General features: G+C 41.5%; 5 protein-coding genes across 16 annotated transcripts in view; 2 read left to right on the plus strand and 3 right to left on the minus strand.

Moving 5' to 3' along the window:
• Positions 1-6,331, plus strand: part of LOC110524384 (nuclear factor 1 C-type) — a 114,436-nt gene extending 108,105 nt beyond the window's left edge. For all 6 annotated transcript variants that reach the window (XM_036978126.1, XM_036978124.1, XM_036978125.1 and 3 more), the window contains one exon: positions 4,841-6,331. In XM_036978126.1, coding sequence (XP_036834021.1) covers positions 4,841-4,861 — 21 coding nt within the window. In that variant the 3' untranslated portion in view covers positions 4,862-6,331. The remainder of the gene's footprint in view (positions 1-4,840) is intronic.
• Positions 6,332-26,549: 20,218 nt separating this feature from the next.
• LOC110524385 lies at positions 26,550-31,197 on the minus strand. Of its 2 annotated transcripts, XM_021603977.2 has the most exons (6): positions 29,935-31,197; positions 29,529-29,796; positions 28,977-29,295; positions 28,319-28,489; positions 27,901-28,033; positions 26,550-26,808 (listed from the first exon to the last, which is right to left on the minus strand). In XM_021603977.2, the coding sequence occupies exons 2-3, from the start codon at positions 29,716-29,718 to the stop codon at positions 29,054-29,056; spliced, it is 432 nt and encodes a 143-aa protein (XP_021459652.2). In that variant the 5' UTR covers positions 29,719-29,796; positions 29,935-31,197; the 3' UTR covers positions 26,550-26,808; positions 27,901-28,033; positions 28,319-28,489; positions 28,977-29,053. The 2 variants fall into 2 exon arrangements, with proteins under 2 accessions (XP_021459652.2, XP_036834028.1); XM_036978133.1 differs by having other exon boundaries at positions 28,319-29,295; positions 29,935-31,196.
• Positions 31,198-38,595: 7,398 nt separating this feature from the next.
• LOC110524389 (deoxyhypusine hydroxylase) lies at positions 38,596-48,768 on the minus strand. The gene is made up of 5 exons (XM_036978132.1): positions 48,111-48,768; positions 47,463-47,768; positions 47,267-47,343; positions 40,831-41,083; positions 38,596-39,362 (listed from the first exon to the last, which is right to left on the minus strand). The coding sequence occupies exons 2-5, from the start codon at positions 47,734-47,736 to the stop codon at positions 39,046-39,048; spliced, it is 921 nt and encodes a 306-aa protein (XP_036834027.1). The 5' UTR covers positions 47,737-47,768; positions 48,111-48,768; the 3' UTR covers positions 38,596-39,045.
• Positions 48,769-48,886: 118 nt separating this feature from the next.
• On the plus strand, positions 48,887-76,202 carry osbpl1a (oxysterol binding protein-like 1A). 4 transcript variants are annotated; one of them, XM_036978130.1, is made up of 29 exons: positions 48,887-49,527; positions 53,770-53,899; positions 54,136-54,221; positions 54,318-54,392; positions 54,549-54,660; positions 54,824-54,909; positions 55,073-55,217; positions 55,350-55,417; positions 55,527-55,571; positions 55,709-55,782; positions 55,967-56,030; positions 56,137-56,238; positions 58,035-58,157; positions 58,501-58,582; positions 58,886-58,992; positions 65,070-65,232; positions 65,733-65,898; positions 67,126-67,201; positions 70,985-71,119; positions 71,299-71,396; positions 71,526-71,708; positions 71,824-71,931; positions 72,041-72,130; positions 72,274-72,397; positions 72,758-72,871; positions 73,043-73,166; positions 74,222-74,312; positions 74,513-74,557; positions 74,852-76,202. In XM_036978130.1, the coding sequence occupies exons 2-29, from the start codon at positions 53,776-53,778 to the stop codon at positions 74,952-74,954; spliced, it is 2,913 nt and encodes a 970-aa protein (XP_036834025.1). In that variant the 5' UTR covers positions 48,887-49,527; positions 53,770-53,775; the 3' UTR covers positions 74,955-76,202. The 4 variants fall into 4 exon arrangements, with proteins under 4 accessions (XP_036834025.1, XP_021459654.2, XP_021459653.2 ...); XM_021603978.2 differs by having other exon boundaries at positions 48,888-49,527; positions 74,513-74,533; XM_021603979.2 differs by lacking the exon at positions 74,513-74,557.
• Positions 76,203-92,820: 16,618 nt separating this feature from the next.
• On the minus strand, positions 92,821-108,808 carry LOC110524390 (tetratricopeptide repeat protein 39C). 3 transcript variants are annotated; one of them, XR_002473580.2, is made up of 15 exons: positions 108,672-108,808; positions 107,397-107,445; positions 103,343-103,471; positions 102,801-102,915; positions 102,218-102,578; positions 99,567-99,735; positions 99,329-99,422; positions 99,085-99,192; positions 98,865-98,974; positions 98,625-98,748; positions 97,829-97,926; positions 96,117-96,221; positions 95,961-95,999; positions 95,633-95,824; positions 92,821-94,000 (listed from the first exon to the last, which is right to left on the minus strand). XR_002473580.2 is itself a non-coding variant. In XM_036978134.1 (15 exons), the coding sequence occupies exons 1-14, from the start codon at positions 108,806-108,808 to the stop codon at positions 95,720-95,722; spliced, it is 1,743 nt and encodes a 580-aa protein (XP_036834029.1). In that variant the 3' UTR covers positions 92,821-94,000; position 95,719. The 3 variants fall into 3 exon arrangements, 2 of the variants coding, with proteins under 2 accessions (XP_036834029.1, XP_036834030.1); XM_036978134.1 differs by having other exon boundaries at positions 95,719-95,824; XM_036978135.1 differs by lacking the exons at positions 92,821-94,000; positions 107,397-107,445; positions 108,672-108,808 and adding an exon at positions 106,078-106,140 and having other exon boundaries at positions 94,318-95,824.
• Positions 108,809-122,102: the final 13,294 nt, after the last annotated feature.

Genomic DNA, 122,102 nt, shown 5'->3' on the forward strand with positions numbered 1-122,102 from the left:
GTTTTTAAAAATGTAACTTGAGAGGTGAAGTAAAATGGCAGAGTCATCTCATCTGGCCAGTAGAAACATGAAAGAACGCAGGGATCATGCACATGCAATAATAACAAACACATTGGAATGTAATAACACAGGGACAATGCTACACCCCAGGTGACCTTTTCTTTTGTTGTAACCCAACTCAGAAGTATAGAGAGAAACGACTTTAGTGTTAATTCTGCCAGTTGTCACGGGATATCTAGTCTCTGTTTCATAGTCCTGCTGCACTCATAGGCAAAGTAATTATTTGTCAAAGGAAGTCCTTTTTCCTTTGCTCTGTGTCGTTTGGCCTCTTGTGGGCCTCTGCTCCTTCAGCCTGCGCAGAGAGAGGAACGTAAGGGAACCGAAGGGGGATGGGGGGGGCATTATGAGCCTGCTCCGGGGATGGTCACGTCCAGGGCTGTCTGGTTGCTAAGGGAAACCAGACATGGTGTAATTGCAGGATGAACTTGAACTTCAGGAAGTGTAGAATAAAAAGTAACAGCAGACCAAACTAATACAAGCCCTGTCTAGCGCCAGTCATTCATCAGCTAGCGGCCCGTCCACGACGCAAAAAAATTGGATTGATAGCGCAGGCCTCGATTGAAAACCTGCTCCAGCGCATGCAGTGTCTCCTGTGTGTGTCTGTGTCACTATTGTTTACATTTGAATTATCTTATAATTTTCTTTTGGATCGTGGTACAGTTTATTTTTGTTTTCAGAAACATACGACCTCCTAACTCAAGGCAGCAGTGTAATAGAGTAATGTAATGTCAGTGAGTATTCAGTACAATAGGGTGCTGCGTTGAGGAGACATCTGGGTAGCTGTTTTGCTTCCCTCAGACTGTGCAGCTCTGTCCCAGACTCCCAGCCTTGTATTTTCAGAATTATACTTTCCCCTCCTGGCAAAACGTTTCGCAAGAAACAAAATATTGTTTTTGGAGTGAGACTCTCACCACGGTTAACCTTGATTGGTTGTGATTGGTCGTCTTTACCGTCACTAAAATGTGCTTTTGGTTTCATGTATAATATTCAAATAATGAAGTCAGTTAAATAAGTTGGCATGCAACGAGTACTGAAAGAAAAGTTGAACACCTTTCCAAAACAACAGAGAGAGATGGTAAGACCATCTTTTTTCCCCACAGCATTTTTAACCTGCTCCTTTCTCTAAACCTAATTCCTATTTACTCGTAATTCACCATCAAATCATAACATTTTAAGGGACTTAAAGGACTTAACTTTAAGATGCGATCAACTTTTTGTGTTCATTTCTTTTTACATTAGTAGGCATAGTCAATACCATGTTACACTGTTGAGATTCATCATTCATGTGGATGAATGTATTTTCCAGTTGTATCGATAGTAAAGAAAGGAGTAGTGGGGGAGGGAGGCTTCCCCCAAGAGGACATAGTGAACTACTGCAGTGAACTACTGCTTCACTGATGGCTCAGTGTCCCCTCCCTTCATTGTTGTTCAAAGTTCATTCATAGTCATCACATGAATTGTTACAACAGTAGTCCTTGAATAATTGAGGGATTTATTTTGTTTATTGACTGTAGCCTCACACTTTAGCCCTGAGTGTGTTGTGTTTTGGTTTGGCCTGTATGTTACTTAGTTGGATTGTAGGTCCAGAACTACTGCACATTGAAACAGTTTCCATTCTCACTGCTCGAAGTCCACATTGCTCCCATTGCAGATGTGTCTTTCCTTCCAAGTGTGCAGAGGAGTTGGACACCTCTGGATGTTTTCTCCAGCTCCCCTGATGGTAACGTGGGCTCTCTGGGACTCCAGGCTAGGGCTGCTGCTACCGACTCACATGAAGGTTTCACCTAAATCGTTTCACCTCTGGATGTTTTCTCCAGCTCCCCTGATGGTAACGTGGGCTCTCTGGGACTCCAGGCTAGGGCTGCTGCTACCGACTCACATGAAGGTTTCACCTAAATCGTTTCACCTCTGGATGTTTTCTCCAGCTCCCCTGATGGTAACGTGGGCTCTCTGGGACTCCAGGCTAGGGCTGCTGCTACCGACTCACATGAAGGTTTCACCTAAAGCTGGGCCTTTAGAAAGCACATTCATCAGTTACATTGTATTGCTCAACGTGTAAAGAGAGAGATGTTCTGTTTTAAGGAGTCGGAGTCCAATGCAGAGCGGTCTGGTAAAGCTTATGCTCATTTGTAAAGAGAGAGACCCAGGAGGTTGCCACAGAAATGCCCAAATGAGAGGGGGAAACTCAGAATGTAAATTACGAGCCTCCACTGAGGCAAGTATTGTGTTTCTATAACATAAACTCAGAATGTATTGAATCTGGCTTCTTGAGAGTGGGTGTAGATTGTTTATTTATCCCAACAACAAAAAAGCATTTCCAAAATACTGGAATGGCATGCGGTCATTTTAATCTATTGCATAGATGAGATCCAGAACTCAAGAAACACATGTATTTGTTGATTCAATTATGCCAGTAGTAGAAGACTCCAGGGGGACTGTGTTGAATGTTATGAATTTGACGAGGGGCTGCAGTAAGTTTTCTTTCAATGGCTAAGGTATGGCGCCTGTAGCCTACAGTATGTGCATTTAGCCTTTGCCCACGGTGAAGACACCAGCCCCAGTCATTACAGTAGGCTCTACCCCATAGACTCAACAAGCAAGGGGCCCTCCTGAGTTCACCCCTGGCACAGACCCTCATCGCCCCCTGCTTTGACTGGCAACCTCCATTGTGGTCTTTCCAATGAGCCAGGCAACCCCTCTGAATTACAATACTGCCTCTTTAATGTGGCTTTGGCTTGGTTTCTCCTGACCCTGCTCAGCAGTTTGTTTCCAAACCCCATTTCAACGTTTTTCCAAGAGTCTGTCCATAGCTCACTCCCCATTCCCCCTGCATACAGTGCTAAGTAAGTACAAATTTGTGCATCTGTGAATGATGAAGCGCCACTACATTGATGGTATAAGCATACTAGTGTGTGTGTGTGTGTGTGTGTGTGTGTGTGTGTGTGCGTACGCCTGGTGGGTAGGCAGGAGTTAGAGGCTGGGGTCATGGACCACATGGTATTTTACTCTGAGAAGTAACAAGGAATAGGCTAGATGTTTCCTTTTTTAACTTTATTAAATCAATACAATTGGGTGTAGTTAAAGACGTCTGTTTAAGGGCTGTTAAAATGACATAAACCTCGTGGAAAATGTTGAGGTGGGGGCCGAGGTCTGTGTGTGATTTCTTTATTCAGCCCTGTCAAATTGTGAAAAGACTTCAGTGGTCTGCAGGAGAAAGCCAACGTCTCATGATGTTTTTTTAAAGGGTTTGGGTAGGATCCTGCTGAGATATCTCGCCGTAGCAGCTCTTGTACTCCATATTATTTTGAATTGCTCTATTTGGTCGGTCGTCCTGACTGGAGTTAAGTGTTTGGGGCCCATTAGTGGAGAAGACACTGATTGTAGAACAGAAAGTAAAGCACTGTGTCTGGAGTTGGCCACAGTGTTTCCCCTGGTCATGCATTATCCCCAATCACTGCTCTTCACTTCTCATACTGTACCGTTGGCCCAGAACAACACTGACATGCGGGCACCCACTTACTTTCACACACAGACTGTGCAATTATACAGGTCAAATGCAACACACGGACATGTACTACGAAACCTCTTAATGGCAACTGTTAAAGCAGAACATACTTTTATTGGATTTATGCACTTCAAGTTTTATTTGTCTCATACACAAGTACAGTGAATTACTTGCAAGCTCTACCCAACAGTACAGTATTCATTATTGAAATACGATAACTAATAATAATATATATGAACACGAAAAATAAGAAATAAAGGAGCTATATATAGGGTCAGTGCCAGTACCAAATGTAGAATGTGCAGGGATACTGGAGTATTGAGCTAGATATGTACATGTAGTCAGGGATACTGGAGTATTGAGCTAGATATGTACATGTAGTCAGGGATACTGGAGTATTGAGCTAGATATGTACATGTAGTCAGGGATACTGGAGTATTGAGCTAGATATGTACATGTAGTCAGGGTTACTGGAGTATTGAGCTAGATATGTACATGTAGTCAGGGATACTGGAGTATTGAGCTAGATATGTACATGTAGTCAGGGATACTGGAGTATTGAGCTAGATATGTACATGTAGTCAGGGATACTGGAGTATTGAGCTAGATATGTACATGTAGTCAGGGATACTGGAGTATTGAGCTAGATATGTACATGTAGTCAGGGATACTGGAGTATTGAGCTAGATATGTACATGTAGTCAGGGTTACTGGAGTATTGAGCTAGATATGTACATGTAGTCAGGGATACTGGAGTATTGAGCTAGATATGTACATGTAGTCAGGGATACTGGAGTATTGAGCTAGATATGTACATGTAGTCAGGGTTACTGGAGTATTGAACTAGATATGTACATGTAGTCAGGGATACTGGAGTATTGAGCTAGATATGTACATGTAGTCAGGGATACTGGAGTATTGAGCTAGATATGTACATGTAGTCAGGGATACTGGAGTATTGAGCTAGATATGTACATGTAGTCAGGGATACTGGAGTATTGAGCTAGATATCTACATGTAGTCAGGGATACTGTAGTATTGAGCTAGATATGTACATGCAGTCAGGGATTAGGATAAAGTGACTGGTAGCAGGAGAGATGATAATAATATTAGTAAACGGTATGGCAGCAGCGTAAGTGGTGGTTGGTGGGTGTGGTGCATGTGTATCAGCATTGTAGTCAAATATGAAAATGGAGAGAACATTATTTTTCTTTGACTATCATATAACCATTTCTGCAATTCATGTGTAAAGTGACTTATTTGTCTTTCTTTCAGTCCTGGTACCTGGGGAACTAAACAACACAAGGATCATCGAAAGGGGCAGGGACACATGGATTTGAGATTCAACACTTTTTGTGGAATTAAGAAAATTGCAAATGAGATGCAAGAGGGAAAGTGTATATATATATATAAATATATGTGTGCATATATATTTATGTATATCAACATAAAAGATGCTTCAACACACCTTTTTGGAATGCAAGACAAGAGGCAGAGAGAGCAACGCCAAGGAAAGAAAGAGAAAAGGTTTGTGCAGCCAAAATGAACGGTGGGGCAGAGACATGACCCTGTCTCCAGGATAGTACCCCTCCTCTTTAACACCCCCCCTCTGCTACAGGTGCTGCTTCCTCATATATGCAAAATAAGCATCCTTTATTTTCTTAATCAACAAGAGAAGAATCCGGATCCAGTAATTATACTTTTCCACACTTCTTCGGAGATGGTAAAACAACAACTCTGTGAAAGTAGTTAGGGGAGGCTGGTCACACATGGTCAATAACCTCCCTTTACCCATGAAGAGTCTACTTTTCATCCAGTTTGATTGACAATCCTGTATCTGTGTCAGTTACTTTGTTTTAAAGAGTGGGGTATTTTTAAGATTTCATTTAACACAGCCCATTTGTCATGTTTAAAAGTGTCTTCTATGAGGCACAGTGATATGCATACACAATCAAAAGGATCTGTCTTTAGAGCAGTAGAGAGCATCGTAAAAAAAGACAGGTACTGTAACAGGTGTGTTAGTTTTCACAATAACTGATACGCCCTCTTGTGCCTGTCAACTGTTGTCTGTTTGTTTAGACATTTGTTTGTGTTTGCATACGATTCAAGCATGGTGAAACCTCCTCTTCCTATCCTTGCCCCACTCTTGAGTTAATATTGCATAAAGTTTGTATTAATGTAGATAACAGGGGTTTATTCTGCATAGTGACAAAGGGAGTACAAAAATAGTAATGTCACTATTGAGACAGTATTGGGTGTAGAGGGGAGAATCTTTCTTTTTTTGTGTATTTAGTTGAAATTGCATTGGACATTACAGGCATTGCACTACTATAATGTAAATGTTTTCCTTTTTAGCAGCTATCCCTTGGCCTAATCATATAAAATGTTGCAAGTCAGAGGTGGGTTTTAGGATTATGTTGTAGAAACTACTATGTTGTGTTGCTTTGGTAGCAGGGTATAAGAGTTATGAGTGTTGGCTTTCTTGAGCTATCGATTCGGATCAGAACAATCCAGCCCTGTTGTGTTTCAGATATTCTATACTCATCTAGAGGACGTTTCCTTGTGTATGTTGAGGTACAGGGAATCCTGACAGGTTTAGGTAATCGCACCCTTTTGGATCTCTTTCTACATTCTGTGTATCTAAGTCACACTTTTATTATCTTACTCATGCTGTCTTTATATAATCGAAAACAAAAAAGCAATTTATGAATCTTTTTTTAAAGCAGATCACGTACTTTGGATGAGTCGAGAAGAATGTGAATGATTTGATCATTAGAAGCGTGTCTGTAAAGGTAACCATTGATAGTGCCACCACTGACCCCAGACCTAATGGTTGCTAGGCCAACGGCACTGCATGTATCCATGTGTGCACATTGCATGATTCTGGCTCATTGATGACGGGCAACTGACTGACCCGCAGTGTCCATCACCAGTCTATTTGGTCAGAACTTTCTTTACAGGTTTTGTCCTTGTCTCATTTGCTAATGCAATGTTTGTGACAACAGACTTTGTTGCAGCATGTGTTGGGATGAATGCAGATTCATATTTATAAATTGAAAACATCAGGACTTAAGACTCCCCAAGCCCAAACCATATATACAGCCATGAAAAGTGCCTAAGACATAGCAAGAGTTCTTTCTACATTTCTTTTTATTATTGTTTTGGTTTGTTTGAAGTACTGCAAACATTAATGAGCTCTAGACAGGCAACAGATGTGGTGTGAGAGAGAGGTGTGATGCACAGAGGGGGAGAAGTTATGGAGAGCTCACAGCCCTAACCTGTCTCCAGCCAAATGCACCTTCCATGTGTTTTTCTGAGAACAGGCTTCTCATTGGTTGTCTGCTGGGGACAAACTAAGAAAAGTATAAAACTCTGCTATCAGCAATGACATAATTAAACCAACATATCAAAGCTATATACACACACACACCCACTGAACATAAATGTAAACGCAACATGTGAAGTGTTGGTCCCATGTTTATGAGCTGAAATAAAAGGTCCCAGAAATGTCCCATATGCACAAAAAGCTTATTTCTCTCAAATTTTGTGCAGAAATGTTTACATTCCTGCTAGTGAGCATTTCTCCTTTGCCAAGATAATCCATCCACCTGACAGGTGTGGCATATCAAGAAGCTGATTAAACAGCATGATCATTACACAGGTGCACCTTGTGCTGGGGACAATAAAAGGCTATTCTCAAATGTGCAGTTTTATCACACAACACAATGCCACAGATGTCTGAAGCTGAGGGAGTGTGCAATTGGCATGCTGACTGCAGGAATGTCCACCACAGCTGTTGCCAGAGAATTGAATGTTCATTTCTCTACCATAAGCCGCCTCCAACATTGTTTTAGAGAATTTGGCAGTACGTCCAACCGGCCTTGACCGCAGACCACGTTTATGGCATCATGTGGGCAAGTGGTTTGCTGATGTCAACGTTGTGAATTGAGTGCCCCATGGTGGCAAAGGGTTATGGTATGGACAGGCATAAGCTACGGGCAACGAACACAATTGCATTTTAACAATGGCAATTTGAATGCACAGAAATACTGTGACAAGTTTCTGAGGCCCATTTATTTTAAGGTATCTGTGAGCAACAGATGCATATCTGTATTTCCAATCATGAGAAATCCATAGATTAGGGCCTAATGAATTAATTTAAATTACTGATTTCCTTTTATGAACTGTAACTCAGTAAAAATCTTTGAAATTGTTGCATGTTGCATTTATATTTTTGTTCAGTAGAGAGAGAGAACACAGATGCAGATATTGCTCATTAAGACAGATACACTTCTAGGGAATAATATCCATACACGCTGGTTACGAAAAGCTAACCTTTAAATACGGCTTTGCAATGGAAAACGTCACATTTGCGGTGAGTGTTCCAATTCACATCTGTTATTTAAAAACAGAATACCCACAATGACTTGTTTTAAAAGGTGCTCATATGAAATGATACTGATATATATTCATGCATGGTGCTTTCAAAAGAAAATCATGAGATACCAGCTCTATCGACCACCATAATGCTGACGTGGGTGCATGGCAGAAACTCTTACTACCCTTCTGAAGCTGACCCCCCTGCCCCCCATAGCTCTTCCCTCTAATCTTTGGAACAGAGAGCAAACAATACTGATGGGTTCTTACCTTTTTACCTAATTGTTTGGATTTTTATTCCCTATTTTTATCTTCTATTTTGCACGATATTTTATATAACACATTATGTGCCTTGCCTTTAGTTAAGAACAATAATACATGATACAAATTATGTAAATTCATTTCTCTTTTCGGTGTAATCGGTAACGCTGCAAAAATGACAAAAAAACATTGCTGCATGTTTGATTGCTTGTCATTATCCAGTTTAGATGAATACAATAGTAGATTAAAGTAGTGACAGTTTGCGTTTATCGAGATGGGGTATTTTCACCATTTTCCCTTTCTGTGGTTATTATACAGTAGTATTTACAGTAGTATTTGTCATTCCATCACATGGAAACCTTGCTACAATTTAATCGTGTTAATTTCTTCGTTTTTATTGACTCTTGTTGCTTTCCCTTTCATTATGTCTTCCAGCTTGGTGTAATATGTGAAATATGCAATTCTTGTTTCCTCTGCTCAGCGATTGCTTAAGTTGTATTTTGCCCCCTTTTTAAAGCTCTTCTTCAATGATAAAGAATGTGCTGCAAGAATTAGAGAAAATGTCCAAGTACTCCAATTCAAGATGGAGGTCAGGTTAGAGAGCTGTGAGGGATGTGTTGTAGGTGATCAGGCTCCTAGCACGGAACAGAGCTACACTCTCTCTGAGATGGGCTTACATTTCCCCCAGCACCATGGCAACTTCTGCCTCTGCAGACAATTTTTGGCACCAAGTGACCAGAACTGAATATGGGGTACATCTTGTCCCACTATTTTGTTACATTACAACCTGCGAGTCTCCTATACGCAGATAGGCAAATCCAAGCACTTTAATAGCTTTTCAAACAGGAACATCTAAAAAAAATGATGAATCTCTATCCATATGCTAAAACAAGGGACATTACTCATTTGGAATTGTTTAAGGATAAAGCTGAAGCTTCCGAGACAAATTCTTTACATGGAATGCTAACTGTCTTATTATGTTGTGTCAGTGATGAGCAGGGCACAGTGCTTCACATCTTTGTTTTTGTTTGTGTGTTTCATGGGTGTATGAGAGAGAAAGGGATTGAGATCGTGTGAGTGTGTGGCTAGATCTGGTTCTCAGATTGCACATACATAAATTGGCCGATAGCAAAGAGAGAGAGAGTGTATTGGGGAAAAGAGTGTTCAAAAACACTAGATGTGGATTTCACTTCAGAAGACTGAAAACGAGAGAGAGAGAAAAAAGGATGGGGTATTTTAGCACTACTAGATGGAATTGTCGGAGAAGAGTAGAAATGTGTGACACAATAAACTAATGCAGTGAGATGCAATAATGACGTGATAAATTCCCCTCCTCAATTTTATACCTTGTGATTTAGAGTTTTTGCATCGCACTGCATTTTCCATCGGGTTAAGGGGTTAAATTATTTCACTGGGAATATGCACAATACCTGGATGTTATTGAAATTAACTGATCAAAAATCTGTAAAAATTAAAATAAAATGTAAAAAACAACACAAAAAAAACAATTGAAGGTTTCATAACACTGGCTACAATAGAATGTTAAGCTTTATGTACCATGTGTAGATTATTATTTTCATGTTTAGTGTGTAGTTACATTTTTAGGTTCTCCACATTTAGGTCCATTGTGTGGAATCTACAAATCCACCTTATGTTGTTTTGAATATTAGCCCTTCAGAAGTATAGACTGACCTAGTCAGAATGAAAACAACAGAAAATCTGTTAATAGCTGTTCAAATTACTGAAAGATGCCAAGACATTAGTTTTTTTTATTAGAGGGTAGATTATAATTGATAATTTCTTACTGTGTAGTGTCATGGGAGTATATTGAATAAGAGAGGATATTGTGTATTTTTTTCAGCAGGGTCAGAAAAGGCCATGTGAAAGTTTGTTATGCAGTGTACAGTATTGTTTCTGCAATGGATATTGCAATGCTGGTAGCTATTGAGAATTCAAGTCAAATGGCAGAACAAGAGGTCTTGTTTACATCAGTGTTTCCTAACTCCAGCACCTCCAACAATACATCTATTTGTTGCATCCCCGGACAAGCACCCCTGATTCAACTTATCAACTAATCATCAAGCCCTCAATGAGTTGAATCAGGTTAGTCAGGGACTACAACAAAAAATGTGTACTGTTGGGAGTACTCGAGGACTGGAGTTGGGAAACGCTGGTTTGCATGCCCTGCTTAAGATCTTGGCGATGACGGTTTATGTGTCCCGGTCCACAGTCCCAGGTTGAAGTGGCGTGCTGTAGCGAAGGCATTCCATCAAATCCATACGATCCTCAAGCTCAACAAAATGCTGCCGTCATTCAGCAAGCTCATTTATATTTGTTAAACAGGACATGTGGTGAGGCAAGCGTCTGCTCCTGATCAAAGAACTCCCACGGTGTGGGCTATGTCCCTGGGCTCTGTCATGTATGGAAGGAGGACAAGGCCAACTAACGTGTTAACCATACACCCAGTACAGTCAGTGGGCTAGTTGGAGCACAAGGCCCATAATCAAGTCATCACATTCGCCTCCTAGATTTCAGCATGGAGTCCAATTACTGCTGTAGTACTGAGGGCGCCAAAGTGCTCATGTTTGGTAGCGCTGGCGAATGCTCAAGCTTACTGTATGTCGACTTATTAGGCTTTTCAAAAAACTACATTTGGATGTTTTAAACACAATTAATGGAAATAGAGAAAGAATCCCATTGTAAAGTTCCCCTCTGGTTCTAACTGTACAGTAGCAGCAGACGCTGGAGTCTCATGACATGTTCTGTGAAGATTTGCACTGCTCCACACTCACCTCTCCAGTCCAGTTTACCCTCCAGCCTGGGTCTGACTGGGACACATAGGGACATGGGTCTGACGCCACGGTAGTCTAGCCAGCACAGTGGTCCTTCAGCACACCGTCTTCTTTTTTCATTTGCTTTTTGTAACTAAACTCGGCTATACATTATATTATTATGACAGCGACATAGACTTTTGTTTTCAGAGCAGGTGTTCCCCCCCACCCCCCAACACTTTTTAAAGTGGCCACAGGTGATGGTTGAACTTACTCTGAAAGACATTAATATGCATTCGATACTGATGCATGTAAAACATTATCTTATTATATTTCAAAACCCTTACTAACATTTTTGTAGTGATTATTATCATTGTGATTATTGTAGGATTGTTACATTTTGGACACATTATCCTGTGTATAAATGCTTACAGTATATCAATGAGAATGAAATAGGCAAAATGTACATACCATTTTTTTTCCTTTTTTTTGTATAAGAAAGTACATGTTTATGTTTGTGTTTAGATTTAGTTGTTATAAGCTTGTGGCCAAGCCACAAAATATAAGAATTCCTTCTTAGGGTTCTGCTATGGTTGGTATGAGCTCACCACCAATGCTGCATGCCTTTTTAAACAAGGTACCTGTATTTGGTTTTACTAACCCTGAAACTTGGACTCCAGTCATTTCAGCATCACTTGTTGTCATTTTAAACAGATCCAAAAGCTTCAATAAGCCTCAAGGGGATATGCAAATTCCATTGCCATTTATTTTTCATTTTTTCCACAAGTCATCTAACAGTTCTGCACTTCTTTTTATTTTCACTGTTGCTGTGCAAGCTTCAAGATCTCAAACACTTTCCTTCTATTTGGAAGGTTGCACTAAATAACCTGGTATTGATGTTTAAGGAAACTTCTCAAGATGTTCTTCTCTGGAAATATTTCTCAAGCTTAACCTTTGAGGTGTAGGAATCCTGTGTGTGTGTGAGAGAGACAGAGCAAGATACATTGAGGAAACAGCTGCTTGTAACAAGCTAAGAATATTATTCACCGTCTTTTTCCCCTTTTATTGTTTATCGTTAGAGAACCCAGTGAGTACATCACTTGAACATCCACCCGGGTGGTACATTTTTAGACATCCATTGAAGATGTTGAATTGGTTTGTGGGATTTGGGCTTGTAAAGACATTTAAATCAGTCCTAGACAAACAACAGCAGGGCTGACAGTCACACTAGTTTTGTTGCAGTCCATACGAAGTGTGGTCACAGTGTGTTTGTGTGTGTTTTTGTCTGAGTGTTTGGTCAGGAAAGGCATGTGTGCAGATGAAGCACATTCCTCTGGTAGTGCAGGTGTGAGGCCCCACACTGCTCCGAGTGCCTTTCTTCAGCAGCCCTGCGTTGTTGTGAATGTTACTCCAGTTTTACTCAAGGACGCACTGCTCTGCTCCACCCAGGGACTTGCTACTGATATGATGTGAGGGTGTGGAAGGTGTGTGTGGTAGCTCATGCTGCAGCCGCACTGCAACGGGTAATGATCGAGTATGAGTTTATGAAAAGAGAAGTCTTTACACATGGTGGCAACACAACGTTGAAGATTAGAATATGAAAAAAGTTGATTTACTATATTGGCCTATGATTTTCCTTCACGGTTTTTCAACAGATCTAGTTTATCTTTATGCAATTGGTACAGTATATAGATTAGAAATATGTCGTTTATAGTCTGTGCAACTATTTCGGGCAGGAACTCTGAATTCTCCCTATGCAATTAAGGGCTGGTGTACCCTGACAGGGTAAAGACCTGGGAATCTGCTACCTATTGATATTAATTCATAAGTTTGTAGTAACTCAACAGTCACTGTCCAGACTCATGCAGATATTTATTTACCTACAATTAGAATCGGGACTTGATTAAAATGGTCACAAGTCCCGTTTAAGTGTCAAGATTATTTCTTCAGAGAGACAAAATACCTAGCAGTACACCAGTCCAAAGTGTAGAATGACAAGACGTGTATGTTTGTGAGAGTTTTGGGGGATCGGTAGATGGGAAGCCCAGTTCAGTTAGATCAATGCAATGATTTTACTTTTATTGTATTTACTTTTTCCTATTCCCCTTAATGATCAGTTAGTGGAGTTTTTTTAATGCAAACTCAAAAATCGCAAATGAGGAGACGAGTAGCAAACAGTCTCCATAATCCTCTTGTTACTGTATGAAGAGACATGGAGCACAGAATAATGGAGACCAGGCCACAACTCTCAGATGTGTCACAACATCGTTTTTGTGGTGAAATGTGCTTATGTTCACCCAGTGGATAAAGGTAACTGTTTTTAAGTTTGGTCTCTATATTTTACTTTCAACAAACCAGCAGGTAAAGAAGCTAACTTACATAGATGTGAATACTGAATACCAAAAAATGATTTAAACAAGCAGTGCCTGTCATTTTACTGCTAATTTCATTTATCTGTGGCCATTGCCCTTCTCAAGCTCTGATGTACATAGTATTTGTACTCTAAAGCTGCTGGGGGTCATTCTGACTTTGTGTGGGACTCTGTTTGGTGCCTGAGCCCCACTCTCACATTGGCTTCTGCTCATAGCTTTCCACACAAACTGTCACAATGAGGTCCTACAGTACTACAAGGTGAAGGGCACCCACTAGCCAATGGCCTTTGGCTATGGAGGTGAAAAGCCATACAAAACAAGTGCAGTTATGAAGATCTGTTAATGTTATTGATAATCCATATCACAGATTCACTGACGTCAGGACCGGGAAGCCCCACCCACACAATAGAGGAGAGAACAAGGCCACATTTTAATGAGGGCTCTTTTTACAAAAAATACAATTCCTCACATGATCTTCAACTGCTTGGCGCGCCAAACCTTTCTTGGCAATTCTATTACTTTCATCTTGTTCTGGACATGTATGTTGATTCCATCTTTAAACGTGCTGTTTTCTTAGTGTGATGAAGTTGGTTGGGTGGAGGAGGGAAGAGATCAAGATGATTATCAGAGAACATTCTAATGCAGTGTTACATTTTAAGGTTTTTTTTGTTTTTCCTCATTATTCTTTACAAATATTACCATAGTAGTTATTCATTAATCGCTTGCTTGCTGCACAGACATACACACTGCACACCAGGAAAGAGCATGTGGACATTTAGTTCTGACACATCCGGTAGAATAGAACAGGAAACGGCTTCATAGCGCACACGGATCACTTTCAACTGCTTGTGATTTTATTTTCCTTTTTTGAAACTTTTAGTACAAAAGTATCAGCAAAAGTCGGTAATAAACGTTTTCTGCTAATTATTTGAAATGACTCTCATACAGGAAAACTAAAGTTGCCATGTGTTTTTGAACTGGTGTGGGAGAAATGTACAGCTTTGACAATATTTCATTATAACATTGTATTTAGCCATCGCTGTTAGCAAATACATTACTGGAAGTGAGTATGTTTCCCTATGCAAAAAAATTATAAAAAATAATAAACAAGCTATGCTACAACTCAGTGATATGTCCTTGTCATCTTTATATTTTCATTGTTCATATCAATTACATGTACAGTAATGTCTGCCTTGTAATTCCTTGAACATTCTGATTTGATATCTGTTCGCTTAATTCTAGTGATCTTGACAATATATCATCATTGAGGGTAATTGCAATGTTATTCATTTTGACAATGATGAATAACTAATGTGACTAATTTGAAGCCGCAGTTTTCCTCAACTCATGGATGTCTGTTGAATGTGAAATCTCATTCATTTTGATTCCTCAATTGAAACGGTCTGCTCTTCCTCAATATCTATTCTCTGCTATAAAAACTTGTCCTTGAACCAACAAAAGCATTTGCCTTGGAAGGAATGCACTTTGGAAGGCTTTCCCAGGCTGGAGGTCGGGAGTGGAAGAAGACCTGTGGGGGTGTCTGGCTGTATGGAACTGAAGATACTGTGAACAGAGTTCTAATAGAAGCCAGTGAACTCCAGGGAGTCAGTGATGTGTCTGTGATCTCTGGCCTTGAGGTTGGGAAGCCCAGATGAGGCCAGGGCCGGTTGGCTGACAGAGCAGACACTACCCAGACCTAAAGATGGGCTAATTATAGCACCTCTGGCCCTGGCCTCTCATAACCACACACCTCCTGGAACGTCTTGGACACAGAGAGGAAATACTGTCATTTCTTGGACGGTAAATGTCTCATTTGGAAACGTAATGATGCATTAAATGGTAACTGCCAAATGCACATACTGTATACACAGTCTGTAGGCAAAACCAGGGGAACATTTCACTTTTGCATTTGAGTGAAAAGTTTATTAGCTGACCTTTCAGTGTTTTTCTCAGTCGTCAACTGTTAATTTATCCGAAATAGTTTAAATCTGATTTCTACTTGTAATCAATTACTTATTAGTCAGTTACCTTTATTTGCCTTGCAATTTCCCAGAGATTGATGTCATTGCACACTTTAAAATGTGCAATCTCGTGTAATGTTTAGATGTAGGATCTTCATTTAATCTCTCCTTTGTAGCTGAAAATGTTCCTGCACTGCAGGAGATGAAAACCTGTAGTGTATCAAAGATTTTAAAAGGCTTCTAAAGTTTTACATTTTCACTTTAGAATGTCACACTTGATTTGCCCTAATGAAAAAAATGTATCAACCCCTACAAAACATCTCCATTAATTATAATCCACAAAATAATTCACATTTCCTGTTATTGCGGGATTATTTTCCTGCTGTAGCAAACTGGCTCAAATTAAGATTCTACATCAGTATGGTCACTTATCACAGCTACTAGACTTTTTTATGAATCTCAACGTTGTGGCAGTTTGATGGTTTGACCTTGGCTGGAATTGTACACTGGCTGCTTTGAAATGGCTCCATGTGAAGATGTTAACAGGCATACTGTTTCGTTATGCTTAGTTTGGTGATGGGAGCTAAGTGAAACCCCACACCATTGCTGTATAATAGACAGATTAGCAGTGCTCCATCGTTTTGTGTCGTTTTACCTACACAAACTAAAGAGTACAAAGCATTGGTCCATCTCTGTCCTTGGAAAAAATACACTAACAATAGCATGTAAATCACTGGCAACTTCTACAGCACTTACCTCAGGAGGCCAGCAGAGCAGACAATGAACTCTAATTCTAGAAGAATAAAAAGGAAAGCTGAACACTTGCGGTTTTAAGTATGTTTTCAGTTAGACTTGGCTGCAGGATTTGACGCACCTGACTCGAATCATTCCTCAAGCCATTACCCTCAATATAAGTTTGTTGGAACCAAGCTTGGAAAAACACAATTTCAGTTTTGGAAAGGAAGTCAAGTTTTATTAGATTTTAATGATTCACAATAAAAAATACCAGCAACACATTTGTGAAAGGGTGAGTGAGTGCAGAAACGCTTTAGTTGAAGGGGTATCACATATGTTACATACACACCACAGAAAGACCAAAATGAAATAAACATAAGGGGATCCCACTGGGCACAGACGTCAACTCAACGACTGTTCCACGTTGTTTCAATGTCATTTCATTGAAACTACATGGAAACAACGTTGATTCAACCATTGTGTGCCCAGGGGGATGTTTGTACGCCACTAACTCATTTTTAACTTACCCTGAGCCCGATTACTGAAAAGATATTTAAGAATGTAGAGTGCAATTTAGGACAGGGGCTTTAAGAAATATAAGTACAATGTCCTTGTGGAAACATAGTGAGTAATGGCTCGAGCAATCTTTCCTCTGCTCCAGATATCAATGCGGGAGACAATAAAATAAAAGAGAACCGGAGGAGAACAGCTCAGAGAACAGAAGTGGCGCCAAGTGTGAGCAGGGTTATGAAACAAAGCCATTGAATGAATGACTAATGGGGCGACTCCCATATAGACAGAGCCATGAGCTGTAGCTGTTTCATACTGAAATTACACCGTCCACAGATCCAAAGAAAACAAATACCTCAGAGACCAAGTCAGTTGTTTTTGCAAAGGCCCCGCGCTGCATATAGATGAGAGAGAGAATTGAAGACTGATTCATAAAAACAATGACTTACAAAGTAACATTTTAATGACCCACTGCTACGTAGGGCCTGCTACTAAGACCGTCTTTAGTTTTGTTCATTCTACCAGGTAAATTGACTGAAAACCCATTCTCATTTACAGCAACGACCTGGGGAATAGTTACAGGGGAGAGGAGGGAGGATGAATGAGCCAATTGGAAGCTGGGGATGATTCGGTGGTCATGATGGTATGAGGGCCAGATGGGGAATTTAGCCAGGACACCGGGGTTAACACCTCTACTCTTGCGATAAGTGCCATGGGATCTTTAGTGACCACAGAGAGTCAGAACACCCGTCTAACATCCCATCTGAAAGATAGAGGGAAAAAAATGTCACACCGGCCTGATCACCAAGTAATTACACAGCAGCCTGGTGCTTCTCTCCTGCAATTGTTCTTGGCTTCTTAACTGTTATGACTTCAATTATCACTATACTGTAGATTTTACAGCGAAATCCCTGGGTGAAGTCGCTGCTTCTTTGCTGTTGATCCTAGTAATCATACAAATATAGCCTTGGAGTGAAATAGCATCTCCTGGTGTCAATGTGATTGGAGAATTTGATGACTCTGCTTGGGGCAGATATGGGGTCAGTGCTTCAGGAAGGTTTCCAAAATGAAAACTACAGAGGTTTATATTTGTATTGGAATATATAGAGAGAATATATAGTGGATTGGAATATATTCCATTCCAAGTTTTTACTTTTGTCAAGTGCCTGCTTGCTGCAACAAGTGAGGCCATCTACAGTATGAGTCTCTTTAATACACAAAGAGACTAAAAGCTTATATGTCTCCTTCTCCTCTGATTATAAATATGAGGGGATGAAGAGTGTGTTGCTCTTCTGGCTTCAGATTAAACAAAGCCCACAAAAGCACCAACTACTGCCAGGAAATATGAAGTTGATGCCGCAGTTGAGCGATGCAGTATAAAACATGAAATTTCCACACGTTATAAAAATGTCAAATTTCACCTCAACTTCAAAAAAGGGGTATATTTTTTTGCACTGCAAAAGGAAATTGTGTAGGAGCAACAGCCAGATCAACCAAAGATAGGTCCCGTCTTGATAGTCACTGGTTAGAGTAACTGGAGAATGGTATTGAGAGCCCTAATCACAGTTCGGATTTACACTAAATATGCTTGAAAAACAGGCAACAAAATGTGACCATGCGAAGGGAGTAGAAACTTCCTACTTCCAATGTACATAATGTATAGAATGTATATTGTTCAGAAAACCCCATTCAAGAAGGTCCATGCTTGGAGCTGGACCAGGTTATTCAGTGGTTCTTTTAATTACGGTGGATTGTGTTTTGTGTGACTGTCAACTATAATGAAAAGGTCATTTTCTTCCCCCTTGCTCTAATCTGCTTGTCTATGCTTATGAATTTAATAAGTCCATTTACAGTATGTGATGTGAACGCCTTGTACAAACACTGCGTCAACTGCTTCCAGATGTCCAAACAAAGGCCAGTGTTCCCCTGAGACTCTCCTCTCTGCTATATGATAGCAATTAGGTCACTAAATTATATGGAGGCTGCTGGAGGGATAGCATGCATTAAAAAGTGACCCTTGCTTGTTAACAAGACTCTGGCAGAGCATGCAAAAGGGTTGTGAGGATTCCTTTGAAGTTTGTCCCCTTGTCCCAGAGTCCTTTGTGATGCACATGACTCTGACAGCATTGTTAGGAGACCTATAAAAGTACCTGAGGTTTCTAGAAGGTTGATAGCATGCATGCAGTTGCATGTCAGTGTATACACATCTGCTAGTTCAGGGTATAGCTCTAGATTGAGCTTTTCAGGATTGTAAAATGCTTCATGATAGTCATTATTTCATTGCTTCAGAGGTCAAAGCAGAGTTTTTACTATGTTGAAATTCACCCATATGTAGATACCCACTGGGTACAAACTGGCTGACTCAACGTTGCTTCAACATAATTTGTCCATGTATTGTGGAATCTATGTGTAAAATAAATTGGATAAAAAAGTCATCAATGTAAATTGTTGTTTTGAGGGTGAAATTTCAACCACAGAATTAGTATTTTTTTTATTTATTTTTTCACCTTTATTTAACCAGGTAGACCAGTTGAGAACAAGTTCTCATTTGCAACTGCGACCTGGCCAAGATAAAGCAAAGCAGTTCGACACATACAACAACACAGAGTTACACATGGAGTAAAACAAACATACAATCAATAATACAGTACAAAAGTCTATATACAGCATGTGCAAATGAGGTAGGATAAGAGAGGTAAGGCAATAAATAGGCCATGGTGGCGAAGTAATTACAATATAGCAATTAAACACTGGAATGGTAGATGTGCAGAAGATGAATATGCAAGTAGAGATACTGGGGTGCAAAGGAGCAAGATAAATAAATAAATACAGTATGGGGATGAGGTAGATTGGATGGGCAATTTACAGATGAGCTATGTACAGGTGCAGTGATCTGTGAGCTGCTCTGACAGCTGGTGCTTAAAGCTAGTGAGGGAGATAAGAGTATCCAGCTTTAGTGAATTTTGCAGTTCGTTCCAGTCATTGGCAACAAAGAACTGGAAGGATAGTCGGCCGAAGGAAGAATAGGCTTGAGGGTGACCAGTGAGATATACCTGCTGGAGCGCGTGCGACGAGTGGGTGCTGCTATGGTGACCAGTGAGCTGAGACAAGGCGGGGCTTTACCTAGTAGAGACATGTAGATGACCTGGAGCCAGTGGGTTTGGCGACAAGTATGAAGTGAGGACCAGCCAATGAGAGCGTACAGGTCGCAGTGGTGGGTAGTATATGGGGCTTTGGTGACAAAACGGATGGCACTGTGGTAGACTGCATCCAATTTGTGGAGTAGAGTGTTGGAAGCTATTTTGTAAATGACATCGCCGAATTCGAGGATCGGTAGGATGGTCAGTTTTACGAGGGTATGTTTGGCAGCATGAGTGAAGGATGCTTTGTTGCGAAATAGGAAGCTGATTCTAGATTTAATTTTGGATTGGAGATGTTTATGTCATCATAGTAACCAAATTTCAAAATAGACAAACCTTGTATACTGTGGCGACCCGTCATTCAGGGCAGGTGGGGTTTTGAGCCCCCCCCCCCTAAAAAATGTTGTTTTTCTTAAATACGTGTCACATATCAGTTTACAAACAATGTACAAAATAATCATCGAGTTAATAAAGCCGCATACAAACATGGTCTCTTTTCTGCATTCTTGAGTAAGGAAGCTCCAAAATGCAGGTGTTTCAGCCTGGCTCAGTGCTTTCTGTGGTGGTAGGGAAAATATGGAGTTGCCCTGTGATTATCTCAGTGTTCTGTCACTCAAGGGGACACTACGTCACCGCCAAATCTAAGGGAAGAGCTCAAAAATTCAAGGCCCTTGGGTGCTGCCATAGAGTTACATTAGAAGTGTCCATCCAAGAAGGCTCAAGGTCATTGGCCACAGATAAAATGACGTCAAATCCCGTTATATCTACAATAGCTTTGATTGGACCGATTTCAAAATCTTAGCTAGCAGTCATCAACATAAATCAAGTCGACAATCTACTGGAAAATCCTTTTTAATCCTTGTCATATGAAAATAAATAATGAAGAGAAATTATAGATAAAATGTATCGGTGCTCATCGGCCATTGGACATAAACATTACACAAGTTGGAAGTCGCAAATTCAACAATGAGTGGTTTGGAAGGAATCAGTGGCTAACTGCAAGCATTGCAAAGCTATCCCTAGCCTGCTATTCAGTGGAGTGGGTGTGTTGTCCCAAGTCTGGGTTTAAGGGTCTCTTTTCCAATCTTAAAATGATAAACATTCAACATTGGCCATGCTGTCAATCCAGCATGATTTCTGCCACGCTCAAAACAAATTAACTCAAAGCTGGGAAATCTGACTTTAGTGAGTTCAAAACAATTGGGAACTCAGGAAAAAACGAGCTCCAAGTGGGAAAATAGGTTTTGAACGGTCATCCAACTCGGAATTGTAAGTCGTGAACTTGGGTCTCTTTCTAGAGCTACGACCTGAAGATCACTGACGTCATCATGATTCAACCTTGTTTTTTTCAGAGTTCCCAGTTGTCTTGAAAGTTCAATAAATCCAGAGAATGCCAGACTTTGATCTTCTGCTTGGATCGTTTCATCTGTGCCACTGACTTAGTCTGGTTTTAATTCCAGTTTGTTTACAACTTTATAATTGATATGTTTGATCATGTCTCCATCTGGAACTATCCAAGAAGAAGATACATCTCCTTCAAATGTTGAGATTTGGTTGCGTTGACAACCAAACACAATTCAGTATCACTTCTGAAATACAATAACTAGCCAATTAACTTGTCGACAAATTCGCAAATGATATCTTGGATTCACGTCTCCAACTCAACCAAAAATAAAAGTTAAAGAATGGGATTAAGCCAGTGGCTCACATGGAACTATCCAAGCAGTAGATACATCTCCTTTAAATGTCTATATTTGGTTGCTTGTCAAGCAAACACAATTCAATATTACTTTTGTAATACACTAAATAGCACTAAATAAATTGAGGCTATTTTACAAACTAATGTAACATTTAACCTTAAAATGAGTAACACATCCCATGGCCACATTTTGAAGTTACTGTAACTATAAATATCTTCTTATGTAATCATATAACGCGTGCATGTCCAAGATAGCATGCATAGGTCACCGCAGGTCTGTGGAGATCTTCACAATTCCTGTAATAATCTGTACAGAATCTGGAATGGCATTGATCACTTGCACCATGTACTTTTAATGTAATCTCAACTGCAGTCCAGGTAATTTGGTTATGCTATTAGATAAAGCACAGTGATAACACCATCTGTTGTATAAATAAACAAAATATCTGACATTGGATTCCCATTTCAACTTTGCTGTGCTTCTTAATGTCTGAAAGCACAGTGACAGACATTTGGGTGACAACTACACCAAAAATCAAACATTGTTTTTCCATTGTTGTGCTTTTAGATGGTTGAACGCATAGTGATAACACATTGGAAATTCAACTAACTTTGAAAAGCTCCACCCGCAGAAACCTGTCAAGCTGCCACTCTGTTTAATGTCCCGAGGAGGCCTAGCCAATGTTCAGAACTCAAACCAGTCAAGGCTGGAAAACATTTAGCAAAGATCATGTTAGCTTGCTTGATTCATAAAAAGCAGCACTAAAGTCTAAGGCAGAAGACATTTTCATCTAAAAGTGGATTCTCTTGGACCATTTTTTGAAATGGTTTGGTTTGGGCCCTGTTTCTGTCCGTTGGAAGTAGTGGTCTCAATAAGGGCAGACGTGTAACCCCTCTGTTTCGCTGACAAGTTCTGGATTGCACAGCTTTCCCCTGCTGTATCCTCATGCTCTGTGGTTGAGGACCAGCCCACCACGTGCCCAGTTAAAGTTTAACACGGACTCCTGGCTCATATGTGGCTCTAAAATGGTCTATTTGTGAGCGCTTCTATTTCAGGCTGTCTCCTGTCTTCTCTCTGGCCACTGGAGTGCTGCAAGCTGTCTGGAGAAGGAGGCAAAGTCAGGATTTATGTCACTCTTTTTCCTCCACAGAGGGATCAATGTAATACTGAAGTCAAACAGGAATAACAATTTCAAGGTTTTCCATGCTTTTCTCAAAAAATTGTGTTCTGAGCCATTTTGCTCATTCTTTACTTTAAATTTGGTCTTATAGTCTTTTTATCTAGATGCATTATGAATAAAGTCTCATTGTCTATCTTTTGTTGTCTAACTTTTAAGCTTACCTTTTACAGACTGTTGTCATTACACATTCGGAGCAGGGGGATTGAGTCACACCTAATGGCGAGACAGTGTAACGAATGTAACATTGTAATCTTAACATGCAATCAAGTTTTAAAATAACTTTTGGTCAGGTGGTTCACTGTAGAGTGCAGATGGTCTTGTTATGATGATTATCAATTATAAAAACGGATCTGTTACCTAAAGTTGCTTATATTTGAAGGTGAAAATATCATCAAACTGTACTCACACCACATGCAGTTAACCCCATGGATGGGTAATCAGAGAGTAGGCATTGATTATGTGCCTCTCTAAAAATCCGCCGGCTCAATTTAAATAGAGAAATAGACAATGGATTGGTCTCCAGCGCAAACACCTACTTTCAAATGACTTCTTATCTTACAACATGACCGAGTCACTGATTTATGTCGATATCAAGTGAATCAGTTTTATTATGCCAAAGATCTGAGCATTCTCTGGTATTTGGATGGTTGGAAACCTGATGATGAATATAAAATGAGAAATAGCGATAAAAAATAGCATATATCATCAGCTGTCAGGGCTGCCATTCAAAATGAGTATTCGACCTCATACTGTAGGGCACTGCATTTATACATATACTTGTAGATTTCAGAGCTGTAATATAATGCAAAGCCCCGTTAATCATTCCATTCTGGCACTCTGGCTTCTTGATGATTCACACTTGGACGCAAGCCCACCCAATGTAAGAACTAATTTAAACAAGTCATTTCCTACAATACACAGGATCCAGGGAGAAGAGTGCCAGTGATCCAATATACATACCCTCTGCACTGTGGTGGCCCTTTGGACAAAAAGGGAGACCCTGAACAGAAAGCCTGAATATGCTGAATACTCTTTAAAGTGGAACTGGCAGGGTTTTTAACTACTTTGCAGATATGAAACAAACAGAAAATCATAATATCAGCAAAAATATCAAATTCCCAGTTTATGCTCCAACCCCTATAAAAGGTTTTAAAAATAGGTTATATTTGACAAAAAATTCCATGACGTACAGTTAGGCATTGTTGGCAGAATTGATGGACGCAGTTCAATGTATGATTAACATAATTCACCAATAAATGCGTTGGTAGTCCAAAATAGATTGCTATCAGGTTATAAATCAAACGTACCTATAAAATAGTTTGCTGCCTCCACCCACTCAGTTTCAATGACTCAATATTTTGAATGTCAGTACAATCAAACTACCAAGGGAAATGATCAGAAGTCAGTCATAACTTGGCTAATAGGCTAGCGCACATGTGTCACACAAGGCCCGCAGACCGAATAGGACACACAAGCAAGTATTAGTCAACAGTTGAGTCATCTACTTTATGAAATTACAGCCTGATGCACTTGCTTCGGTGGATTCAACTTCAACTACATTTGAGCAGTAGCCTAGGTTGACACCTCAACCTCAATACATTTTGAGCGCGCCATGCAGCAATGCTGCATTCAACTGCACCGGTGATCGATGGCGAACAGCTCTTTTTTTAAAACATGTTTAAACTTAAAATGTTACAACAACCTACCTTTTTGTTATTTTGATTTCTTAAATACTTTTTATTAGGGTCGCAGCATATTATGCGCATCTACAAGCATAGCAGCAAAGGCTGGACAAATATTATTTATCTCTTCTTTTGTTTTAATATGTGAACATTCTATATACAGCAAGCTAAAAACACGGAGCCTAACTTTAGCTTGCTAGGTGTTGGCAGGATGTCATGTCATTGGAGGAGTTGGTGAGTGACGGACATTTCCCTTCATATGGTTGTTCGTTGCCTACAGCGAGATATGCAGGTTTCATTTGGTTAACGTTAGCTAGCAAGAAATGTGAATCGCTATGCTAGTTAGCTAGCTATGCTGAACTTAGTTGTCGATCAAATGGGCGGGCTGGCAGGCAAGTTCCCATTCAGATGTCAAAACGTGGGTTGGGACAGGCATGCATTGGCAGGCAAACTGCAAAAGGATGAGCTCTAGCTGGTATTAGTTGTTGATCTTGTTCTTGATTTGTGCATAGGCAACTGAGGGAGAGAGCCTATCGTTTCATGGTTGTTTGATCAATAGTACTGTGAAGTTCCCAAATGTAAGAGAACTCCCATGTTATTTACATATTTGCAGAAATCTATTCAGGTGGCTTTTGGCGAATGCGTTCTAATGTTGTAAAGTCGCGCTGTTGCTACTGGCTGTAATCACAGTCCAGTTCAAAGAGGATTGCAGGCCTGTGTGGCATCAGCCTACTGTAGCTATGATTGTTCCACTTTAAGTTACAAAGCAAGCTACACTTTATATCCTCTCTTCAGCAATTTGAGAGGATGGCTAAATTGACCTCATTTCAAGTCCTCCAGTGATTTGCATTCATGGACATCAATATTGCCATCTCATACTGTGGTACTGCTTAAGCAATGAGGGAAAGATGGGTATTTCCCTCATTAAGGTCAGGGTAATGCGAAGATTAATATTAAGGTCATGCCAAATTAGGGGTTAGGGTTATGGCAAGCATTTTTGATGTAAATGCATTGTATTACCAATCTAGGGTTTGCCAGTTGAATATACACTACCTATTCTCTATTTTGGGATGTAATTGCAACAACTGACAACAAAAAATATACTTGCAAATGACCAATAAATAACATTGATTGTAATACATGTATTTAGATACATTTCAGCTATAGCTTCACAATTTACACTTTTTTTTATTCTCAATTTAAAATTGACTAGCCATTTTTTACATTCAGCATGACTGTCAAGGGAAATATAGTATTATTTCTAACAAAGATATCTACATATATTTCAGGATGTCGTGTATCCCTGAAAATAATCAGAATTCATGTAAACATTACAATTTTGAAAACATAGCTTGTCCAAAAAAAAGAGGTCTCTTGGTACAACTTACCCCAGGCAAATTAAGCCGCCTACAAATTAATGTACTGAATGAAATATTTCCACTACCTTTTTAAAACCATCTCTATCTTTATTTCCCAAACGCAATTCAACACAATCGCTTGTTTGTCTTTGAAGCATCTTTAACACAGGTTTAACACCTAACAAACAGTTGGTACTTAAAAAAAAACAACACTTTTAACATAGGCCTGTTGTTACCTCAGTGATAATGCCTTGCATTAGGCCTGGGAATTTACTCAACTTGCCATTGGCTCAACTTACCCCATGGCAAACATTTTGACTATATTAGCCCACACAGCTCCAAGGATGCACTTTCATGCTAGGTTTAGGATCTCACAGTTAAGCTTCTAGAGATCCCGACTGATATAGAACAATCTTCAAATGGTCTGCTTTGGTTTAGATACATCATGAAACCTCTGACACAATAAATTCATTTGACTTGGTAAAAATCTGTTTTGTTGGACCTGACTTGCTTACCACTTTTTCCATGTGGTTTCTTCCTTCACAGACTCTGTGACATGATGACCTCTTCCTAAATGTTTGGTCAAATTATTAATTGTGTATGGTTTCCTAGAAACAAGGGTGGCTCAACTTACCCATATGGCTCAACTTACTCCACTCTCCCCTAAACCATTTGTGTAGTACTGTAGGTCTAGTGAGTTCTAACTGGAAAAAGAGAATCCAGTTCCATCTAGTGGTAGTATAAGTAAAATCACTAGTTTCTGTTACAGTGACACTGTAAAAGCATTGGTTACTCAATGAGACAAAATCACTATTGTTACCATCAACATCAGTCATTACAGCATAATACAGCCAACACTGTGACTGCACAACAAACAATTTAGCCAACAATAAAACAGATCCTGTTCAGAATGATCTAGTTTGCACAGTAGACAGGCAAAGTTGAGGACAATATCTATATTTTCTTCATTTGTTTAATTGCACAAACATAGGATATGACAATCATAGAGTTGAAAGAAATGCATGTGCAGGAGAAGTAAGAAACCCAAAACGGGCGTGGAAACTGGTGTCTGAGCCTGTCCCCTCCCTGGATGGTTTGTTTGGTGGTCTCTCTATAGGCTGGTTTGTTTAACCTCACTGGCCTTGCCAGCTTCCATTTCTACAGCTGTGTTCTCATAGAAACCACCATCTTCCTCTCTGCAAGACAAAAACATGGGCTTTACAATGAGGCTGTGTAGTTTGATAGCCTTCTGTCTAGGACTGCAACAGTTGAACATTTCATAAGAAAATACACTTGTTTGTGAGATCCTGGTAAGTTAGTTAAGGACAACAGGAGGTCACAATATTAAAGTATGAAAAGATTATATCAGTAAAGAGTCAGGCAGTAGTGGAAAAGTACCCAAATGTCATATTTTATTTTAAAAAATGCCTCACGTGAAAGTCACCCAGTAAAATCCTACTTGAGTAAAAGTCTAGAAGTATTTGGTTTTAAATATACTTAAGTATCAAAAGTAAATGTAATTGCTCAAATTTACATAAGTATAAAAAGTATAAATCATTTCAAATTGCTTATATTAAAGCAAACCAAACAGCATCATATTACTTGTTTTTTATTTAATTTACGGAGAACCAGGGGCATGCTCCAACACTCAGACATATTTACAAACAAAGCATTTATATTTAGTGAGCCTGAGGCAGTAGGGATGACCAGGGATGTTCTCTTGATAAGTGCGTTGAATTTGACCATTTTCCTGTCCTGTTAAGCATTCAAAATGTAACGAGTACCTTTGGGTGTCAGGGGAAATGTATAGAGTAAAAAGTAAATTATTTTATTCAGGAATGTAGTGAAATAAATGTAAAAGTTGACAAATATAAATAGTAAAGTACAGATACCCCAAAAAATGACTTAAGTAGTACTTTAAAGTATTTTTACTAAAGTACTTTAAACCACTGGTTGCTGGTGCCTGTTACACAAGGCACCTCTGTGTCATTGTAGTCACTTACTGAATATTACCTTGGCAGATGGCTAGCAGCCTGCACTGATAAGACAATAGTATAGCAGATCAGCATTAAGCTAAATAATTTGATGTACTGAATGGTCAAAACAATGTTTAGGACATAGAATTAGGAATTAGAATAGTAATTTAATAGGATCTCTAAGGTTAAGGAGATTATTTTTGCTTACATATTTACCCTTGTCATCCTACTTTACAACAAGTGTCACTAATACCATGTAAGTACACAGAATATGTGCAGGTGCATTTAGGTTATCACCTCTGTTGTACTTACTTTTCCTTCTTGAAGAAAAGCCTTTGTACAATAAGGATGACGAAGACGATGAAGAGGAATCCCACTACAGCAGCCAGACCAACAAGCCAAGGCTGCAGTGTCCCACCCTTGGATGTAGTGAGTCGTAAGCCTCCTATATAAGGAATAAATAGTTATGTATTCACCAGAAAACTCTGATTTGATCATTGATACCACACCATTGATAGTGTTGTAGTATGTGGACTATATTATCATGATGATGTAAGATATTTGAACGAAGAGTTAAACATCGCTGGCTAGTCCTGACTAACAGTGTTCACAGCTGTAACATAATGCCGACCTCAGAGGGAAGGTGCAAGGTGAGGTTATTATGACATAACTGTTGTTAAACGTTGCATAAATATCTAGCCAGTGTGATTGATCATCGATGAGGACTTACCGTTTGGCTTACCACTCTGGGCCTGGTTAACACAAACCGCCAGTAATAAACAAACCAGGAAAGTTTTGTGGAGAGACATTATGAATCCTTGTTGATCCCAGGAGGCCTCTGAGGTTGGTGTTGTGTAGAACCTGTTCACTGTCACGATACTCCTTCTGGACTGGTAACGTCCTGTGAGGTCAAAGTGCAGTATACAGCACAGAGAGCAACCAGATTGCACCATGTTGCCAATGATACCAGCAGATTTTATTGCCTGAAAGGTGTGTCCACTCCAAACTCATGACTTTTCATTTGCTCCTGAAACCAGCTTTCAGTAACGATCATGTCATGTGTTTACTGGATAGCATGCAAATGTGTAATATTGTGTAAAATAAATGTACAATAAGTAGAAAACAAGTATTTTTGAGAGAAATGGTTTAAAATCATCAGAAACCATACGGAATAAACGTGTTCAACAACATAGCTCACAGTTGAAAGTCCTGAAAGCATTTCCTCTTCATATGGTCAAAGGGAGGTCTAAAGGCCTAGTCTAAACACTAACAATACAACAAGGACTGGTCACTTATGAAGCTCTTGACATGCCGCCAGCATGTGGAGATTATTGTGTAATGCAGTAATGAGTACATGATTACAACACAGTATATCTCTTTTGGCTTACAGTTTACAGTGCATCTGCCACATTGCTGTACCCAGCCTTGTCTCTAGCAGTCAGTCTGTGTGCCTGCCCCTTTGTAGCTAGCTCATCCTGCCGAAGGCGACCCTGGGGCCCGTGCGCGGGGGCCGTGGCTCACGTCCATCTGAGATGACCCAGATGGCAGGCATGTTCTTGTTGCCCTCCATCAGGCAGTGGATCTCCTCCGCCTTGACCATAGCCTCCAGCTCAGCATTGGTCTCTGGACACCAGTCCACCTGGAACTTGTCCTTACACTCCCAGGGGTTAACCACCTCCTCGTCAGGCTGTACCCCAAACAGGTAGTCTACAAAGGGAGGTGGGGAGAACACAATATGGCAAAATTATTTTTAACAGAGATATTCAATTCAGTGAAATCCAGACTATCAGCATGTTTGTAGTCAGCTACCGAATGATAATTTCTAATAATTTGATTGTGATATTTTGATAAATTCTCGCCATTTCATTGCTGACTGACACAAGACAAACAGTGCATCCAGTTGGCTCCAGTGTGGTGAGGGAGTGTTGTGGTAGCTGTACCTGCTAGGTCATGAATCAGCTCTTTGATGAGGTGCCTGATGATGGCGTACAGGGCGATCAGAGCCACCACCGATGCTAGGAACAGATAGATAACATAGTTGGGCAGGGTGATAGCGTCCCGAGAGGGAGGCTTGTAGTTCTCAAAGAACACCTCCTCTTGTGGTTCCCCATAGTCCAAGTTATGGTCCATTGTCCCCTCACTCTAGTCTACCTCCACTCTTCTTCAAGCGGAGTGTGGCACCCTCATTGATGTTTCCATCTGGTCTACCTGTCCGTACACAAAGACACGCTTGAAGTAGTATGCTGAGTATATTGACAGTCAATTCAGTATAATGTATACATTACATTTCTTTATAGGTAATGTGTATCAAATATTTTTTTAAATAAGAACTACTTGTGTACCTACCAGTATCAATGTTTTTTTTCACCGCTTCCTAATTTGGCAGGCTGTATTAATTTCCAACAGTAATCTCCAATCTTCGAAAACAACCATCAATTGATCTCGCTCATCAATCTTCTCTCCCACTGAGAAGCTGTTATTTTAGATGTACTACATGTCATCCCACTGCAGCCCTTGTGCTGGGTACCACGCAGCATGAGGTTGCCATGGCTGCAGGAGTGCTCTAGTCCCAGATTGCATTGACTGCAAAGAGACCCACGCGAGCTAATGTACTTAGTGACGTACTGTACAGGCCAGGTCAAGGTCAGTTCTCTGAGCCTGGATTTAGGATTGGAAAACAAAAGGCGTAAATTAGGCCAGAGGTTCCAAAAGAGAGAGAGGTGGTTGTGTCGCCAGAGAGGGCTTTTATCCATAGTTCCAAAAGAGAGAGAGGTGGTTGTGTCGCCAGAGAGGGCTTTTATCCATAGTTCCAAAAGAGAGAGAGGTGGTTGTGTTGCCAGAGAGGGCTTTTATCCATAGTTCCAAAAGAGAGAGAGGTGGTTGTGTCGCCAGAGAGGGCTTTTATCCATAGTTCCAAAAGAGAGAGAGGTGGTTGTGTCGCCAGAGAGGGCTTTTATCCATAGTTCCAAAAGAGAGAGAGGTGGTTGTGTTGCCAGAGAGGGCTTTTATCCATAGTTCCAAAAGAGAGAGAGGTGGTTGTGTCGCCAGAGAGGGCTTTTATCCATAGTTCCAAAAGAGAGAGAGGTGGTTGTGTCGCCAGAGAGGGCTTTTATCCATAGTTCCAAAAGAGAGAGAGGTGGTTGTGTTGCCAGAGAGGGCTTTTATCCATAGTTCCAAAAGAGAGAGAGGTGGTTGTGTCGCCAGAGAGGGCTTTTATCCATAGTTCCAAAAGAGAGAGAGGTGGTTGTGTTGCCAGAGAGGGCTTTTATCCATAGTTCCAAAAGAGAGAGAGGTGGTTGTGTCGTCAGAGAGGGCTTTTATCCATAGTTCCAAAAGCGAGATAGTGGGTATGGTTCCTTTATTTTTGTATGTTTAGTCAGCAAGTATTACTGTTAAGCATGTATGACAATAATATTTTTACCAAGACCCCTCTGTCAACCCACCGTTTAATCTGAGATCTGTAATAATCCTGGCTTTTATTGGGCAATGGAAGAATTCCAATCAACCAAACTCTTCTAATGCCAAACCATATATTGATATCCAATGTTGTAGTGACCTACCAAACTACTCTTACAGAGCAGCTCACCTCTATGTACTATAGTGGTCCTAGACCAGAATGGTAGGTGATGACAGCACGTCTTGTGTGTCCTTGCTAAATCCCTGAGCTGCTGAGGCTGAGGCCTTATTCTCCCCTGCCCTGTCTCTGAGTCAGACTGGCTTAGTTTAGCGCCACATGATAATGGCGGATCGGGATGAGGGGATAAAGCAGATATACACATTCAGACAGACACAGGTTTAGTCCTTCCTTTATTGGAATGAGGGTCATCCTCTTTGGCCACCTCAAGAAAACAGATGCATTTACGTCTACAGCGTTACAGCAGCTCATATACAGTGATGAGAACAAGTATTAGATAACCTGCAAAATCGGCAGTGTTCCCTACTTACAAAGCATGTAGAGGTCTGTAATTATTATCATACGTACACTTCAACTGTGAGAGACGGAATCTAAAACAAAAATCCAGAAAATCACATTGTATGATTTTTAAGTAATTAATTTGCATTTTATTGCATGACATAAGTATCACATAAGTTTCAACACTGTAGCTTCTACACTCGCAAAAGGGATGTGTTCAGGTTCTGCTCAATCCCATGGTGTTATGTAAGCTGACAATTTATAGTAAAGATTCAACTGTTATTTCTTCTGGGATCCAAAAGGAAATGGAAAATCTCAGAGCACTGACACAAATGAATGTTTCTGCACAGTTGGATTGTTCAAACTGTCTACACTTGTTTTCCTATACAGTACAGACATTATACAGTAGAATTGTTTGTACATACAGTTTCTTAGTTTATGCATCTGATGCTTAAATTACATTGTTAAAAAAAATGGATTGGGTTGCAGTTTCATTTAATTTGTATAAAAACAGGATTAGATGATTGGTAGTAACAGAGACGGGATGTATCTGATTGGGAGCCAACCTGACAGGAAATGAGGACAGAGGAGAGAGCAGAATAGAGTGGACAGTGAATTGTTATCAGGGGACCTTAGGCAGAATGTTCTTCTGACCCAAACTGACTGAAAAAGTTGTGGGTTTGTTTTCTTCAGAAGAAGGTTGTCTTTGCTTGTATATGCTAGGAGATTTGATCATTGTAAGGATCCCCTTCCCCACGTCTACTATTCTGATGGTCATCCACCTTTTCGCCTCGACAGCAGTCTTCCTCCTTCTCCACTCCCTTGCAGTCACACACACCTTCCTCAGACCCAGTCTGCGTGCACATCATGACAGTTTTAGTGTTTGGCACGTACACATTTCTCATATAGAAATATAAGAACAAACTCAGTCACTACAACACATGTATGTGTTTTTGATTGAAAAGTAGCCTTAACTAGCCCTTTTAATCCACAGATCCAGCTGACATGCCTGTTCCATGGCTTCAAATTGAGGCTACAGAGTGTGAAGGTGAACTGAAAGCTGAGTATCAATGGTGAGTCACAGTGAAAGGACTCTGGATGGATTAATCAGATTACAAAGATGTCTGCCTGCCTCCCTGCCTGTCTGTTTCTCTCTTGTGTGATCATCCTACTTTACCTGCCAAGTCATGGTACAAGTCATTGATCAGGTGTCCTAGGATGGCATAGCAGGACACTACTACCACTATGACATAGAGCACATGAGAGGGCATGTGAAAGGCATCCCGGGAAGAGGCCACGTAGGTAGGCAAACAAAGTAGAGATCGTCTTTCTCCACGGCATGTAGGAGCTGCCTGGGGTTATAGGTCCTCCGTGGTACAAAGTGTTCTGGTCTGTGAGGAATCCATCCGCAAATTGAATTAGTTGAAAGGGGACGTTGATTAGGTTTATATGAGACTGAATTTACCATGTTGGTGAAAAACACCATCATTGGAACGATATCTCGTGGAAAGATTATTTTACAAAGAAAAGAACAATGACCTGAATGGAGACTTGGTCTGTGCGGCCCATGTCCAGTATATTCTTCATACTGAGCCTTATGGCTGGTAAGACAAGAGAATAAGAGAATAAGCGAGGTAGCAGTATCTTTTTTTTAGGGCCGAAACCCTCAAAATTAAAGATCAAATAAGGGGAACATACAGTACATATGTTGTGACAAAGGATATCTTCATTCCCATAATATGTTGCCATTTGTAATGTTGAGCAGTTGGTAGGAAAATATTTGTTCTGACTTCAGTTATGGACAAAGAGGGTTAAAGTGCTATTATTCAGCTCCCCTCTACCCACCGGCCCATCCCACCATTCAAATGAGGAATGCGCCATTCAGTGCATTCCTCATTTGCCCAGAAATATCCTCCTGTGACACTGCCCTCTCTTTCCGGAGAGCAACTTCCCTCCAAATCATGTCCCTTAATGAGGTGGGGGAGATGGAATTAAATAACAGACACAGGAACCAGTGGAGGTTCTAGACCATTTCAACTGGGGGGGCCAAGCTGGGGCCAGTTGTACTGTTAGAGGGGCCAGTTACATTAGACGTTATTGTTGTCATCGTTTTCTTCACTGCATTGGCAGGCAAAAGACCATGTTCATAATCATCATCGTTGCCACTGTCTAATAACGGATGTAAAAAAAAGAATGATAGCAAAAATGTATGTAAAAATGATTTCATACTCCACATTTAGGGGGGTCACAAGGGGGTCCAAAATTGTTGTCACAGGGGCACTGCCACTGACAGGAACGAGAGTGACTGTAAGATGAAATGTGGAGGTGTCTGAAGTAAGTACATGTAAAAGCACTTGAAGTTTCCTCATGCAACCTAAGTGCAGAAAGAGTTCTCTCAGACTGAGGAGACAGATGTCACGTAAAATACTGAGTACTGCCTCGCAACAGAGCTGAGGCAGTCGAGACTGAATACTGCCTCCCAACAGAGCTGAGGCTGTCGAGACTGAATACTGCCTCCCAACAGAGCTGAGGCAGTCGAGACAGAATACTGCCTCCCAACAGAGCTGAGGCAGTCGAGACTGAATACTGCCTCGCAACAGAGCTGAGGCAGTCGAGACTGAATACTGCGTCCCAACAGAGCTGAGGCTGTCGAGACTGAATACTGCCTCACAACAGAGCTGAGGCTGTCGAGACTGAATACTGCCTCCCAACAGAGCTGAGGCTGTCGAGACTGAATACTGCCTCCCAACAGAGCTGAGGCTGTCGAGACTGAATACTGCCTCCCAACAGAGCTGAGGCTGTCGAGCCTGAATACTGCCTCCCAACAGAGCTGAGGCTGTCGAGACTGAATACTGCCTCCCAACAGAGCTGAGGCAGTCGAGACTGAATACTGCCTCCCAACAGAGCTGAGGCTGTCGAGACTGAATACTGCCTCGCAACAGAGCTGAGGCTGTTGAGACTGAATACTGCCTCGCAACAGAGCTGAGGCAGTCGAGACTGAATACTGCCTCCCAACAGAGCTGAGGCAGTCGAGACAGAATACTGCCTCCCAACAGAGCTGAGGCTGTTGAGACTGAATACTGCCTCGCAACAGAGCTGAGGCAGTCGAGACTGAATACTGCCTCGCAACAGAGCTGAGGCTGTCGAGACTGAATACTGCCTCCCAACAGAGCTGAGGCTGTCGAGACTGAATACTGCCTCCCAACAGAGCTGAGGCAGTCGAGACTGAATACTGCCTCCCAACAGAGCTGAGGCTGTCGAGACTGAATACTGCCTCGCAACAGAGCTGAGGCTGTTGAGACTGAATACTGCCTCGCAACAGAGCTGAGGCAGTCGAGACTGAATATTGCCTCCCAACAGAGCTGAGGCTGTTGAGACTGAATACTGCCTCGCAACAGAGCTGAGGCAGTCGAGACTGAATACTGCCTCCCAACAGAGCTGAGGCAGTCGAGACTGAATACTGCCTCCCAACAGAGCTGAGGCAGTCGAGACTGAATACTGCCTCCCAACAGAGCTGAGGCTGTCGGGACTGAATACTGCCTCCCAACAGAGCTGAGGCAGTCGAGACTGAATACTGCCTCCCAACAGAGCTGAGGCTGTCGAGACTGAATACTGCCTCCCAACAGAGCTGAGGCTGTCGAGACTGAATACTGCCTCCCAACAGAGCTGAGGCAGTCGAGACTGAATACTGCCTCCCAACAGAGCTGAGGCTGTCGAGACTGAATACTGCCTCGCAACAGAGCTGAGGCTGTTGAGACTGAATACTGCCTCGCAACAGAGCTGAGGCAGTCGAGACTGAATACTGCCTCCCAACAGAGCTGAGGCAGTCGAGACAGAATACTGCCTCCCAACAGAGCTGAGGCAGTCGAGACTGAATATTGCCTCCCAAAAGAATACTGAATACTGCCTCGCAACAGAGCTGAGGCTGTTGAGACTGAATACTGCCTCCCAACAGAGCTGAGGCTGTCGAGACTGAATACTGCCTCGCAACAGAGCTGAGGCTGTTGAGACTGAATACTGCCTCGCAACAGAGCTGAGGCTGTCGAGACTGAATACTGCCTCGCAACAGAGCTGAGGCAGTCGAGACTGAATACTGCCTCCCAACAGAGCTGAGGCAGTCGAGACTGAATACTGCCTCCCAACAGAGCTGAGGCAGTCGAGACTGAATATTGCCTCCCAAAATAATACTGAATACTGCCTCCCAACAGAGCTGAGGCAGTCGAGACTGAATAGTGCCTCCCAAAAGAATACGGAATACTGCCTCCCAACAGAGCTGAGGCAGTTGAGACTGAATACTGCCTCCCAACAGAGATGAGGCAGTCGAGACTGAATACTGCCTCGCAACAGAGCTGAGGCAGTCGAGACTGAATACTGCCTCGCAACAGAGCTGAGGCAGTCGAGACTGAATACTGCCTCCCAACAGAGCTGAGGCAGTCGAGACAGAATACTGCCTCCCAACAGAGCTGAGGCAGTCGAGACAGAATACTGCCTCCCAACAGAGCTGAGGCTGTTGAGACTGAATACTGCCTCGCAACAGAGCTGAGGCAGTCGAGACTGAATACTGCCTCGCAACAGAGCTGAGGCAGTCGAGACTGAATACTGCCTCCCAACAGAGCTGAGGCAGTCGAGACTGAATACTGCCTCGCAACAGAGCTGAGGCAGTCGAGACTGAATACTGCCTCCCAACAGAGCTGAGGCAGTCGAGACTGAATATTGCCTCCCAAAAGAATACTGAATACTGCCTCCCAACAGAGATGAGGCAGTCGAGACTGAATACTGCCTCCCAAAATAATACTGAATACTGCCTCCCAACAGAGCCGAGGCAGTCGAGACTGAATAGTGCCTCCCAAAAGAATACGGAATACTGCCTCCCAACAGAGCTGAGGCAGTCGAGACTGAATACTGCCTCCCAACAGAGATGAGGCAGTCGAGACTGAATACTGCCTCCCAACAGAATACTGGATATTGCCTCCCAACAGATCAGGCTAGGTTAGCATTAGCTGTATCATCACTGACTAGAATACTACACAAGTACTACATGAGCCACTCTCCCTCATCAAATGCAGAGTACTGACAGCAAAAGCATTAGCAAAACCTAGAAATGAACCTAAAGCCTTCTCTCTCTAGTCAGTAAAGGCATTACTCACTCAGACTAGGACGACCTCCTCAGGCTTGGGTGCATCCTTGATCTTCTTGCAGAAGACTTGAGACAAAAGGCTGTCTCTGTCTGCTGTGAGGCTAGCCTGGCAGGGAGGACTGGAGTCCCTCTTGTCAGCAACAGGGTCAGTCGCTCTACTCCACCTGACCTTTGAGTGAAACTGGACTGAAGGGTCAAGAGTCACTCCTCTGAGTCTGACTAAATAAGTCTGTGTCCCTCATAACCTTTGACACCTAGACCTAATTAATCTTCAAGGATTTTCCCTGTCAGACTAGAATGATGGCTGTGAATGAGTATGACCATGAGTATTCAATGGCATCCTTTCTCTTGACAGATTTCATATAAACCTGGTTTCCACCAAATCATTTTTGATGGAAAGTATTTTAGATGTGTCAAAATAGCTACGTATCAATTTAGTAGGACATTCTCCATAAATAGGCCAATGACTGATAATCATATAATTGGCAGAGTAGAAGGATACAATTGGAAATAATTGAAAACATATTGGATGATGTAATGAGCACAGACAGTTACTTTCCACATTATTCTGCATCATACATAGCCTGTTGATTCTATGTTGAGTGAACAAATGACACATTTTGACACTGTAGAACAAGGAAAACAGAGATGCAAAATACCTTGCTGGGTTGAGCTGCAAAGATTCCTTTGGCTGTTTCCCTACAGTCCATACATTTCCCTGTATTGTTTCCCTGACCTAAGGCTGTATTTGGTGAATTTTCCTCTCCTTATGTGAGCAGTAGTAACTAATCATCTGGTATCCATAAGATCCACACCAAGTGAAAAAAAAAAGAGATTTCTGCTTCTTTCACTCTGCATTATGATTATATCTCTACCCAATCCGGAGATAAGCTTCAACACCAAAATTCCACAGAGGCAAGACAAGGTCACAGCCTTAACCGTGAGTCAGAAAAACCCTCATATAATGTTAAAAATACAGTTCATTATATCCAGAAATATATTTGTTTGTCAGTTTCAAAGAAATGCATTACCTATGTGTAAAACTGTGCTCCAAATGGCAGGAGCTGTGGAGGACTGAGCATTTCCCCCAGACAAAACAGGAAACACAGAAGCTATCTACTCTTGAGCAGTACAACTCTGTAAGGTCAGTTATTTAGACAGGCTTATCCTCTTCCTCTTTCTTTCTATGGAAGGCCTCTGTGAGGACAAAGGACCAGTAGATGACGGTGATGGAGGTGTTGACAACAACGATGGTGACTGAGGTGTTGGTAGGTTGAGAGAAGGCCGGGCACTGTTTCCACAGCTCTGTGTTTAGCTACGTTTAGTGCACAGGAATGGGTCATTCATCCCCATTTTACTATAGCTGTGGCCCTCCCTCTCAGCATGCTGGTAATTCTCTATCCCTCCAGAGCTGACAGCTGCCTTTCTTTCCACTCTCTGCAGAGCTGACAACTGAAGATGCACACATACTGTACATCACACGAACAATGTCTTTCCCCTGATCCGGGTTATGAAGAGAGTATGTTTGTACTGTTAAGTGGCTAAATTCCCAATCTGACCCTCAAACCATCGGTCACCTAATAATCCCCAGTTTACGATTGGCTCATTCATCCCCCTCTCCCCTGTAACCATTCCCCAGGGCGTTGCTGTAAATTAGAACGTGGTCTCAGTCAACTTACCTAGTAAAATAATGAAAAAAATAAAGTGTAAATTCTACATTTTCATTCCATTTGTAATCTTTGTCAAAGCACAGAGAATACCAATGTGTTTCAGTGTGAATGAGAAAGCTGAAGGGAAATAACTCGTAGAGAATTTCCATATTCATATGACCCTATTATTAATGTCTCGGATGGCGGAGTATGAGTGGCTGTGTGGATTAGCCATCATGATGCAATACCTCTGACTGGGCTAGAACACAGGCAAGCTACTGCCATGATAGTGCTAAACGACACCATTGTTGTATTGTCTCAATGTTATTACCTAAGCCTTTATTTTCATTTGAGATTAAAAATTAAATGCGAATGACAGAGCAGAAAAGTGGATTAACAATCTTGATTGACAAATCAGGTTCGGATTTCAGATGCTTATCAAATCATTCTGAATTAAAGATAAATGTGAATGGTTCACTGAGCTTAGGGGGAAAAGCATTACATTATCTTGACAATTTATTCATGTAGCTTCCATGAAAACAATGAATAAACAAACTAAAACATGGCTGAATGCACTGTAATATCATTATTACACTGCCTTGTCTCAGAGGCCAACAATCACTGGCAAGAGTCAAGATCGTTTCAATGAATGAAAATGGGTCTAAGTGATCATGAGTTAGGACATCTGCGGAAAGCTCTTACAGTGCTGTATAGCAGTTCTCCTATAGCTTCCAATGTCCATGCTTGCCGTTTGGCCCTCACTGCTCCCCTTGCAGTCGTAGTAGTCCGTCAGCGTACTGGAACTGTGTGCCGTTCTCATACTCCAGCATGTCCAGGGCTACCTCACAGCTCTCCTTCACCACGCGCTCTGTGTCTTTCCTGTAGCGCTCCAGGATCTTCATACACTCCTCCTTGCCAATGGATCCCAGGGCCTCTGCACACTCATGCCTCACCATGGCATTCTCCCCGTCCAGCTCCAGAGCTGCCTGCAGCTGGGGGATGCTGGCTGGATGCTGGATCTGACCCAGGACGTAGCCAATCTCATGGCGGAACAAGGCACTGCTACACTGAAGACCTGTGAAGTATAAAAGGGTTGAGTGAGTGTTGGTGTTTTCAGAGACGCTGATAGGAGGGTTACGTAATGATTCAGAGACGCTGATAGGAGGGTTACGTAATGATTCAGAGACGCTGATAGGAGGGTTACGTAATGACTCAGAGACGCTGATAGGAGGGTTACGTAATGATTCAGAGACGCTGATAGGAGGGTTACGTAATGATTCAGAGACGCTGATAGGAGGGTTACGTAATGATTCAGAGACGCTGATAGGAGGGTTACGTAATGATTCAGAGACGCTGATAGGAGGGTTACGTAATGACTCAGAGACGCTGATATTGGAGGGTTACGTAATGACTCAGAGACGCTGATAGGAGGGTTACGTAATGATTCAGAGACGCTGATAGGAGGGTTACGTAATGATTCAGAGACGCTGATAGGAGGGTTACGTAATGATTCAGAGACGCTGATATTGGAGGGTTACGTAATGATTCAGAGACGCTGATAGGAGGGTTACGTAATGACTCAGAGACGCTGATAGGAGGGTTACGTAATGATTCAGAGACGCTGATAGGAGGGTTACGTAATGATTCAGAGACGCTGATAGGAGGGTTACGTAATGATTCAGAGACGCTGATAGGAGGGTTACGTAATGATTCAGAGACGCTGATAGGAGGGTTACGTAATGATTCAGAGACGCTGATAGGAGGGTTACGTAATGATTCAGAGACGCTGATAGGAGGGTTACGTAATGATTCAGAGACGCTGATAGGAGGGTTACGTAATGATTCAGAGACGCTGATAGGAGGGTTACGTAATGATTCAGAGACGCTGATAGGAGGGTTACGTAATGATTCAGAGACGCTGATAGGAGGGTTACGTAATGATTCAGAGACGCTGATAGGAGGGTTACGTAATGATTCAGAGACGCTGATAGGAGGGTTACGCAATGATTCAGAGACGCTGATAGGAGGGTTACGTAATGATTCAGAGACGCTGATAGGAGGGTTACGTAATGATTCAGAGACGCTGATAGGAGGGTTACGTAATGACTCAGAGACGCTGATAGGAGGGTTACGTAATGATTCAAAGACGCTGATAGGAGGGTTACGTAATGATTCAGAGACGCTGATAGGAGGGTTACGTAATGATTCAAAGACGCTGATATTGGAGGGTTACGTAATGATTCAGAGACACTGATATTGGAGGGTTATGTAATGATTCAGAGACACTGATATTGGAGGGTTACGTAATGATTCAGAGACGCTGATAGGAGGGTTACGTAATGATTCAAAGACGCTGATATTGGAGGGTTATGTAATGATTCAGAGACACTGATATTGGAGGGTTATGTAATGATTCAGGACAAGAAAATGTGCTTATGTGAATACGAATGTGGCTGCACATTTTGCAGAAAATACAAATTCACTCCTTTATTGACAATTGCCATAGACAGCATAGTCTAAGGAGGACTGCCAGTCTCTCTCACCATCTCCTAGAGCCAGGACAGCCTCCTCGGTGCCCAGGTTGCGGAGGGCGAACATGGCCCTGTAGCGCTCAAACAGTGGCAGGCTCTCATCCAGGAGTTGTGTCCTCAGCTCAGGGACAGTCTTCCTCTGGGCTGGGGGAGCAGGGTCCACAGAACAGTAAGGGTTTCCGTCGGTGCCCTCCTCTCCGTTCTGGTCCCCACCAGATGTCAGCCACTCCAGCCGCCTGACAGCCAACTGGCACGTCTCTGCCACCTGGAGGAGAACGAGAGTACTGTCATGACCATCACACAGGCACTGTAGGGACTGATTGACACCTTTCCTACGCACTTCAGTATTTGATATTAAAGACTTAGCTTATTCAGTTGCGTAACGCACTCTGCAGGTGTGGCTACCTTGCACACTCTGAATACATTTCTTTCAACTGCTGAAAACCCTCCCACTTGCTAACCAACAGATTTTATTTGAGTTTATTCAATAGGGTTTATTACATTCATCTTAAGCCATCCCTTTTAGTTTTAATGTTGTCAGACTCACTAGCATATAATTGAGAACAGGTTCAGAATATTAGGTTTCAAATAGAAAGTGTAACATGTCAAGTGTTGGTCCCATGAGCTGAAATAAAAAAACAAATCACAGAAACATTCCATTTGTACATAAAGCTTTTTTGCTCATTTTGTGCACAAATTTGTTAACATCCCTGTTAGTGAGAATTTCTCCTTTGCCAAGACTATCCATCCACCTGACAGGTGTGGCATATAAAGAAGATGATTAAACAGCATGATCATTACACAGGTGCATCGTGCTGGGGACAATAAAAGGCCACTAAAATGTGCAGTTTTGTAACAACATCACAGATGTCTCAAGATGAGGGAGTGTGCAATTGGCATGCTGACTGCAGGAATTATCCACCAGAGCTGTGGCCAGAGAATTGAATGTTCATTTCTCTATCATAACCCGACCTCTGTCGTATTAGAGAATTTGGCAGTAAGCGCAACCGGCCTCACAACCACAGACCATGTGTAACCACGCCAGCCCAGGATCTCTACATCAGGCTTCTTCACCTGCGGGATATTCTGAGACCAGCCACCTGATTAAACTGTGGGTTTGCACAACCAAATAATTTTTGCACAAACTGTCAGAAACCGTTGTCTCAGGGAAGCTCATCTGCATGCTCGTCGTCCTCACCAGGGTCTTGACCTGAATGCAGTTTGGCGTCTTAACCAACTTTAGTGGGCAAATGCTCCCCTTCAGGGCATAAAATAAACATCCCCCACCAGCCAAATGTGGGTAGATTTCAGTATAGACAGGTAAAGTCTTTCACCAGCCACGTTGGCGGGTGGTCCATTTGCAGGGCTCTACAGTGCAAGCATTACATTTGCGAATTAAGTCAAAAGTAATTTATAAGCACACGTGCAAGTTAAAGAATACTGCAGTAGCTATTTAAAGTATTCCTGCTGTTTTGTTTCATAGTATTTATTTGTCCAATTAGCAGCTAAGCCTATAAATAACCTCGCGCAGGGGCACTGAGTGAAGTGATGAGATACAGTGCCTTGCGAAAGTATTCGGCCCCCTTTAACTTTGCGACCTTTTGCCACATTTCAGGCTTCAAACATAAAGATATAAAACTGTATTTTTTTGTGAAGAATCAACAACAAGTGGGACACAATCATGAAGTGGAACGACATTTATTGGATATTTCAAACTTTTTTAACAAATCAAAAACTGAAAAATTGGGCGTGCAAAATTATTCAGCCCCTTTACTTTCAGTGCAGCAAACTCTCTCCAGAAGTTCAGTGAGGATCTCTGAATGATCCAATGTTGACCTAAATGACTAATGATGATAAATGCAATCCACCTGTGTGTAATCAAGTCTCCGTATAAATGCACCTGCACTGTGATAGTCTCAGAGGTCCGTTAAAAGCGCAGAGAGCATCATGAAGAACAAGGAACACACCAGGCAGGTCCGAGATACTGTTGTGAAGAAGTTTAAAGCCGGATTTGGATACAAAAAGATTTCCCAAGCTTTAAACATCCCAAGGAGCACTGTGCAAGCGATAATATTGAAATGGAAGGAGTATCAGACCACTTCAAATCTACCAAGAACTGGCCGTCCCTCTAAACTTTCAGCTCATACAAGGAGAAGACTGATCAGAGATGCAGCCAAGAGGCCCATGATCACTCTGGATGAACTGCAGAGATCTACAGCTGAGGTGGGAGACTCTGTCCATAGGGCAACAATCAGTCGTATATTGCACAAATCTGGCCTTCATGGAAGAGTGGCAAGAAGAAAGCCATTTCTTAAAGATATTCATAAAAAGTGTTGTTTAAAGTTTGCCACAAGCCACCTGGGAGACACACCAAACATGTGGAAGAAGGTGCTCTGGTCAGATGAAACCAAAATTGAACTTTTTGACAACAATGCAAAACGTTATGTTTGGCGTAAAAGAAACACAGCTGAACACACCATCCCCACTGTCAAACATGGTGGTGGCAGCATCATGGTTTGGGCCTGCTTTTCTTCAGCAGGGACAGGGAAGATGGTTAAAATTGATGGGAAGATGGATGGAGCCAAATACAGGACCATTCTGGAAAACCTGATGGAGTCTGCAAAAGACCTGAGACTGGGACGGAGATTTGTCTTCCAACAAGACAATGATCCAAAACATAAAGCAAAATCTACAATGGAATTGTTCAAAAATAAACATATCCAGGTGTTAGAATGGCCAAGTCAAAGTCCAGACCTGAATCCAATCGAGAATCTGTGGAAAGAACTGAAAACTGCTGTTCACAAATGCTCTCCATCCAATCTCACTGAACTCGAGCTGTTTTGCAAGGAGGAATGGGAAAAAATGTCAGTCTCTCAATGTGCAAAACTGATAGAGACATACCCCAAGCGACTTACAGCTGTAATCGCAGCAAAAGGTGGCGCTACAAAGTATTAACTTAAGGGGGCTGAATAATTTTGCACGCCCAATTTTTCAGTTTTTGATTTGTTAAAAAAGTTTGAAATATCCAATAAATGTCGTTCCACTTCATGATTGTGTCCCACTTGTTGATTCTTCACAAAAAAATACAGTTTTATATCTTTATGTTTGAAGCCTGAAATGTGGCAAAAGGTCGCAAAGTTCAAGGGGGCCGAATACTTTCGCAAGGCACTGTACATGTTTTGCATAAAAGTAGGTCTAATTCACTTGAAATTTGACAAAGTTAGAACTAATTTCTTGGCTATTAACATTGTTTTGTTCACAAGCTAAGTTGTTTTTCAACATTGGTTTGAGTCTGCAGCTTCTACTGACAGCGAAGAGACAGAGTCAGATCCCAAATCTCTCTCTCACACCTGACAGGACTGGAGTGGCACCATTAGCACAGTAACATCCTGCCCTTAAAGGGGCAGCCAAAGACTGATATTTTCATTAAAAGACTGAGGTCACAAAAAATGACATGAAATTGAGCAATATACCACATTTCTTACTAATACATTTCTTGTTTTAGAAACAAAACGTGGTAATCAGTACTTTTTAAAATATAATTATGGCAAACATATTTTGGCTGGTAAAATAAAATCATAGTGCCTGGTATATTTTTTTCATCTACTGTACTTGCCACAAGGGCTGGTGGACCAAAAAAGTTAATTTTAGGCCCTGCTCATTTTCGATGGCCACTGGCACGTAGGAAAAGTGTGCTCTTCACAAATTAATCTCGGTTTCAACTGTACTGGGCAGATGGCAGACAAGGTGCATGGCATCTTGTGGTTTGCTGATGTCAACATTGTGAACAGAGTGCCCCATGGTGGCTGTGGGGTTATGGAATGGACTGGCATAAGCTATGGACCATGAACACAATTGCATTTAAATCGATGGCAATTTGAATGCACAGAGATAGTGACGAGATCCCAAAAGGCCCATTGTCGTGCCGTTCATCCCCCGCCATCATCTCATGCTTCATGATACTGGACTGCCCCATAATTCCTGGAAGCTGAAAATGCCCCAGTTCTTCCATGGCTCAAACATGTTACTGATTGAGCATGCTCCCACCAATATCCAACAACTTTGCACATCCATTGAAGTGGGTCAACATTACATAGAACACAATCAACAGCCTGATCAACTCTATGTGAATATGTCACGCTGCATGAGGCAAATGGTGGTCACACCAGATACTGACTGGTTTTCTGATCCACGCCCAAATTTTTTTAATATATTTTTTTTAAGGTGTCCGTGACCAACATATGCATATCTGTATTTCCAGTCGTGAAATCCATAGATTAGGGCCCAATGAAATTATTTAAATTGACTGATTTCCTTATATGAACAGTAACTCTGTAAAATCTTTGAAATTGTTGCATGTTACATTTTATTTGTTCAGTGTGACTATGCATATTTGTCTCCGGAAGATTAGTGTACATAGAATTACAATAGGGAGAATAGTGTACAATAGTAGGCTATACCCTCATCTATTGCATGCACTAATATGGTTCAAACTGTTACGGCGTGGTCTCCATAACGATTTAATTAGCCTATTGTCAATAATGATCCTCAACTGCATGGTCGTAACAGCGTTTACAGAGGCTCAAATGAAGGTAAATGAAAACAAATGGAATGATAATGTAGGCTATATCCCAACTGAAGTGAACTAACAGTAAATTGGCAGTTGAATGTGTGTGGTTAACAGGCCTACTGACGGTCGATACTGATAGTGGGTAATATTTGACATGATAGAAATAGGAAAAGTCGGGGCAGCCTATAATTAAGACATTCGAGAATTCCCATCATTGCAAGTTAAAAAGCCGTACAATTTCAATTCTGCATAATGGGACAGTATTTTATAAACTTTGTAGGAAAGTTAATATGTTGACATGCTTCAGTTTGCTGCCATATGACTGGTTTCATTTGTCTCCCGTGATTAAGGTCAAATAGATGTACAGTGAATTCGGAAAGTATTCAGATCAGACCCCTTGACTATTTCCACATTTTGTTACATTACAGCCTTATTCTAAAATTGATTAAAAATTGTCCACCCCCCCCAATATACACACAATACCCCATAAAGACAAAGCAAAAACCGTTTTTTTTCTTCAAATGTATAAAAACATTACATTTACATAAGTATTCAGACCCTTTACTCAGTACTTTGTTGAAGCATCTTTGGCAGTGATTACAGCCTAGAGTCTTCATTCTTCTCTGCAGATCCTCTCAAGCTCTGTCAAGGTTGGATGCGGAACGTCGCTGCACAGCTATTATCAGGTCTCTCCAGAGATGTTCGAAGGGTTCAAGTCCGGGCTCTGGTTGGGCTCCAGTCAGAGTTCCTGAGCACTCTGGAACAGGTGTTCATCAAGGATCTCTTTACTTTGCTCCGTTCATCTTTCCCTCAATCCTAACTAGTCTCCCAGTCCCTGCTGCTGAAAAACATCCCCACAGCATGATGCTGCCACCCCCATGCTTCACCGTAGGGCTGCTGGTGCCAGGTTTCCTCCAGACCATGTCAGAATCACCTCCCGACCAGCTCTAGGAAGAGTCTTGGTGGTTCCAAACTTCTTCCATTTAAGAATGATGGAGGCCACTGTTCTTGGACCTTCAATGTGACAGAAACTGTTTGGTACCCTTATCCAAATCTGTGCCCTGGCACAATCCTGTCTGAGCTCCACGGACAATTCCTTCGACCTCATGGCTTAGTTTTTACTCCAACATGGACTTTCAACTGTGGGACCTTATGTAGACGGGTGTGCCTTTGCAAATCATGTCCAATCAATTGAATTTACCACAGGTGGACTCAAATCAAATAGTAGAAACATCAAGGATTATCAATGGAAACAGGATGCAACGGGAGTTAAATTTAGAGTCTCATAGCAAATGTTCTGAATACGTATTTATTTACTTGTAATAAATTTGCTAACATTTCTAAACCTGTTTTTAATTTAGTCATTATGGGGTTGTGTGTAGAGTTGCCAGGATTTAAAAAAAATCTATTTTAGAATACGGCTGTAAAAGAAGACAATGTGGAAAAAGTAAATGCACTGTAAAACAAGCATGATATTTACAATTCCCTTATCCAAACAGATTACTAATTTACCTAGCTATAATCAAGTTGTAAATTACAGTGCATGGAGAACGGTGTTATTTCTATTGGAAAAAAATTAAGTAGATGCTTTTACCACTTGGAACCAGTAGGTCGCTAGACTATTCATGGTTTCCTTGGGCATAAAGGTGGTGGAATTAAGTCAAGGTCAGAATACGGCATATCTCCACACCAAATGAATAGCTTGGTGAATAGCATAATATTCTCAGGCATAAATTCAAGGTCAGAATACGCAGAGAGAAGTGCATACAGGGAATTCCCCCTCATTGAATATTACTATATGTAAATGCTGTGTGTTTTGTTTGATTTCCACAATCTCTTTGCTACTAATTTATATCCAATATGCCTCATTTTGCATACCTCGATGACTGGGTCCTCAGAGTACTCTTTCAGTATGTCAAGGACCTCGAGGTTCCCAATAGCTCCTAATGCTTCCCCTAAATAAATAAAAATTAAAAAGTGAAACATTTAGATAAGCACTATTACATTCTGTGAACATGTTTATCAATACAGTATGTATATGAATGAGAGTGGACTCATGATCTGGCATACTGACCTGCTTCATGCCTGACCATAGGCTCCTGTGTTGTGTCTTTCAGAACAGTCTCTAGCGTGGGGATGGCTCTCTCATCCTGCATTTGACCCAGGCAATATGCCAACTCATGTTTCAACAGAGCAGAATCATCCACAAAAGTCTGACTGATCCATTCTATTGCCTCTGGTCCACCCACGTTACGCAGAGTGAAGAGTGCTCTGAACCGTGTTGTCAGGTCCTGCTTTGGGTTGACCAGAATTTTTCCCACTGCTGCCACCTCCTGCTCACTTGCCATTCTGAGAATAATAATGGCTGTAGCTACTGTATCTGAAAAAGGGGGAAATATCAGAAACGGTGAGGATGTTAAATTAATTAACTGAATATGTAGTTAGCTATTGCACATCTAGTACAAAACACGAAATTCAATCAACAAACAATTTTCCCTAGTATAAAACTAGACAGCTGCATTGCTGGTTCACATCAGCTATGCTTTTCAGGCTAGCATCCTAGCTAGCTTTAGTTACAGAACCAGCAAGCTAACGTTAGCTGGCAAAGATGTTTGATAACATGGCTAGCTAGCTAAGTTTGCTAATGAATATCATGCCATATACAAGCCGAATCTCGCTTAGTAAAATACTTCACAGCTCGAAGATAATTAATCATACTCACTTCACTGAATTTTCTGGAACAGTTCGCTACAAGCAGCACTTCATATTTCCCACATGGACAAACAAGAAAGTTCCACAGGCACAAAGCAGAGAGGATGAGTCGACCCGAGAGGGTTTACTCTGCCCAAATTCGGTCCACGAAAATAAGACCACAAAGTGAGGAATTTTTGTAAGGAGGTCAATGAGTGTCGAATTTGGTGAACAAAATATATAATTGCTAATTTGCTACGTGAGGTTTATTTGATCGAATAGAAGTTTCGTAATGGATAGTTGTTACTCATGCACTGAGTGACGGACGCACGTGGTATGTTGGCAACTTTGGGCGAAAGAAAACTAATTTACTGTGGAGATGTGCCTGTTTTCCGTTAGGGAAGTGCACGTATGCAAAAACTAAATTCGCCTTTGCGCTCCTAAACAACGCGACAAAAAAACTTGGCAAAGGTTAGTCTACAAAACTCAGTCCACTCTGTTCATAACATATTTTAGTTTTGGGAACATAAAACTGTACTGAGATCAAATGTTTCATCAATAAGACAAGTTGCAGAATATCGGCCAAAATCCATCTCGTTCAATCTTCTCCCACTGCCGGCCACTGGAATTCCTCCCACTACAATTTTTAGTAGTGAGTAGAAAAGCGAAGTGAATGCTTCACATTTATACACCCGCTCGATCTGTGGTTAGAGCGGTCACTCGACTATCGTGTAATAATAATAGATAATCTCTGCACACAGTCTCTGCGCGTGGCCAAGAAACACTACAACCTTGCGCTTCCGGGGCACAGTTTAGTTTACCATATGAAATGGAAGGACTCAAATGATTAAAGTAAAATGCCATAATCACTCACGTCGATAATTAATTAATAGCTTGTATTGGAAAATATTGAAGCGTTGGAAAGTAAATTAATTAATTATATGGTAAGTATATCCCAGAAGAATAACACATGCATTGTACTACGCTATACAATTTGAGTAGAAACAGGTCTATGATTTACATAGGGTACAGACGTATTAATATCAAATGAATGTAATCAGAGGAGCATTTTTGATAATGCAACACTTGCCCGGGACAAGTGCGCGTGCACATCGTGAATACCTTAGATCAGCTGATCACTGTAAACATAGATGTGTGACACGCTCGCAGTTGGCACTTATCAATTGTCGTTGTAATTAAAGGCTGAAATGCAGGATGCTTGATACAGTTCCCAACTATGTGGCCTGCTGATCTGACTTGTGATGTAGGTAGTTTATGCGTATTGCGAAACACTTTCACCCGAGAGCGCACAAAACAGGAAGAGTTCCAACCGAGGGATTAGAAAATCACATGCTAATGGTAACCTAGCCTACTTCTGAAGAAATTGAGCAGCAAAGACTGCGAAAACAATCCCCCGGCTGAAGGACGCCCGCAGAACGATTTTTACGGTTAGTTCATATTTTGTTTTTCTTTGAATTGTGTGTCTTTCATTACATGTCTTCATGTTTGTGGCCAGTGTTGGTGTTAATAGTCCTAAGGTAGCCAATAATGTTCTGAAACTATCTGGGTCGTATTTAGTAGGTAAAACGTGTCACTTCGTTCATAAACGTTGTCTCCGTACTGAACACGACCCCTTGACCTTTCAAGCTCATTCACGATTTATGTCAATTAGGGAATTAATCCTATCATCAGTAATGTTTGTTCACAAATATATCTATTTGTCTTTTAAGGTTTCCCAATGTGTGACGTGATGAAAAAAATGTGTCTTCATGTGGGGAGTTTATTTCCCCCAATATCTTGTCCACTTGCAAACATCATGATGTTGTAGCCTAAACATTTCAGATAACATTTCAAACACGTCCCATCAAACACCTGTGATAATTTCAGGAAATTTGAAATCAGCTATTTAGTCACATACTTAGTTTTGCTAAGTAATGGCTTCTCATAATCTTGCGGTTCAATCAAGGATGTCACAAGATAGGCCAATGTTTTTTTTCATTTCTAGAATGTTACATTTACCAGTGGTGAGATGGCTCAAAACCAGGGGACGACAGAAATAATAATAATAATATACGTTTTATTTTTACATTGTTGGTTTAGATTTTTTTTAAACTGTAAGCCTAGAAGCATAATTGCTGTATAGTAGGTTCTGAAATTGACACCCTTTATGAAGGTGAGTGAAAATTACTGTAAAATATATAATTAAAATACTGAATTATATTGTATGCTAAATTATTTTATTCTAATTAATACACTTGCTCATAGACAGATTTTTTTTTTTTAACACGTTTTTAAAAATTCTAAAAGGTATGGGTCAAAACGATTGACACCCATTTTTAATTCCTCACCTTGCGAGGATAATGGCAATGAGCTTTTTTCTAAAATGTTTTATGAGTTGGAGAATATATTGGGAGGGATCTTAGACCATTCCTCAATACAGAATCCTTCCAGATCCTTGATATCCTTGTCTGTACTTATGGACTGCCATCTTCAGTTCAAACCACAGGTTTTCAATGCGTTTTATGTCCGGAGACTGAGATGGATCTTGCAAAATGTAGATTTGTGGCCAATTAACCATTTAAAAATTGCACCATAACATCAAAGATCCATCATCATATTTTACAGTAGGTATGGGGTTCTTTTCTGCTCACGCATTCACATTTCCACACCAAATCCACCACTGGTGTTTGTGACCAATGAGCTCTATTTTCATGTCATCCAACAAATGTAAATGCCTGCCGTTTGCTGAATGGCCTTGGCACTTGGATTGGAACCGCACCAGTCAGAAGACATGAATATAGAGCTCTTTGGCCACGTACACCAGTGGTGGGTTTGGCATCGAAATGAAAATGCATAAGCAGAAAAGATCCCCATAAGCCTAACTACTGTAAAATATGGTGCTGTATCTCTGATGTTATGGGGCTATCTTGCTTACACGGGTCCAGGGGCCCTTGTTAAGGTCAACGGCATCATGAACTTTACCCGGTACCAGGACATTTTAGCCCAAAATAGGTTGCCCCTGCCGGGAGGCTGAAACTTGGCCGCAAGTGGATCTTCCAGTGAGACAATAACCCCAAGCACTCATCAAAATCCACAAAGAAGTTGTTAATGGCCATCTCATATTCCGGACTTGAACACCATTGAAAACCTTTGCTTTGAATTGAAGAGGGCAGTCAGTCTAAGTGCAGACAAGGGATCTCAAGGATATGGGAAGATTCTCTATGGCAGAATGGCATAAGATCCCTCCCAATGTGTTCTCCAACTCATTAAACTTTTTAGAAAAAGGCTCAGTGCTGCTATCCTTTTAAGTTGAGGTATTGAAAGTAGAGGTCAACCGATTTTAATCAGAATGGCCAATTTTTTTATTTTTTATTTATTTATTTATTTTTATTTATTTATTTTATTTTTTAAATTAGGGCCGATTTCAAGTTTTCATAACAATCGGTAATCAGCATTTTTGGACACCGATCATGGCCGATTTACATTACATTGCACTCCACGAGGAGACTGCGTGGCAGGCTAACTACCTGTTATGCGAGTGCAGCAAGGAGCCAAGGTAAGGTGCTAGCTAGCATTAAACATATCTTATAAAGAACAATCAATCTTAACATAATCACTTGTTAACTACACATTGTTGATGATATTATTAGTTCATCTAGCTTGTCCTGCTTTACAGTGCCTGTTAATTTATCATTGAATCACAGCCTACTTCGCCAAACGGGTGATTTACAAGCGCATTCACAAAAAAAGCACTGTCGTTGCACAAATGTGTACCTAACCATAAACATCAACACCTTTTCTTAAAATCAATACACAAGTGTATATATATTTAATATTAGTTAATATTGCCTGCTAACATGAATTTCTTTTAACTAGGGAAATTGTCTCTTCTCTTGCGTTCTGTGCAACAGAGTCAGGGTATATGCAGCAGTTTGGGCCACCTGGCTCGTTGTGAACTAATTTGCCAGAATTTTACGTAATTATGACATAACATTGACGGTTGTGCAATGTAACAGCAATATTTAGACTTATGGATGCCACTCGTTAGATAAAATACGGAACGGTTCCGTATTTCACTGAAAGAATAAACGTTTTGTTTTCTAAATGATAGTTTCTGGATTTGACCATAATAATGACCTAAGGCTCGTATTTCTGTGTGTTATTATAATTAAGTCTATGATTTGATAGAGCAGTCTGACTGAGCGGTGGTAGGCAGTAGCAGGCTCGTAAGCATTAATTCAAACAGCACTTTACTGCGTTTGCCAGCAGCTCTTCGCAATGCTTGAAGCATTGCGATGTTTATGAATTCAAGCCTATCAACTCCCGAGATTAGGCTGGCAATGCTAAAGTACCCATTAGAACATCCAATAGTCAAAGGTATATGAAATACAAATGGTATAGAGAGAAATAGTCCTATAATAACTACAACCTAAAACTTCTTACCTGGGAATATTGAAGACTCATGTTAAAAGGAACCACCAGCTTTCATATGTTCTCATGTTCTGAGCAAGGAACTGAAACGTTATCTTTTTTACATGGCACATATTGCACTTTTACTTAACCAAATTGAACATGTTTCATTATTTATGAGACTAAATTGATGTTATTGATGTATTATATTAAGTTAAAATAAGTGTTCATTCAGTATTGTTGTAATTGTCATTATTTTATATATATATATATATATATATATATATATATATATATAAATTGTCTGACTTGAATCGGTATCAGTTTTTTTTGGTCCTCCAATTATCGGTATTGGCGTTGAAAAATCATAATCGGTCAACCTCTAATTGAAAACAGGGCTGTCAATCATTTTGGCTCCTACCTTTTTGAGGAAAGAAATATTACTTTTTTAAACAAAATCTAATTCTTTGAGCAATTGTATTAGTATAAAAATATTATAATTTCCCAAATGTTTTGAACATACAATATAGCTCAGTATATGAATGATTTATTTTATACAGTCATTTTTTTTCTCATGTTTATCGAGGGTGTCAATTTTTGACCCCACTGTATGTACACATAGGAATCATAGGCAAATCTGTTTGCATGCTTCTACTGCAACTTTCTTATTTCATTCAATAAAGAAATAATTGTATGACAGATTGTCTTTGCAACATTTCAGCAGAGTATATGAAGCAAGATTTGTATAGCCACATCCCACCCTGGTGCATCCCAGACATGTTATTTGTGGTCTACGATAAGGAAACTGTATGCTTACTATTTTTCTTGCAAGGCTAGTGGGGTGACGGAAACCTTTTCAATTTGTGTTGTTTCCTTGTCCAGTTACATCTTTCATTTAGGAATGTTCCTTACCTTTTAACCCAAATAGGCCTTACAATGCATTAGGTAGTCTACATGTGTCTACATGAACTAGACACATTTTTGTCCATGATTAAAGCACAAGTTGTTTGCGTCTTGAGAGTAACAATGTGTACTGCATGTATGGTGCTGCTGTCTGGTTGCTGAAAAAGCCTAGATAATGAATTTCTCGCACTGTTGTAGAGAAGCTACATTTGACAGAAGTGAAACTGACCACCTTACATTTTCCATTTACTGTATGATCTCAATTAGTACTAGAGTAGATCTGATTTTCATTTGTTTGGTTGAATGTGCAATGTATATCAGTATTAGGAGTAGTAGCCTAAATCTTAGTCTTTCAGTGCTGTGGTCTTCTTATTCAGTTATCTATGGAGGATCTGGATCCAGAAGACCAGTTTCTGCGTCATGCCAGAAATGGGGATCTTGCAGGCATCCAGAAGCTTCTCATGTCCAAGATTAAAGAAGAGGCCAACCTCAACATCAACTGCAAAGGTAACATGAAGTAGTTGCTTGCTGCTGGTCAGTTATTTGAATGAGTGAAGCTCTTTATTAGTATACTACAGTATTGAGGAATTTGAGTGTGTCTAATCTATTTCCATTGTTGGTCTAGAAAAAGGGTTTAGCTAACTTTAGGCCCAAGGGCATAACCCTGCAGGATGGTTACACTTACTGTTATCTATCTACACAGGAATGCTAGGCAGAAATTTGAGTGTCTAATCTGTCCTCAGGTAAGAGTAAGTCTAACCTGGGATGGACACCTCTCCACCTGGCCTGTTACTTTGGACACAGAGCAGTGGTGGAGGAATTACTCAAGGTACAGTAAGAAGCGTCTATTTTTAATTAAGAGATGGATGATTGTTTAAAACATATATATTTTGCAGAATTAATGTGTGTTGGATATTCCCTGCAGGCAGGAGCAGATGTTAATTTGCCCAATAATGTAGGAGACACACCACTGCACAAAGCTGCCTTCACCGGAAGAAAGGTGCCAAATTGTACAAAACATTTTGACGTCTGTCTGTCTTCATTTGAGTTTATTTTTCATTTTATATGCATGTTTGACTTTTTGATATTCACTGTTGAATTCCATGCATGTGTTTATTCATTTACTCAACCAGTAACTCAATCATGCATTGTTCAGGAGGTTGTCATGCTGCTGCTAAGCTATGATGCATGTGCCACTGTCATCAATGGAACAGCACAGATTCCCAAAGATGTCACTCAGAATGTGGATATCAAAAACATGCTGGGAGGTAAGTGAATGTTCATAACATATTAATAACAGTGTAATATGTCCAAACTATTCTGAGTATGTTATCAACTTATTTTATGTTGGCCAAAAAGAAGCACCTGAATCAGTGTTTGTTACAAATCTTTGAGTCAATTATAGCATTAATTCTTTCTCAATCCATTCAGCGGCGGAGAGGACAGAGGAGCGAAAACTAGAAGAAGAGCTTTTAGACGCAGCGAGAGAGGGAGACCTTTCGACCCTGTCACAGCTGGTGAGTGCTTGACTCGTGTTCAATACAAAGTTTGGGTCCACGCAATATCTGTTACTTTACCAATTTCGAAATAATAACTTTTCTCTCAGTGTATGATAAGAAACATATCCTTCTCGGTTTTGTCTTTTTACCCAACAGGCTCTCTTTGTCACTCTTGTTTTAGCTTAACAGGAAAAAGCCTCCAGACATGAACTGCTGTGATCTCTTGGGTAACACCCCACTGCACTGCGCTGCCTACCGTGGTCAGAAGCTATGTGCCCTGAAACTGCTAAAGAAGGGTGCTAGCCCCAACATCAAGAACAAAAATGGTAAAGATGGGCTCAGTCAGTAAATGAAAGGTTACATACTTAGAAGTTTCATGTTGGTTATTGTAACATCCGTGCCGGTGTTCTGGTATAGTTTTCTGTATAATGATTCCTTTTTCTTTGACTTGTGCACAGATCAGACTGTGTTTGACCTTGCAAACAACACAGAGATAAAGCAGATTCTGGAAAGCAATATTCATAAAGTGAGTGTTTTGTTATGTAAGAAAATTATTGAAGTCGGACTTGACCGCACATTATGTTGTTGGAGAAAGCAACCATTACAAATGTTGTCTCTAAACTTGTCTCTCAAAGGGTATGACTCACCATGTCCAGATGTTTGAAGGAGCCCTTTGGAAGGTACAGTTGTTTGCAGATAAATCCACTATTTTCACTATCATGTTGTCAACATTGAAAAGCTTATTATCACTTGATAACATTTTCATGTACATGATTGATGACTTATAAACACAAACTTGTCCTGACCCTTCTGTCAGAGTTCCCGGTTTTTAGGCTGGCGTTCCTACTGGGTGGTCCTCCAAGATGGGGTTCTGTCCTGGTACTCTAAACAGTAGGTGCTCTCTCTCCTTCCTTAGACACAAGCTTGGTCATTTGAACCTCTTCCTGATGTTCTATGAGTGGTACATTAATTTCTACAGAAGAAGTGAATCTTAAGTTAGATTCAACTGCTAAAGGACACCCTTGACCCACACTAGAATCTTACCCCTATTCGTTCATTCTCTCTCTCTCCTAAGGTTGGATGCAGCTGCCAATGTCCGAAGACAAGGCTGTAAGCCCCTGACCCAAGCCCATTGTTTGGTAGGCCTTGATTGTTTGTTCTCTCATCAGATTTAACATGGTGACAGTATTTGTATTTACTGGAATATTAGGGTAGAATATGACTGTTTTACCATTTATTTTTCAGATCAAAGCTAGAGACAACTGCTTTTTCACACTCAAGTGCTTTGATGACAGTGTGCATCATTTCAAAGTGTCCCCCAAGAATGACCCCGAGGCAACAAGAAAAGTGAGATATAGTTTGGTTTATTGAATTATTACTGTACAGTGCAATCGAAGTATTCAGACCCCTTGACTTTTTCCACATTGCTGAAATAGTTTTCCCCCCTCATCAATCTACACACACTATCCCATAAAGACAAAGCAAAAACTGATTTTTAGAAAAAAAAATCAAATGTATATAGCAAAAAAAAGAACTGAAATGTTACATTTACATAAGTATTAAGACCCTTTACTCAGTACTTTGTTGAAGCACCTTTAGCAGCGATTACAGCTTTGAGTCTTCTGGGGTATGACACTACAAGCTTGGCACACCTGTATTTGGGGTTTCTCCCATTCTTCTCTGCAGATGATCTCAAGATCTGTCAGGTTGGATGGGGAGCGTCAGTACACAGCTATTTTCAGGTCTCCAGAAAGTCCGGGCTCTGGCTGGGCCATTCAAGGACACTCAGAGACTTGTCCCGAAGACACTCCTGCGTTGTCTTGGCTGTGTACTTACGGTCGTTGTCCTGTGGGAAGGTGAACCTTTGCCCCCAGACTGAGGTCCTGAGCGCTCTGGAGCAGGTTTTCATCAAGTATCTCTCTCTCTCTGTACTTTGTTCCGTTCATCTTTCCCTCGATCCTTACAAGACGTCCAGTCCCTGCCGCTGAAAAGCATCTCCACAGCATGATGCTGCCACCACCATGCTTCACCGTAGGGATGGCGGCAGGTTTCCTCCAGATGTGACGCTTGGCCTTCAGGCCAAAAATGTGGTTTTATCAGACCAGAGAATCTTGTTTCTCTTGGTCTGAATCCTTTAGGTGCTTTTTGGCAAACTCCAAGCGGGCTGTCATGTGCCTCTTACTGAGGAGTGGCTTCTGTTTGGCCACTCTACCATAAAGGCCTGATTAGTGGAGTGCTGCAGAGATGGTTGTCCTTCTGGAAGGTTCTCCCATCTCCACAGAGGAATTCTGGAGCTCTGTCAGAGTGACCATTGGGTTCTTGGTCACCTTCCTTACCAAGGCACTTCTCCTCCGATTACTCAGTTTGGTGGGGCAGCCAGCTCTAGGAAGAGTCTTGGTGGTTCCAAACTTCTTCCATTTAAGAATGATGGAGGCCATTGGGTTCTTGGGGAGCTTCAATGCTGCAGAATGTTTTTGGTACCCTTCCCAAGATCTGTGGCTCGAACACAATCCTGTCTCGGGGGCTCTACATACAATTCCTTTGACCTCATGGCTTGGCTTTTGCTCTGACATGCACTGTCATCTGTGGGACCTTATATAGACAGGTGTGTGCCTTTCCAAATCATGTCCAATCAATTTGTAGAAACATCTCAAGGATGATCAATGGAAACAGGATGCACCTGATTTCAATTTTAAGTCTCATAGCAAAGTGTCTGAATACTTATGTAAATGAGGTACATTTTTTAAAATAAATGTGCAAAAAAATATCTTAACCTGTTTTCGCTTTGTCATTCTGGCGTATTGTGTGTAGTAATTTAATACATTTTAGAATAAGGGTCTGAATACTTCCCAAATATCATCAATACTGCTTTTCATTGCTTTCATAAGTTAAGGAACATTTTATTTTTTATTTTTTCAAACAAAAACATTGTTTGAAAAAAAACAGCCTACATTTGAATAAACCTACAAACAGTCTGACATACGCGCAGACAACAAATTACGCTATTCTCATAACCTAATTTTCCCCCTGTCATAAGTCATGTGAGAGCCCAATTATTAGCCTAAGAGCAGAACATGCAGCAGCACAGTGTACTTAAGTCCATCGTGCAGCTCAGACGAGTGCATGTTTGTTCTGTCCTACAGAGGTGGATGGATGCTATGGAGGAACACTCTGCCTACAGTACACACTACTGCTCTCAGGATCAGGGCAGCGAGGAGGATGAGGAAGAAGTCTTGAGTGTGGGAGAGCTGACGGAATCATTACAGGTAAAATACCAGTCTACAACCTGTTTATCTGATAGTTGCTATTTGTCTGTTGCCGTCTCTCCTCACATCTCCATCCTTCTCTCATGGTCAAAATGTAAATTCTCCTTCTGCAATTTTTTTAAATGACATGTAATGGGTAATCTTAAGATCCTTAATATTCACAGTTAATGCTAGCGTACCTGTAGACTTCCGGTCATTGCGCTAACATTAGTTAGCATTGGCTGGCGAAACTTTCTCTAACTTCCTTCATACTGCATGCAGAGACATACAAATGTTTCAGTATGCCTTTAAGTATGGTTGTCATGTATTTCCCCTCTTCTTTCTTCCGCCTCCTCCCTGGCAGTCAGCTGAAGCTTGTCACCAGAAGCTGGAGAAGGAGGTTGGAGCATTCCTCTCCTTGGTAAAAGAAGATGGACTTGCTGAGAGTAAAGCCTTTTCTTTCATAGGAACTCCATTGCCACAGACATGTAGTACAATACCCTCATTCATAGCATAAATGTCAAATGTAATTGCACTTTTCATTGTATTTCACTTCCAATAGAAGCTCGTGCCTAAACCAATTGACCCATATTTAGTGTAAGACAAGGATGCAACGATAGCCCTTTAAAATGTCGGCTGAATTCAGCCAACAAGACTTTAGTGGTACATTTTATGTTACCGTTAAACACTATTTGACTGCTCTCTCAGAACACCACTAAAATGTCCTGTGGTCTTGTTTGTCCCCTCAGAGCTGCCACCCGTGATGCTGCAGAAGATGAAGGAGGTGTGTGAGCTGTCCAGTGAGACCTACTCTAATCTCAACCACTGCCTCAGCCTCTTCTCCAGACAGGATGGGGTACGTCACTTCACTTCTGTGTCGACTAACTTTGTTGCTCTGCCAATAGACTTCGTTTTTACTACAGATAAGAGCTCACAAAGTCATTTGATTACAGAGGATACACTCTGAGGACAAAGATTCAGAAGTATTTTGCATACACGCAACCTCACAAAAACACAGTGTCCCATTTCCCAGTGCTATGAGAGTAGAATCTGTGGTTTACAAACATTTGATTTGCACAGAGAGAATCAAGCAGAGTTGAGCTCCAGAATAGGGATGGAGAACATTAGGGATATTAATGAGGCACAATTTGATATGTGTCCACATGCATTTACATTATATCTGATGTTTTGACTCGCTAAACATGCAGGAGAGATACAGTAGAGAATAGATAGGTGTAATACAGAAAAAAACAACATTAAGTCTTGGCTGGTTATGTACAATGTGCAATTGAATTGGCATTATTTTATTATTAATAATATTATTTTATTATTATTTTATTATTATTATTTTCTGCATTATTTTACTATTCTCATCCTAACCTATGATTGTGTGGAAAAGGTGAAATGAGCATCTGGGTGTAGGCCTAAAAAATGTGTGATCTGGCAGGCAAATGGATTGCTATTGCTATGGTGGATTATTCATCTAGATTATCAACCATACTGTGTAGGATGTCACAGCTGTCAGGGGCCAACCATTGTTAACACTTTACAGAGTGTCCCATGGCTTCCCAGATTGTTAGTGGCGCTAATGTCTATTTCAGCTCAGAATGATTGTGTTGTATTATAGGTCTCAACGATCACATAATTATAAGTGACTGTGCAATGCATTGGAACTATAATCATTATTTAGACTTCGGCCTCCTACATTTTGAGTTGAACTTGTAATATTTGAGCTGTCTCTCCGGCTTCTATCACAGGGTCATGTGGTGAATGTGTTCTGTTGGTTTGTAATTTCAAATACTTGCTACACTGGAATTTAAGGGTTAAATGTAGGAGGAATGTATATGGTGGATTCAATTAAGGGTGTATATGAGCCATGGGCTACTAAGTAAGGGGAAAGGCAATCGCATGGTTACGGTCACTGATAAGGGTGGATAGCTGTGGATTAGTGAGGAATGGGGCTGAGGTCAGGTCACATGAAGGAACAGTTTATTACCCATGTCACTTCATTTCCTGCCTAGCAACAAAGATGTAATGTTTATTGAAAAGGAGGAGACTCCACCTAAAGGGGGGATATTAATACTTGTGCTGGTGGGAACATGTATTTGTCTTTTTCAGCTGTTTGACCCATTGGGTGAATAAACTTGGTTTGAGCTTTTTCTAGTTGTCTGTTAGTTTTTACTCTGTTTATTTAGAACCTAACCGTATTGATGAGCAGTGAAGCAGAAGAAGCCATTGCTCCAGCCTCATTCCATAACAGTGGCTTCCAGATGTGGTTCTACAGCCTAGCAGTGCTACCTAGCTTCCCCTTGAGATGGGCTCTACAGCTTAGCGGTGCTACCTAGCTTCCCCTTGAGATGGGCTCTACAGCCTAGCGGTGCTACCAAGCTTCCCCTTGAGATGGGCTCTACAGCCTAGCGGTGCTACCTAGCTTCCCCTTGAGATGGGCTCTACAGCCTAGCGGTGCTACCTAGCTTCCCCTTGAGATGGGCTCTACAGCCTAGCGGTGCTACCAAGCTTCCCCTTGAGATGGGCTCTACAGCCTAGCGGTGCTACCAAGCTTCCCCTTGAGATGGGCTCTACAGCCTAGCGGTGCTACCAAGCTTCCCCTTGAGATGGGCTATACAGCCTAGCGGTGCTACCTAGCTTCCCCTTGAGATGGGATATACAGCCTAGCGGTGCTACCTAGCTTCCCCTTGAGATGGGCTCTACAGCCTAGCAGTGCTACCTAGCTTCCCCTTGAGATGGGCTCTACAGCCTAGCAGTGCTAGCTAGATGGCTCTTGGGTGAAGGAGGCTGTGGAGACACTCTACAGTAATGAAGTGACCAGCAGTCATGACCTTGGAAGGTGTTGCTCTCCCATACAATGGTGTACTGTACATGGACCTGAGGGCGAACTATTAATGAGGCACAATTTGATGTGTCCACATGCATTTACATCATACTGTACATTATATCTGATGTTTTGACTCGCAAACTGTTTGTGTGAGGTTGAAATGCCTAATGTAGTGTTTATTTTTGCCCAAAAGCCCAGATATGTAGAGATTACAGAGAGATGGAAAGAATTTAAGACTAATGATGTGGTAGAATGAAGAGGAGTGTCACTCATTTCTACATGTGTTCATGTGTCATCACTGCCAGATGGTGACGGAAAGATATGCAGTACAGAGATCACTAATCATTTGAGTGGAGAGGGAGGGTGTGTGTGACTAGGCCTACTTCATAGAGGAATAGAGCGTCTGCTAAATTACTAGACTTTCAATGTAATAGAGTGCTTTGTGGAGGATTGAACTCACTCTGGTGGAGTGAGTGTCTGAAAGTGATTCTCTACAGAACTACATCCGCCATTGCTCAGAGTCACTCTCCAGCTCAAACTACTGGGACGGCAACTGTTACTACTGCTGCTATGTGCTACTACAGTACCATCATCTGGTGATTCCAACACAGCATCTCCTGATGGGTGATTCTGCTACTGTTGTCGTTGCTGCTGGCTCCTCAACAGTGCTCTGTTCTGTGAGCACACAGACGAATGCCAGTATCCCACTGAAGGCCTATCCTATGGGAATAACTCTTTACCAGCAAAGCATATGGAGGAGGCTACATTTATTGTGAGTTTATTTGCGACTCGAGTTCAGTGAGCTTTGCAGTGATTGTGTTATTGTAGTTGGTTCCTGGTTTGAAGTGTGACTGTTTCACTGTGACTCACTGCTACTGCATCTTTTGGTTGTAAATGTTGTTTAAGTATGATAACAAGGATGATACTGCCATATATATATATATATATATAACTTTACTTTTATGTGTTTGGGAATCAGCAATGTTATTGCAGTGTTACAAGGACTAACGATGACTAGCAGTTGGACAGACATTTTGCATGATTTTGTAAATGAAATCTGTCGTTTCATTACTTCAGTTTGGATTTTTTTCTCTTTATTGGTGAACCCTCACCAAAGCAAGGTATAATAATAATATCATAAGCTTCCTGGTTATCATATGATGTTGAATATGCTATTTATAATTATACTGAAGTTGCACAGGATGTGACTCTGATTATTGCATAATCTCTCGTTATAAAACTGTTGAGCAGATTGGTCCTAAAGTAGTTACTTACTGCCTGTGCTGTTGCTGTTAATTAATCCATTACATTCAGGCTGTTAGTTGTTAACATTGAATGAGATATTTCAGTGGATCTTAGTGGAGGCCTAGACAGAATTCTACCAAGTCCTCAGAGACAACTTGCTGTTTGTCTATATGCTACCTTACGTTATCTGTAAGTCTGCTTCCGCTCCCATCAATTCCCAGCCTTGGTTACAGTTGAGCTGTACTGTAGTTCACTGTGGTGTGTGTATCTACCTTCACGACTTTGAGTTGCCCTCACCAGAAACTCTATCCTTGCTGTCTCTTGAAATGTATTTCAATTTTTAGACTCATATATCTGGCTTTATGCAGAGTACCAGCCAAGCCAGTGTTTCAATGGATCCAAGATATTCAGTTTTTGGAAAGGAGAAGTTGTATGGTCATGAGGTATATTTGAGGTATAGACCTTTTTTTTGGAATGTAAACAATAACAAACTAATAATAACAAACTAATAATAACAAACTAAAACGCCCGTCCCCACTCAGCTATCCCCCCGGATGTAATCTCCCCTAGAGAACGCAACATGTCAAATGCACGTTACAAGCAGAAAAGTAAACAGTCTACTTAGAAAAAATGGAAAAGCGCCGTTACATGTAGCCTAGTCAGTGTATGGAAGAGGCGGAGCTAGCCAGACAGACACTTCAGAAGACGTGGGCTACTTGGCCTGGATAGTGGTGAGATTGCAGTTAGTATTCCATTCAACCCATCTTCAAAGGTATAATTGTAGCTCTCATTGCGGCTCTCCCATTTGTTGACAAAGTAAACATGTTAAAATTTGATTGTGATAATGAGACTAATAATATTTCACAATAAACAAGTAATTCACATTAATACTCAGTAATAATAGGCATAGTAATGAACTAAAAGTTTTTGTTCTGAAGATGCAGAATAATTTACATAGCACAATTTAAATAGTATCCAAATATAGTGTAATGGCAATGTAGTACAATACAAGGAATCCATCCATGTACAGTGCTGCAGTAGAGACAACAGCAGTGTGGGTGTAGAGATCTTGAGTCTTCTTGTGACAAGAACAGAATAGATACTTTATTGTCCACTGGTTAGACTGGAAATGTGTCTTCTGCTTTTCCCAACACCCTGCAGTGCAGCACCCCTAGGGGGAGGGGGGGGGGGGGTGTTTAAGTGCCTTTCAAGGACACAATGGCAGGAGATGGTACAAGGATCCTTCCAGCTGCCAGTTCAATTTCATACCCATTTTTTTTTGTCATCCTGGGCTTGAACCATTGTAGTCATGGCACCACACTTATTCATTGCCCCTGTAGTAGTCTAGTCATAGAGCAGTGTTTCCTGGTCCTAGGGGCCCAAAGGGGTGCACATTTTTGTTTTTGCCTTACCACTACACATCTGTTTTAAATCATCAACACTAGATATGTTAATCATTTGAATTGGCTGTGTAGTGTTAAGCCAAACATAATAAGGTGCACCCCTTTGGGTCCCCGGGACCAGGATTGAGAGACAGAGGTTGGTGAGGTAGACCAGCAGCTGGAAATTTGCTGGTTTAAGTCCCAGCCCGGGCAACACAAACATGGGAATGGAACTGAACTGTAGTAGTAGAGACATTAGGCTTATGATTATGGGCTAGCATATAGCTAGCTACAGTGTCTTAACGTTAAGCCTAATACTATAAAATAATGTAGCCAAGTCCTCTATAATACTTAGTTAGTTAGTGCAAGGTCCATTACGGGGTTAACTTGACAAGCCACCCCATCAGCTTTGTAGGTAAAAAGCTACAGCTATATCAGTTGTTTGCACAGAACGCAGCTATGGTAGCTTAGCAACAATACATGGATGTAGCTATTATTGTCTCACATAATTAGCTATTCAAATGTTAGCTAGTCAAGAGTTAAGCTAGCTACTGGCTAACTAGATAGAGATGTTACAGCAACCCACAATCACATTTATTTTCCTGTTGCACAAAGTTATTTTTGGGTGGCATAGACGGCTTTAGCTAGGCCTTCAGACACTTAGTGGAAAACTTATAGCTAGCATATTAGCTAATCAAATAACACGTTTACGTTACCTGAAGTGAAATGTAGCCAGACCTTCATAGCAGTGATCCACGCACGTTGTCCTGTTTTTAACAAACCCCAATAACACCGCACTTGACCCTTATACCTCAGTGTTCGCTACCTTTTAGTAGCGAACGCTAGCTAGCGAAAACTTTCACAGGTCGGAGTGCAAATGACACATTTGGGACACAGAAAGGGGAGAGGCAGGGGAGCTAGCTACATCTTGAGGGCTCTCACTACAATCAAAACTAAACAAACTTGTGCCACGCAACAGGAAGTGGTCGGGGGCCAGGGTTCAACAATCAACAGTTATAGAAAAGTATATTTTTATGTATTGTATTTTCAAAGAAGATCTAGTAACTAGTATGTCTAATTGGCCATTTCCTTGCCTATTGTGGTCATCTGATCTCCTCTGTTCCACGAGGGTCATGTTCTCTGGACAGCCATTTGAGATGGCAGGCTTCAGGCACCTGTCCTCCACTACAACCAAACATGTCTTGTTCCTCTCATCACTGCTTCACTCTAGCCCTCTGATGTCTGTCTGCTGATCTGAGCACAGTAATAAGAGTGATCAGTTAGTATGCTAATCTTGTTGTCTACAGACCTACACAATATAGGTCCTCTCATCCGTACAGAGATCTCTGCTGATATCTATACTCTATTCACTGTATACTGTAACTTGCTTTTCGGTGTTGATATTTGTAGGCCATGACGTGCCATCAAACATATACTGTATGATTATTAATTATTGTGTGTGTGGTTCAGGTGCGCAGTCTGAAATTGGAGCAGGAGGTGGAGAAGAATAAGATCCTGTCTGAAGCGTTACAGACTCTGGCTACAGAGCACCACGAACTTGAGCAGTCCGTTGTCACAGGCTCTTCTCCACAGGGCGCGCTCAGTGAGGATGACTTCCACGACGCTGTGTCTGGTGAGTATGGCTTGTTTTTATTTACAATCGGATTGATTTAAAGTGAGAGAACTTGCCTCACCTGTTTGACACTGATTATTTTCTTGATGCCTTTAGCTGTTCATGTATTTTATGACCTTTTGTGTTTACATGTTGTGCTAAGATGACTTGCTTGTTTGAATGTAGTGTGTGCACCAATTTAGTTGCAGTTGAGCAATGCCTACATTCCTACAATATAGTATTCAACTTTGAAAATGCTTATAACAGTCCTTTACAAGATGGCCTGTGATGATGTTTAGGATGATTTTTGTAATGATCGATTGACCGATGCCTTCATCTGTTGGTTCAGGGCACTTTAAATGCAACTCGATCCAGAGATTAGGTTTCTCCCCTCAGGGCTTTAGGGAGGCTCAGGGAAAAGTGTCAGTTGCCGATAGCGACAGGCAGTCATTCATAGCACTGTCCCTCATATTTCTAGTCCCTGTCTTTACAACATGCCTGCTTATACCTTTCCCTCTCAGACTCTGAATCGGAGCACTCTCTGAGCGGCTTTGAGACGGTGGCCAGCCATTCATTCGACGAGGAAGGCTCTGTCCTGTTCAGCAGCGAGCGCAGCAGCCCTACCAACATGTCTCGAGAGGATCACCATCAGGATGAGTCCCAACCCAATGGGATCGTGAGGCACAGGTGAGATGAGCCCCCCTGACACACCCCTCCTACCCACCCAGCTTCTATCCCATCCACCCTACATCCAAGCACACACAGACAGGCGTCCTGTTTACATTACACAGCTGTTTTTACTGGAAGGTAGAAGCTTCCGATTTGGATTGAACATGGAAAGAAAAGTCACTTTGCCTTTTTGCACAATACCTTAACTTTTAAGTCATATTTTTGTTTGTTAATGAACATTTTGTCCCTGACTTTCCATTTGAGAGAAACCCTTTCTGTAAAAAATACAGAGGTGGAGTTTCTTCCAGGTCCTGAAGCTAAGTCTTGTTCTTTACCTTACTGCTTGTTTACTTGTGTTCCTAGACTGCCAGGATCATACCTATGGGTTATTTTGAGGGTTTTCCCTGTTCCTGCCAAGTCAGTCGGCGTGAATAATTTAGCGAGCCGTCCAGGCAGGAGAAAGGCTCTCCATTGAGAAGGCCGAGCAATGTGTAGGACCAGTTAAACATTGAGGTCACAATGTAATGCAGTAATCGGAACTCGGTAGGATCCTATGTTCACTGGTCCCTTCAGTCTGGAGGCTGATCAGGGTATAGGAGTGGAGGGCAGGGCAGGTTTTTAGGATGGCCGTTAATTTGATTTGCTTTTTCCACTCGGTCTCGTTCAGTGTCTCAAAGAAAGAAACATGAAAAACAACAACCTGTGGTGGTTGAAATAGCCAAACTCAACCAGACTGGCAGTTAGGAAGTTAATTAAATAGCATATTCACTAAATGGGATGTGTGAACTAGAGTATCCACATGTTTTTATCTTCTTCCGCTGTCTTTGTGTGAGCAAGAATTCATGTTGAATGTAGGTGTTCATATGAATATACATGTGTCGGTCAAATTACTCCAACCATAAATAGAGTAGCAGTGAAGGTCTCAAGGAGCAGATATTTCCATGGCTGGCTACTGGACACCTTGTATAGGGGTGTTGATTGTAGACCTGGGCCTTAGTCCAATAGTCCGCTCTGCATGTGCCTGAAACAAAACTGAAGGCTTTTGTTGCACTCAGCAGACTATATTGTCCTGAATAAGATATGACTCCTGCATTAGTGATATAGCATCTGTTACAGGTCTAATCCAATGAAACTCAGATCACTGTACCATAAGGATAGATTCAAAGTCAACAGAGCGCACGGTGTTACTTGTGTCATTTGTACATTTACCTTTTATGTGTGTGTGTATGATGTCCCTCACTCCAGAACAAGTTTACCAGCACCCATGTTCTCCAGAAATGACTTAAGCATCTGGAGTATCCTGAGGAAATGCATTGGCATGGTGAGCTACCAACTGGCATTCTGCTTTATTGTGGCCATAATAGTCCCTGTATTAAGCTCAGTCAATCTTATACTGATGTTTTGTTCAGTAAGTAACGTACATCTATACAACTGTGTGTCTTTTCTTGGGCTACTGCACAGAGCATGTCATAATCCTGATGTGGAATGTGGTTCAGTAGCCGGGGAGGGTAATCAACAACAAAACAATCCATAATCACATTGTAGGATTTTTAATGAATTTATTTGCAAATTATGGTGGAAAATAAGTATTTGGTCACCTACAAACAAGCAATATTTCTGGCTCGCACAGACCTGTAACTTCTTCTTTAAGAGGCTCCTCTGCCGTCCACTCGTTACCTGTATTAATGGCACCTGTTTGAACTTATCAGTATAAAAGACACCTGTCCACAACCTCAAACAGTCACATAAACAGTCAAACTCCACTATGGCCAAGACCAAAGAGCTGGCAAAGGACACCAGAAACAAAAGTGTAGACCTGCACCAGGCTTGGGAAGACTGAATCTGCAATAGGTAAGCAGCTTGGTTTGAAGAAATCAACTGTGGGAGCAATTATTAGGAAATGGAAGACATACAAGACCACTGATAATCTCCCTCGATCTGGGGCTTCACGCAAGATCTCACCCCGTGGGGTCAAAATGATCACAAGAACGGTGAGAAAAAATCCCAGAACCACACGGGGGGACCTAGTGAATGACCTGCAGAGAGCTGGGACCAAAGTAACAAAGCCTACCATCAGTAACACACTACGCCGCCAGGGACTCAAATCCTGCAGTGCCAGACGTGTCCCCCTGCTTAAGCCAGTACATGTCCAGGCCAGTCTGAAGTGTTGCTAGAGAGCATTTGGATGATCCAGAAGAAGATTGGGAGAATGTCATATGGTCAGATGAAACCAAAATATAACTTTTGGGTAAAAACTCAACTCGTTGTGTTTGGAGGACAAAGAATGCTGAGTTGCATCCAAAGAACACCATAGCTAATGTGAAGCATGTGGGTGGAAACATCATGCTTTGGGGCTGTTTTTCTGCAAAGGGACCAGGACGACTGATCCGTGTAAAGGAAAGAATGAATGGGGCCATGTATCGTCAGATTTTGAGTGAAAACCTCCTATCAGCAAGGGCATTGAAGATGAAACGTGTCTGGGTCTTTCAGCATGACAATGATCCCAAACACACGAAGGAATGGCTTCATAAGAAGCATTTTCAAGGTCCTGAAGTGGCCTAGCCAGTCTCCAGATCTCAACCCCATAGAAAATCTTTGGAGGGAGTTGAAAGTCTGTGTTGCCCAGCAACAGCCCCAAAACACCACTGCTCTAGAGGAGATCTGCATGGAGGAATGGGCCAAAATACCAGCAACGGTGTGTGAAAACCTTGTGAAGACTTACAGAAAACATTTGACCGCTGTCATTGCCAACAAAGGGTATATAACAAAGTATTGAGAAACTTTTGTTATTGACCAAATACTTATTTTCCACCATAATTTGCAAATAAATTCATTAAAAATCCTACAATGTGATTTTTCTGGATTTTTTTTTCTCATTTTGTCTGTCATAGTTGAAGTGTACCTATGATAAAAAGATGAGGCCTGTAACTTTGAAGTGGGAGAACTTGCACAATTGGTGGCTGACTAAATACTTTTTTGCCCCACTGTACGTACACACACATACACACATACATACATACATACATACATACAGTGCCTTGCGAAAGTATTCGGCCCCCTTGAACTTTGCGACCTTTTGCCACATTTCAGGCTTCAAACATAAAGATATAAAACTGTATTTTTTTTTGTGAAGAATCAACAAGTGGGACACAATCATGAAGTGGAACGACATTTATTGGATATTTCTAACTTTTTTAACAAATCAAAAACTGAAAAATTGGGCGTTCAAAATTATTCAGCCCCTTTACTTTCAGTGCAGAAAACTCTCTCCAGAAGTTCAGTGAGGATCTCTGAATGATCCAATGTTGACCTAAATGACTAATGATGATAAATACAATCCACCTGTGTGTAATCAAGTCTCCGTATAAATGCACCTGCACTGTGATAGTCTCAGAGGTCCGTTAAAAGCGCAGAGAGCATCATGAAGAACAAGGAACACACCAGGCAGGTCCGAGATACTGTTGTGAAGAAGTTTAAAGCCGGATTTGGATACAAAAAGATTTCCCAAGCTTTAAACATCCCAAGGAGCACTGTGCAAGCGATAATATTGAAATGGAAGGAGTATCAGACCACTGCAAATCTACCAAGACCTGGCCGTCCCTCAACTTTCAGCTCATACAAGGAGAAGAATGATCAGAGATGCAGCCAAGAGGCCCATGATCACTCTGGATGAACTGCAGAGATCTACAGCTGAGGTGGGAGACTCTGTCCATAGGACAACAATCAGTCGTATATTGCACAAATCTGGCCTTTATGGAAGAGTGGCAAGAAGAAAGCCATTTCTTAAAGATATCCATAAAAAGTGTAGTTTAAAGTTTGCCACAAGCCACCTGGGAGACACACCAAACATGTGGAAGAAGGTGCTCTGGTCAGATGAAACCAAAATGGAACTTTTTGGCAACAATGCAGAACGTTATGTTTGGCGTAAAAGCAACACAGCTGAACACACCATCCCCACTGTCAAACATGGTGGTGGCAGCATCATGGTTTGGGCCTGCTTTTCTTCAGCAGGGACAGGGAAGATGGTTAAAATTGATGGGAAGATGGATGGAGCCAAATACAGGACCATTCTGGAAGAAAACCTGATGGAGTCTGCAAAAGACCTGAGACTGGGACGGAGATTTGTCTTCCAACAAGACAATGATCCAAAACATAAACCAAAATCTACAATGGAATGGTTAAAAAATAAACATATCCAGGTGTTAGAATGGCCAAGTCAAAGTCCAGACCTGAATCCAATCGAGAATCTGTGGAAAGAACTGAAAACTGCTGTTCACAAATGCTCTCCATCCAACCTCACTGAGCTCGAGCTGTTTTGCAAGGAGGAATGGGAAAAAATGTCAGTCTCTCGATGTGCAAAACTGATAGACATACTACAAGCGACTTACAGCTGTAATCGCAGCAAAAGGTGGCGCTACAAAGTATTAACTTAAGGGGGCTGAATAATTTTGCTCGCCCAATTTTTCAGTTTTTGATTTGTTAAAAAAGTTTGAAATATCCAATAAATGTCGTTCCACTTCATGATTGTGTCCCACTTGTTGTTGATTCTTCACAAAAAAATACAGTTTTATATCTTTATGTTTGAAGCCTGAAATGTGGCAAAAGGTCGCAAAGTTCAAGGGGGCCGAATACTTTGGCAAGGCACTGTACATACATGCATACATACATACATACATACATACATACATACATACATACATACATACATACATACATACATACATAACCCTAGTATGAAAACTAATCCTGTTCAATGTTTAGCCATGGCACAGTACTGTAACGGATTAAATGTCAGTGCTTCAGCTTTTTTTGGTTCTGTATGGACTAATTGATGCTCTGAGTAGGATTTATGTGTGCATTTTAAAACAGTATACACTAGTATTTACATTTACACCATTACATTCGATTGTTTCGCTATAGCTTATTATGCTATGATGAGCCTATGGGAAGTTTGAATTATGCGACCTTTCCATGGTGCATTGCATCACTGCTTATTCCTCATTCCAAGAGACTTTCTTATTTAATGGTTTGAAAATGTGATTCACGTAGTACAACTACTTGTGCTTCCGTTTTCTCTCTTTCTTTCTCTTGTTCTCTCTCTCAGGAGCTGTCTAAGATTACCATGCCAGTGATTTTTAATGAGCCCCTGAGCTTCCTGCAGCGTCTGACAGAGTACATGGAGCACACGTACCTCATCCACCAGGCCAACGCCTCCTCTGACTCCATAGAGAGGATGAAGGTACACACAAGAGAAATGATCTGGATCACGAGTTTGATTATTGATTTATTTTTGTCAACGTTTTGGTACACATAAATTGAGAGCGACAAGCATAGGTAGGTATAACACACATACTGCATGTAGGGGAAAAAAGAGTAATGAAAAGTCTCTACATCAAGTAATCTGTTTTGCATTGACAGTGTGTGGCAGCGTTTGCTGTTTCTGCTGTGGCTTCCCAGTGGGAGAGAACTGGAAAACCTTTCAACCCGCTACTGGGAGAGACCTACGAACTGGTCAGGTAAGAGTGAGGGAGGAGTACATCTCTAGGACTGATGATTTATTTGGAGGATGAGAAGTGTTGAGCCAGCCATTTTACAGCATTGGATACTTCTCTTACCCTCCCAATCCCCACCCTTTTCTATGGCAGAGAAGACCTGGGGTTCAGGTTGATCTCAGAGCAGGTGAGCCACCACCCACCAGTCAGTGCGTTCCACGCCGAAGGCCTGAAGAAAGACTTTGTGTTCCACGGCTCCATCTACCCCAAACTCAAGTTCTGGGGAAAGAGCGTGGAGGCTGAACCCAAAGGCATCATCACACTGGAGCTGCCCAGGTAAGCATGCTCATTCATGCACTAACAATAGTTGTGATGTTTTCTCATGTTGTCCGTGTGAAGCCAAAATGTATTGTTCAAAGACATGTTGTTTTAGAGTTATTTGTACTTCCAGGTATAATGAGGCCTACACATGGACAAACCCTACATGCTGCGTCCACAACATCATTGTGGGGCAGCTGTGGATTGAGCAGTATGGCAACTTGGAGGTTCTCAACCACAAGTAAGGGAAACACTCTCACATGTTTAGACTAAGATAGGAAGTGTAATGTGTGAATGAGGAAGTATGAAAGGGGAAATTATTTAATGGTATTTCTACATTTTTTTCACAGAACTGGAGAAAGATGCTGTCTGAATTTCAAACCCTGTGGCCTTTTTGGCAAGGAATTGCACAAAGTTGAAGGCTACATTCTGGACAAAAGGTATGATTTTAATGTTGTGGCGGCTTTGATTTAGCCAGCCTATCAAAGTACCTCTTGTTTTTCATATATTTCTCCAGCATGTTGCCATATTGGCAGTGATGTCTGCAGTTTTTAAACCGACAGTATTTGTGTTTTTGGCAAAGCAAAAAGAAGGTCTGTTCTCTCTATGGAAAGTGGACAGAGTGTATGTACATAGTGGATTCTGCTGCATTGGAGGCACATAAGAGAAGTGGGAAGAGGGCAGAGGAAAATAAAAGCTGTAAACAGGTGTGTATGTAAACGGGTGTGTAAACCCCATAAACTCATGTAATCCCCATTACGTGGCAAACAAATGCTTTCAAGTTCTCCATTCCTGAGGGTTTTTGTTACTCCCAAGAATGTAATGTGCTGGGTGTCAAGTTAAACATGTTGAAAGTGTAGAATTAAAAAAACATGTACTGTGTTATGACAACTCTTACAGTTTTAGGTAGAAGAGCTTCAGTGGAGTGCTCCTCTTGTTTTCCTGCATTCGTTTTTGGATGTATTTTATGAAATTGTATATGCAGGGCTCCCTCGTCAAAGAGACCCTGGTCCCAATAGCGACTCCCTGATTTAAATAAAGCTAAATACATTTGTGCTGTTGTCCAGGGCTCTGGTGAGGAGGTGGAGGAGATCCCCCTACCAGAGGCTGACACCGTAGAGGTGATCCCAGGCAGCCAGCTCCTGTGGAGGATAGCCCCAAGACCAGAAAACTCTATAGAGGTTAGACACATAAGAAAACACTCCTGTTTAGATGGATGGTGTATTCAAGCATACAAAGATGCAGAGGCTTAGAAACCTCAAGATCATAAAGCATAATTTTACAGTCTTCACAGCTTTGTATTGAAATATTCAGTCCTGGAAACAGTTTTTTTTGTGTGCATGTATTTGTAGATGTACAGCTTCACGTCTTTTGCCATGCAACTGAATGAGCTGGATAAGGATATGGAGGGGCTCATCCCAAAGACAGACTGCAGGCTGAGGCCAGACATACGAGCCATGGAGAACGGAGATATTGGTAAGAATCAGGATACGTGCTTGTGTATCATCTGCAAACACTTGGTTTCAAATCAAATTTTATTGGTCGTGTACACAGATTTGCAGATGTTATCGCAGGCATAGTAAAATGCCTATGTCTCTAGCTCCAACAGTGCAGCTCTATATCTAACAGTACAATAACAATACAAAAGTAAACATTTAAAAAAATATACAAGAAATTAAGACATCAGAACGATCAATAGCAGAGTCTGGATATACATGTATAAAAATTGTCATTTTTATTTTGTATTATTTGATTGAACCTTTTATTTAACTAGGCAAGTCAATTAAGAACAAGTTGTTATTTATAATGACGGCCTAATAAACCGGTCAAAAAGCCTCCTGTGGGGATGGGGGCTGGGATTAAAAATATAGGACAAAACAAACAATCATGACAAGAGACACCGCAACACTACATAAAGAGAGACCTAAGACCACAACATAGCATGGCAGCAACACAACAACACAGTAGCAACACAACATGGCAGCAGCACAGACATGATACAAACATCGACAACAGCGCAAAAAAGTATACAACAATACATATACTGTGTATATAGATCGTATGAAAAGGTTGTGCAGTAGATATCTATATATATCTTCCGGTTACTAGTCCAACGCTCTAACCACTAGGCTACCCTGCCGCCCCAATACGATGAGCCATGCCTAGAATACAGTATATACATATAAAGTGGGTAAAACAGTATGTAAACATTATTAAAGTGACCAGTGTTCAATGACTATGTACATAGGGCAGCAGTCTCTAAGGTTCAGGGCAGGATACCGGGTAGAGGCCAGCTAGTGATGACTGTTTAACAGTCTGATGGTCTGGAGATGGAAGCTGTCCCAGCTTTAATGCACATGTTCTGTCTCCGCCTTCTAGATGGTAGATGGGTGAACAGGCTGTGGCTCGGGTGGCTGAGGTCCTTGATGATCTTCTTGGCCTTCCTGTGACACCTGGTGCTGTAGATTTAGCACTGAGTGCACAGTTAATCTAAGGTAGATCTGTAAAAACCCCTTGTGTTCTCCTTGTAGATCTTGCAAGTGAGGAGAAGAAGAGGCTAGAAGAGAAACAGAGAGCTGCACGCAAAACCCGTTCCAAATCTGATGACGAGTGGAAAACAAAGTAAGACTGAGAGAAATACATGTTTTGACAATTGAATTTGTTATATTCTCAATGTACACAAATATCATTTTAATATGGTATCCCTTCATTTAATCCATTTCTCCTTTGGTATCTGATTTACTGCTTTATACTAATGCAAAGTCCTACTTTTCTCTTCCATTGTCATGTTATCTGTATTGCACCTTTGCTTTGATGTGAAGAAACCCTGCCCTTGGCCCCAGGTTTGAGTTGCTTGCTCTTCTATGGTGTGCCTTACATGTGCTCTGCACTGTCAAACTTGTGTGGTAGCGCCATCTACTTGTGCTAATACATACTGTGCATGCATCAGTTCTGATCTCAAATTGGAAATAATTGCATACACACCCACTGACTATTTATTACACAACCAATGCATGATTATCTTTTTAGACATACTGTTTTTTTCACTTATGCAATGCTAAATGTAATGTAGATACTAACTCTCATTCATAAAATTACATGATGAAATCCTGACTCCCCCCTACCCACCAATGCTCACTGTATCCCTTCTGTATCTCCAGGTGGTTTCATCAGGGTCAGAATCCCCACAACGGCTACCAGGACTGGTTGTTCTCCACTGGCTACTGGGACCGCAACTATTCTCTATTACCTGATATTTATTAATGGACACTAATGAACATTCCTTGAATAGTGAGATTTATTCTTATCCACGTCAACTTCCTTATCTATTATGTGATTACATTCCACTAATTCATTTTTTTAGACCAGTTAATTACATCCAATATGCAAATAGGAGATTAATACAATAAAGTCTTAATTTATTACAATTAAAATACTGTGTATGAATATAACAATAATTGATGATTTTGTAATACAAAATGTTCAGCTGTTAAACATGCTTAAAAATGTAGCATTCGGTCACATTTCATGCAGCCATTTTAGATCATTTACTTTTTAGCACGTGTATTCACTCCATTGTAGCTTGGTTGACAGGGGTACATGATTTGAGTCGCTGTTTTGTTTTAACTTCATGATGCAGTGCTTTGATTGTGTATGGTGTGATCTATCATACAGTATTCTATTTGCACAAGCCTACAACCTTGGCCCTTTAGGAACATACACTATCCACATACTAAATCTGTTGCTCTTAATGTAATGTACAGCTGTTTTGTGTTAACAACTTCATAAAATGTTTGTTACAAAAAAGAACTGCACTCACATAATGTACATATTCTCAGTGGTTGGGATTTTTTTGTTAGTTTATAACACTTTCTTTACTTATATTTTAGTATTATCCCACAGCTCAACTGTTGCTGATCCTCATTCCCATGACTTTTTAGTCCTTCAATGCTCACATTCATTTGTGAGGTCACTGATTGACTGATGCATAACACAGTGGATTGTTAATATTTTGGTCGATTGCTCCATTGATTGTAGGAAGAAAAAAATTATGATCATCACTACAAGATCTGCTCATGACAATCATTGCGGGGGAAAATTAACTCATCTCTAAAGGTTATGGTAGTTACATGTTTTATGCACAATTCCTTTCCATTACATTTTTCAGAGCAGCTATGCAATTATCTAAACAGAGGACTATCCCTGTCTATTCTCTAACAGCTGTCATTTTACATTCCTCTTTTCAACTGTGAAGGGATCCTATAGGACATGGGTCATAATAGAGAATAATCTAAGTTATGGACTGTTATGTAATTTAACAATAGGGCTAGTGTAATATGGTTGTGAGACTTTGTATCATGGTTATAGGGGGGAAACCCTGTTATCAAGTTATCTGGTACTTTGAAGTTATCTGAGAAAATGTATGCAGAGGTAGTACAATACAGTTATTAGCATGACCCTTTAACTTGGTAAATAATGAGTATAATAAAATAACTAACTTCTAAATGTAAACAAGTTTGTTCATTTTGTTAATTAAATGCCTTACTTTGGCATGGCTCTGGTGGTTCTTGAAGTCAATCTATGTTCCATAGAGAACATTGAAAGTTGAAAGCTTTGTTATCATTGAAAGCTTTATCGTTTTATAATTGATGATAAAAATCCACGTTGGTTCGAGCCACTACAAGGTTTACATAAAGCGACCCTTTTGAGGGGTGCACTGCAATGACGCCTATGAGCCCTCCTTCCATCCTCATTTTCCATCATGCAGCTGAATGGCACGTAGGCAGCGGAGTGGACAGGTGTCATGGCTTCATCCATTGGTACATAGACAGGCATGTATCTCATCGCTGACCTTAGCTGCTAAGACCATAGGAATCCCTGCCCGGTGGATAGTTGTTGCTTTCATTCCAGCAGTTAGTTGCTGTCGAAGGCCCCACAGAATTTGTGCGTCTGCTTCTTCTAACGGCCAGTAGTGTGAGTCCTCACCATTATGCACAGGTATAGCACGAGGCAGGGTGCTCTGCAGCGCAAGGGGACACAGATTTATTTGAAGTTGACAAATAGGCGAGGAGGTTACCGTAGTCCTGAAGAAGGCACAGTGATGCCAACACTTTGGCGATTTACCCAATAAATTACTTGGGAGTTTATATATAGTGTGCTACTCTTTATTATTTTGGTAACCGTAGTCTTGACATAGGATACTGGCAGGTGCACTCTTGATGATTGCTTCACTGAGCGCAACAGAATGGTGCACGACATAGTATTGGATCAAATACTTTTCCATGATTCTTGGCATATGTTGACCTCTCCATGCTTCTTCGTCGTGGTTTGTTTCTGGTGACAGTTCATCTCTTTGGCGCTGAGTATCTTGATAGCCTTACAGACAAAAACTAAGATGAAAAATCCCTAACCCGTTTTAATATGTCCTTTTTTTAAGTTAATTGATGCTTCATGGCAATACGTAAATTACTACCTCCAAATATCTTGATCAGGATGCGCAAGTGCTGCAGCGTTGTGTGAGTTTATTTCATGAAGGTCTCGGGCCTGCGCTCCTGGTGGAGGATTGCTCTGGCACTTGCGCACATGCCTCGATCGGAACTCTTCTTCGTTTAGTGGTCAGTATATAATGTGTTTTGATCTACCGGAGACAGTGAATGTGGAATTGGGGAAGCTTTTCGGTCACTGTTAAAGTTCATATGAGGAGATCATTCAATATACATTAATTAATTAGGCACTCATCTATGGATTTCACATGACTGGGAATACAGATATGCATCTGTTGGTCACAGATACCTTTTTTTAAATTAGGGGCATGGATCAGAAAACTAGTCAGTATCTGGTGTGACTACAATCAGCGACACATCTGCTTCACATAGAGTTGATCAGGCTAATGATTGTGGGCTGTGGAATGTTGTCCCACTCCTCTTCAATGGCTGAAATGACGTTGGAGGCGGCTTATAGTAGAGAAATTAGCATTCAATTATCTGACAACAGCTCTGGTAAACATTCCTGCAGTCAGTGTGCCAATTGCACGCTCCTTCAAAACTTAAGACATCTGTGGCATTGTGTTGTGACAACTGCACATTTTAGAGTAGCCTTTTATTGTCCCCAGCACAAGGAGCACCTGTGTAATGATCATGCTGTTTAATCAGCTTCTTGATATGCCACACCTGTCAGGTGGATGGATTATCTTGGCAAAGGAGAAATGCTCACGAACAGGGATGTAAACAAATTTGTGCATCTTGCATTTCAGCTCATGAAACGTGACACATTTCTATATGTTGTGTTTATATTTTTGTTCAGTGTAAATCACTGGTTGGGTAGACTGTCCCATGCCGGTCCATGGCATGGCCAGGGGACATCGTCTGTGGGAGCATTGCCTGTCAGGATATGGTTTGGAGGAACACTGGCTCTTTGCACTGAGGCAACAGGGGTAAACATTGGCCCCATGGCCATATCTGGTTCTGGCGTGTGGGGATAGACCATCTGTCCACTGGGGCTGACAACTTTGTAGTGGGGCCGGTACACCATTGCCGGGGTATGTGCTCTGGGGCCTGTCGAGCCCACTATGACTCTGTTCTGGATGACCATCCCCTGGTAGAGTGTGTAATGCTGGGTGTACATGGCAGAGGAGCTTCTTGGGATGCGCTGGTCAGCTGGATCAGTGTTTTCCAACCCTGGTCCTCGTGTACCCCCAACTGTACACAGTTTCGTTGTAGCCTTTGACAAATTCACTTCATTCAACTCATTGAGGGCTTGATGATTAGTTGATCAGTTGAATCAGGTGTGCTTGTACAGGGTTACAATAAAAATGTGTACTGTTTGGGCTGCTTGAGGACCAGGGTTGGGAAACACTGAGCTGGATGTTAACTTCTCCACATACCAGATGGGCCTTTGCCCGTGCAGTTGACCAACTGGAATGCCTGACAGAGTTCTGTTTGTGTAGTAGGCTACGGGGCAGCAGGTAACCTAGTGGTTAGAGTGTTGGGCCAGTAACCAAAAGGTTGCTAGATCGCATCCCCGAGCTGACAAGGTGAAAATATGGCATTCTGCCCCTGAACAAGGCCGTCATTGTAAATAAGAATTTGTTCTTAACTGACTTCCCTAGTTAAAGGTTAAATAAATCAATCAATCAAAACAAAAAATACTATTTTATTTGTGTAATGTGTCATTCTCCCCATGCCAGTTATGATTGGACATGAATAGCCAACACAGTGGTGGCAAAAGTACCCAATGGTTATACTTGATTAAAAGTAAAGATGCCTAAATAGAAAATGACTCAAGTAAAAGTGAAAGTCACCCAGTGAAATACTACTTCAGTAAAAGTCAAAGTATTTGGTTTGAAGTATTCTAAAGTATCAAAAGTATATGTATAAATTATTTTAAATGCTATATATTAAGTAAACCAGAGCACGATTTACTGATAGCCAGGGCCACACTCCAAATTAAGCATTTGTGTTTAGTGAGTCCTCCAGATCAGAGGCAGTAGGGATGGCCAGAGATGTTCTCTTGATAAGTGTGTGAATTGGACCATTTTCCTGTCCTGCTAAGCATTCAAAATGTTGTACTTTTGGGTGTCAGGGTAAATTGTATGGAGTAAAAAGTATATTATTTTCTTTAGGAGTAAAAGTTGTCTAAAAAGTTAAGTACAGATACTTCAAAAAACGGCTAAAGTAAAAATACTGCCAACACATGATATCTGTAATACTTTTACGTATTTTAAAGACTATGCATGTGTATATTTACAGTGCATTCAGAAAGTATTCAGATCCCTAGACCTTTTCAACATTTTGTTACTTTACAGCCTTTTTTAAAAATGGATTAAAAAAATTTTTTCTCATCAATCTACACACAATACCCTATAATGACAAAGCAAAAACAGATATCTTATTTACATAAGAATTCAGACCCTTTGCTATGAGACTCAAAATTGAGCTCAGGTGCATCCTGTTTCCATTGATCATCCTTGAGTAGTTTCTACAACTTGATTGGATTCCACCTGTGGTAAATTCAATTGATTGGACATGATTTGGAAAAATACACACCTGTCTATATAAGGTCCCACAGTTGACAGTGCACGTCAGAGCAAAAAACCAAGCCACAAGGTCGAAGGAATTGTCCGTAGAGCTCAGAGTCAGGATTGTGTCTGCACCGATCTTGGGAAGGGTAACAAAACATTTCTGCAGCATTTGAAGTTCCCCAAGAACACAGTGGCCGCCATTTAAATGTTTTTTTATTTTTTTGTGTTACTTTTACCCCCTTTTCTCCCCAAATTTTTTGGTATCCAATTGGTAGTTACAGTGTTGTCTCATCGCTGCAACTCCCGTACGGACTCGGGAGAGGCGAAGGTTGAGAGCCTTCTTGACACAATACCTGCTTAACCCGGAAGCCAGCCGCACGAATGTGTCGGAGGAAACACCGTAGACCTGGCAACAGTGTCAGCGTGCATTGCGCCCGGCCCACCACATGAGTCGCTAGAGCACGATGGGTCAAGAACATCCCTGCTGGCCAAACCATCCCCTAACCCGGACAACACTGGGCCAATTGTGCACCGCCCCATGGGTCTCCCAGTCGTGGCCGGCTGCGACAGAGCCTGGACTCTAACCAGAATCTCTAGTGGCACAGCTAGCACTGCGATGCAGTACCTTGAACCACTGCGCCACTCGGGAGGCGGCCTCATCATTCTTAAATGGAAGAAATTTGGAACCACCAAGAGTCTTCCAAGAGCTGGCCGCCCGGCCAAACTGAGCAATCGGGGGAGAAGTGCCTTGGTCAGGGAGGTGACCAAGAACCCGAAGGTTACTTTGACAGAGCGCCAGACTTCCCCTGTGGAGATGGGAGAAACTTACAGAAGGACAACCATCTCTGCAGCACTCCACCAGTCAGGCTTTTATGGTAGAGTGGTAAGACGGAAGCCACTCCTCAGTTAAAGGCACCTGACAGCCCGCTTGGAGTTTGCCAAAATGGCACCTAAAGACTCTCAGACCATGATACACAAGATTCTCTGGTCTGATCATACCAAGATTGAACTCTTTGGCCTGAATGCCAAGCGTCACGTCTGGAGGAAACCTGGCACCATCCCTACAGTGAAGCATGGTGGTGGCAGCATCATGCTGTTTTTCAGCTGCAGGGACTGGAAGACTAGTCAGGGTTGAGGGAAAGCTGAACGGAGCAAAGTACAGAAAGATACTTAATGAAAACCTGCTCCAGAGCACTCAGGACCTCGGACTGGGGCAAAGGTTCCCTTTCCAACAGGACAACAACCCTAAGCACACAGCAAAGACAATGCAGGAGAGGCTTCGGGACAAGTCTCTGAATGTCCTTGAGTAGCCTAGCCAGAGCCCGGAGTTGAACCCAGTTGAACATCTCTGGAGAGACCTAAAAATAGCTGTGCAGCGACACTCCCCATCCAACCTGACATAGCTTGAGAGGATCTACAGAGAAGAATGGGAGAAACTCCGCAAATAGAGGTGTGCCAAGATTGTAGCGTCATATCTAAGACTCTGGGCTTTAATCACTGCCAAAGGTGTTTCAACAAAATACTAAGTAAAGGGTTTGAATACTTATGTAATTGTGATATTTCAGTTTATTATTTGTAATAAATAATCAAACATTTCTAAAAACCTGTTTTTGCTTTGTCGTTATGTGGTATTGTGTGTAGATTGGGGATTTTTTAAGTCAATTTTAGAATAAGGCTGTAACGTAACAAAATGTGGAAAAAGTCAAGGGGTCTGAATACTTTCCGAAGGCACTGTATATACAGTGGGTTCAAATTACTGGTACCCCTGACTTGCAATGCACAAACAATACTTACAAAAATATAAACAATACAATTATAGAGAAACTCAAAATACCAACATGAGAAATACTGTACTTTATTAATGTTTCAATGGAACCAACCCAAATCATCCAATTATTTAATACAAAATAAATTTAACCAAAATCAATGTTTCATAATTACTGACACTCCTCATTTAGTACTTTGCGCAACCACCTCTGGCAAGAATAACAGCATGGAGTCTTTTCCTGTAATGTTAAGGTTAATGAACCCACTTGGAGGGATTTTAGAACATTCCCCTTTGCAGATCCTTTCAAGATCGTTTACATTCTTGGGTTTGCGATTATCAACTGCCCTCTTCAACTTGGCCCACAGGTTTTTGATTGGATTGAGGTCCGGAAACTGAGATGGCCATGGCAGAACATTGATTTTGTTGTGGATCTTGAGTTATGTTATAATTATATTGTTTATATTTTAAAATTATTGTTTGTGCATTGCCAGTCAGAGTTGCCAGTAATTTTGGATCCCACTGTATTTATTTTTTATTAAAACATTTTTTTTATTCACCTAATTTCTAAATATTCAGTATGCCAACCAATCATCTGAGCAGCCTGACTTGTTTGCAACCTTTTTTGCATAGTTTCTTTGAACCATAACATTTTGCAATTCATCATCGATCCAGGGGGGGCTCTAACAGTTCTCACAAGTATTGTCTTAACAGGTGCATGCTTGTCAACAATTGGCAAGAATCATTTTACAAATACTCCAAGTGCTGCATCTGGATTCCAACATATTTTTTTTTTTACATCTTCATCTCTTTTAAAAATAACTTTAGGCCCTGCCTTTGTTACTTTGGATTTCCTTGTTATAGACACAATGTTATGGTCACTAGTCATATGGACATTATATTGCTTTAGAGCAAAGCTCTGCAGCATTGGTAAATATATGGTAAGTACAAGTGGATGTCACAAATCCAACACTCCTGGTATACACTAGTGTTGAGTGAATAACCTGGGTCATGTTATAGGCATTAGTCACATTAAGAAGCTTCCTCTTGAGAGGACAACTAGATGACAACCAGTCCTTGTTCAGGTTACCAAGAAAATAGCATCATATACCTTATCTAACATCACACACACATTCTCCAGATACTGACAGTTTGCACTTGGCCTATAGCAGCACCTGAATGAAGAGGCTTCTGATGAGGCAGGTGAACCTGAACCACATCACTTCTACTTCATTTGTTATGAGATCCTCTCTGAGCTTTACAGGAATAAGGCTCTGAATATATACAGCAACACCTCCCCCTTGGACATTCCTGTCTTTTCTATAGATGTTATATCGTGCTGCTGCTCCAGTTTCAACTGTTCTGCCTATGGAACACTGACCTGATCACAGGACGTGCTACCTTGTCCCGGACCTGCTGTTTTCGACACTCTCTCTACCGCACCATCTGTCTCTAACTCTGAATGCTTGGCTATGAAAAGACAACTGACATTTACTCCTGAGGTGCTGACCTGTTGCACCCTCTATAACCACTGTGATTATTATTTGACCCTGCTGGTCATCTATGAACGTTTGAACATCTTGGCCATGTACTATTATAATCTCAACAGCCAGAAGAGGACTGGCCACCCCACAGAGCCTGGTTCCTCTAAGTTTCTTCGTGGGTTCCTGCCTTTCTAGGGAGTTTTTCCGTGCTTCTACATCTGCATTGCTTGCTGTTTGAGGTTTTAGGATGGGTTTCTGTATAGCACTTTGTGACATCAGCTGAATTAAAAAGGGCTTTATAAATACATTTGATTGATTGGTTAATATTATCTAAGATTAGCTAATTATTAATCTCATGAACTTTGTTTCTGCGACTACTTATATTTATGTGCAAATTTGAACCCTTTCCTGGGTAGCTTCTCTGAAACTGAACTCATAATGATAATAGGCTGTATTTCTAGTAATTATATTTCTGATAATAACAAAGAAGGAATTAATGTATTTTTGAGCAGATTATGTTCAGCAGATGATGCCTTATCTGTTTTAGCTTGGCTGTAGCAGGGTGCCATATTCTTCACGCCATTTCAGCATAGCTGTCTTGCTGGACTGTTGGTCTCGGGGTTTCTGGCTTCTCTGGGTGGAGAGCTGAGCTCTGGTTGAGGTGATGGTCTCACTGGGTGTAGTGATGGTCTCTCGGGGTGTAGTGATGGTCTCTCTGGGTGTAGTGACAGTCTCTCTGGGTGTAGTGATGGTCTCTGGGTGTAGTAATGGTCTCTCTAGGTGTAGTGATGGTCTCTCTGGGTGTAGTGATGGTCTCTCTGGGTGTAGACAGTCTCTCTGGGTGTAGTGATGGTCTCTCTGGGTGGAGTGACAGTCTCTCTGGGTGTAGTGACAGTCTCTCTGGGTGTAGTGATGGTCTCTGGGTGTAGTAATGGTCTCTAGGTGTAGTGATGGTCTCTCTGGGTGTAGTGACGGTCTCTCTGGGTGTAGTGACAGTCTCTCTGGGTGTAGTGATGGTCTCTCTGGATGTAGTAATGTTCTCTCTGGGTGTAGTGATGGTCTCTCTGGGTGTAGTGACGGTCTCTCTGGGTGTAGTGACGGTCTCTCTGGGTGTAGTGATGGTCTCTCTGGGTGTAGTAATGGTCTCTCTGGGTGTAGTGATGGTCTCTCTGGGTGTAGTGATGGTCTCTCTGGGTGTAGTGACGGTCTCTCTGGGTGTAGTGACGGTCTCTCTGGGTGTAGTGATGGTCTCTCTGGGTGTAGTAATGGTCTCTCTGGGTGTGGTGATGGTCTCTCTGGGCGGAGTGCTGGCTTCTCTGGGTGGAGTGCTGCGTGGGCTCTCTGGTTGAAGTGATGGTCTCTCTGAGCGGAGTGCTGGACTATCTGAGTACGAGGCTGTAGTGTTCTTATTTGCTGGCTTCCCATAGGCAGGATTATAATTCTTGCAGATGTCCAAAAATTACGATCTTTGTCCCTATGTGCAGTTGCAAACCGTAGTCTGGCTTTTTTATGGCGGTTTTGGAGCAGTGGTTTCTTCCTTGCTGAGCTGCCTTTCAGGTTATGTCAATATAGGACTCGTTTTACTGTGGATATAGATTATTTTGTACCTGTTTCCTCCAGTATCTTCACAAGGTCCTTTGCTGTTCTGGGATTGATTTGCACTTTTCGCACCACAGTACGTTCCTCCCTAGGAGACAGAACATGTCTCCTTCCTGAGAGGTATGATGGCTGCATGGTCCCATGGTGTTTATACTTGCGTACTAGTGTTTGTACGGATGAACGTGGTACCTTCAGGAATTTGTAAATTGCTCCCAAGGATGAACCAGACTTGTGGAGGTCTACAATTTTTTGGGGAGGTCTTGGCTGATTTATTTTGATTTTCCCATGATGTCAAGCAAAGAGGCACTGAGTTTGAAGGTAAGCCTTGAAATACATCCACAGGTACACCTACAATTGACTCAAATTATGTCAATTCGCCTATCAGTAGCTTTTAAAGCGATGACATCATTTTCTGGAATTTTCCAAGCTGTTTAAAGACACAGTCAACTTAGTGTAAACTTCTGACCCACTGGAATTGTAATACAGTGAAATAATCTGTTTGTAAACTATTGTTGGAAAAATTACTTGTGTCATGCACAAAGTAGATGTCCTATCCGACTTGACAAAACAATAGTTTGTTAACAAGATATTTGTGGAGTGGTTGAAAGACGAGTTTTAATGACTCCAACCTAAGGTTATGTAAACTTCCAACTTCAACTGTATGTTCTAGCTGGGTTGCTATCTAACGTTAGCAAACTAACCAGGTGTGTCCTACTGTTCAAGTTCCAGGGACAAACACAATAATTCTAGCTTGCTAATTTAAAACTAGAATTTCTAGCTAGCTGGTTAGGTAAATCAATGCATAATCAATTCTCACTCCATATAGCGTAGCAGTTGCAGCTCATTTTGGGTTTCAGTTGGAAGGTGAGAACACCTGCTGCCACTAAAATCCAGAGGCCATTCCCTGAAGGGGAGATATGAATATTGGTCTTCACCCAATGATATTTAGCTTCTACTGTTTCTATCTTATTGATTGTATTCAATACATCTAGCTCGCTAAATTAGCCAGCTAGGCTTGCATGACCCTTGTTTTAGTAAAAAAAAATCTTAATCGGGTTGCCAAGGAAATCATTTTCAGTTAGCCATAGTAATTTATAACACTGTAGCTTAGCTTGGTAGCTAATATTTTACTTTTGTCATTTCTTTTACCAGGAACATTGATGTTTATATGTATCGTCCATCTTCAAAAAATTGTGTTTATGTGAATTAATGGATTTTTGAGTAGATTATGTTCAGCAGATGCCTTATTTATTTATTATTTATTTCACCTTTATTTAACCAGGTAGACCAGTTGAGACCAAGTTCTCATTTACAACTGCGACCTGGCCAAGATAAAGCAAAGCAGTGCGACACAAACAACAACACAGAGTTACACATGGAATAAACAAACATACAGTCAATAACACAATGGAAATATATCCCAAACTACTTCCCGCAGCTATGCTTTGGGTGTAACTGTAGATCATGACATAACAAAATAATTTTTCAGGATTTATTAAGGAATGTTGACAGTTTTCAGGAACAATTTGAAAGAAGTGGTTCATTCCTGCCGGGCGTGCTGTCGTTAACCTGGAATTTAGACAGAGTTATGCTGAATAAATTAGAGCCAAAGTTACAGTCTGACAACACTTATTTTAAGACACATAAGTAATTACAGAGTAATTACATATACCTCATTGAGGATCTAGATAATTGTTCTAACCTCTCTGGATTACAACCAAATTATGATGTGTACTATATTACATATTGATCACTAAAAATACAACTTTTACAATACCTTGGAGTTGACAAATAAAATGGTCTGACGGTGAAGTGGACATACTTGCCATTCATATCCCAAAGGAAAGAAATGTTATCACTACAATACATTTTTATAGAAAGTTATCAAAAGCAGATAAGATCTTGCTACCATTGAAAGGAAAATACCTGTCTATTTGTGAAAAATCCCCTTCATTAACTCTTTAGTCATATCCCAGTTTACCTATTTGCTTATGGCCTTGCCTACACCTATCAACTTGTTTTTTTAAATTATATGAGAAAAAAAATATTCAATTTTATTTGGAACGGCAAGCCAGACAAAATTAAACAGGCCTATTTATATAATGAATATGAATTCTTAGGGCAGAAATCATTTTCAGGAATTTTCCAAGCTGTTAAAAGGCAATGTCAACTTAGTGTAAGTAAACTTCTGACCCACTGAAATTGTGATACAGTGAATAATGAAATAATCTGTCTGTAAACAATTGTTGGAAAAATTACTTGTGTCATGCACAAAGTAGATGTCCTAACCGTTCTGTGAAGGGAGTAGTACACAGCGTTGTACGAGATCTTCAGTTTCTTGGCAATTTCTCATATGGAATAGCCTTAATTTTGCAGAACAAGCAAAGACTGACGAGTTTCAGAAGAAAGTTATTTGTTTCTGGCCATTTTTAGCCTGTAATCGAACCCACAAATTCTAAAGAAGACCAGTTTTTTTGCTTCTTAAAACAGCATAACAGTTTTCAGCTGTGCTAACATAATGTCTACATTGTATTTCTGATCAATTTGATGTTATTTTAATGGACATTTTTTAAAGATTTTCTTTCAAAAACAAGGACATTTCTAAGTGACCCCAAACTTTTGAACGGTGGTAATATATATACATACACACACACATGCACACACACGCACACACACACACACACACACTACCGGTCAAAAGTTTTAGAGCACCTACTCATTCAAGAGTTTTTTTTCTTTATTTTTACTATGTTTTACATTGTAGGATAATAGTGACGATATCAAAACTATGAAATAACAAATATGGAATCATGTAGTAACCAAAGAATTGTTAAACAAATCAAAATATATTTATATTTGAGGTTCTTCAAAGTAGCCACCCGTTGCCTTGATGACAGCTTTGCACACTCTTGGTATTCTCTCAACCAGCTTCACCTGGAATGCTTTTTCCAATAGTCTTGAAGGAGTTCCCACATATACTGACAACCTGTTGGCTGCTTTTCCTTCACTCAGCGGTACAACTCATCCTAAACCATCTCAATTGGGTTGAAGTCGGGTGATTGTGGAGGCCAGGTCGTCTGACGCAGCACTCCATCACTCTCCTTCTTGGTCAAATAGCCCTTGCACAGCCTGGAGGTGTGTTGGGTCATTGCCCTGTTGAAAAACAAATGATAGTCCCACTAAGCGCAAACCAGATGGGATGGCTTATTGCTGCAGAATGCTGTGGTAGCCATGCTGGTTAAGTGTGCCTTGAATTCAAAATAAATCAGTCACCAGCAAAGCACCCCCACACGATCACACCACCTCCTCCATGCTTCACGGTGGGAACCATACATGCAGAGATTATCTGTTCACCTACTCTGTCTCACAAAGACACATTGGTTGGAACCAAAAATTGCAAATTTGGACTCATTAGACCAAAGGACAGATTTCCACCAGTCTAATGTCCATTGCTCGTGTTTCTTGGCCCAAGCAAGTCTCTTCTTCCTGTTGGTGTCCTTCAGTAGTGGTTTCTTTGCAGCAATTCGACCATGAAGGCCTGATTCACGCAGTTGATGTTGAGATGTGTCTGTTACTTGAACTCTGTGAAGCATTTATTTGGGCTGCAATTTGAGGCTGGTAACTCTAATGAACTTATCCTCTACAGGAGAGGTAACTCAGGGTGTTCCTTTCCTGTGGTGGTCCTCATGAGAACTAGTTTCATCATAGCGCTTGATGGTTTTTGCAACTGCACTTGAAGAAACTTTCAGTTCTTGAAATGTTCCGGATTGACTGACCTTCATGTCTTAAAGTAATGATGGACTGTAATTTCTCTGCTTATTTGAGCTGTTCTTGCCATAATATGGACTTGATCTTCTTCTAAATAGGGGTGGTATACAGAAGATAGCCCTACCTTTTCACAACTCAACTGATTGGCTCAAACGCATTAAGAAGGAAAGAAATTCCATAAATTAACTTTTAACAAGGCACACCTGTTAATTGAAATGCATTCCAGGTGACTACCTCATGAAGCTGTTTGAGAGAATGCCAATAATGTGCAAAGCTGTTATCAAGGCAAAGGGCGGCTACTTTGAAGAATCGCCAACATAAAAAATATTTTGATTTGTTTAACACTTTTTTGGTTACTACATGATCCCACATGTGTTATTTCATAGTTTTGACATCTTCACTATTATTCTACAATGTAGAAAATAGTAAAAATAAAGAAACCCTGGAATGAGTTGGTGTGTCCAAGTTTTTGACTGGTACTGTATATTTACAAAACATATATATGGGGGACTGGAATTGATGCAGACAATTACATCTATCCACAATATTAATGCTGATCTATCCCCCCCCCCCAAAAAAAAATATATAAATAATTGTCATATACCAGAATAATTCTGCACATATGGATTTTCACCTGTTAGCATGTTGCTGGTCTCTCTGCAGTGTTCTGCTCTCCCTTGCTGGTGGCCTGCATGGGTCCTCACATTGAAGGTGGATGACACTGCATTCTCAGTTTCACTGCGGGGACCATACATGTGGACAGGAGCATAGGCAAAGCCCTGGGGCTGCATGGGTGATGGTGTAGGGTAAGAGGCAACATTGTGAGTTGGGCTGTTGATCACTACATAAAGTGGAGGGATCACATCAGGGGCAGCCTGGCAGCAGCGATGGTCTGTGGGTTTGAAGGTAGGGGCCGTAGGCATAACTGGCATGTAGGCACCACTCATTGGACAGAGAGTTTGAAATGAGCTGGCACCACCCATAGATATGTGATGGGTCCTGAAACAGGGCCCAAAGTCCTGGCACATTGGCAAGTTGGCCTGGTCAGGGTTGTAGCCTTGCTCTTGCCCACAACCAATCACAATACTAGATCCTCCTGGGAAAGCCACAACTGTTGGCATCCCAGCCATAGTCTCAATGCATCTCCAGCTCCTACCACATGCTTCAGGTGTAACATACTGGCACTCTGGCATGGCCCCAGTAGGCGCTGGGTCACATAGCCTTTGTGAATCTACAGGGATGATAGAGATTTGTTAGGGGGGTCAATGACAATAACTACACAAAGAGGGTGAAGAACTACAATTGGTACATTGGGTAGGTATGAGCATAATATATTGTCCTTTTACAACCAATCGTTATTCAACTTACGCGCTTCTCTGGACCAGCTGGGAATAAACTGATGTTGTTGTGGTTGAACATACATCTGTGGCACTCCCATAATGCTTTGGTAGACCAATGGAATCACATAGGGTGTTCTTCTGTTCTCCTCATTCACATGGAATGCTTCTGCATTCTGACCAGTGCACTGATGCAGGTGGGCAACAATGGCCTGGGGGAGTGGCAATGAAGGGGGTCTTGTTTCCTCCTGCGCCAAGATTGATGGATAAAGCAGAGTGGCTGTTGTTTTTTGTGGGGCTGGTACATATGGGTGTGGTAAAGTGACTGCCCTTGGTCCCGCCACGGGTGGCACAATAGGAGTGCTAAGCAATGGGTGTGCTCCAATTGGTTGAGCAATATAAATAGGCGGGAGCACCAAACTGGGTATATTGCCCCCCTGTCCAGCTGAAATTGGAGGGTACACCAAACTAGGAACACTGATTTCTCCTGCTGGTGAAACACTTGGTGGCATGAAGGTGGCTCCAATTGTTACCTGTGGTGTTGGAGGATACACCAAGCTGGAGGCACATGTTTCTTGTGCTGAAGTTGGAGGGTACACCAAACTGGGGGCACATGTTTCTTGTGTTGAAGTTGGAGGGTACACCAAACTGGGGGCACATGTTTCTTGTGCTGAAGTTGGAGGGTACACCAAACTGGGGGCACATGTTTCTTGTGCTGAAGTTGGAGGGTACACCAAACTGGGGGCACATGTTTCTTGTGCTGAAGTTGGAGGGTACACCAAACTGGGGGCACATGTTTCTTGTGCTGAAGTTGGAGGGTACACCAAACTGGGGGCACTTGCTTCTTGTGGAGCTAAAATAGGTTGACACACAGGAATGTTCACCACACTTGTATCCTTTGTTTCCAGTGGTGCTGAGATGGGTGGGCCCATAACATTGACGCCTGTCATCTCATCTGACACCTTGGATAAAACACCAAAGTTCACCCCATTAATTTGATCCAGTATCATCTCATTCATGTAGGGGTTGTACCCGTTCACATCAGGTATTGCACTGGGGAAACATCCATCCTGAAGTGCTGAGTTGACAGGACCCATAATACCAGGGGCTATTATATCATCGGACACCATGGTTGAAACATCTTCATTCACCCAGTTCATTTGATCCACTATCATTTCATTGATGTATGGGTTGTAGGCATTCGGATCAGGTAATGCTATATTTATGTCCATATGCTGGTAAACAGAATTATCTCCAGGTGAAAGAGGATTCCAACCAGGTTGGGTTAGGAGATCCCTATTTCCATCACCAGAAAGCTGAGTGTCCTCAGTCAGCGCTAGGGGCATGACCAATTGGGTGTCTGGCTGATCTTTGACTACCTGCGATGGGGCTGTAGGCGGGGTGAAACATGGTGTGCAGTCAGGCTGGGTGTTACCTGGGGCACCAGTGGCATCATCACCACAAGCTGCTGCTGTTCGGGTGTTCCTCATTGTCTTACTGACTGATGAGACTCTCTGAAACACCATGGTCTTCGGGACCTTGTCTGACTGCACTACAATCATGTACTCACAGGGCACAGAAGGTGTCCTGATCAGAACAGCATTGGATATGTGATAGATCTCACTCAGTGGAACCCTCTCGAGGAAAGCTGACTTGGTTTGCCGGCACCGGTCTGGGGCAGCAGAGTTGATATCACAGGTAGCGGTCATGCAGTCATTCCTGGATTTCCTGCGGAAGACGACTACATCTTCGGCTTGATCTGCTGAGATGGGGTGAGGGGACACATTAGTGGTAACTGCCTGCATACTTCTCTGGAGGCCAGAGTCATTGAGGTATTGGCTTGGCAGGGAGGTTGCTTCTGCAGCTTCTTTGCAACCTGATAGACCAGGCAACGTTGTGCCAGTGTACAGAATGTTCTGGCCGTGGACCCAGGGCTGCTCAGCATCCTGCTCCTCCACTCCTGGAATACTGGGAAGAGTTTGGAAAATCCTATCTGGAGGGTAAATTCCAAATGGTTGGACATATTGACCACCAGGAGACACTGCTGTGGCACTTTCATTCTGAACTGCCAGCGGAGCAATCACAGCTCCAATGCCATGACTTGGGAACTTAGGCACTATAAGAGAAAAATAAATATAAGGGTCACGGTATTTGATTGACTTTGAATTGTGATTTCTTACAAAGCCAGGAGATTTGTAATAGTCACATTTATTAATGTCTTGTGCTGCCATGGACTTTCCATTTTTATTACAGTAGGCTACTCTTCAGGTACCTGTTTTGGTACTTGGGTATGGCCTTATCATTATGGGCTATTATCTAGTTAGGCCTACCTTTAGTTGTATTGAATTCTCTCACAAGGTCGTTGATGGCAAGAGTTGGATTTTCTGTGTCCAACATAGCAATGAAACATGTTACTTCAGTTTTCTCAACATATTTCATGATATTTTGTTTTAAAAAATGTAGTTATTCTCAACAAACATGTGTACCTGTCCTGAAGTGCAAGAGCTCGGCGAAGTAAAAGGTAGCAAACTGTGAGATGGATTCTGGCCGTCTTTTCACCACGGACCGACTGAGGCCTTCCAAAAGAGTCATCAAGCCTGGAGGCACTTTGGCGGAATATCTGTAGGACATCTTTAACGGAGGATCACCTCGTTGAGATAATTCTCCTGAAGGGAAATATTATATACATTAAATGAATCTAATATATCGGGCTATTACTTTATACAAGGAACACATCAGCTTCTGAGAATATTTCATTTTAATTTCTACGTGCAACTATACAAGTTTGTCTGCGTTTGTCTGAAAAGTAGGCCTAGGTTAACTTACTCTGCGAAAAAAACGTCCTCTTTTCTATTCCCGTATTCCAAATGCAAAGAAATATGTTGTCACATGAATTTACCAAGAGGTAACAATGTAATACGTCAGTAAAAAATATAGAAACATACAATTATGCAGTTCGTCATAATAACGGGCATGGCCCGCCCACACGTGGGAATGTCGTCAGAGCTTTAGAACACAATACATGTCATCTGAAGTTGCCGCCACCACCTCCAAATGGTGCCAACTAATTATAGAAAAGGTTCAGTTTTTCATATGGACATAAATTAAGCCACAAGACGGATGTTGTCAGCATAAAAGTGAAACAGCTCATTCGAAATGCAGAATTAATTGACAACACTTTATTGAACAGTATGTAGGGCTCTGACACCACATAGGAACAACTTCCTGTTACAATGTAACCATCTCTATCCACATAATCCTCCACAACCCCACAACAAAGTGGATAGAACACATTTCTAAGAAAGGAATGTCCCCGTTTTTTGGTATACATATAATGACATTTAACTCATTATTTATTACATGTCATTCTAATACACTTTTCTCTTACAGCTGTGAACTTCCTTTATACCAGCACTTACTGGTCACACACTCAGTAGTCAAAAGGTATACATCACACCACATCTTACATCCCTTTACACAATCACAGGAAAAGATGGGAGGTCAGTGACTGACTTTAGTGTAGATAAAACAATGTTCAAAAACAACCTTGAACATGAAAAAAAGAGTCCCACTTTAAAGGAAACATAGCATGTTGAAGCCTTCACAAGCCCTTTACCACAAGGCCTATATAGATGTTTCAGAAATCATTCATAATAATATACCATGCTATATGAAGGGTGGCAAAGAGTTATTCCACATTTGACAAGCACCAGATGCAAAGACCGTTTATATCCCCCTTCATGTATACTGAACAGAAACAGAAACGCAACATTTAACAAGTAGAAAGAGGAGGAAGGGAAGCGCTACTAAGGTACACAATAGTACATTTTGGTAGACAGAAGGTGCTCTTTGGTAAAAGGGGTAAATTGGTCATCAAAAAGAAAGGAGGACCAAGGCACTCTTCATATAATTAATTAAAATGCCTTTATTAGTATGGCATGTTCATTTAACAATTTAATTTAACATTTAACAATTTCAAAGATTTTACTGAGTAGAAGGAAATCACTCTATTGAAATAAATTCAATAGGCCCTAATCTATGGATTTCACGATTGGGCAGGGGCATAGCCATGGGTGGGCCTGGGAGGGCATAGGCCCACCCACTTGGGAGCCAGGTCCACCCACTGGGAAGCCAGGCCCAGCCATTCAGGATGAGTTTTTTTCCCACATATTAAGGCTTTATTACAGAGACAAATACTCCTCAGCACATACCCCCTCCCCCCCATTTCCCTCCTCAGACGATCCCGCACGTGAAGAAGCCGGATGTGGAGGTCCTGGGCTGGCGTGGTTACACAGGGTCTGCGGTTGTGAGGCCGGTTGCATGTACTGCCAAATTCTCTAAAACGACATTGGAGGTGGCTTATGGTAGAGAACTGAACATTAAATTTTCTGGCAACAGCTTTGGTGGACATTCCTGCTGTCAGCATGCCAATTGCACACTCTTTCAAAACTTGAGACATCTGTGGCATTGTGTTGTGTGACAAAGCTGCACATTTTAGAGTGGCCTTTTATTGTACCCAGCACAAGGTTCACCTGTGTAATGATCATGCTGTTTAATCAGCTTCTTGATATGTAACACCTGTCAGGTGGATGGATGGGTTATCTTGGCAAAGGGGAAATGCTCACTAACAGGGATGTAAACAAATTTGTTCACACCATTTGAGAGAAATAAGCTTTTTGTGCGTATGGAACATTTCTGGGATCTTTTATTTCAGCTCATGAAAAATGGGACCAACACTTTACATATTGCGTTTATAATTTTGTTCAGTATAGTATGAATTAAAGAGTTTATATCACCCTTCATGTAGTATGAATTAAAGACTGTTTATATCACCCTTCCTGTAGTATGAAGTAAAGACAGTTTATATCACCTCTCATATAGTATGAATTTGCTAATAAATTATTTGTGCTGTGTAGTGCTTGTGCTAAGCCTTTATAATTTGTTTATTTGTAAAGTGGGACTTGAAATAGCTAATGAAACTTCCAGTGTAAAATGAGTAGACTTTTAGCTTTTTATTGCTTTGCCTTTTATTGCACCTCAGAGTGATTATAAAAAGAGTGATACAATACCCTGCACTTTCAATTTAGTTTTAGACTGTCTTGAATGGTTCACTCGTCATCAGTGTGGCCTGATGATAGAAAAGCCTGATCACACTAAAATGACAGAATATCAAACTTGAATGTCCAGTTTGAATAACTTAAATCCTATCGTGGTTATTACAATGCCTGTAGTTAATAGGACCTTGTTGCATTTTGTTTAAAAACCAGAGTAAATATGAATATAAATGTGTTCTGTGTCCTGATAAGGGTGTTGTCATCCAAAGTATCTACAGTTGTAGAAAATAAGCTTTCAGGTCCCTGGGTTACTAATACCCCTGCAATTGTATGCATAGTGTGCAGATCAATGCCCACTGCTTAGAAACTAAAATAAATCATGTTAATCTATAACATTGTTTGGACTAAAATTGTGCTAAAATGTCACAATACATTTGGCTGTGCATATTACTTGTAAGCTATAATGTGAATGTCAGAAAAACTCCAAAATTAAACGTTTTACTGCTTAATGGTATGCGTTCCATGGCACGCTGGGTGATACAATACCACAAGGTAGCAGGCCACTAAGTTCTTGTTCAATCATTTTTAGGGTTGTTGTCACTTTGACTTCACTATAACACTTTCTCATTGAAAGTGTTATCTAATGATGAAAATGTTTGTTGACAATGTTTCCTACTGTTAACTGTACTATTACTACCTATGGTCAAGAAAACCTGAAATGGGAATAAGGTGTGCCTCTTCAAGAAGTTACTATGGTCCACAGAATGGAAGGAGGGGTTGCAAGGCTAAAACCCCCCAAATACACTAGATTGGTATTGACTATGAAATTGTTGGTATTGACTATGAAATTGTTGGTTTATTGTACTTGGATGTGTGTATAAGAAAATAAAAATGTGTCTGATGAGACTGACATACTGTGGTTTTGAATGGCTTTCAATGTATAGTAAAAGCCATGCTTCCCGTATCATCAAATGCACAGCTGGAGGCTGAGTGATCATTACATCAGTGGTCGGCGGGTCTTTGAGGTACCACTTCCTTCAGCGAGGCCATGGCTGAGTGGATGCGCACGTGAAGTCTGTTCTCAAAGTCATAGCCTGCATAATCCTCCTGTGGCAGAGCAAATAATACAATGACGTGCTCACAATTAGAATGGACTGTGTTAAGACAAAGGCTGTTTGTACCAGTAATTTCAAAACAGGAAATTGCTAACTATTCATATTTTTATATAATCTGATAAATGTACCTTTGACTGAAGCAGAAAAGCTCTCCCTTTTCCCACCGTCTGGATAGAAACACAATGCAAAACAAAATCTCATTTGTTTATTGAGATAAATTCCTTAATTAAATGTTGAACACAAACACCCACATGCACATATTGTCTGAGTTGAGATATCCTCACCTCTGGCTTGGCAAGCAGGACACATCCAAGCTCATAGCAGGAGTATGGCTGCACATAAGAGTTGGTCTGTCGACCAAACTCATCTCTGGCTGCCAGCTGGAACGACTAGATGTGAGGAGAAAGATCAAAGGAAAATCTAATGATATACAGGGCATTCAGAAAGTATTTAGACCCCTTGGCTTTTTCCAAATGGTTACATTACAGCCTTATTATAAAATGTATTAAATCGTTTTTTCTCCCTCATCAATCTATACACAATACATAATGACAAAGAAAAAACAAGTTTTTCCAAATGTATTAAAAATGAAAACCTGAAATATCACATTTACTATTCAGACCCTTTACTCAGTACTTTGTTGAAGCACCTTTGGCAGCAATTACAGCCTTGAGTCTTCTTGGGTATGACACTACAAGCTTGGCACACCTGTTTTTGGGGAATTTATCCCATTCTTCTCTGCAGATCTTCTCAATCTCTGTCAGATTGAATGGGGAGCGTCGCTGCACAGTCATTTTCAGGTCTCTCCAGAGATGTTTGATTGGGTTCAAGTCCAGGCTCTGGCTGGACCACTCAAGGACATTTAGAGACTTCTACCGAAGCCACTCCTGGAGCAGGTTTTCATCAATATCTCTCTGTACTTTTCTCCGTTCATCTTTCCCTTGATCCTGACTAGTCTCCCAGTCCCTGCCACTGAAAAACATCCCCACAGCATGATGCTGCCACCACAATTCTTCACCATAGGGATGGTGCCAGGTTTCCTCCAGACGTGACGCTTGGCATTGACGCCAACGTGTTCAATCTTGGTTGCATCAGACCAGAGAATATTGTTTCTCATGGTCTGAGAGTCTTTAGGTGCCATTTTGGCAAACTCCAAGCGGGCTGTCATGTGCCTTTTACTGAGAAGTGGCTTCCGTCTGGCCACTCTACCATAAAGGCCTGATTAGTGGAGTGCTGCAGAGATGGTTGTCATTCTGAAAGGTTCTCCCATCTCCACAGAGGAACTCTGGAGTTCTGTCAGAGTGACGATCAGGCCCTGATCAAAGCCCTTCGTCCCCGATTGCTCAGTTTGGCCGGGCGGCAACCAAGATTATTGGTGGTTCTAAACATCTTATATTTAAAAATGATGGAGGCACTGTGTTCTTGGGGACCTTCAATGTTGTGCCTCGACACAATCCTGTCTCGGAGCTCCACGGACAATTTCTTCAACCTTATGGCTTGGTTTTTGCTCTGACATGAACTGTTAACTGTGGGACCTTATATAGACAGGTGTGCCTTTCCAAATCATATCAAATCAATTGAATTTACCACAAGTGGACTCCAATCAAGTTGTAGAAACATCTCAAGGATGATCAATGGAAACAGGATGCACCCGAGCTCAATTTCGAGTCTCATAGCAAAGGGTCTGAATACTTATATAAATAAGGCATTACTGTGTTTTATTTTTTAGATATTTTCAACAATTTATAAACACCTGTTTTCACTTTGTCATTGTATGTAGATTGATGAGGATTTTTTTATTTAATCCATTCTAGAATAAGGCTGTAACGTAACAAAATGTGGAAAAAGTCAAGGGGTCTGAATACTTTATGATTCACTGTAATTCAGCACAAATACCTAGATAATGAATAACTAATAAGTGCTTCATTGTTTGTACTGGCATATGATAATATAATGATAGTACAATAATGTGCTTAGGTACAAATTATCTAATTACCTGGATAGCATCTTTATTATTTCCATGGCATTTGTGAATGGAACCAAGAAGGAGGTTTTTCAGACCCCTGCACGATGCGTCATCCACACTCTGTAACACTAAAACGAGAGGGAACGATGTCTTAAACAGAAATTGTACAATACTTTACAATCTGTTAGTACAGTGGTTAGCACCCCACTGTGTCATAGGAAACTCCTTAACTAAGAGATTCAGGCCTCCTGAGTGGCGCTGTGGTCTAAGGCACTGCATCGCAGTGCTAGGTGTGCCACTAGAGTTTCTGGGTTTGAGTCCCGGCTCTGTCGCGACCGGGAGACCCATGGGGCGGCGCACAATTGGTTCAGTGTCATCCGGGTTAGGGGAGGGTTTGGCCGGCAGGGATGTCCATGTCCCATCGCATACTGGTGGGCCGGGCGCAGTGCACGCTGACACGGTCGCCAGGTGTACGATGTTTCCTCCGACACATTGGTGCGGCTGGCTTTTGGGTTAAGTGGGCATTGTGTCAAGAAGCAGTGCGGTGCGGCTTGGTTGGTTGGGTTGTGTTGTGGAGGACGCACGGCTCTCAACCTTCACCTCTCCCGAGTCCGTATGGAAGTTGCAGAGATGAGACAAGACTAACTACCAATTGGACACCACGAAATTGGGGAGAAAACAGGGTAAAGAGATTCAGTCTTCTCTCTAGGAAGCATTTAAGAATTTCATATTTTTTGATAGTGTAATAAAAAGCTTATGCCTGTTGTATTGCTGTTTAGATATGATGACATGTGAAGGATGATAAAGGTTGGGCTCCAGCCCTTACCCTGATTCATGAGCTGAAGTTTGGAGGAGGAGCAGTTGGGCAGAGCCTTCCACAGGTACAGCACCTCTATGACTCCCAGAATGCACAGCTCTCTGGTGGGAGACATCTTCCTCAGTCTCTCCGCCTGCAGTAGGGTGAGGCAGAGAGGCCAAGGCAGAGAAAGGGAGAGGATTCATGATTATTAGTTTCACAAAGAGTGGATAAAGACATGGTAAACACACTTAGATGAAAATGACCCACCCTCTTAAGGGCAAACTGCTCAATCTGGTTGTTCTTCCTCTTGAACAGTTTCTGGACATCTTTGAAGACACACTTGGCACCATCCAAGTCCCCTGCAGCTCCCTGACATACTGTACAAAGGGGGGGGGGGTTTAGAGTGTGAGATAACTTTGAGAAGATAAAGATGAAATGATGATGATCGATCAATGCTCCACAAGTTCCTGGGCAGTGGCTCTCTCACCTCCAGTCAGGTAGGCATAGTAACACTGGGACCACCGGGACTCATTCTTCAGCCTCTCAAATGACCTGAATGCATCCTCAAAGTTCATCTCTATCATACTGCACCAGCCTGAAATCAAGACAAGACAAATAGGTACAACAGATGGATTTGTCTCTCAGTGACTGTAAACAGTACATGATGAGTGTTTGCATGTCTGGGTGCTCATTTGAAAGTTGGCATGCATGTATGTGAGGTTAACAAGTACCGATTTCATAGAGACACACGTGCTGGATCTCTCTTTGGTCTGATGCCAGCTCTAGTGCATCATGGAAGGACACGAGCGCACTGTTAATTTGGCACTGGAGATAGATGAGATATAGATGAGATGGAGATAGCACACAACTCATCACTTGACACAATTACGAGCTACAACCACTTACTGTCCTGTACAACACTAAGTGGCAACATACTGTTATTTAACCTTCAGATGACCCCATGCTCACCTCTAACCTCTGAACACGTCCTTTAAAGAACATGAAGAGGGAGGAATTGGGGTAGACCACAGCCTTCCTCTGCAGAATGGCCTTGGCTTCCTCCAGGCCTGCCTGAGTGTCAGAACCATCCAGTGCAAAAAAGGGCAGCACTACTGTGTGGTACCACAGGAGGGCCAACCTGGGCAGGGAAGAGAGATGCAAACGGTTTGTTTGAATGACAATTTAAGATGTTTTTAATAAATATCGATTACAGTACATTCAAGTTCTTAGGTAGTTAACATGCAACAAGGTTTCTTTTCTTGTCAAATTAGAGCTTTGTAAAGATGCCGTATCGAACAAAACCCCACTGCAGCAATTTGGTAAAACACCATCTAAATTTCATAAATAGCAAATGGTAGTTTGTTTCAGGGCTATTTTTCACCACATGGGAATGATTATTGCTATTCTTAGATCTACTAGTCATCATAAGTCACCACTCAACTGCCACTGACAGCATGCAATTGTACTCAATATGTCCCCAATTCTCTATGACTTCAAATGTTACATTTTACAACAAACACCTGTGTCACGCCCTGACCTTAGATATCTCTGTTTTCTATATATTTTGGTTAGGTCAGGGTGTGACTAGGGTGGGTACTCTAGGTTTTTGTATGTCTAGTTTTTTTTGTATGTCTAAGGTTTTTGTATGTCTAGGGGTTTTGTATGTCTATGTTGGCCTGATTTGGTTCCCAATCAGAGATAGCTGTTTATCGTTGTCTCTGATTGGGGATCATATTTAGGCAGCCCTTTTTCCCACTTTCTGGTGTGGGATCTTGTCTACAGTTAGGTGCCTGTGTGCACACCAGTAGCGTTTCGTTTGGTTGTTTGTTGTTTTGTTTTGGTGAGTTTCAGTTCATAAAAAATATGTGGAACTCTATTCATGCTGCGCCTTGGTCTCATCATTACAACGATCGTGACAACCTGTCCCTGGTTCCCTGTATTACACACAGAATAAATACGCTATGATTATAATATGCCACTGTGATCCTCTATGAGTTATGACAAAACAGATGGCCATGTATGAAACAGTAGGAACAAGAACTTTGCCAAGAGCTGGGAAAGAGATGAGCTGAAACACATCGTGCAGAGTAACAACACATCATCCTAAATCTAAATCAAGACCTGTGCTCTGCTTTTCTTTCAAATGATGACATCATATCTACAGTGCCTTCAGAAAGTATTCACCCCTCCACATTATGTTGTGTTACAGCCTGATTTTTCAATTGATTACATTGGGATTGTGTCACTGATCTACACACAATACCCCACAATGTCTAAATGGAATTTTGTTTGTAGAAAATGTTAGAAGTTAATCAATTCAAAGAAACTGTCTTGAGCCAATAAGTATTCAAAACCTTTGTTATGGCAAGTCTAAATAAGTTCAGGAGTAAAAATGTGCTGAACAAATGACATAATAGGTTGTTCAATCATTTTCTATGAATAGCGTATCTCTGTACCCCACACAAGGTCCCTCAATCGAGTAGTGAATTGCAAACACAGATTCAACCACAAAGACCAGGGAGGTTTTTCCAATGGATCGCAAAAAAGGGCTTAGAGACTCTTAGAGAAAGGTGCTTCTACAAAGTATTGTCCCAGGGGTACGAACACTTATGTAAATGAGATATTTCTGTATTTATTTTCAATCCATTTGTAAAAAAAACGTGTTCACTTTGTCATTATGGGGTTATGGTGTAGATGGGTGAGAGAAAAAAACGTATTTTATAAATGTTTTAATTCAGGCTGTAACACAACAAAATGTGGAATAAGTAACATTATAACAATAACATTATCCCTTTCCTTCTCCCTTTGCTTGAATGTCATTCCCTTCAACTACTACACTGAACAAAAATATAAATGCAACATGTAAAGTGTTGGTCCCATGTTTCAAGAGCTGATATAAAAGATCCCAAAAATGTTCCATACACACAAAAAGCTTATTTCTCTCAAATTTTGGCCGCAAATTTGTTTACATCCCTGTTAGTGAGCATTTCCCCTTTGCCAAGATAATCCATCCACCTGACAGGTGTGGCATATCAAGAAGCTGATTAAACAGCATGAACACTCACAGGTGAACTTTGTGTTGGGGACAATAAAAGGCCACTCTTAAATGTGCAGTTTTGTTACACAACACAATGCCACAAATGTCTCAAGTTTTGAGGGAGCGTGCAATTGGCATGCTGACTGCAGTAATGTCCACCAGAGGTGTTGCCAGAGAATTGAATGTTAATTTCTCTACCATAAGCCGCCTCCAATATCATTTTTGATTTTGGCAGTATGTCCAACCGGCCTCACAACCGCAGACCCCGTGTAACAACGCCAGCTCTATGCAAAGGAGATGTGTCGCGCAGGATGAGGCAAATGGCACTCACACCAGATACTGACTGGTTTTCTGATCCACGCCCCTACCTTTTTTTAAGGTATCTGTGACCAACAGATGATTGATTATCTGTATTCCCAGTGATGTGAAATCCATAGATTATGGCCGAATGAATTTATTTTAATCGACAGATTCCCTTATATGAAGTGTAACTCAGTAAAAATTTTGAAATTGTTGTTGGGTTTTTAGTTAGTGTAGTAAGTCGCTCTCTCCCTCTCAGAAGTGATGTATTACTCATACTCACGTAGCTAGTGGGGCCTTCATGTCCTTACTCTCACTGGCATACATGAGGGAGGACAAACCCTGGAGACGGTCACCAGGGAAACCCAGCAGGTTTATGATCTTGAGTAGGTGTGGTGGTACCATAGAGATGCAGAGGTGAAAGAGGCCGTAGCCGAAGCTGACGGAGCCCTTGAGCCGGTCCAGGGCCTCTTCAGTCACAGCACCCTCCACTGGGGAGTTGTGATTGGCCTGGTCTGAGGACAGATCCTCCTCATGGGAGGAACAGCGCCTCACACAGGTCTCCTGCAGCTGACTGATGTCACTGTGGCACTTATTGTACATCTTCCAGGCCTTACGGAGGATCCAGCCTCCTTTGATGTACGCTGTTGTGGAGAAGATACTGTAAGAGGCAGTCCAGTGGAGATGGAAAGTTAAATCCAGTTAACTCTCATGATTCCTATTTTACTTGTTTTCCAAAATCAGTAGACTGGTATTAATCATATCACATTATAGAATAGAAAATGTCTCCGAAATAATTTAGTTAAGATCCATTTTGCATTACAGTTGTTATTGAATGATTGTGGATTCAACAAATGATACATTACATGAGAGCTCCTGCTTGACGAAGGAAAGCACAGCGAGGTAAACCTGGCAGTCGGCCACAATGATCTGTCGTTGCAGGCGGTCCACAACCACGACCGCTGACCTCTGGGACTCCAACTGACAGACAGAAACACACAGCAGTCTGGTCATTATCTGATCAACTCTCAACTAAACCATCAGTCAGTCCAGCTATGCAATGAAGAAGCCCCGTGTTGATCATAAACAGGTATCCATTCTATTCCTTCATTCTATTTCAGAGAGTTACACCAATTACATTTAGTGTGGGTTTGACATGATCTCATAGTTGCCAGTATCACGCTCAATATAGAAGATGGTTAACAAAGATATTGTTTCCATTTTGGCTTTGATTATTGATACTGAAACAGCTGGCAACAATTATATTATTTAACAGCCGAAATCAAGACAGAACTTTGCATGCTACATTACCAATGTTGGGATATCCTAAACATAAATGCTCCATGTAAATGAAACATCTGTCTGCCTGCCTGCCTGCTTCTCTGCCTGAAATCAGTCACCCACTCACGCTCTTCTTGATTTTGTTCCTGATTGTCTCTATGACGCCAGCGTTGTCACTCTCACACAGCTTCTCCGTGGTTCTCAGGTCGTCACACGCCGTCTGCATCTTCTCCTCCTCAAAGGTCATCATGGCATTCTGCAACGTCACCCAAACACATTGGAGCATTTCAGCTAACGCTGGCACATTGAAAACACTCATGGAATGAATTAAAACAATAAGGACCAGATTTAATTAATAATAAGACCAGATTGAGTTTTCATTGGGGTGTATTGGCCACAAGTGTGTTGTAATCGGACTGAAGGAGGGTTATAACACAGGGGTTACACAATGCTTTCACAACGCAGGCTCAGTACAGAGAGCCCTTTCTAGGCCACAGCACATGGAACACAGTGACATTGGCACAGACCCTGGAACGGACCATGTATATAGCTTACTTACTTTCTCGTGTTCTACTTATTTCAATTTCTTGTGTGTTTTTGTTCTAGTTTATTCTATAGTATGACTGATATTGATTACTTTGATTACTGCATTGTTGGGAAAGAGCTTGCAAGAAAGGCATTTCACTGTACTTGTGCACCTGACAATAAAACTAGAAATTTGAACTTGAAACATCGGGACCCTATTGTGTGTATCTGTGTGTTACACGGTGACATCAGGATTGTATCTGTGTGTTACGTGTGAGAGCCACACTGTTTGGTCAACAATCTCTTATTCAGTGGTCTTTTATCACACTGTCAGTCAGAGAACATTTACTTGAATAAGTAACTGGAGCAATTCCAGAATCCCAGAGAGGAAGTCATTAAATAAATCTACTGATTCGTAGATACAGTTGAAGTCGGAAGTTTACATACACCTCAGCCAAATATATTTAAACTCAGTTTCACAAATTCCTGACATTCAATCCTAGTAATAATTCCCTGTTTTAGGTCAGTTAGGATCACCACTTTATTTTAAGAATGTGAAATGTCAGAATAATAGTCGAGAATGATTCATTTCAGCTTTTTTTTCTTTCATCACATTCCCAGTGGGTCAGAAGTTTGCATAAACTCAATTTGTATTTGGTAGCATTGCCTTTAAATTGTTTAACTTGGGTTAATTTTGGCCCATTCCTCCAGACAGAGCTGGTGTAACCGAGTCAGCTTTGTAGGCCTCCTTGCTTGCACACGCTTTTTCAGTTCTGCCCACTCCAATACCTTGACTTTGTTGTCCTGAAGCCATTTTGCCACAACTTTGGAAGTATGCTTGGGGTCATTGTCCATTTGGAAGGCCCATTTGCGACCAAGCTTTAACTTCCTGAATGATATCTTGAGATGTTGCTTCAATATTTCAACATCATTTTCCCTCTTCATGATGCCATCTATTTTGTGAAGTGCACCAGTCCCTCTTGCAGCAAAGCACCCCCACAACAAGATGCTGCCACCCCCGTGCTTCACGGTTGGGATGGTGTTCTTCGGCTTGCAAGCGTCCACCTTTTCCCTCCAAACTTAACGATGGTCATTATGGCCAAACAGTTCTATTTTTGTTTCATCAGACCAGAGGACATTTCTCCAAAAAGTACGATCTTTGTCCCCAAGTGCAGTTGCAAACTGTAGTCTGGCTTTTTTATGGTGGTTTTGGAGCAGAGGCTTCTTCCTTGCATAGCAGCCTTTCAGGTTATGTCGATATAGGACTTGTTTTACTCCCCTCTCTCCACTGGGATTCTCTGCCTCTAACCCTATTACAGGGGCTGAGTCACTGGCTTACTGGTGCTCTTCCATGCCGTCCCTAGGAGGGGTGCATCACTTGAGTGGGTTGAGTCACTGACGTGATCTTCCTGTCCGGGTTGGCGCCCCCCCTTGGGTTGTGCCGTGATGGAGATCTTCGTGGGCTATACTCGGCCTTGTCTCAGGATGGTAAGTTGGTGGTTGAAGATATCCCTCTAGTGGTGTGGGGGCTGTGCTTTGGCAAAATTGGTGGGGTTATATCCTGCCTGTTTAGCCCTGTCCGGGGATATTGTTGGATGGGGCCACAGTGTCTCCCGACCCCTCCTGTCTCTGCCTCAAGTATTTATGCTGCAGTACTTCATGTGTTAGGGGGCTAGGGTCAGTCTGTTATATCTGGAGTATTTCTCCTGTCTTATCCGGTGTGAATTTAAGTATGCTCTCTCTAATTCTCTCTCTCGGAGGACCTGAGTCCTAGGACCATGCCTCAGGACTACTGGCTTGCTGTCCCCAGTCCACCTGGCTGTGCTGCTGCTCCAGTTTCAACTGTTCTGCCTGCGGCTATGGAACCCTGAAATGTTCACCGGATGTGCTACCTGTCCCAAACCTGCTGTTTTCAACTCTCTAGAGACAGCAGGAGCGGTAGAGATACTCTGAATGATCGGCTATGAAAAGCCAACTGACATTTACTCCTGAGGTGCTGACCTGTTGCACCCTCAACAACCACTGTGATTATTATTACTTGACCCTGCTGGTCATCTATGAACATTTGAACATCTTAGCCATGTTCTGTTATAATCTCCACCAGGCACAGCCAGAAGAGGACTGGCCACCCCTCATAGCCTGGTTCCTCTCTAGGTTTCTTCCTAGGTTCGAGCTTTTCTAGGAAGTTTTTCCTAGCCACCATGCATCTACACCTGCATTGCTTGCTGTTCGGGGTTTTAGGCTGGGTTTCTGTACATCACTTTGTGACATCAGCTGATGTAAGAAGGGCTTTATAAATACATTTGATTGATTGAATGGATTTAGATAATTTTGTACCTGTTTCCTCCAGCATCTTCACAAGGTCCTTTGCTGTTGTTCTGGGATTGATTTGCACTTTTCGCACCAAAGTACGTTCATCTCTAGGAAACAGAACGCGTCTCCTTCCTGAGCGGTATGATGGCTGCGTGGTGTTTATACTTGCGTACCATTGTCTGTACAGATGAACGTGGTACCTTCAGGTGTTTGGAAATTGCTCCTAAGAATGAACCCAAATTTTTTTCTGAGGTCTTGGCTGACTTATCTTGATTTTCCCATGATGTCAAGCAAAGAGGCACCGAGTTTGACGGTAGGCCTTGAAATACATCCACAGGTACACCTACAATTGACTCAAATTATGTCAATTAGCCTATCAGAAGCTTCTAAAGCCATGACATCATTTTCTGGAATTTTCCAAGCTGTTTAAAGGCACAGTCAACTTAGTGTATATAAACTTCTGACCCACTGGAATTGTGATACAGTGAGTTAAGTGAAATAATCTGTTTGTAAACAATTGTTGAAAAAATTACTTGTGTCATGCAAAGTAGATGTCCTAACCGATGTGCCAAAACTATAGTTTGTTAACAAGAAATGTGTGGAGTGGTTGAAAAACGAGTTTTAATGACTCCAACCTAAGTGTATGTAAACTTCTGACTTCAACTGTACATACAGAATGCATCCTCCACCCTGGTAAATATGTGGTTTGCTTTTCAGATTATTTAAATGATGTTTCATTTGTGCAACTATGAGGCCCTCTATGCATCAGTGGTCCTTTAACTGATGCATTATCCTTCCAGGCATTTTGTTGCATGGGAGGGCAGAGGAGAATGAAGTCATCTCTGCCTTCATAGTTGCTCCAACTCTGACATGAGGGGCAGTGACAGGGGGATTTTGTTTTGTGACCATTTTACAGAAAATCTGTTGCCTTCTCTCTCTTTTCCCCGACTGACTAATAGAGTGTCAAACACATCACTACAAAGAGAGTGATAGTCTCCACAGCTAAATTATTTTGATGAGTTGAAGATGCATCCATTATGGTAATAGTTGAAAATGAGGGGAAATGGACAATAGTGGGCATGATGATGTAATCCATTCACAAATTGGGTCGAGTCAAGTCTTGACACATCTAACTCACCCAATGCACTGTATGGTGTAATGTCACACACTAACATTGTTAGGATGAGTCATTTAATTGGCCCTGTCTCTCTTAGCTTGCATGCTTGTGGTGATGTCATGAGAGAGAATGTCAGTAAAGGATGTGAGCCATCTCCAGGAAAACAACCAAAGGGTCACGGCAACACATCTGTACTGCAGCCAAGATGCAGTCTGAGGAAACTCACCAGGAAGCTGACAAAACTGGCCCCAAAGCTCATCAGTGGACTGTGAGTCCTGAAGAGAGAGGACAGAGTTAATGGAAGGGAGAGATAGACACGTTAAGGATGGAAAGTATGGAGAAGACGACAAAAATAATATAATACTTACGAAGTGGGTAAGCGATAGAGACAGTTACTTCGGCCTAATACCAAACATAATTCAAGAAAGCAGGGGAAATAGTAGCCAGTGAATGTTGAGTATCAACTAAGAGGAAAAGTTGTGTTACTAAGGAAACAAACTAAAGATAAAGATCATAATTGATTATCAAAAATCATTCATCAAATTGGTATAAAAATAACCATGAACTTCTTAGTCACTAGATATGTTTTCCCACATAGTGCTTTACAGAGAGGGACATTCAGTCCTTTGTTTCAGCATCATCAGCGACTCATTGAGGGAGAAAGGCTTGATTATCCTGGGAGCTAAAATTAGCACAGTAGGTGGAAGTTTCTCCTGTTGGCACAAAAATAGCTGGATTGCTGTGAGTGCAGTGCACTATCCTTCCATTTCTCAGTCACCATTACCCCTTCAACTGTTTGGAATGTCAGAGCCAGCATGTAGTACATAACCTACTGTTTCTGTTCTTGTTTGGGGGGGGGGGGGGGGGGGGGGGGGGGGGGGGTAGTTTGAAGAGACAGGACTGGATTTAAATTTAGACTTTCATTAGCCTATATTGTACGCTCTCTGCCTGTTTCACTGCAGTATGTTACACCAACTCAATAACATTCATCTGCAGCTTTAAGAGGAAAAAAAGGGTAAAGCAAATAATACATAATCATAATCACAAGTACAAACAGGCTAAACATTTCAAATAAAACTATGCCTAACCATGGTCATGCACTGTTTGGCACCAGTGTGTTCTACCAAAGAGAACAAATGGTCTTTGTGTTTTGGACTTTAGTTGGACAGTGTGTTTGGGGAATTACTGATGCAATTGGCCACTGAGATTATAATACTTTAATGATAACAAAGCCTTGTATAAGCCTAAAATATAAAATAGCCTGTATGGCTCTGATGGGTACGATCTCAAAGGAAATATGCTGAGCTCTGATGTTTTATCAATATTTCTGTCCAACCTTCAATTTGCTGGGGGGTACATTTGCTACTACCATGTGAATATTTAATAATGATTCAAGGTTATCTGTCATGATTAGATAGGTGCAGCATATTGCTTTACCTACATATGATCATATAATAGGCTACGTTTTATGAAATTATGAAGGCCAGGAAGAATATCTCACCTATATTTTCTGAAAAGCTCGTTGCTCTCCTTGAATCCGTTGTTGAGAAGCATGTTGATACCTTGAAGAGCGAGCTCAGCGTCGTCTATGGGCTCAGCTTTCTGCTCTACCTGCTGGGACTGCTCCGGGCCCGCCATTGTTTATGCCTATCGTCTGCTTGATATAATTAATATATTCAACAAAATGTGATTCCAAAATGAATCTTCCCAGTAGACTATCCCGACTTGGTTATTGATGATGACACTGTTCCGGCATATCCTTACAAATGAGGTGAGAGACGCTCCTTTCGGCCAAAATTCTGAAGGAATCACACCAGTGCAGCGATAAACCTCTTCAGAAGGCGACTCAAATTGGTCACCGGTAAATTAATCCTCCATCCGAGCTTCGTGCAAATGCACACAATGCACCCTTTACATGCTATTTCTAAGATTAAAATAGGTATACATTCATTTAGACATAGCTGTTCTTCCTCGTAATTTACAATGTGCTAGCTGGTCGTCATGATATTTGCAATGCACAAAGTCAAAGTCCCCTCTGCTTGCTGTGTTTTATGCTATTACATAACAAGAAGAAAGGGCTGTTTAGCTTTTTTGTCTGCCCCACGCAATGATTGTCGTCAGTCGAAAAACTGATTGTCGTCATAACGTATAGCATAGCGCATCTAGTAGGAGGTTTCAAAGATGAAGGCTGCTGTGGTAAATCAGCAACCTGCCATCGCACTGTGTGCTGGCTCAGCTTCCCCTGCCTGCTGGCTATTTCCTCTCATCAGTACCATTTCCTATGTCCTGCTCTGCCCCCCTTCTCAGAGCAAATTTGATGACAGCAACAACCTTTCACCTCACAGCCAGCCAATAGGCGCGAGCATCAAAACAACAGCAGGGAACTGTCACATCCAATGGTCCAACCCAACCAGTGGTCACATCAGATCAAAGGCTACACACGCCTCACAATCTTCAGCGTTGAGAGGCAGTGGCGTGTATTCATGGATGCCAAGGGAAGCCACGCTTCCCCCCAAAAATGAACTAATATATATATATATATATATATATATATATATATATATATATATATATAATAGATAGATTTCATATCTCTGTGTTTCATAATTGTCCTCCAATTCGCAAGAGGCTGAATGTATCTCACAGGAGAAAAATCGAAATTCGTTTTTCCCCTTCCAGACCTCATCTATTTTTTCTCTCAAATGTTGTGCTCAAATGTATTTACATCCCTGTTAGTGAGCCTTTCTTCCTTTCCCAAGATAATCCAGCCACCTGACAGGTGTGGCATATCAGAAAGCTGATTAAACAGCATGATCATTACATAGGTGCACCTTGTGCTGGGGAACAACAAAAGGCCACTCTAAAATGTGCAGTTTTGTCACACAACACAATTCCACAGATGTCTCAAGTTTTGGGGGCATGCAATTGGCATGCTGACTGCAGAAATGTCTAGAGATATTACCAGATAATTTAATGTTCATTTCTCTACCATAAGCCACCTCCAATGTTGTTTTAGAGAATTTGGCAGTACATCCAACCGGCCTCACAACAGTAAACGACTTGTATTGCATCGTGTGGGCAAGCGGTTTGCTGATGTCGACGTTGTGAACAGAGTGCCCCAAGGTGGCGGCGGGGTTATGGTATGGGCAATGAACACAATTGCAATTTATCAACGACAATTTGAATGCACAGAGATATCGTGACGAGATCCTGAGGCCCATTGTCATGCCATTCATGTACCGCCATCACCTCATGTTTCAGCATGATAATTCACAGCCCCATGTAGCAAGGATCTGAACACAATTCCTGGAAGCTGAAAGTGTATCAGTTCTTCCATGGCTTGCATACTCACCAGACATGTCACCCATAGAGCATGTTTGGGATGATCTGAATTGATGTGTAAAGCAGTGTTTTACAATTCCCTCCAATATCCAGCAACTTTGCACAGCCTTTGAAGAGGCTTTCTTTCTCTACAGTATTTGTGCTGCAGTAGTTTATGTGTTGGGGGGCTAGGGCCAGTCTGTTATATCTGGAGTATTTCTCCTGCCTTATCCGGTGTCATGTGTGAATTTAAGTATGCTCTCGCTAACTCTCTCTCTTTCTCTCTCTCGGAGGACCTGAGCCCTAGGACCATGCCTCAGGACTACCTGGCCTGATGACTCATTGCTGTCCCCAGTCCACCTGGCCATGCTGCTGCTCCAGTTTCAACTGTTCTGCCTGCGGCTATGGAATCCTGACCTTTTCACCGGACGTGCTACCTGTCCCAGACCTGCTGTTTTCAACTCTCTAGAGACAGCAGGAGCGGTAGAGATACTCTGAATGATCGGCTATGAAAAGCCAACTGACATTTACTTCTGAGGTGCTGACCTGTTGCACCCTTGTGATTATTATTATTTGACCCTGCTGTTCACCTATGAACATTTGAACATCTTGGCCATGTTCTGTTATAATCTCCACCCGGCTCAGCCAGAAGAGGACTGGCCACCCCTCATAGCCTGGTTCCTCTCTAGGTTTCTTCCTAGGTTCTGGCCTTTCTAGGGAGTTTTTCCTAGCCACCGTGCTTCTACACCTGCATTGCTTGCTTTTTCGGGTTTTAGGCTGGATTCCTGTACATCACTTTGAGATATCAGCTGATGTAAGAAGGGCTTTATAAATCAATTTGATTTGATTTGAGTGGGACAACATTCCACAGGCCACAATCAACAGCCTGATCAACTCTGTGCGAAGCAGATGTGTCACATTGCATGAGGCAAATGGTGGTCACACCAGATAATGACTGGTTTTCTGATCCACAACATCAAATTAACGATGGTTTATTAATCAAACAGGGGCAATCAATAGACAGGTCAAGGCAGGCAGGGGTCAGTAAACCAGAGGTGGGGCAACGGAACCGGACGCCAGGCAGGCTCAGGGTAGGCAGAGGTCAATAATCCAGAGGTGGGGCAAAGGTACAGGTCAGCAGGCAGGCTCGGGTGCAGGCTCGGGGGCAGGCAGAGTGGTCAGGAAGAGTGGTCAGGCAGGCGGGCTCAGAGTCAGGACAGGCAAGAGTCAAAACCAGGAGGGCGAGAAAAAGAGAGACTGGAAAAAGCAGGCGCTGAGACACAAAACCGCTGGTTGACTTGACAAACCAGACAAACTGACAACAGACAAACAGAGAACACAGGTATAAATACACAGGGGATAATGGGGAAGATGGGCGACACCTAGAGGGGGTGAACTGTAACTCAGTAGAATCTTTGTTACATGTTGCGTTTATATTTTTGCTCAGTATAGAAAAAAATCAGTTGCTCGCGACATGGTTTATTTTTTTAATGTACACTATATATACTAAAGTATGTGGACACCTTTTCAACTTAGTGGATTTGGCTATTGCTTAACTCTACAGCATACAATTACTTTATAAACGATTTTGTGCTTCCAACTTTGTGGCAACAGTTTGGGGAAGGCCCTTTCCTGTTTCAGCATGACAATGCCCCCGTGCAGAAAATGAGGTCCATACAGAAATTTCTTGTTGAGATTGGTGTGGAAGAACTTGACTGGAGAGAGAGGAGGGAGGCTGTTATAGCATATTAATGCCCATGATTTTGGAATGAGATGTTCGATGAGCAGGTGTCCACATATCTTTGGTCATGTAGTATAGCTTTCATGCTAGAAAATGTTTGAGACCCCTGGTTTAGAATTAAATACTGTATTTAATTAATATATATATATCTATCTATCTATCTATCTATCTATCTATCTATCTATCTATCTATCTATCTATATATATATATATATATTATGTATCCACCTCTTTGTTGTTCCTTTCTTCCTGGATTGCAAGCACAGACAGGTGCTGTGAGATATGTGACAAGGGTGTGTCCCCAACTATGAGGACAATATAAACTAATCAAAAGGATCCTGCATATTGACATTAGCATTTCATTATGTTGTATTTGATGTACAAGATTGAGATACAGAGTGGATAGAGGAAGAGAGAAGAAGTTGTCTGGACTCAGCAGTCCCTGGTCGCAGTATGCGCTAAGTCCAGACGTGCATTAGACACACATTAGTGCACCCTGCATGAATAAATGATGTGTGCCAAGCCAGGGGGTCCTAGCTTTGTGCAGAACTAACCTCAGTAGACTACAGCAGTCAGCCTAGAAGGAGAGTCTAGAACCCCATAACATAATCTTCTTCTTCCTAGTCTTAATGATGACTATATGGCATGCCATATTGGATTTTATTACTCATTAGTACATACATTTTGTCTGCAGTCCTATCATAATATTGAGAAAATTGTTCAGGTGTAAAGTTTGGAATTCCTTTTACTGGTTTTAACAAGCATTTGGTTAAACTTCAACTTTTAGTATATTGTAACAGATTGTGCAATTGTAGTTTTTGATATACAGCAGCAAGTATTGTTCAGTGATCAATATCAGACATGGTTTTGAGATCAAATCAATTATATTTTAGCCTCACTAGGGTTGACTTGTGTGCCAGCTCATCTTGATGAAGATATTTTTCCTGTTAATTCATAAAATACACCAAAGTCACTCTCACTGTAATTGAAAACATGTTAATGTTCAATTCATAAAACATTTAGAAAACATTGCCTTGAACCCCAAAAGAGTGTGAATGACACAGTAATGAGAGCACTGCAGTATCCTCTAGTGAAGTAAATTGTTAATGCACAGAGAGAGAGTGTCTTTCTATTACATATAGTGAGCTCCGAAAGTATTGGGACAGTTAAATGTTTTGTTCATGTTGGCTCTGTACTCCAGCACATTGGATTTCAAATGATACAATGTAATTAGGTTATGGTGCAGACGGTCAGCTTTAATTTGAGGATATTTTCATCCATATCAGGTGAAGCGTTTTGAAATTATAGCACTTTCTGTACATAGTCCCTTCATTTTAGAGGACCAAAAGTATTGGTACAAATTCACTTATATGTGTATTAAACTAGTCGAAAATATAGTATTTAGTCTCATATTCCTAGCATGCAATGATTACATCCAGCTTGAGATTACAAACTTGTTGGATGCACTTGGTGTTTGTTTGTTTTGGTTGTGTTTCAGATTATTTTGTGCCCAATAGAAATTAATGGTAAATAATGTCTTGTGTCATTTTTTGTCACTTTAATTGTAAATAAGAATAGAAAATGTTTCTAAACACTTATACATTAATATGGATGCTACCATGATTACAGATAGTCCTGAATGAATCCTGAAAATGATCAAATCAAATGTATTTATAAAGCCCTTCTTACATCAGCTGATATCTCAAAGTGCTGTACAGAAACTCAGCCTAAAACCCCAAACAGCAAGCAATGCAGGTGTAGAAGCATGGTGGCTAGGAAAAACTCCCTAGAAAGGCCAAAACCTAGGAAGAAACCAAGAGAGGAACCAGGCTATGAGGGGTGGCCAGTCCTCTTCTGTCTATGCCGGATGGAGATTATAACAGAACATTGCCAAGATTTTCAAATGTTCATAAATGACCAGCATGGTCAAATAATAGTAATCACAGTGAACAGGTCAGGGTTCCATAGCCGCAGGCAGAACAGTTGAAACTGGAGCAGCAGCACGGCCAGGTGGACTGGGGACAACAAGGAGTCATCATGCCAGGTAGTCCTGAGGTATAGTCCTAGGGCTCAGGTCCTCAGAGAGAAAGAAAAAAAGAAAGAAAGAGAGAAAGAGAGAATTAGAGAGAGCATACTTAAATTCACACAGGACACCGGATAAGACAGGAGAAATACTCCAGATATAACAGACTGACCCTAGCCCCCCGACACATAAACTACTGCATCATAAATACTGGAGGCTGAGACAGGAGGGGTCAGGAGACACTGTGGCCCCATCCGACGATACCCCCGGAAAGAGCCAAACCGGCAGGATATAACCCCACCCACTTTGCCAAAGCACAGCCCTCACACCACTAGAGGGATATCTTCAACCACCAACTTTATGAGTAAGAATGATGATTAAGAAAGTTACAGATGCATAATCTATTCTTATTTCAAATAAAGTGACTCCAAAATGTTTGTGTGGGTAGAACAGGTTAGAGCAGGCTGGGCTGGTGGAACTTTGTGTTTGTTCTTTGTGCCCTCTGGGTAACTGGGCTGGTGGAGCTCTGTGTTTGTTCCCTGTCCTGATGGGTAACTGGGCTGGTGGAGCTTTGTGTTTGTTCCCTGTCCTGATGGGTAACTGGGCTGGTGGAGCTTTGTGTTTGTTGTGCCCTGCTGGGTAACTGGGTTGGTGGAGGTTTGTGTTTGTTCCCTGTGCCCTGCTGGGTAACTGGGGGGGTGGAGCTTTGTGTTTGTTCCCTGTTCCCTCTGGGTAACTGGGCTAGTGGAGCTTTGTGTTTGTTCCCTGTGTCCTGCTGGATAACTGGGTTGGTGGAGGTTTGTGTTTGTTCCCTGTGCCCTGCTGGGTAACTGGGGTGGTGGAGCTTTGTGTTTGTTCCCTGTTCCCTCTGGGTAACTGGGTTGGTGGAGGTTTGTTCCCTGTGCCCTGCTGGGTAACTGGGTTGTTGGAGCTTAGAATAAGAACCTTTGAATCAGACCTCCTGACATGAAGGTTAGTCAGGCAGCCCCTGAAGGTCTCCCCTCCCAACACAACCTGCTGTTCATTGGGCTTGACTTGGGGGGAGGATCGATGCTGGCCCAAGTCTCTGTTATCAACCCTCAACTCTAATCTAAGGAAATCACAGAAATGTTGTTATGTCTGTGGGTGTTTGGAACAAATCAACCACAACATTGTACACTTTATTGCAATTTCAGAATTTAAGATAAGAAACAGCTTGACAAATTAAAATGTCTTACCGTGTGCTATCCTTAATACAGTCAAGTAGTGCCGTCTTTCATCATTATATGTCTTGGTAGACTTCAAGGCATTGTCATCAAAGTGAAACACCACATAGCCATCAACCAATGAGAGCTGGAATCCATGAAGCGGATCAATAAAGAAATGGTGCAATGATAGTGTTTACAAAAAGAGTACAAATCTGAAGCAAAACTGTTAAATTCATTTTGTTAACTCCTTTTGATACTCTTGCTCGTGTTTGAGGTTAAAATATGACACATCGAGTGCAGCCTTTGGATGATGCTCTATGAGAAACTTAATCCATTACTGAATAGTGGACTGACCTCTTTGACTTCGCTGGTCCTGAGAAGAACACTTCTATTCTCCTTGCTCCTGTACCCCAGAGAGACCATGGCCACAAGGGTGGTCCAGAAACCCCGTGGGTCCACTGAAAGGGAGTAGCCTCACAAACACCCTAAAAATAAAACACTGTACAAGAAAATTCTATAACACTGTGACTGTGTAAAATGTGTAAACTCCTCCCCCACATTGTGCAGTCTGAAATGCATTCACAAAATTGTATGGCAATTTATGAGAGGCGGTTTACCAAAAGAGAGGTTGGACATCCAACACTGACACCAATTGTTGTGTTAAACTCAATCTCCCGAGGTGTTAAAATCACATTATCCATACATCCTCTGAATGGAGGGACTGTGATGTTATCTGAAGGAAAATGGATGACATGGATAATTGCATCTTTGATAAAATATCCCTTGCAAGAGGATATTATGGCAGAAAGCCCATTCACAGAGTTTTGTACATTTCTCTCAATGATGCTGATAGACTACCAATGTAGAAATTCCTGAAACGTTCTTTCTTGTAGTCCATTTTGACAATCTCTCTTTCTTCTCCATATACTTCAAATTGTGTATCTATTACACCTGTAAATTCACAGGGAGAAAGCAGAAGTAAACAAAAAAAGTTGATGCAGACAAACTAAGCCTTCTGGGTGAACTGTGCACTGCGAGTCTGTGTTACTAACTTACAATGAATGAAACTTTCCCAGTACTCTTGGCTTTGAGGACTTAGTTGTCTGGCCTTCCCTGCAGCACAATACAACCTCTCTCCACAATAACATTAGTGTACGAATCCTATGAAATACAACATTCATGACGACATTTACACTACAGACACCAACCATAAATTCTCAATTAGGATTTAATCTATTCATGTTCAACTGCAATACCTTGAATTTCCGGTGTGTACTTGATGATATTGTATGCTTAATTGATTACACTACTTACAATGTAAAACAAGTCTTTCATTCACTTGCATGTACTAAATATTCAATGGTTTCTGCATGTGATTCAAATCAACATTTGTACCTGATATCAGATACACATACAAAACTATATAAAACAGTAATGCATTCCACACCCGGCTGTTTGTGTGGAACTTGACCAGTCTTCTTCTCTGGATTTCAGGGTCTTAATGTCTGGAACCAAACCGTAACCAATGCCGTCAAAATAATAAGGCACTGTTGACTGTTGACTAACCCAAGCTCTGACAGGAGGAAAGAATTGCCTGATACATTCTGACATTTAAGCAGAGAGGACTGCTATATCTATGGTAATGGTACAGGGCATAACTGGCCAAATTTGGACAGCATTCACCATTCTGTACAGTATGGTCTCTTTTATAGATGTTAAAACAAGGTGGTGATCCCCTTTTGTTGGTTCTTACTTTATATATGGCTGTTTGTCTACGCTGATGGCATTCTTGAAGTTGTACAGACTAAATAATTGTCCATTGATAGTAGACAGTTTGATGGCTCCACAGCACTAGGGTAACGCAGCTCCACTGGAGGCTAATGAAGAAGGGGCACACATAGTGAATTAAAACAAAACTTGAATATGGAGAATAAGACTGGTCCCGCTGATTACAGACTAGTAAAGTGTACTTCTGTATTCAACAATCTGAGGATGATGCAGAGGCACAACGCACCTGCGAGACAAAGGGATAGAGGATTGTAATTACAGTGACGTCATCAGGATAGCCGTCCACGTAGAAGACCACACTGTTAGTGTCCAGGTTGAGGAGGCCAACTGCTGTGTTTAGCTGCTAACTCTCCTTAGACACTTGGACTGTGATGTAAAGCTGTGTGTGAGACTGGCCTCAGCATCTTGCTAAACTCTAGAGAAATAGTAAGCAAACAGGATTACAAGGGAGCGGTTTCCATCATGGGCAAACTGTCATGTCATCAAGCTAGTATCAAATCCAGAATGTTTCCCCAGAGATGTCCCTGTTAAAAACCTCCTTGTCAAAAACAGTGGAGTTCACTTTGGTTCTGGTTATTAAATCAAATCAAATGTATTTATACAGCCCTTCGTACATCAGCTGATATCTCAAAGTGCTGTACTGAAACCCAGCCTAAAACCCCAAACAGCAAGCAATGCAGGTGTTGAAGCACGTTGACTAGGAAAAACTCCCTAGAAAGGCCAAAACCTAGGAAGAAACCGAGAGAGGAACCAGGCTATGAGGGGTGGCCAGTCCGCTTCTGGCTGTGCCGGGTGGAGATTATAACAGAACATGGCCAAGATGTTCAAATGTTCATAAATGACCAGCATGGTCAAATAATAGGTCTGGGACAGGTAGCACGTCCAGGGGACAGGTCAGGATTCCATAGCCGCAGGCAGAACAGTTGAAACTAGAGCAGCAGCACGACCAGGTGGACTGGGGACAGCAAGAAGTCATCCTGCCAGGTATCCTGAGGCATGGTCCTAGGGCTCAGGTCCTCCGAGAGAGAGAAAGAGAGAGAGAAAGAGAGAATTAGAGAGAGCATACTTAAATTCACACAGGACACTGGATAAGACAGGAGAAGTACTCCAGATATTACAAACTGACCCTAGCCCCCCGACACAATAACTACTGCAGCATAAATACTGGAGGCTGAGACAGGAGGGGACAGGAGACACTGTGGCCCCATCCGATGATACCCCCGGACAGGGCCAAACAGGAAGGATATAACCCCACCCACTTTGCCAAAGCACAGCCCCAACACCACTAGAGGGATACCTTCAACCACCAACTTACCATCCTGAGACAAGGCCGAGTATAGCCCACAAAGATCTCCGCCACAGCACAACCCAAGGGGGAGCGCCAACCCAGACAGGAAGATCACATCAGTGACTCAACCCACTCAAGTGACGCACCCCTCCTAAGGACGGCAAGAACGAGCACCAGTAAGCCAGTGACTCAGCCCCTGTAATAGGGTTAGAGGCAGAGAATCCCAGTGGAAAGAGGGGAACCGGCCAGGCAGAGACAGCAAGGGCGGTTCGTTGCTCCAGAGCCTTTCCGTTCACCTTCATACTCCTGGGCCAGACTACACTCATATGACCCACTGAAGAGATGAGTCTTCAGTAAAGACTTAAAGGTTGAGACCGAGTTTGTGTCTCTCACATGGGTAGGCAGACCATTCCATAAAAATGGAGCTCTATAGGAGAAAGCCCTGCCTCCAGCTGTTTGCTTAGAAATTCTAGGGACAATTAGGAGGCCTGCGTCTTGTGACCGTAGCGTACGTGTAGGTATGTACGGCAGGACCAAATCAGAGAGATAGGTAGGAGCAAGCCCATGTAATGCTGTGTAGGTTAGCAGTAAAACCTTGAAATCAGCCCTTGCCTTGACAGGAAGCCAGTGTAGGGAGGCTAGCACTGGAGTAATATGATCAAATTCTTTGGTTCTAGTCAGGATTCTAGCAGCCGTATTTAACACTAACTGAAGTTTATTTAGTGCTTTATCCTGGTAGCCGGAAAGTAGAGCATTGCAGTAGTCTAACCTAGAAGTAATAAAAGCATGGATACATTTTTCTGCATCAATTTTGGACAGAAAGTTTCTGATTTTTGCAATGTTACGTAGATGGAAAAAAGCTGCCCTTGAAACAGTCTTGATATGTTCGTCAAAAGAGAGATCAGGGTCCAGAGTAACGCCGAGGTCCTTCACACTTTTATTTGAGACTGTGATATGGTGCATCTCGGTGAGAGGTGTAGGAGTCAGGCGCAAGAGAGCAGGGATTTCTGAGAAGCGTGTTTAATATAGATATATGTATACATATATATATATATACACACATAGTCCACCAATACAAAATTGGCACAGATGAAAATCCAAAACTACGCTCTCGAAGGAACAGAAACTCGTGTCAATACACGGAGGAACAACCACAGTTCTGACACTACATACACGTACGTAATAGCGAAAACAATAAACAGCATAGATAATCGACCGCAAATACCCACAAACTTAATCCTACACGAATTAAGGCAGGCAACAGGTGCCCTATATACACACATAAATAAAAGCAATTGAAACCAGGTGTGAAAAGGAACACAGACAAAACAACCAGAAAAGGAAAAAGAGATCGGTAGCGACTAGTAAACCGGCGACGCTGAGCGCCGAGCGCAGCCTGAACAGGGAGAGGAGATTCCTTCGGTAGAAGTCGTGACAGAGACGACTGTTCAACCATTAAGATTAATTGTCAGATTCAACAGAAGATCTCTTTGTTTCTTGGGACTGTCATGTCTTTGGCTATGCCGGATTAAGTGATATGACATGCTATTCTATAAAATAATTTCTCCGTAAGTAATATTACCTGATTGAGTTTATCATGTAAATGTAATTAACTAGAGAGTTGGGCACCACAAAATAATATTTATAGAGCTATTATCTTCCGAATAAACTCTAGACCTAGTAATATTTTACATCAATAGCAGTCAACATTAATCGTCACCTTAATTCAGTCTCATCTGAAAGTTGTAAATTCTTAATTATCTGCATAAACCCTGGCTAACAAGTTGAATCAGCAATACAAAATTGGGTTTAATTAATTATTTACTAAATACCTAACTAATTACACATACACGTATTTAAATCATAACTTGATTACAAATTACATCATAAAGGAAAACATCCCTAGCAGGCGGAACAGATATGACAGCTGGTTACACAAAAGAAAAGGGCTGGGTTTGAGTGAAAGAGCGGGAAGACTGAGGAACAAAGGCGAAGCTGTGCTATCATAAATACAGTATCTTATGAATTCTAAATTACCGCCAATTTGAAAAAGGAAAATGCAATAAATATTTACTCTGAGCTGCACTTCAGTAGGTTGGTGGTAGATGGATGGCTGTGTTGCCCAACCGAGTCCTTTGTCCCTTGAAGAATGTCTCTGGTGGTCAATTGGATACGTTGTTGTAATGTCGTTGTGTGGTAGACGGGATACTCTGTCTGTTCCTTCCTAACCCTCGTTTGCATCTGCTGTTGCTAACTCAACGGCTAGGAGGTATCACTTCTGTAGTGAATAAGAGTTCAAAGTTCATACCATTCGCCACCAAAGCTCGCGCTGATGCTGGCTTTGTTCTGTAGTTATTGTCTGAACCATTCTGACATAGGACCGTCGTCCTCACATCATTGGAACAGGAGGTTATATTGTTGTCAAGGGCTTATATAGGAAGGGAGAGGAGGGCGTGTTTGAAAAGTTTTATAGCCCATGTCCCTTGATAGGGGCAGGCCACTGATTGAGCAGAGCCCTATCTTATGAAAACACAAATCTCACATGTGACCCTTCCAATTGGAGGTCATGCCAAATAGAGAGCTGGGGAGAAACACCAGGAGAGGAAATCAACAGATTTTTCACCTAGTCAGCTCGGAGATTCGAACCACCAACCTTTGCTTACTGGCCCGACTACCTGACACCCTTTTTTTCTTGGCTGATATTATTTAGTGTCTGTTATGTCATTGAACGTGGTATTGGCAGCAGTGACAGCTGCTTTGGCAGAGTCTAAAAGCTGCCCAATGTAATCTGAAACACACAAAAATAGTGTGTGTGAATAACATACCTATGTTCATGTTGTGGCACAGAGTGTGTAAACTGCAGATGTTATTCTCATCCGTTCCAAGTCATCATTAAAACACAAGCATAATCTTTCATCTTGTGTCCACAAACTTCTTTGAATCTGTAACTGCAAGAGCATCTTTTTATCATATCTCTTTTCTTCTTTATCTGACCAACACGTTGCTTGTGGGTGTCAAATTTGGCTGAGATCTGTGTGTAAAAAGTTTGTGGATAAGTGGAATGTACACTGAGTATACAAAACATATACTCAGTGTATACTTCCATGGCATAGACTGACCAGGTGGATCCAGGTGAAAGCTATGATCCCTTCTTGGTGTCACTTGTTAAATCCACCTTAATCAGTGTACAGTTGAAGTCGGAAGTTTACAAACACTTAGCTTGGAGTCATTAAAACCCGTTTTTCAACCACTCCACAAATTTCTTGATTACAAACTATAGTTTTGGCAAGTCGGTAAGGACATCTTCTTTGTGCATGACACAATTTTTCCAAAAATTGTTTACAAACAGATTACTTCACTTATAATTCACTGTATCACAAATCCAGTGGGTCAGAAGTTTGCATACACTAAGTTGACTGTGCCTTTAAACAGCTTGGAAAATTCCAAAAAATGATGCCATGGCTTTAGAAGCTTCTGATAGACCAATTGACATCATTTGAGTCAATTGGAGGTGTACCTGTGGATGTATTTCAAGACTTACCTTCAAAACTTAGTGCCTCTTTGCTTGACATCATGGGAAATCA

This window comes from Oncorhynchus mykiss, chromosome 5 (assembly GCF_013265735.2).
Source record: "Oncorhynchus mykiss isolate Arlee chromosome 5, USDA_OmykA_1.1, whole genome shotgun sequence".
Lineage (NCBI taxonomy): Eukaryota > Metazoa > Chordata > Actinopteri > Salmoniformes > Salmonidae > Oncorhynchus > Oncorhynchus mykiss.

What these genes read in the sequence shown, in the direction of transcription:
- LOC110524385 (XM_021603977.2), bottom strand. Translation starts at nt 29,718, where the DNA reads ATGGACCATAACTTGGACTATGGGGAACCACAAGAGGAGGTGTTCTTT. An exon ending in GCTGATTCATGACCTAGCAG is followed by an intron (nt 29,296 to 29,528) that starts GTACAGCTACCA and finishes CTCCCTTTGTAG; the next exon opens with ACTACCTGTTTGGGGTACAG.
- osbpl1a (XM_036978130.1), top strand. Translation starts at nt 53,776, where the DNA reads ATGGAGGATCTGGATCCAGAAGACCAGTTTCTGCGTCATGCCAGAAAT. An exon ending in TGGTGGAGGAATTACTCAAG is followed by an intron (nt 54,222 to 54,317) that starts GTACAGTAAGAA and finishes TATTCCCTGCAG; the next exon opens with GCAGGAGCAGATGTTAATTT. An exon ending in CTGTCCTGGTACTCTAAACA is followed by an intron (nt 55,783 to 55,966) that starts GTAGGTGCTCTC and finishes CTCTCTCCTAAG; the next exon opens with GTTGGATGCAGCTGCCAATG.
- LOC110524389 (XM_036978132.1), bottom strand. Translation starts at nt 47,736, where the DNA reads ATGGCAAGTGAGCAGGAGGTGGCAGCAGTGGGAAAAATTCTGGTCAAC. An exon ending in CTGAGGACCCAGTCATCGAG is followed by an intron (nt 41,084 to 47,266) that starts GTATGCAAAATG and finishes GTTCTCCTCCAG; the next exon opens with GTGGCAGAGACGTGCCAGTT. An exon ending in TGTCCTGGCTCTAGGAGATG is followed by an intron (nt 39,363 to 40,830) that starts GTGAGAGAGACT and finishes TATACTTCACAG; the next exon opens with GTCTTCAGTGTAGCAGTGCC.
- LOC110524390 (XM_036978134.1), bottom strand. Translation starts at nt 108,808, where the DNA reads ATGGCGGGCCCGGAGCAGTCCCAGCAGGTAGAGCAGAAAGCTGAGCCC. An exon ending in GAGCTTTTCAGAAAATATAG is followed by an intron (nt 107,446 to 108,671) that starts GTGAGATATTCT and finishes CTCTCTCTTCAG; the next exon opens with GACTCACAGTCCACTGATGA. An exon ending in ACTTCAGCTCATGAATCAGG is followed by an intron (nt 97,927 to 98,624) that starts GTAAGGGCTGGA and finishes CTCTCGTTTTAG; the next exon opens with TGTTACAGAGTGTGGATGAC.